The sequence below is a fragment of the Gastrolobium bilobum genome, unplaced genomic scaffold (genome assembly GCF_033153095.1).
Source record: "Gastrolobium bilobum isolate Gb01-03AN ecotype WA unplaced genomic scaffold, APGP_CSIRO_Gbil_v1 utg1162, whole genome shotgun sequence".
NCBI lineage: Eukaryota > Viridiplantae > Streptophyta > Magnoliopsida > Fabales > Fabaceae > Gastrolobium > Gastrolobium bilobum.
Window position 1 is genome coordinate 127,529 of NW_026898943.1, and position 144,179 is coordinate 271,707.

General features: G+C 33.3%; 11 protein-coding genes, 1 long non-coding RNA gene and 2 pseudogenes across 23 annotated transcripts; 6 read left to right on the forward strand and 8 right to left on the reverse strand.

Moving 5' to 3' along the window:
* Positions 1-5,055: 5,055 nt before the first annotated feature.
* LOC133285667 (uncharacterized) lies at positions 5,056-5,718 on the reverse strand. Its single transcript, XM_061482929.1, has one exon. The coding sequence runs from the start codon at positions 5,716-5,718 to the stop codon at positions 5,056-5,058; it is 663 nt and encodes a 220-aa protein (XP_061338913.1).
* A 9,946-nt stretch (positions 5,719-15,664) lies between these two features.
* On the forward strand, positions 15,665-16,363 carry LOC133285685 (uncharacterized; annotated as a pseudogene).
* On the reverse strand, positions 15,862-19,810 carry LOC133285684 (uncharacterized). 2 transcript variants are annotated; one of them, XM_061482956.1, is made up of 8 exons: positions 19,623-19,810; positions 19,412-19,493; positions 19,132-19,272; positions 18,361-18,459; positions 17,698-17,774; positions 17,421-17,529; positions 17,001-17,329; positions 15,862-16,628 (listed from the first exon to the last, which is right to left on the reverse strand). In XM_061482956.1, exons 1-8 carry the CDS (start codon positions 19,803-19,805, stop codon positions 16,536-16,538), a joined length of 1,113 nt encoding a protein of 370 aa, XP_061338940.1. In that variant the 5' UTR covers positions 19,806-19,810; the 3' UTR covers positions 15,862-16,535. The 2 variants fall into 2 exon arrangements, with proteins under 2 accessions (XP_061338940.1, XP_061338941.1); XM_061482957.1 differs by having other exon boundaries at positions 19,412-19,541.
* Positions 19,811-42,755: 22,945 nt separating this feature from the next.
* Positions 42,756-44,271, forward strand: LOC133285695 (probable N-acetyltransferase HLS1). The gene is made up of 3 exons (XM_061482967.1): positions 42,756-42,938; positions 43,111-43,301; positions 43,407-44,271. The coding sequence occupies exons 1-3, from the start codon at positions 42,756-42,758 to the stop codon at positions 44,269-44,271; spliced, it is 1,239 nt and encodes a 412-aa protein (XP_061338951.1).
* Positions 44,272-50,964: 6,693 nt separating this feature from the next.
* Positions 50,965-53,727, reverse strand: LOC133285691 (BTB/POZ domain-containing protein NPY2-like; annotated as a pseudogene).
* Positions 53,728-64,740: 11,013 nt separating this feature from the next.
* LOC133285693 (glucan endo-1,3-beta-glucosidase 13) lies at positions 64,741-66,195 on the reverse strand. Its single transcript, XM_061482965.1, has 3 exons — positions 66,138-66,195; positions 64,861-66,003; positions 64,741-64,772 (listed from the first exon to the last, which is right to left on the reverse strand). Exons 1-3 carry the CDS (start codon positions 66,193-66,195, stop codon positions 64,741-64,743), a joined length of 1,233 nt encoding a protein of 410 aa, XP_061338949.1.
* Positions 66,196-81,668: 15,473 nt separating this feature from the next.
* LOC133285677 (formin-like protein 6) lies at positions 81,669-87,022 on the forward strand. Its single transcript, XM_061482942.1, has 4 exons — positions 81,669-83,214; positions 83,331-83,530; positions 85,497-85,738; positions 85,819-87,022. The coding sequence occupies exons 1-4, from the start codon at positions 81,755-81,757 to the stop codon at positions 86,611-86,613; spliced, it is 2,697 nt and encodes an 898-aa protein (XP_061338926.1). The 5' UTR covers positions 81,669-81,754; the 3' UTR covers positions 86,614-87,022.
* Positions 87,023-92,705: 5,683 nt separating this feature from the next.
* LOC133285682 (BTB/POZ and TAZ domain-containing protein 4) lies at positions 92,706-96,917 on the reverse strand. 2 transcript variants are annotated; one of them, XM_061482954.1, is made up of 6 exons: positions 96,662-96,917; positions 94,991-95,271; positions 94,129-94,262; positions 93,509-93,815; positions 93,088-93,398; positions 92,706-92,998 (listed from the first exon to the last, which is right to left on the reverse strand). In XM_061482954.1, the coding sequence occupies exons 2-6, from the start codon at positions 95,246-95,248 to the stop codon at positions 92,878-92,880; spliced, it is 1,131 nt and encodes a 376-aa protein (XP_061338938.1). In that variant the 5' UTR covers positions 95,249-95,271; positions 96,662-96,917; the 3' UTR covers positions 92,706-92,877. The 2 variants fall into 2 exon arrangements, with proteins under 2 accessions (XP_061338938.1, XP_061338937.1); XM_061482953.1 differs by having other exon boundaries at positions 94,991-95,274.
* Positions 96,918-103,352: 6,435 nt separating this feature from the next.
* On the reverse strand, positions 103,353-105,120 carry LOC133285668 (ABC transporter G family member 22-like). Its single transcript, XM_061482930.1, has 3 exons — positions 104,832-105,120; positions 104,474-104,592; positions 103,353-104,389 (listed from the first exon to the last, which is right to left on the reverse strand). The coding sequence occupies exons 1-3, from the start codon at positions 105,118-105,120 to the stop codon at positions 103,820-103,822; spliced, it is 978 nt and encodes a 325-aa protein (XP_061338914.1). The 3' UTR covers positions 103,353-103,819.
* LOC133285683 (uncharacterized) lies at positions 104,267-106,788 on the reverse strand. The gene is made up of 2 exons (XM_061482955.1): positions 106,127-106,788; positions 104,267-105,202 (listed from the first exon to the last, which is right to left on the reverse strand). The coding sequence occupies exons 1-2, from the start codon at positions 106,641-106,643 to the stop codon at positions 105,195-105,197; spliced, it is 525 nt and encodes a 174-aa protein (XP_061338939.1). The 5' UTR covers positions 106,644-106,788; the 3' UTR covers positions 104,267-105,194.
* A 4,869-nt stretch (positions 106,789-111,657) lies between these two features.
* Positions 111,658-114,249, forward strand: LOC133285688 (uncharacterized). 9 transcript variants are annotated; one of them, XR_009748035.1, is made up of 7 exons: positions 111,658-112,142; positions 112,654-112,921; positions 113,061-113,127; positions 113,248-113,334; positions 113,398-113,420; positions 113,517-113,636; positions 113,955-114,249. It is a non-coding gene; the product is annotated as an uncharacterized LOC133285688 (long non-coding RNA). The 9 variants fall into 9 exon arrangements; XR_009748038.1 differs by having other exon boundaries at positions 111,658-111,957; positions 112,076-112,142; positions 113,248-113,420; XR_009748041.1 differs by having other exon boundaries at positions 111,658-111,957; positions 112,076-112,142; positions 112,694-112,921; positions 113,248-113,420.
* A 5,005-nt stretch (positions 114,250-119,254) lies between these two features.
* On the forward strand, positions 119,255-120,700 carry LOC133285670 (cyclin-D5-1-like). Its single transcript, XM_061482933.1, has 5 exons — positions 119,255-119,527; positions 119,643-119,729; positions 119,858-120,149; positions 120,232-120,365; positions 120,500-120,700. The coding sequence occupies exons 1-5, from the start codon at positions 119,255-119,257 to the stop codon at positions 120,698-120,700; spliced, it is 987 nt and encodes a 328-aa protein (XP_061338917.1).
* Positions 120,701-125,617: 4,917 nt separating this feature from the next.
* On the forward strand, positions 125,618-131,517 carry LOC133285671 (uncharacterized). Its single transcript, XM_061482934.1, has 5 exons — positions 125,618-126,682; positions 127,222-127,686; positions 127,791-128,802; positions 129,503-129,700; positions 130,553-131,517. The coding sequence occupies exons 1-5, from the start codon at positions 125,618-125,620 to the stop codon at positions 131,515-131,517; spliced, it is 3,705 nt and encodes a 1,234-aa protein (XP_061338918.1).
* Positions 131,518-132,088: 571 nt separating this feature from the next.
* Positions 132,089-137,560, reverse strand: LOC133285647 (calcium-transporting ATPase 2, plasma membrane-type-like). 2 transcript variants are annotated; one of them, XM_061482897.1, is made up of 8 exons: positions 137,044-137,560; positions 135,885-135,939; positions 134,150-135,809; positions 133,867-133,927; positions 133,597-133,755; positions 133,235-133,406; positions 132,815-133,113; positions 132,089-132,676 (listed from the first exon to the last, which is right to left on the reverse strand). In XM_061482897.1, the coding sequence occupies exons 1-8, from the start codon at positions 137,218-137,220 to the stop codon at positions 132,428-132,430; spliced, it is 2,832 nt and encodes a 943-aa protein (XP_061338881.1). In that variant the 5' UTR covers positions 137,221-137,560; the 3' UTR covers positions 132,089-132,427. The 2 variants fall into 2 exon arrangements, with proteins under 2 accessions (XP_061338881.1, XP_061338880.1); XM_061482896.1 differs by having other exon boundaries at positions 133,867-135,809.
* Between the last annotated feature and the right edge of the window lie 6,619 nt (positions 137,561-144,179).

Genomic DNA, 144,179 nt, shown 5'->3' on the forward strand with positions numbered 1-144,179 from the left:
TTCAACAAGTGTGAACCAAAATTTATGTTTTCCTACTTTCTAGATTCTCACAGGCAATGTAAATTTTAATGCACTTTGGGTTTCGATTTGCTGATCCAGAATTACCTGCAAATTGCAAAGGTTTTTTATGTTGTGTTCATTGTAAAGTTCATGCTTGCAAACATCTTATTACCTGAAGTTAGAACATTAAGTGCCCCCTTGAAGTTGGGCTCTTGAGAATTAGAAAATTTATAACGGTTTGGGAATTGTTTGATGAGTTCGTGAATGCTGGTGTTCAACCTGATCCTTATACTTGTTCAGCTGTAGTCAGGAGCCGAGTGAAAGATTTTTTTAGAGCTAAGGAAAAGATTTTGTGGATGAAATCTAATAGGTTTGATCTAAGTATTGTCACTTATAATGTTTTAATTCATGGGCTATGTGAGGGGTGATCGAGTTTGGGAAGCTATTGAAGTTAAAAGATCATTGGGGTAAAAGGGTCTGAAAGGAGATGTTGTTACATACTGTACACTAGTACTTGGTTTTTGTAGGGTGCAACAGTTTGAGGCTGGAATACAGCTTATGAATGAAAATGGTTGAATTGGGGCTTGCTCCACAGAGGCTGTGTTGGAAATTGACAATCACACGAATCGAAAACGAAAAAGAAAAAGACAGAGAATAGACACAACGATTTATCTTGGTTCCTCCAATATAGGCTACATCCAGCTTATCTGTACTATATTCACCTCACCGCCACTCGTCACAAGTCACTCGGTTTACAAAGAAAATATAAATAGAATTAGAAAACCCTAACAACCGTTATTCATTGGCGCAAGCCCAAACAGCTAAGAAAATTACAATAAAACAGAGGCCCACAACAGTACCTAGCCTCTACGGGCCTGAGGGCGCTGCCCCCCGGACCCCCGCCAGGGTGGCTCTCCCGGACCCCGCCTTTCTGCTGATGCTCGATAATTAGGGCTCTCATCAACATGCAAAGTATGAGTCATACCCAACATGCTGTTATATATCTCGGGGTTAGTGGAAAGGTTAAGAGAGCAAGGAAAGATTGATAATGCTTATGATTCGGTAGTTAAGTTTGGAAGATCTGGTTTTCTGCCGAATTTGGTTGTTTGTAATGCATTAATCAACCCTTTGTGCAAAGCTGGAAATTTGGATAAGGCATAGTCGCTTTATAATAATGTGTTTTTGATGAACTTGTGTCCCAATGTTAAAATATGAATTCTGGAAATATATTTCTATTCCACTATATTTGTACCTCTTAAATGAGGGATATATATACAAGTGACTCTCAACAATCAATACATAAAAATAGGAAACTACTCTAACAACCTAACAATAATCAACAACTTAATCAGAATTAATTCTCTAACAAACAAATCATTCCTGTCTCTAAGTAAGAATAATTTAAACTTAATTTCTATTTTCAACACTCCCCCTCAAGTTGGTGCATGTATATCTGTCATGCCCAACTTGTCAATGAGTCTATCAAATACTTTAGCTGAAACACCTTTTGTCAGCACATCTGCAAGCTGGTATTCTGATCGAACATGAGATATCTGGATCACTTGATTTTCTAAGTTTTCGTTAATGAAGTGTCTATCCACTTCAACATGTTTAGTCCTATCATGTTGAACTGGATTGTGAGCAATTTCCACAGTAGCCATGTTCTCACAGAAAAGCTTCATTGGCTGATTATATTTTATTCCTAAATCAGCAAGTATGCTCCTTACCCAAAGTAGTTCGCAGATGCCATATGACATGCCTCTGAATTCTGCTTCTGCAATAGATCTAGCTACTACCTTATGTTTCTTGCTCCTCCAAGTGACTAGATTCCCTTCTACAAAGGTGAAGTACCCAGAAGTTGACTGCCTAGTGGTTTTATCTCCAGCCCAATCAGAGTCTATATATCCTTCTACGCAAGCCTCTTTATTTTTTGAGAATAGAAGACCTTTTCCTGGTGATCCTTTCAGGTATTTGAGAATATGACCTACTGCCTTCATATGTTCCTCACTAGGAGAGTGCATGAACCTGCTCACTATACTTACAGAGTAGGCAATGTCAGGTCTAGTGTGTGACAAATATATTAGCTTTCCTACTAACCTTTGATATCTGCCTTTATCCGTTTCAACTTGTCCTGGATATATGCCAAGGGAGTGATTCATCTCAATTGGTGTGTCACTCGATTTACAGGCCATCATTTCAGTCGCAGATAAGATGACCAGTGTATATTTTCTCTGACACATGAATATCCCTTGTTTAGATCTTGCAATTTCTATTCCTAGGAAGTACTTCAGTTGTCCTAGACTCTTCATTTCAAATTCAGCAGCAAGCTTTTTTCCAGTATTTTCATTTCTTCTATATCATCTCCTGTTAGAACCATATCATCTACATAGACAATAAGTATGGAAATTTTTCCTCCCTTTTGTTTAATAAACAATGTATGGTTTGAATTGTTTTGCCTATAGCCAAACTTCTTCATTGCAAGTGTAAGTCTGCCAAACCATGCTCTTGGTGACTATTTGAGACCATATAAGGCTTTATTTAACCTGCAAACTGTATTTTCCTTTGCCTTTACTCCTGGTGGAACTTCCATGTAGACTTCTTCCTCTAAATTACCATTCAAGAAGGCATTCTTCACATCGAACTGCTTTAACTACCAGTCTCTGTTGGCTGCTATTGATATTAAGATTCGGATGGTGTTGAGCTTGGCTACTAGAGCAAATGTGTCTTGGTAGTCTATTCCAAACTTCTGAGTGTATCCTTTTGCCACAAGTCTTGCTTTATATCTATCTATGCTTCCATATGCCTTTAGCTTAACCGTGTATACCCATTTACATCCAATTGTCTTATTTCCTTCTGGTAAATTTGTTAGACTCCAAGTTTAGTTACTCTGAAGTGCCTCCATTTCAATGTTCATTGTTTCCTTCCATTTAGGGTCTTCCAATGCTTCATGCACACTGTTAGGAATAGCTACAATAGATAATTGATCAACCATTAAAGCATATGATCCAGATATCCTATGAGATGACACATAGCTGGTAATGGGATATTTAATTTTGTCATTCGGGTCTGGTTCATAAGTAGTCCGGGGTACACCTTTATTTTGTCTTTCTGACCTTCTTACTTGAGTATCCGAAACTGAATTTTGTAAAATTGGATCAGGAATTACCTCAAGAGTAGTTTGTGTTTCAGAGTTGTCCATAGCAGGAGATTCGGTTATGAGAGGTAGACATGGTGACCCTTCAGGTGTAGAAGGTTCTGCATGGATGAGACTGGTGTGCAGATCCGTGGCTGAGACTTCTGGTGAGGTGAGATTTTGTGCTGATGTAGGATCTATGGTCAGGAAGGTATAATTCTTCTTCTCTGATATATTTAGTCTCCCCCTTAGAAGAAGGCTGGGTGACTCCCCCTGAATAAAAAGCTTCGGATTCCAAAATGATACTTCAATAGTGACATGCAATTTTGTTGTTGTGGGAACATAGCAACGGTATCCTTCTTGGAAATCAGAATATCCTACAAAGATGCATTTTTTTGCACAAGGATCAAGCTTACTGCGGAGGGGTTTAGGTACATGAACATAGACAGTGCAACCAAAGATTCTATGTTCTAATTTAGTGACATGAGGAATAGAGAAATAAGATTCAGGTTTCTGATGAGGGGTGAGGAAATTCAGGGCACTTGAAGGAGTACGGTTGATGAGATAAGTAGCAGAGAGGACTGACTCTCCCCAATAGGATGAAGGAAAATTCATGCCAAATAATTGGGCCCTTACTACTTCTAAAAGCTGTTTATTTTTTCTCTTAGCCAAGCCATTTTGCTGAGGTGTATAAGTACAAGATGTTTGGTGTTTGATTCCATTAGAAAGCAGAAATTCAGAGAAGGTGTGATTTTTATACTCAAGACCTTTATCGGATTGCTGTATTTGGATGGAGCTGTTAAATTGATTTTTAACCATACTATGAAATTTTTGAAACATTGAAAAAATATCAGCTTTATTTCTAAGAAGTGAAATCCAAACCATTCGAGTACATTTATCAATAAAGGATACATAATAGTAAGAATGGGAGAGGGAGGGGACCTTAGCAGGTCCCCATACATCTGAATGGATCACTTGAAAGATGATACAACTCTTATTTGGACTGGGGTAAAATGAAATTCGATGGCTTTTAGCCATGTCACAAACCGAACACCTAAACAGAGAAGAATTGCATCTAGAAAATAATTTCAGAAACAATTTTTTAAGAGAAAAGAAAGAGAGATGTCACAATCGCCTATGCCAAAGCCATACATCAGAATGAGAAGTCTCAGAAACTAAAATGTCAGAAGGAGGAGAAACAGGAACCTTGGTAACCGAAGCCACTGGTTGCTGGGAAAGTCCATCTTTGAGATTGAAGAAGTAGAGGTTGCCATGTCTAACACCATAGCCAAGGATCTCCTGCGTCTGGGCGTCCTGAAACTCACAAAATGTAGGCCAAAAAATCAATATACAGTTAAGGTCCGATGTAAGTTTACTAACAGGAATTAAATTAAAATCTAGAGATGGTACTAGAAGGACAGAATGAAGGGTAAGATTTTTAGTCAGAGAAAGGGTGCCCTAACAAGTGATTTGGGCCGAGCCACCATTAGCAGTGGTGACGGTGGATTTACTACAAGGAGAGCACTGTGTCAACTCAGAGGCATCACGAATCATGTGATCCGATGCGCCAGTATCAATTATCCAAGAGGTATTCCCAGAGTTTGCATAGAAAGCAAGAGAGTTACCTAATATTCCTTCGTAGATGGCATGCGCTTGAGGAGGTGTAGAGGATTCACCTTCAGAAGATGATTTCAGAGCTTTGGAGGGGACTTTCCTTCGTGGTTTCTTTGTGAAGTCCCACCATTCTGGGTATCCTACGATTTCGTAGCATCTGTTCTTCGAGTGGCCTGAATCACCACAGTGGGAGCAGACTAAGGGCTTTCCAGACGAGAAATCTTTTCGTGGTTTGGGAGAAGAATGGCCCGAGGGGAAACAGGCGACCAAGGCAGAAGAATCAGATGGAGGAAGTGGGCGATTCATAGTTATGCGCTGTTGATTGTCACGACGGAGGAACGCATATGTTCCCTCAAGGTCCGCTTCGGATCTTTCCTGAGAATCTCTCCTCGAACATGGTCGTATTCAGAATCGACTGCACTCAGAAAGTTGTAGACACGCATACGGGCTAAGGAGGAGTGCGTGTTGACCACATCATTGACAGTGGTGGCTGGAGATGACATGCGGTGGTCAATCTCTTGGAAAATGGTCAGAAGATCGTTGTAGTATGTAGACAGAGGACGATCGAGTTGTTTCGTGGAGAAGGAGCGCTGATGAAGTTCGAAGAGGCAGGTATCGTCTGATCCGTCATAGAAGGTACGAAGCGCCGCATCCCAAATTTCTCGAGCGGATTCAAGGCGGATGAACCGCTGCATCAAGGACAACGTCATTGATTCGATGAGCCATCTTTTCACTTTTTTGTTCTCAGTAATCCATGTATCATAATGAGGGTCAGTGGTGGGTGGTTTCACTGTGGCTCCGGTGAGGTAGCCTGACTTGTTTCTGGCCCCTATACGCATGTCCATCAACTGGGACCAGAGAGGGTAGTTCGAATCGTCAAGAACGACGGTGATGATGATGTTGGGAGAAGGGGTAGAGGTAGAGGACAAGTTTCTTGAATCTTCTGGAGATGTGGGGATGAAGGTCTCCATTACGGTAGAGGGAAGGGGAAAATTAGGTATTCGGGTCGGGTAGGCTTAATTTGTGGTTTAGAGAAGGGAATTGGGCGGATCAGGTAGGAAATAATTGGAGAAATAAAAATACGAAACTGTGGGGTTCAATGGGAAATACGAAACAAATTTGATGCACTTTGGGGTTCAATTGGGTGGATGAAATTTTTGGGTCTGGAAAGGGAATACGAAATTATGGAGAAAAAAAGGTAGAGATCAGAAAAAAAGGAAATTCAATGAGAAACTTCCCTTTACTGGATCGAACACTGCGATGATACCATGTTAAAATATGAATTCTGGAAATATATTTCTATTCCACTATATCTGTACCTCTTAAATGAGGGATATATATACAAGTGACTCTCAACAATCAATACATAAAAATAGGAAACTACTCTAACAACCTAACAACAATCAACAACTTAATCAGAATTTATTCTCTAACAAACAAATCATTTCTATCTCTAAGTAACAATAATTTAAACTTAATATCTATTTTCAACACTTTTGCAGAAGGTGAGGTTGGATGTTGCATTGACTTATTTTGATAGAATGATAGAAGATGGTATAAAAGAAGTGTGCAAATTTTCTGAAGCTACTATACAGTTTTATTGGGTGTAACGGACACAAATAAGTGGATCTTACTTTTTTTTTTTAAAAAAAAAATACAGGATCCGAAACCGTATCTTTATGTTGCTGTAAAAGTTTTTTTTTTTTTTGTAGTGACACGAGAGCTATAAAATCCATAAAAAAATCTGTATATGCCTGCATCTATTTGATAAATGGCCAGTGCAAATTTGAGGATTTGAGTACAGCCGAGTCTATTTGCAAAGATGAAACAATAAAGGGTTGGAGGCTGGAGTCCACTGCTACACCCTTTACTACATTGATTAGTGGATACTTGCAAAGACCTACAACTCCAAAAAGCAGTTAAGCTATAGAATGAGATGATTGGAAAAGGTATTACTCCAAACATTTATACTTTCACTGCACTTATTTCTGGTCAGATTTTACATTTGGTCAACAAAACTCCAAAACATAAATAAGGATAAAATGGATAAGATAACTTAATTACTAATTGTTCAAATAAATTTGAATAAAAAAATCATAGAGGTAATTGATCAAAAAATAAATAAATAAATAAATGATAAAAGAATAAATCATAGAGTGATTTATGAACTTATTCAAAAAAAATAAAGGAAAATATTAAAGTTGCGTAGCATGAAAGAAAAAAAATTTACAGCACTCACAACAGTCACAAGTCTCAAGTTTCATCGATAAGAGCGCCTGATTCTTTTTTTTTTTTTTTTTAATTCATAGGTCCTACCAAAAGTTGTATCGGTAAAAAATTTGTTCTTCTTCTTGTTACATAATTCTTGCATTTCTCAAAAATAAAATTAAAAAGATTCCACCAACCTAATGGTTAATTCGCCCAACAGCCGCACTCTTATGTCTCCTCAGCTATTGGCTGACACGTATTAGTTTGAGTTTGAAATACATCAATCTTTCCATACGCACGTCCTATGAAGTGATCTGATGAGTGGATTTGCATTACTTTTGAGGAAACTAAGGTTTTTTAGAGTTGCAACTTCTCACAGTATATTAATTAATGGAGGGAGCAGACGAGCAGATGTAACATGGGGAAAGGGATGAGAAGGGTTCTATGTGGGGAATTGTGTTTCAACATAATTCGTAAGAGAACGGCTATTAACCCCCATTTATAAAGTTTGATGGGTACATTGCAATCTTTACGAAGTTGAAAAGATGATTTTATATTATGAAAAAAGTGTTTATCTTTTTAAATGACATAATTTATATATTTTTACTCTCACAAAGAGATGAGATTCACATCTTTATATTTTTTTGTCCACTCTCTCTTCCTTTTTATCTATTTTTTCTCTCATTTAAAATGACACAACTTTACATCCTATAAAATGATACATATTTTTCCCTTATATTATTTAGCCATTTTAAAATTAAGATTCTCATTTAAATATCACAATAATATTGTGGTCCTGGAAAACACTTTTCTCTAATGAATGGTGCACTTATGAATGATAGGTGAGTGGACTTTTCGATTAGGTCATTACGTCATCTTTATCTCTATACATACTAAAAATCAGTGAATTAAAAATTTTATTGGTCATCATGTAGTTGCATATAGTTTTAAGTCGCCGCGTACCTATACATTATCCATCATATTTTCAGAACATCGGGAACAGTGATCAAAATGTCACTGTTCATCAACTCTTTTACCTAAATGTCATGTGAACAGTGATATTTTTTAATCTACCACAGGGCCAAGTTCGCTAGTCGGTATAGCGAACTCGGTTTGCTGACGTGTCACGTTTCTAGTGGACACCAAATTCGCTATACAATGTAGCGAACTTCACACTTTTTTTTTAACTTGATACTTGTTATCCATTAGAAATGTGACGCGTCAGCAAATCGAGTTCGCTACACCGGGTAACGAATTTGCCCCCGTGACAAATTGAAAAATAACATTGTTCGCGTGACATTTAGGTAAAAAAATTGCTACAGAGTGACATTTTAATCAGTGTTCCAAAATATTGCTCCCAACATTAATTTTCACATGTTCCCAACTATGAGAAAGGGGAACTTAAAAAAATATTTATAAACTGATACTTAGACATAAAAATACGGAGGGTTTAAAAAAAAATTATGTTGTAAAAGATATATCTCTTACAATGGAGTTTAATTTTTTTTCTTTATTTTTTTTCCTCTCATAACCCCACATGAATATGATATACTTCTTTATAAATATATTATCTCTTACAAAATGAAAAACTTCAAACCCAAATATAAATAGAGTAAAACTTTCATTTCATACTCAGATAAATTAAATAAAAAAGAATTATAACCAATAATTCATCGAATAATATCATTTATAGAAATTTAAATTGATAAATTCAATTTTTCTATAAGTAAAACCTTTTTCGTCGTCTTTCAATTTGTAGTCTACTTTACCCATCATGTAGAATTGAAATTTGTTTAGTGAAATGAATTGTTTCCGCTTATTATTGGATTTTGTATCTAGATCATATGAGTTATGAATAAGAAGTGGGTCGAGGAAGGAAATAATGAGGGAAGGTGAAAAGAAAGTCTTATATTGAACAAGTAGTAAGAAATGTGAAGGTTTATAAAAACCCACCTCAATCCTTTAGTTTGCCTCTTGGAGCACGTCACTTTTGTGAAGGAGAGGGGACGTAGGTGGGCCTGCCCCACCACACATGCGTTGCTGCCACCGTGCATCCAGCTAGCTCGGTGTCTATATAGATGTTCACCTATATCTGTACACAAATTTTCAACATCACGTTTCCATTCTATATTTTAGCTCCAGCATCCAGAGGTTAGTGATGTCCTTACTCATGAGAGTGAAAAAGCAAAGAAAGTGTAGCCTCATGTAGAGGTGCTAAACGAACCAGGGGTTTTGGCATGGCTTGTGAAGACTTGAGTTTACATGTCTAAAATTAATTGTTGGCACCAAACTTGAACTTGTATAAAAGCTCGTTTAATAAAAAGGCTTCAGTCTCCAATTCAAAAGCTCGGCATTAAAGTCTCTCAGGCTGGCCTAGTATATTATTATTTTTTTATATATTTTTTATACTACTTGTAATAGCTCTCTCTTTCTCCTCAATTTATTTCACCCAATTTTATTGGTTAAAAAGACTTTTTGAATGATTTTGTTCTATATTATGTTGTTTGGATATACATTGAATTTACGAATATTTATGAAATTACTAGTATTGTTGATTGTATATTCTGTTTGGATAAATTTTTGTTGTCCAATTTTTTTAAAAAAATAGGCTAAACTAGACTTTTATTTTTTGTAAATAAGTCAGACCACAAGCCGATAATTATATTTATAACAGGTAACAGGCTTGGTCAGGCTAACACATTTAAACACAGGCTTAGCCTTTTAAGATCAAAGCTCGGCCCGTTAACACCCCTAGCCACAGGCATCGGCGGACCTACATGGTTGTTTATGTGTGTAAGTACATATACAAAAAAAAATCTTTTGAAATAACTTAAATAGCTTGAAGAGTAAAGTATTTTTTGGGTCCTCAACAAAAATCACGGGCCCAATTTAATTTCTTAGAAAAAAAAAGTCGACTTGTAATTTTTCTGAAATTCAAAATAGACACAGTTAGTTTAAATTGTGGTCCCTCAGAAATTCAAAAAATACCCACACTAGTCCTTTAAAAGGACTAACATGGGTCTATTTTGAATTTTAAAGGAACCATAAGTCGACTTTTTTTCTAAGGGATTAAATTGGTCCTTTAATATTTGTTAAGGATCCAAAAAATACTTTACTCTAGCCTGAAATAACATTTACAAAAAATAAGATATGCATGAAACAACAAAGCTTGATATATGTGAATAGTTTTCTTTTCTCTTCTTGTTAATATTTTTTTATTTTTTAATGCATTTAAGATTATTTTTTCGGGAGCACTATCCCCGAATCGCAGCCATTAAATGTGCTAATATAAATAAAATTTTATGGGTTCGCCACTGGCTACCTGCCTCACTTATACATTGCATATAAATTAATATATATATGCAAAATTATATTGATATGACATATATTGACAGATAATATTTTTCACATTGTAAGAGATAATTTTTATCTCATATACACATATAATAATATATGAGGCTCATTTTTTTTTCTCTTTTTTTCTGACATAATCTTATATAAGTCTCACTTATTTTTATATTTGTATTGGAGATAATTATTGATATGGAATGAAGTTATGAGAAAAAGCAAAATAAAAATGAGTATGGGTTTAGCGACAGCTTTTTGGGTATTCTAAGTACCTACATCCCTTCCTAGAAGGGTAAAAGTTTGAGACGTAAAGGAAAATAAAAATAAAAGTAGGAATTCAAATGGAATAAAAATTTTCATTTAAAAAAAAAAAAATGTACTGAGTCGGATACTTCCGTAATAATAATAATAATAAAAAATTCTGTAGTTAGCAATAGCATTACTGACACACAAGGGTGCGGAGGTACTGCCAATGGGAAGGTAAGACGTTAATGAATGAACCACGAACAGTTCTCACTTTTCAGGACCATCGTCAGCTAAAGAAAAAAAGACGTAATATATTTATAAGTTTTATAAGAGTTATGTAATAAGAAAAGTGATTGTGTAATGTTATATAGATTGATTTTGCGTACATTAATTTTTTTTTGGTTGCTTTATAAAGTGTGGGCCCCACAAAATATTGTGTTTGTAAGAAATTTTTCTTTGTCATGATAAATTAAAGTACAAACTAAAACTCCTATATTTATTCCACGATGATACAAACAAACAAAGCTCAAATTATCTGTGAAAATGCAGGCAATATCCTAAAGATTCCGATCTGTGGGTCCCTTTACTAACTACGTACGTTTGGATTAGCTTCAGTCCAATTTCCACCCACAAATCATAATGTTGCTGGTAAGGTCCCCATGTCTCTTAATATAAAGTAACTTGCTTGGTTGTCCTTCCTCTTTAAATCAGTCGGCATCTCAAGTACAGAACTTCTGTTTAATCACACTATCGCATCCAACATTTGTGAAATAAAATCAGATAACATAAATAGGATCACAGTACATTTATTCACACGTATTACTTCATGTTTAGGGACATTGACCATATTGTCACTCCTTTAATAAAAATTTACTTGATTGTCACTTCTGAAAAAAAATTTGCCAAAATGCCACGCCTGAATCCCGCTGGTCTGACAAGCTGGAATGGACTGGACACGTGTCAGCGTCTGAATGGTCAACCATTCTCGCTGGGCTGCCCAGCTAGAATGACAGAATGCTGACACGTGGTAAAAGTACAGACATCCAGAGAATGCCTGTGCTTTTGCCACGTGTCAGCATTCTGTCATTCTAGCTGGGCAGCCCAGCGAGAATAGTTGACCATTCAGACGCTGACACGTGTCCAGTCCATTCCCGCTTGTCAGACCAGCGAGATTCAGGCGTGCCATTTTGACAAAAAAAATTTTAGAAGTGGCAATCAAATAAAATTTTGGCTAAAAAGTGACAATATGGTCATTGTCCCTCATGTTTATACAATTTTTGTTATTTAATTATAATTAATCTTTATTTGTTATATACTTGTGTTCTAATTCTGAAATATCTAATTGTAAAGTGACGTGACAGACATGCATGAAGCTTTTTTCGAAGGATTAATTTGATGGTCCTGGTGAAGTACAACTATTATTCCCTCATGAGTGGCTGAGACTTTACCTTAATTTACCTAAGCAAAAGTATTATGCTTGGGTTTAAGTGGCCTCAAACTATTCATCTAACCAGAGTAAAATGACAAAGAAAGTGTACCAAAGTTTAAAACTTTCTATTAGGAGTGAGTGGTCCTCCACCCACTAAAGAATAAGAGAGAAAAAAGATCAAACAAAGATACTATTATTAGTTGTGAAAAACTATCATTTTTCAAAATTTTATCTGATTTCTGAAAGTGAAAATACACACACCCCATTAAAGGAACCCCTTACTGAATACACAAGTACTACTGATTCCGTGCTTGGTATGGTTCAAGGGTGGTGTTGTCCATAGAGATGAAGAAGCCATTGGAACATACTTGATTTACACTTCACAATTGGTGCCATCCTGAAATACCCCTTACTCACAGAGGTTACTGTGGGAAACTATTTAGAGTTGACATGATGGACTTCAATGAAGTGTTATTATGCCGAATTACACTATCAATTGCATCGAGCACTCTGATTCCTTAATTGTGAGTTCTTAATTATTATTGTATTTAGATGTTTATAGTAATTTTTTTCGTTCGCACGATATGAAAAAGGGTTTAAGTTTTCTTATGTTGTAGGATTGTAGGAGATAAAAAAAGTAGAGAGAAGTTAAATGTGAGTCCCATATTTTATATTAAAAAAGAAAAGAAAAATTAATTGGCACGGAAAATGATGTACTATTGTGTAGCATAAGAGTATTATTTCTCTATGAAAAATAAGTAAAAGATTCATAAGGGATAGCCACGAGAAAAACTCAAGATTTCCACTTTTTTTCACCAAAGGCTCTTTTTTTTCACCAAAGGTAGGAAAAATCAAGATTTTATTAATTTATTATATTGCACAATAATTACGATTTTAATTATAAGTTAATCCAATTTTTCGCTTAAAAATAGTGTTCAACTCAAATGAACTTTTTGGTTGCTTCAATTCTACATGAGCATATTAATATTTAAAGAAATCATTTAGTCTTAAATCAATAGTTAATAGAAATTATACTTTATTATATGACTATTAAGCATTACTACTAAGATTAAATAAACATTCTGAACATATTCCACCCGATTACAAATACAGGGTCACGGAAAAAAAATTAAAATATTACATTTTTAATAAATAATTACGAATTAGTTGCTGTTTCAAATTTATTTACGGATCTATTGCACTCATACACACCCAAATTAGGCGTGACTATTCACGCTTAAATTAGGCGTGAATCGTCTGGTGTTGACACGTGTAACAAAAAAGTTAATAGTTTAACCGTAAAACTTCATAAGGCCATAACTTTTGACTCGGATATCCAAATCAGGTAATTCTTTTTTTGATTCCACATAACTTTTTGAGATCTACGCAATGACATCTCATTTGATATATTTTATCTCTCACAAACAAAGTTCAAATTTACAATAATGATAGTATAAAGATGGCACCAAAATAGATTAGTCTATCTAAAGTTTGGAAAAGTTTGTGATACAAAATAAAGGCTGAGTCTTTATGGCTGGATTCGTTGGAAGCTAATGATTTTCAAAAATAAATTTTTTCTTCCTTAAAGATTTAGAATATTTATTTATTAATACAGATCTTTCAAATTGGTTTTTGAGTTTAAATCACAAATAAAATCTTTATTTTGTTTTCCTTATTAATATTAATTTTTTTAATTTAAATCACAAACCAAATCTTTATTTAATTTTTATATTAAAAATTAAAGATTTTGATTTTGATTTTTTAATTTAAATCATATTAAATCACAAACGCAGAACTTCAGAGGCTTATAGTTTAAACGCTCTTATAATATCATTATTGCAAATTTGAATTATTTTTGTGAGAGATAAAATATGTCACATGAGGTGTCATTGCGTAGACGAAAAGTTTTGTGGAATCAAAATTTTTTTACCTGATTTGGGTACCTGAGTCAAAAGTTATGGCTTTTCAAAGTTTTACAGTTCGTAAGTAGACTTTTTTGTGCCACGTGTCAACACCAGACGAGTCACGCCCAAATTAGGCGTGACTATTAACTCCTAAATTAGGCGTGAATTCCTCGGGAGTCACGCCTAAATTGGGCATGAATAGTCACGCCTAACTTGGACATGAATGCCACGTGTCAACACCAGACGAGTCACGTCCAAATTAAGCGTGACTATTAACTCCTAAATTAGGCGTGAATTCCTTGGTCACGCCTAAATTAGACATGAATAGTCACGCCTAATTTGGACGTGAATGAGTGCAATAGAATCGTAAATAGTTTCGAAACAGCTATGTATTCGTAATTATTTATTAAAATAGTAATACTTTAATTTTTTTTGCCGTCACTCATCCCCTAGATTAGTTTGGTTTTGTTTAGTAGCATGGCTTGGACTGCGTCGTAAGGAATTTAAATTGCATCATCTCTTGTATCGACCTAACTTTGTATGTTGGCCACAAAGAATATTATAAATCATTAAAAATATTCTCACTCAACAGCTTAAATTTTTGAGTTGAATTGATTCTTTACATTATATCAGAGTTTCTGTGATCACGAGGTCACGGGTTCAAAAAAATAGGCTTGTACCATATCCACGCTTCAAGCCCAAAGAGCTCTTGCGTGAAAAAATATGTTAGAAAATAATATAAACCATTAAAAAAACCTTCACCTAACATATTAAACTTTTGGATTAAATTGATTCTTTACAACGAATACAAACCAATCCAACCTACACAGTTAACTCTTAAACATCATATTTGACCAAAATGCTGTTAATGAAATTAAGCAACCTGAAAGACTTACATACAGCACCTGATCAATTCCTAAATTCTGCTTCACGAATTTGGTGTCATACTGAGTTGATTTTACCATTTTTCAGGGAAAAATCAATTATCATTTATATTATAATTGTTACATTTATAAAGTTGTCCTTAATCCTTGCTGACATTCGTAATAAAGAACTTCAATTATTTAATCCATTGATGCAACATCAAAAAGAGAATGCAGACATTCACCTGAATCTTCTAAACACACCAATGCATAGAATAACCACATTCGCAAAAACCATCAACAATTCTCTGGCAGTTTACTCGGTAAAACAAATAGAACACGCTTTGAACTGGGAAATTTGGGGGGGGGGGCCAGTGGCCAACAGAACAACTCTTAATCTTGTGGTCAACCAACGAAATGGACCTCCATTCTCAGCGGTATGCCAAGATTTGTACAAAAATATCCACATTCGATCATTTCCAAATTCATCCACCATGTTATGACGCCACCAAATTCAAGGCAGGTTGGGTGATTTGCGGATGGACTTATAAAAGCAATTGGAATAAACGTCCTTGCCATAATCTATTCGGATGGACTTATAAAAGCAATTGGAATAAACGTCCTTGCCATAATCTATGCCAACCAATACATACAATTTAATTCTTTATAGTGATTGTCGACTGGACACAAGTTCTATTGAAGATTACAATTCAGCACTAGACATAACAATCTATACCTCCAGCCTATATGTATAAATATTATCCCCATTCCAATTGTTAAAATCGAATTCCTCAATTTGGTTTTGGGTATAAATAAAGAGGAAGCTGGTTCAAAAGACCAATACAACCATGGAAATCAAACAGTTACACAAGATATTACCAGATCAAGTTATTAACTTTAGACTGGGGAGAGGGTTCAGGTCTAGTAAAGCATTGGGCTAATCCGAATTCTCGACAATGATGGAATTCCTGCCAAACCTAGAGATGTTAAACTATGCAAGTTGGGTATTACCTGGAGATGAATAGGGGTTATACAGCCTCTGACAAAAAAAATCGTAGTTTCTTGACAGAAAATGGAGGTTCTTTCTGGTCATCAGCAGTGAAGTATCAGGGATCGAATGAAAGAGTACCTTGCATCAGCGGGATCAACTCCCATTCATGTCAACCTAATTCTTGATATAGGCTTTGTTGAATCGATCTTCTGGAGTGTTTGGTTTTCTGGGGCATCAATGCTGAAGAAAGTGAGAGGCAACACTACCTGGATGCAAGTGTTGCGTACAGGCGAGCAGTACTCAGTGCCATTGACTACCTATCCAAGTTTGGGTACTACAAAGAAGAGGTTTATGTACTCAGCATGAAACAGTCCCCCCAAAACTCTCCCACAAGATAAAGGGATAAAGTCTATTATTACATCACTCCATTGCAAGTTATCAAATGCAGATTATGCACCTCGACACTGAAATGCAAACCATGGCTAATTGTTATATGTTAAAGGCTTATGTACCTTCTGCTGTCCAACTGCCCTTGTGAAAGAACATTTTCGGGAATAGTCAGTTCCCCCATTGCTGTTGCAACCCTGGCTATCGTAAAACAGTCATGAACCTAATCATTGACCCTGTAAACTATTTAAGGTGCTAAATTCAAATACAATGATCATTCATAATTAATTTTGAAGGCACCTGGTTAGGTACCTCCTTTTCCAAAATTACAAAAGCTAATTCCAAAACTTAATTTTTCTTGTTCTACAACTAAATTGTAGATAACTAGGAGTTACTACCATATATCATGTGCTCAATAATATACGGAAAGTGTTCGGTGGTGCTGCAGAGAAGCACAATTAACACCAAAAGCCCAGAGCCAAAGATCCAGCTCCACACTAAGCACCTGAAATAGGACAGTTCCAGATCTCAATCAGAAATATCGTGAAATGAAAAAATACCTAGTTAGGCGAGGAAAGGCAAAAGGCTTTTTAGTTTCAAACAAGATGAACAACTCATGCGCAACATGCGAGACATAACAGCCAAACTATGCAACTTTTTCCTCCTAACATATTTTTCTTGAGAAAAAGATAGTTTAAGGAAATGATTTAATCGCCTACATTTTTTTTAAAATTAAATTACAAAAAAGGAATCATCAGTCAATTATTGTTTACTTTTTTGCCACTTCAATTTCTATAGGCTGAAAGAAATAGAACTCTACATGCATAGGAAAAGGGCTATAAGTGGGAGATACTCCTCGGAGAAAAGAAGAACTCACCTGTTTTCCTGATTTTACACTTATAAGCTCCCTCATTTTCTCCACAGCATGTATAGAGCAAGCCCGTAGTTCAACTTCCTCCTCGGTTCCTGGACCTATTTCTCCACTGGCCTCAATAGTACTGGCAAGTGTTGGACTATATTTTAAAATACCAAGCTGCCGAAGCACAGCTGGGACAATATAGTCTGCCATTATAGTTAGAGAGTTGATGTCTTTAAACTCACCATATCCTTGGCCCCTAAATGCACCCCATAAATCTGCTGCAAATATCTGAGCTCTTTTATATAAAAATACCTGGCGACCTTTGTACACTGAGTGGTCTCTAAATCCTAGAACATTTCAAACATAAGTATTTAAAAATTGGTTGTTGTTTATTATAGAGCTTGAGTAATGAAAGCTAAGAAAAGAAAAAGGCTATACCAGGAAAATGACGCGCAACAAGAGCAACAAGATTCACAGCTGATTTTCCACAGTACTCCACAAGATTGGATGCTTTTCCCTCGAAATTTCTTTCTAATTCAATCCCAACCTAGCAATAAAAGTGAACAATATTATACATATGGCTATCAGACTTCAAGACATGCTTATCATCATAGCTAAATACACAGAATTGAAAACCAACAAAAGAAGTGAAGTTTAGAAAAAATAAAGATGGATATAACTGATTAAGGCCAACTTCAACAATGATTTCTTTTACCTCATGAAGTAATCTAACACGTTCATCTTCCAAAGGGAGGGGTCTAGGCCACCTCAAAAGTTCCCGAAGTTGCGGACCTAACATTATGAACTGATTTTGTCATGCTATTCATGGAAAGGTATTTCCTCATTAGAAGCAAGCAATTCAACCATAACGACAGATGCAAACAGAGATGTACACGTGTTTTTGAAAATAAACGTAACTAAAACATAAATCCCAGATTTGGTTCTCTCACATGAAGAGCCAGAAATCTATTGTTGTTCATGCTCAACCACTTTAATTAAGCACACATGTGCCGAGCAAAATTATTGCAATTGAACTGGCAGCATAATATGAACAAAGACTTTATAGTGTTCTGTTCAGTGTCCTGATACCTGACTACCATTAAGTGATATGTAATTGTATGCACCATTACTTGGGCTACAATACACTACATGCATACCATACTGAAATCAACAAACATATAGGCGTCCCAATTTTATATCTACCCTTAAATAATTTTAATAAGCCTCAGTTTCAATTGATAATTGAATCCCGAACTGAATTGAAAATGAAGTTCTTGACACATTTGTCATTTCCATACAAATGCGTGCATGTGAATAGATGTAATTTAACAACCAGGTTAATTTGCATACAGGCAATACAAGGTCCAAGCAGAATTACCAGTGTATTTTTGCAGACGATCAGCATCAAATGCAGATTTATCATTTTGAAGAACTTCCTTTAGCCCAGATGCCAAATGGTCATAACTCAACTCCTTATCTGTCAACAAACGAGACAAGAGGGTGACCATTGAAAAGAACAGAAATGATTGCAAAGTTAAAAAACAGGGGAAAAATATCTGCTTAAATACTAGGAGACAGTTCAACACTTCATGTCCTTGTCAATTAGAATGTCAAATAGACAACTGATCTGCTGATCATCATAATATATGGGCAATGCGCCAAAAAAAAGGGGGTTCTATATGATACAATGATATACAATTGTTTCTCATCAGCATATCAAGGAAAATAAGGAAATACGGAATTCAAAATCCTCCTAATCTCCCGTATATAACAAACTAACTGCCGGAAACAATTTATCTAAATGCTTTTAATTTACAACAAAAATTAAAGTTATATTATGGTTTTTTATTCAAATATTAAATATATCATACAGAGGTGATGGAAAACAATATAATTTTATTAATGACTGATAATTACGAAAGCTAGGGTGATGGATTGTTCGTAAGCAGCGGTATCAGTTTATAAAGGAAGCCACTCTAAGAAATGCACCATGACTATTGGATTATTGGTTATATAACAAGCCAATAGACAGGAATCAGAATGTTGTTGACCAAATCAAATGCTTAAAACATAGGTATTTGAAATCCAAATATGCCACCTCTTGCATATTCACAAACCATTGGGGAAAAATAAGGAGCACGCAGCTTACCAGGCCAGAAGCAAAAATTCAAAGCGTCCAACACTAACAAGTACTGAACGGTGAGTGGTCCATTATCAAAATAGTGAATCCCTTCGAAATCCCATTCGACCTTGGGAATGGACTCGATGGTGCTCACCACTTTCTCAATTCCTGAAAACGACAGAACCAAGGCAAATACTCATTTTTATTTTTATTTTCAGAAAGCACAAGCTGAAGCATTTCGAAATAGGAAGAAAAAGAAGAAAAAAAATAGAAGCCTAAAATGAACGACTTTTGTCGGAAGCTGAACCTGCTGAGTCTACGAGTACGTGGGAGGAGCGGCTAGCGACCCAAGCAGAGCTTGCCCTAACGTCGTCCATTGAATTTTCAAACTGAAAAGCACAATGCGGCGTATGTTATGTGTGAGATTGTCGTGAACCCTAAAACAAAAGCGTTTTGAAAAATGAATATTTATAGGGTAGGCGCGTATGTGGGAACTGGTGGTGTGGCGTGTCTTTTACCTCCTTAGAAGTTTCGCGGGTTTTCATGCTGAGAGTGAGGAGTGGGTGTGGCGTTGGTGTCATTTCCATATGGGTTTTGACGCTCTGTCTCCGAATCTTACCTTCTTTCCGTTTTACAAAAGATGAAACGCTTTTGGGCCACGAAATCCCCCGTTTCAAGTTTACAGAGGATAAAGTTCCCATGCACCCCCGCCACCACGGACCCAGACCCAATGAGATTGAGATCACGTGACGCATGACTGACTCACGGACACCCACCAACCCTTCCAAGTTCCAAGTTCCAGTCCCTACCCGTGTGAGATTTTTGCACGTTTTTTATCCCATGATGGTGTAATTTACGAATATGTTTTTGATAGGTATCTTTTACTAAAAATAAGAAAAATTTAGACTCATTTATGGACCATAAAAGGATTATTAGAATAAATAAAGTTAATTATTATTTATTTTCAATCTTAATAAGTGACATTAAATTTTCAATATTACAGGTGTACCGAAATATTTTCCTAACTTAAAAGGACACACTTCATCCGAAGAATAAATCAGGAATTCAAATAGTTCATATACAAATAAAGTGTTTTTTGTAATTTTTAAAAAGTAAACTAAAATGAACATACACTGTGGCAACTATAATAAATATTTAAATTACTATTTGATGTATGCATGATAATATGGCTGGTAATAAAAATATATTTATATGATTAAATAATACTATCAGGTCTTATCGTGTGGTAGGATAGGAAAGATGATAAAGTAATCATGTTACAGTAATAAGACGAAAAATAGTGACTTGATTTGACTATATATACTATCACTTACAAGGTTCAAACCCTTGATAAGACTTAATATTGGCTTATACTGTCGAGTCCTGCGGATATGATACACTAATTGCAGTCTTATAGAAACTAAAGCGATTATTCAAATGGCGCAACAGTTGGAATAGGCGTGGATGACATTGCCAATGTTAGATAGGTGGTATCGGTCCTCAACAAGCTTACATTTTTGAGAAAAATACAATAAAATGCCAAATGATATAATCCTTTGTTAGTGGTTGGCGATGGAAGCATACAATTGAGGCAATGACCTACGTTGATAGTGAAGGAGCAGGGGCATCTTTATATTCACTTAAAATTAAAAAAAAAAAAAACTCAGTAAGAGTTTCTTTTAATAGCTACTCAATAAAATTTTATTATAAATTAATTTGAATAAAAAAGGGGCATTGATATGACAAAGGACTTGGGATATGCGACAAATGCCAGCAATATATTATTTTCAACGTTTTTTTATTAGGTGCATTTAATATGTTTAATTAAATAATACGGATCTATTTTCTATTTAATACCATTTATATAAAAGTCACTTATGAGAATCATTTATTATATAAAAATCACATATAATATGAATTATATGTTCTAATTCTTCTTCTTCTTCTTTTGTAAACAAATTCATTTATTTTTAAACAAAGAGAATAACGAAACAAATAGGGGAGGAAGACATAGTTTGGATGGGCTTCCAAAAAAAGTGTTTTTTATGTCTTATTTATTTTATAAATATTTTTTTATAAAAGCTAAAGTTATTTAAATCTTTTTTTAAAAAAATTCGTTTTTTGAAAAAATATTTACCTTTTAACTTCTGCTTTTTTTTAAAGTTAAAATTTATAGCTTTCAAAAAAATAGATTTTTGATTTTTTTTATGACTTCTGCTTTTTTAAAAAGCAGATATTCAACTAAAATTTTTCTAAAACATACTTTTTCTTTTGAAAAAAAAAATCGTCCAAACATGCCCAAACTTTGTAAAGATTAACCCATTATGTATTATTAGCTATTAATGGAGTTCAAAATGGTCAAAGATTTGAGAGATGCAAAATACAAGAATTGCCGCTAGAATAGAAAGATACAGACCACGGTCTCCAACCTAATATTTGGAATATAGAATTCAATATATATGATACATGTAGAATTCGTTTTCTATATTTCTATACGAGAAATGTACAAATAAACATCTTATCTTTGAGCAAGGAATCTTCATATAAATGATTAACAATACATAAGAATTACTATAATTATATTAAAACTGACAAAGTCAAATTTGAGTGGAAAATCTTATCATTCTGGATCTTGTACTTTCACTCATAATATTTTTCATTAAAAATATTATCAGTATGTTTTTTTTTAGAATTTTATTAGTCTCATTTAACATAAGATAGTTATCTTATGTTGTAGAGAGAAAATAGATGGGTCCCACCATTACAAGAAAAAAGAAAAAAAAAAGGTGGAGTACGAAAATTGAAGTGAGAAAAAATGAGAGATGATATCTCATGTGAAAGGTGAGTAATATTTTCCTTTTTTTTAATATATCTTTAATATTAAATAAATTTTTTATATATGATTTTTTTTAAAAATAAAAAAGTCCAAATTATTTAATTAGGTTCACATAAAATTAGAAAATAATAGAAAACATGAGGATTAAGTGTTTTAAAAATAGTTTATTTATTTTGATAAGTAAAGTAGTTATAAAATTCAAATTTTAAATGTTAGCATAACTTGCACGTGATCTAGAAGCACTAAATAGTTTTTAAATAATACAATGAATCCCTCGCCAAAAAAAATAATAATAATACAATGAATAATATAATTAAAAAATTTAAAATTGTTAAACAATAATAAACCATTAAAAAGACCCTCAGATTTTGGATTAAAGTAATTTTTTACATGATATCAGAGATTTCTTGATCATAAGATTACGAATTCGATCCTTACCTCCTTCCAAATTCTTGTAAAATTAAATAAGTATAAGGTAAAACTAAAAAAAGAAATGGGAAAATGCCCTCAGTCATAAGGTAAAACTAAAATAAGAAATGGGAAAATGCCCTCAGTCAACGCCTTAAGATTTTGGGTTGAAATAGTTCTTTACAAAAATATTCAACTAGTTTTAAATACCACTTATTAGTTAAAAAACTATATTTTGTATTGATAATGAATAGATATCTAATTAGAGAATTATAAATCTATCTAGTCCAATTGTTGTGTCCATTTTGAAGTAACGAGCCCAACAAATAAGTAAGAAAAATACCAAACCAAAGGAAAGGCAAAAAATGGAGAAAGTTAAAAACATGAATATCCCCTTGAACAACCAACATCAACATTCAAGTGTAAGAGAGAGAAAAAAAAGTCCCATCATCACCTTTTCACGATAAAATGATTAAAAGGCTAAAAAAGAAATAATAGAAGAATCACACAAGGGAGACTTCACTCATGTTTTGCATCATAGTTAAATTGAAACCGTTAAATAAAATCTAAGGAGTGGAAATATTATTGAACCTTGGATAAGAAGAAAATAAGATAAGGACTTAAGCTGACTTTCGGTTTCTATAAATAGGAGAGAACATTTGAAGAAGAGAAAGGGTCGATCTTAGTTTTAGAAAAAAAAATCAGAATAACTCTGTTTTCTCTTCTCAACTTTCTTCCTCTTTTCTGACTTTGCTTTTTCATCGTTTATACGTAGCTTTTTATGTTAATTCCATTTTGGTTTTCAATTTGTGATCATCTAGTTTATAGTATTTATAATTAGGATTAAGTTGTTTTGGATTTAGATATGTTTCACAACATAAGTTAAGTACTTTTGTGGTTGGAGAAGACAAGTATCAAAGATTTTGTTATAGATCTTTATTTCTATAATTGCAGCAATCAGATTTGTTTGTTCAATTTTTGTTTTAATTGCAATACTTACGATTGACATTGTATATCTATATTTTAAGATTTGTTTGTTGGAAAATATTATTTGTGGATATGGAATTTAACAGTATGTGGTTACTTTTTATTTTTACAGATATCTTTCAGCATTGTTAGGAATGAGATGTATCACACACTCATTTTAAGGTTTTGGAACTTAGAACCAAGGATTTCTTGAGTCAGGTCTTAACATATAATTGTGTAAGGTAGTCTTTCACACAAAGATTTTTTCTCCTCTTACGAATGTAGTATTTTGGAGTCGTGAAGATGGAAAATCAGGTGACCAACAAATTGTTGATATCGGTGATGTGACCCTGACCTCGGATGTCGGGTGCCAACTTGTTTTAAAAGGTGTAAGGCATATGTCTGACATGCATTTGAACCTAATCTCGGTTGGCAAGCTTGATGATGTCGGATTGGTGAACTACTTGGGAAGTGGTAGATGGGAATTGGCCAAGGAAAATTTAGTGGTTGTCCGAGATAAAATGGAAGACTCTTTATACATGATACAAGGAAAGATAAATAGTGAAAAAACCAACTTTGTCCGAGATGGACCTAGTATGGAGTTATGACACAAACGCCTAGGCCACATGAGCGAGAAAAGGCTACAAATTTTGAACAAGAAACGATCATTGACAGGGTTGAAAGTCCAAGTGCCTAAGAGTTGAACACATTGCCTAGCTGGAAAGCAGCACTGAGTTTTTATTTCTGAGACTAGATCAACCCATATGACGCAGGTACATTCTTCACCTCGTACATACCAACGTATGTTCTATGTTGGAGAGATACCTTGGAGGAGCTCAAAATTTTGTTTCTTTTATTGATGATAATCCCCGCAAGTTGTGGGTATATTTGTAAAAGTCTAAAGATCGGGTTCTCCAAGAAGCTGAAAGTAGTTCGATCTGACAATAGTGATGAGTATTGCGTCCCTTTTGATGTATATTGTAGAGCGATCGGGATTCGACTAGAGAAAAAGCCCCTCAAGACTCCTCAGCTGAATGTAGTTGCAAAAAGGATGAAAATAACTATTGAAGAAAGGGTCTGAAGTATACTATCACATGTCGGGTTGCCAAAATCTTTTTTGGTGTGATGTCGTCCAAACTGTTGTTGACTTGATTAATCTTTCACTATCACGACTATTAGAAGGAGAAATTCCTGAAGAAGTCTGGACAGGTCGGAGAGCGGCCTAAGATCACATAAAGCTATTTGGATGCCGAGCTTTCATGCATATCCCTAAAGACGAAAGGGCGAAGCTCGATACAAAGACCAAACAATGCATTTACCTTGATTTGTCGAGATGTGAGTTTGGATTTCAACTTTGGGATCTGATCAATAGGAAAATAGTGAAAAGTCGAGATATGGTCTTTTATGTGAACGAGACTATTCAAGACATCTTAAAGTCCAAAGTTCGGGTTCGTTCCTATCCGAAGTGAAAAAAATGTCCTTCTTTTCTGAGCTGAAGCAGGGGGAGAAGCAGATGATGAAAATGAAGAAAATATGGAAAACAAATAAGTTGATGAGGACCAAGTTGCTGATGTTTGGGATGATGAGATTCGAGATAATGAGCCGGACTCTCATCATGAAGAACAACCCAGACACTCTACACGAGTGAGACGACCTTCTGTAAGGTACCTTCCAGATGAATATATTGTTATTGTTGAAAAGAGATAACCTCAAAGCTATCATGAGGCTATGACGAGCTCAAAGAAGAAAGAATAGAAGAAGGCAATGCAAGACGAGATGAAGTCTTTGCATGAAAATCAAATTAATTAACTGACTGAGTTGCCTTAAGGAAGACGAGCTCTAAAGAACAAATGAGTTTATAAAATTAAGCATGAAGAAAGTGGCCAGAAGCCGAGATACAAGGCCAGAATTATGGTGAAAGGCTGCAATCAAAAGATAGGAGTTGATTTTGAGGAGATATTCTTTCCTATTGTAAGGATGACTTCGTTTTGAACCATTTTAGCCATGGCGGCTTCAATGGATCTCGAAGTTGAACAGATGGATGTGAAGACAACATTTCTTCACGGAGACCTTGATGAAGAGATCTATATGGAGCAATCGGAAAGGTTTTGAGCTCCAAGATAAAAAAACTTAGTATGTCATTTGAAGAAGAGCCTATACGGCTTAAAACAAGCACATCGACAATGGTACAATAAATTTGAATCCTTCAAGACCAAGCACAAGTTCATGAAGACGGAGGCCAACCACTGCGTATTTGCAAAAAGATATGAGGCTGGAGATTTTTTTATTTTACTATGGTCAAGTCAAGAAAAATACATTGTGAAAAAAGATGTGGTGGAAGATGGACTGCTTGAACTCGTCAAAGTGCACATCAACTTGAATTGGTCTGACATGATGACGTAGTCGGTACTAGCAAGAAAATTTGAAGACTATTGTGAAGGTGTCGGGCTGAAGCTGATGCCAACACATTGAAGTCGAAAGGAGAAGAATTCTTGGACTTTTCCTCCTTAAATTTAAGGCCCAGTGTCTTTGTGGGGATCAAGAAACTTAGGGCCCACTTTTGATATTCTATAATCTTCCCTCCTCTCATATACAAGCTCGTGTTATATGAAAGGTTAGGATTAGACATTTTGAGACAATTTTAAAAGCACCTATAGGGAGAAGCTTGAATGTTAGAACTCCTTAAGGAAGGTTAAGTGAATACCACTGTTGCAGGTGAGGTTTGAATATACCACCATTATTGGCAATGTTTGATATCTTGTATCCATTATTTTCATAGTGGAAGTTTGATTCTGGACCAGTATTTCGTGGATTTTTACTTCTTCGCATTGGAGAAGATTTTCCCACATTAAGAATCTGCTGTGCTTTTTTCTGTCTCTCTCCACTCTGTGTTTTTTATTTTTCTAATGCGCTGGCCGACCTGGAGATATAGGTTGACCTTTGATTGTAACTACCGAACTCTGTGCTCGACGTTTGACTTCCGCAAAGACTTATTAGCCAAGATTGAGGGACCAAGTTCGTCCCAACACTCCAACCAGCCTTTTCTCATCAAATTTTCCATTTCACAAAATTTTTGTGTCACATTTCTCAGCCCTTATTTCTCTTCCTATTTTGAAAAACTAAAAACACTTTGCATAATCCGCCTTTGATCTTACAACATTTATTATTTCAGAAGCGTTTGATGAATTGTTCTTTTATAATATTTAAATGTGGAAAATAATTTTCTCGTTTTATATGAAATTTTTTTTTCATGTTACATTCATAATTAAAAGGTGAGTCTCATCTTGATTTTTTTGTGAATTTCACTCATGTACTGTATATATAATATGAGAAAATATTCTCGTATAAAATGAGAAAACTAATCCCCTTTAAATGTTGTACATTTTTTTTTTAGATTCCTTTATCTTTTGTTTGTTAAACCATCTTCAATGAATCTAATTCTTATAACTTTCCATGTGGGACGATTTTAGGCACAAGAGCCTTGTAGTACTTGCAACAACTTGCTGTAGTTGTCTTATTCTTCTTTTGTTGCAGTAAGAATAAGCTAACAAAACTAAAATTGTAAAAATTTAGGAGAAAAAAGATTATTAATAATCGATGCATATTATTAACACTAGTTATAGGTACTGTTTTTGATAAAACAGTAAATGGATTTATTTATTTTTTAGATTAGCCTGACATGTAATTCCATGATCTTTAAGATTGTTTCTCAAATCTAATCACTAGATGCGCAAGTTATAACTCACCTTAATTATTGTGTGCTTTGACCGGAGCGTGTGAGCACTCTCCATGACCGAGGATGTGGAACCCAAGTGCCAGCTAATACTTGGAGACAAGGTTAAGACATATAAATCCCGAGATTTTCTTGTTTATGGGACATTTGGCACATAATCCGATATTGTGGAACTATACAGTGGGGAACATCTAACTCGCATGATAAATATGCACCAGAATCTACTGTCTTATGGATTTGATTGTCTACATAAATCAGCTGAAAAAGGCTGATACCAAAATGATGATGGATCCCCCCTCCCCGTTTTGTTTTTTTGCAAAGACAAACAAATTTTGTTGTATTAAATATCAAATAACATGGGCAAGGTGGTCTACCACTCACCTTTTCAATTTTTATTTATTTTATAAAAATGATTAATTTATCTCATACATATATAAAAGACCTGTATAAGAAAAAAAAAAGAAAAAAGGGCCCCACATTTTTTTATTTTTAAATATAATTGAGAATTGAACACATAATTTAATACAACTTACTTAAACCTCTTATCATTGGATCAATTATAATGACTTTTAATTCTATATATTTTTATATATGTAAAAGATAAAATTATATTAGAGAACGTAAAAAATACTAATTCCTTTTACAAAATGGCGACATTTCAAGTTTAGCCACTAGGTGACGAGAATCATAGAGAAAGAGAAAAAATGCTTAATAGTTATAATCTATAATCGGAGTCCCATCAAAAGAAAAGAACTCCGAAAGTCTTACAAATTGACAACAGTGATAAGGGATCCCGAGGTTGAAAAATATATCAAGGCATCAAGCATAAGAAGATGCTTGGAGCCTTAGAGGGAATTATGTTGCATATCATCCCAGTTGGCTGGGAATGGATTCTCTTGATTTGATTATATGGTTGAGCCAAAATGTTCAATTGCTTTTGATCATTAAATTCATATTTAGTTCTCTCTACTCGATACAACGTGCGCGGCTTATGTAGAGTCGTGTCATTCTAGTTAAAATCGGGATTCTCCCTAAAATCATAAGGATGACTAAAAATCGTAAAATATAAAATTTTAACGTAAAAAAAATCATAAAAAATCGTAAAAACGTAAAATTGTTTAAAATTTTGAAGAAATTATTGTGATTAAAAAAAAATTGTAAAATCATAAAATGACAGATTTAAATTGAAATTTTAACGGTCATAATTGTGCCAATTCATGCATGCAATAATATATGACCTTATCATGGCCATGCAAAGGCACGCATGCAGATGGGTGGATGATGTGATGATGGTGAATGGGTGGCGCACGATAAGGTGGCATGGTTTGTGAATTTCTTTGTTCTTATCCTGGATAAGACCAGTTCCATGGCAAGGAGAGGACAGGACCTCACCATGGGCATCATTGTAAATTCGGGCACCAAAGTTGAATCCAGCCACGGTTTAGAACAGCAAGCACTGGCAACAAATCCACCAAAATCTTTATAGCTCAGAAGCACTTTAGTGGGGCCTGGAAGGTGAAAGTGATAATTTCAAACACGTACGGCATAGCTGTCTATTCCTTTTCGGGGAATCAAGATTCTCTTTTATTGTGTTTTGATTTTTTTTTCCTTAAAATTATTTTGTAAAATAATTATGAAAATAAATATTTTTTATAATTTTTTATTTTGAAAATTAAAAGTAAAAACATAAAATAAAAATAACTCAGACATATTTTAAACTCTAAAAAATAATAATTACAATTTTTAAATTTTTTTTATAAAACAGATTTTATCCAATGAATTTTGTTTTTTATTCTGAAAATAATTTTTTTTTAAAACATTATTCAAATAGGGCCTAAATTGCTAGTTTCTCTTTTTCTATTTATTATATTATTTTCACATTTCCAGCTATGTTTTAACTTAATCGCCACTACTTAATAATTTGTTACTATATTAACTAGTTATGATGCACAACCAAATTCATCTTGATTTGTAATATAAATAAAGTAAGGTGAATGAAATATGGAAATTAATGGTGAGAGTAGGTTAAGCACTCTGGTGCAGCTTATCCTGTTGAAGTTTTACTTTTCTTATCTGTTAATAAAAAAAATAGGTTAACACTTTTCGATAATAAAAAAGCTATTAATATTAGATGAGAGAAATTAATATTGATCCTTCAATTTTACGTGGATGGTCAAAAGTAATGGTTAATCACAAATCAATTAATTCGATTCGAGTAACTACGGACCTCAAAACTGTTTTCTTTATTTCTTGAGCTAAAAATACCTCTTTAAATATATATTGTAAGCAGTTATAGCTTGGTCAAGCAGGTAATATTGGTGAGACAAAACTTTGCAGATTGTAACATTGTAATCTTTGTGTAGTCTTAATGCTGCTTCTAAAACTTTGTAATCTACTAGTTCATATCATTCGTTGATATTCATATTATTATTATTATTATTTAGGAGCAGAATATTCTTATATCAAATATAAATTATTGATTTACTTGCATCTAACGACTTAAATATATAATAAATCAGAATCATTATAAATTTGAACCGGCTGACATACATATTGATTTAGACCGGTCAGTAAGTTTTTTTTTTGGTACATGACGGTTAGTAAGTTTGTTAGCCTATTTAGATGCATCACACAATGGGTTTTAAAATAGGCTCTTAGGTCATGCCATACTTCTAAAAAGGCTAGGTCAAACTTTTAAAAAAGGCCTTTTTGAACTAAAGTGATTAGGTTTGGGCCGTGATTTAAACTTTTTTTTTTTTGAACAGGTCCATTTAGGTCAATCTTTTACCATTCTTTATCTTAGCACTTTTTTTCAGTACTCATCTCTTAACACGGTTAATTTATTAGTGAACAACAGAAATTACTTCACATACATGGACATATTAAATGATACATGGAAAATCGACTCTATATATAATTTAAGGTTGCGAGAGATTAAATTAAGAATGTCAACATGAGTTGAGTGTGATGAGTTAGGCTGAATAATCCCACAAAATATTTGGAATGCATTAATAAAATTGAGTAAAAAAAGATTTTGTACTCGTCTTGACTTAACGAGTTGGGGCACAAATCTTTTTAAAAAAGTAGTTATTCTAAAATAAATATTTATATATTTTAAGTAGTAATATATTAATTAAAATTTGTAATAATAATTAATTTATGTTTCTAAATATAAATGAATTAAGTGATTTTTTAAAAATATTTTAAGACAATAGTTATAAAAATTAATAAATAAAAGTAAGCCTATATTCCAACTTAAATAGCTCATATGCTGCGTAAAATTGAAGAAAGTCTATATTTACTAAGCTAAAATATATTAGACTTGCATTTGACCTTTATCTCTGACCATGCCATTCAGCCACACCCAAACATAGAATGAAACTGGTAACTGACATATATTTGAATTGAAGGTTCATGAATGCATGTTCAATTTGATCACAACATGTCGTGATAAGATGAACTCGTACGAAAGGTCATTTCAGAAAATTTTGAAAACAGTATATGAATGCAGACTGATAGCTAGATAACAAATTAAGGTGGGTCCTTAGGTAAAAATGGCAGGGATAGGTCATAAGGTAAAAATGGGAAATTATAGAGGAGAGGAGGGAACATGGTGCACAAATATCTTGGGCAATCTCCCGAGCCAGGTTAGCACCCTTGTGTCGGAGTCTTAGCATACAAGCTGCTAAAAAACACACATAAAATAACAAATGTGAGAAATGACAGCTCCTCCCTTAACCCTCTATCCCCTAATATGCATGTATGATACATGTATGATACATGATACAAGTAAACCACCAAATCGATCCCACCCCTGTATCGGGTTTTGTCTCCCTCCTCTGCCAAGCACCCTCCCAACATGCTAAGCTGTACACCACTTATGGTCCTAAACTAATATTGGGCATTCATGGAAAGGGTACTTTGGGGTTTTGAAACATAGTTTTACGTATACGGTGACAATATGAATCAATTTTGTAGTCGTAGGTAGCTCGCGAAACAATGCAATTACCTTAATTAGTTTTGAATATTTGTGTTTTACTCTCCAAAGTTGTATACTTGTTAAAAGGTCAAGGTATTAACTATGTTATGTCGCCAACCCGGAGAACATGTTGGCTGTACTGGCTTAAAATATGATACTTTTCTTGCCGTTTGCTGACTGGTTCAATTTAAGTTCTTGAACGATGACCAGGAAGAAAAGTTCCAAGTCATGGCTAGTTCTGATTTGTTATCGGTGCTATAATAATTATTATTACTTCAGTAATGTAAATCAAATAATCAAGGACATAAAATTATTATAGAAACTAATGGAGAATAATATGTACAGACATTACATATATGGAAGAAGCGGTAGTTAATTAACGAATCAATATCCCATAAACATTCTCGAGCCACACCATTTACACTCGTTTTTTTTTTTTTTTTTCTAATCATGCATGGTCAACTTGCCCAATTCTTCTTTTCCCACTTTGTAATCAATTTTTAATCATCCCTTAACTACTATATGCTCTTGTTCGTTCCCACTCGGTCAGAGACAATGCACAAGATTATGGTCAATACGCTTCCTAATTGTTGCCATTTGTTTAACCTTAACCCCCTTTCAAGTTTCACTGTCGATCGCCACACAAGGTGAGGGGATTAATATTTGTATTTTACCAATGTTTAACCAATTAATCTAATCAGATTCTACATAGTTAACGTGGTTCCTCTAACCCTAATTTCTCCATGTAGGTAGCCAAGAAGAGACACGGCCTAACCACTGGGCCTATTGTTTGGTATCGACCCTACAATATTAGTTGTGCTTTGCGACCATTGGTGATTAGTATATCAATAAATAGGTTAGGGCATGTACGGAACCCAAACCTATATTTAAGAAAATAAAAATAAAAATAAAACAGGGAACAAGATCTCTACCTTTGATCATTTCCCTAGGAGATTTGTTCCTAACTGTTTTCTTTGTCTGTTTATTTCAACATCCGGATGAAACACATAAACATGATACGTGTCCAGGACCCATGTTCTTCTTCTTGATTGGAACGATATAAACCTTCAAAAATCTCAATATACATAACATTAGAGTATTTGAGTTCGACATTTTATCTAGGACTTTTATTTGAACGATATTGACATGTTGTGTGGTCCTGCTTTTTCTTTTTTTTCTTTTTTATTTTTATTTTAAGGTTCTTCTAGAGTATTATATCTTATTCGTTGTTTCCCTATTAAAATATACTTCATTACTATTCGTTACAAATGTATAGAATAGCTGATTGGCGAATAATAACCACGCTAAAAAGAAAGGAACTGAAATACCAACTCGATACCTCCAAACGAGGTAAAGTGACAACTTGATCCTTGTTATCGATCCTAATAAAATTAGTATTCCTATGACAGCTCAATTAGGAACGGAATTGAGTATGAAACCTGTAACTAAAAAAAGATTGGAATATTAGAATGGATTAAAGACAAAAGTTTATCGGAAAGATTTTTTCTTTTGCACTCATGAGCATGCTCTATCATCATCCCTTTTTGATTAGGTGTTTTGGATATGAACAAAGGTTTATTAATGATAACTATGAGACTTAAAAGGTTGTTTTTAAGAGTGAGATTCAGGACCAAAAGTATAGATTGATCTGTAGAAACTATGTTTAACAAGAATTAACCAAAAAAAAAAGGACCTAATTAACAATTTAATTGTGATGGGAAATCTTTTGAAATGCTTTCTTCATTCCAGATCTAATGGAATCTTGAAAAAACGTCTAGACAGAGAATAACTTAATTGGTCAGCAAAATCCTAGAGGACTCTTGAGATCTCGTTTTGATTAGAAAATTGTTATTTTTAATTTTAACAGTGAGCAGGAATCTCATCGTGTCATTTTAAATTTATACACTTTATTCTACTCCCAAGTATGAATTACGAGGGTTTATGTATATAACATGGCATATGCCTCTGTATTCACCGCAAGGTTTTGAGATTTGAAAAAGAAAGTTAAATCTTGAAACCCACAATTATGTTCTAATTCTACTTGGGGCTAATTTTTTTCAAAATTGGTTTAGGTAATTGATCTTACTTCTAAGTTAATGTCTTTGTGCTAGTATCTAGTTACTATTAAAAAATCAGATAAAAAATTATTCTGTCTCAAAAAAAGTAGATGGTATCTTAGTGTCGCTGAGGGCTGTTGTTTTGTTTGGCTGTAAAATATTTGATTAGCACTTGACTCCCTCGGAGACACCATGCAGATAATTACAGAAGACTTAATTAAGCAAGTTTGAGAGTGGTTAAGTTGGGAAATGCCACTACAAAATATTGACATATTGTATCAGTTATTATTGCACGAGCTAGCCACGACTATAGTTCTTTTTTTTGTGTGTGGTGAAAAGCCACGACTATAGTTCTATCTAAATTGAGTTGGCCTGGCCCTGCATTAAGTTTTCTTCTTCTTGTGTACGTATAGGATTGTAAAACCTGTGCAAGTGGTGTGTTTTTCATTAAAATTTTCATAATAATTCTACAATGCTTAAATGAGGTCATTGTAAAGCAGAATCTATAGATAGGAAGGTAATTTTACTGGTTTGTTATCTGATTTTATTTCTATTTTATTTTTTTCCTGAGAAATCTGAACCAATTGAGTACTGCATGTTTGGTAAATGGTTTTTAAAGAAATAATTATCTTTTTAACTTCTCCTAGAAAAATTTTAGATACTTTTTTAAAATACAAAATAAACTTAAGAATGCATATATTTAGATAAAAAATATTTTCTCATATTATAGGATAATTGTTTTCTCTTTCCTATAAGTGATTTTATGATTTTCATGTAACATTTTTTTTATTTTTTTGTATAGATGGGCTCTCTCTCTCTATATATACATATATAGGGGTTTACATTTCTGCAGCTGTTGTACGTGCAGCAATCAAATACTTGCCATATATATACTTGAAAACATTAAATGCGGGGAATCATAATCATATAAAAGATGAAGAATTAAATATAGAGAATCATAACCATACACATATCTTTGCTGTATGTAAAGCGGCTGCAGAAATAATTTTACCATATATATATATATATATATATATATATATTGTGCTATAAAAAGCAGATGTACTAGCAGAATATAATAATTAGTGTATATATATATATATATATATATATATATATATATATATATTGTGCTATAAAAAGCAGATGTACTAGCAGAATATAATAATTAGTGTTCAATATCTTTCTCGATAGGGGTCAAAAGTTTATAATTTAATTTATTATGTATTCATACCGTAATTTTTTTTACATTATTATTAAATGATATGGCAACACATCATTGAATAATAATATGAGCAAATTTTATGATGACAGTTCATCAAAATTAAATTTATTTACATTTTTCTAAGATTATAATGTAGGTTTTTTTAATTGCCATTTCATTTGGAAGAAGTGAAGATTTGAGATGTCATTGGAATGAGAATTTCAATTTGTATTGATATTAAGTATTAACAGTAATCTTGTTAATTTTTTTTATAGTTTATAAAAAATTAATGTTTTTATTTATATAGCTGTTGGAGAATATTATAAAAATAATTAAAAATATCCTTATCCTACCGTTTATATTTTTGGATTGAATTAATTTGTTACAACAGCCTCAATTACTATTCACACAGCCGATTCTTTACAACAGCCTCTATTCATGAAACTACAAGATGATCATAGAGTCTTTTAGTTGACATTTTGTTTTATCTAAATCACATCATTCATTGCTCCTTTGTGTAATTAGATAAAATAAAAAATTAAAGAAGTTAAAAAAATAACACAATTAATTATTTAAATTAAATTAATTAAACCGCTTTCAACTTATGAAGCACCGACACTTCAAAAATCATAACGTGTCTTGTCTGACACTCCCCGACACTCCAACACGTGTTATAGAAATTCAAAAAAAATTCAAAGGTTGCGTGACGTTGAGTTTTTAGTTCCAACTATTAGATTCGTTGAATTATGATTATTATTTTATTGAGTTTAATATAAATATTTGGGATATCTTATATTTCTTTGCAAAATTGATGAATATTATAAGTTTAGTTTTATTTTTTTTTAAATTATTGAATATTAAATATAATATACACTACATAAATTAAAAATATTATTTAATATCAAAACGTGTCCTAACGTGTTGAAATCTAATATTTTTTAGAATTAACGTGTCAGAGTGTCGTGTCGTATCGTGTCACATATCCTGTGTCGGTATCAGTGCTACATAGCTTTCAATTATCTTAATTCACAGAGATAAATAACTTCAAGCTTAAGTTTGACGCATACCAACATAGGCAACTTAAATAACATGATAGAAACTCATTGCTTTGAGGATTTTACTGTAAAACAGTGAAGATCATATGCATTCAAAATTTACTCGCATTGGATTGTTGTTTTGTAATCTTTGAGATATGTTAACATTATATAAAGAAGAAGGTTATATTTACAAATTTTTACAAATTATATTATGTCTTATTGGTAAAACACTCTTGAGTGAAGTCTTACCGGTAATATAATGTAATTAGCGACGTTATATTTTTTTCTTTAATGTCTTGAATTAAAAAAATTATTATATAATTTTCTCTTAATATATATTAGGTCGACATTATACATATGTTTCCTTTTTTTTTTTGGTATCCTATACATATGTTTCCTTAATACCACTTAAAAAAATATCTCGACGAATAAAATATTATTCAAAAATACCTTTAACATTAAAAAAAGGCTGAACCTAATCATAATAAGCTACTTTTCTCTTTTAATGTACACCTATTTGTCATGATACATTATAATGAAATCAGTTTTTTTATTGTGATTGTTTGTTAAAGAATAGCATTATTTGATTGCTATTGCCGTATATTCTATTGTCATTATCAATAGTTATAATCAATAGCAAATTATATATTACGGAATGTTTCTTTAACATAATACTCGATGTGACCTATAAATGACATTTTTCTTCCCTTTCTAGAATGTATATTCTTCAATGTACGTATTATAGAAAGTTGTATATTTCCATGATGTGAACTGAGAAATCTCTGCGATTGTTTTACTTCGTCCATGGTATGGAGGAAAAGGTTAGACAAGGGAATCCAATAATTTATCTTTTATAGAAACGCTTTCAAAACAGAAAATCAACAAGCAGGAGGACAATTAACCTGTGAAAATTTCAGGAAACAACGATGTTTTGCTCGTCCTTTTTCCCTGACAGAGATAGCATAAGGTATTAAAAAGAGAATAGGATGGCAAAGTAAACAAGTTTAGTTCTTTCATTCAATTTTAAAAAACAGAATGGGGAAAAATAATAGGCCACGAAATTAAAATTTTAAAATTTGGGGTTACGCTTTTAAGTGGGTAGCTTTCTACAAAATTTATATGTTTTTTTTTTCTTTTTTGAGATATTACAAACGGTTCATTGCTTGCGACTAGTCCGATTCGGGACAGGTCTCGAGATTAAGACTTTAAACCAGTGTTTTAAAACTCCATCCCGCCCCCCGGGTCAACCCTGACCCCTCCCTTATGAGGGTTGGGGTCACAAGTTGGACTCTATATGCGCATCGACCCCTCCGACCTCCAAAACCCGGCCAGATTTCAGTGACTCCCGGGTTAGAGGGGTCAAAAGGGGTCACTGCATATATTTTTTTTTTAATGAAAATTTCAGGAAACAACGTTATTTTATTAAAAAAAAAATGCTTTTAAACCTAAATCTAATCGTTCTCTTCTCTTCCAGCGACCTAGACTTTGTGGTATCTTGATACTTTGGTATCATTAGAATATGAGTTTTATACTTTGGTATCTTGATACTTTAATTAGGTTGTGTAATATTGACTTATGGTTGTAATTGATGAATTATGTTAAATATAATTTGAATCTTTAATGATTGGTGATTTGTTTTTTAATATTTTCATATAGGATATATATCTATATATATATATATATATATATATATATATATATTTAATATATAAAATCGGGTCAACGTAATGACCCCGTGACCTCCCGGTTGAATCAGTGATCCCGTGACCCCTGACCTCGGTCGGGTCAATGGCCGAGCCAGATTTTTAAACACTGCTTTAAACCCCTCCCGAAGATAGTATTGTGAAGGATCGAATACATGTTTTTACTCCACTTGCTCAATTCCCGGACATCAACTATATATATATATATATATATATATATATATATATAGGAAAAAGTGTTTGTCATTTTAAATGACATAAAGTTATGTCATTTTAAGAGAGAGATAGACACAAGAATTTTTTTTATTTAAAATTTAAATTAACAAAAAACCATCCACTTTCTCTCCCATGATTTGTATTCCTTGTGTCTATCTCTCTCTTAAAATGACATAACTTATGTCATTTAAAATGACAAACACCAAACTCATATATATATAGGGGTAAAATTATTTCTGCAGCCGCTTTACGTACATCAATGACAGATGTATGGTTATGATTCTCCTTTCATGCTTTGTATGGTTATGATTCCCTGTATTTAATGATTTCAAGTATATATATGGCAAGTATTTAATTGTTGCACATACAACAGCTGCAGAAATATAAACTCCATATATATATATATATATATATATATATATATATATATATATATATATATATATATTATCTGAATACTTATGTTTGCATTGAATAAAAATCGATTTTGGCAATGTGCATTGTAGTAATTAATTAACTTTTATTGCAATGATAGCAAAAGAGTAAACTTATCGTGCTTTATAAATTATTCAAATCCTTCACCCTTAAATATAGTCTTAATAAATTTATGTGGAGATTAAACTGTGAACAAGCTAACCAATCAAAAGATAAACTTAATTGTTTTAAACTTCTCCTATGCATCGATTACTCAATAAATTCAGTTGAAGCATATAAATTTCATTGGATAAAAATAAATTGATAATATTTTAAAATTAAATTAAATGAGTTGGTTTGTTTATTCCCATTTAACTATGTAGTTTGATTTATTTCGACTGTGTTATGAAACCCGACCCGGGCATCAATCCGATCGGGGTATTGGGTTACTGGTTGGATCGATTAATCTGATTCATATATAAATATGAACATATAAATTTAATTATATTCTCCATATCTAAAATGAGTTAAACAAGATTCGTTATTACTATGTCAATTTAAATTGCAACTTAGAATCCCATAAGCATACCTCTCATTCTCTCAATGACATTCAAAAGGCCATATGTTGTGAACTCGAATTTTTCAAATTTATCTACATTGCAATGGCATATATATGTCACATTCTCTTAATTTATTGTTCCGCGAATTTCTTCGGTATTGGAAGCTAAAATTTGAGGTTATTGTAGAAGAGTATATATTAGCAAATAAAATTATAAAAAAATTTAAAATGAATTCTACATTTTTTTCCTAACAAGATAAACAATTTTGATTATTGGTTTTTGAATTTTTTTTTTATAAAAATGCATGACCCGGCCGAGTCAGTGGGTTTGGCCGAGTTTTGACAGGGTGTGATACATAGCCGGCCCGATGTTTGACTCGAATCGATCTGATGACCGGTTTGCCAAGTTCCGGATCGATCAGATTGGGTCAGGCCAGGGTTCATAAACATGTTGTTTAAGTTACGTAAATAATTATTTATTTAAAGGTATATAATTCACCTTATAAAAATATGTCCCATAATCAACTTTTTCTTTTTCTTTTTAATTTTTTTAAACAAATAAACCAAATCAAATAGCATAAAATCATGCACACAATATGGGACCCTTAAAATATATTTAAAATTGTATTCTTTTTTTTTTTGGTAAAAAAATTGTATTTCTTAAGTGCGTGTATGCTTGCTTGCATATGTATAGGTTTTTGCTTAGCAATGAAGAATCATAAAAAAAGGGCTACAATTAAATCAAACAGGCATAAGATATAAACACACGTTATGTGACTCTTAAAATTTATTTAAAATTTAGATTTCTAGAGTGCGTGCGTGGGTGTATATAACTTTTTGTTTAGCGAGGAACAACTATATATTGTAATATAATGGGAAATATTTTTTTTATATTGTAAGGGAGTAATTATTTCATGTTATAGAAATATAATTACAAGTGAGAATTATACGTATGAGGAGAGAGAGAAAAAAGTGACGAGACCCATCTCTTTTTGTGTGTGTAAAAAATTATTTATTTCATGTAAATTGAGAAAAACATAACTCATTTTATATTGTTCTAACACAGGCAAGGGACTTGAAATTTAGATAATTTATTGGTAATCCAAAAAAATAGCATCGCTTAGGTTATAAAGAAGAAAAGGCTTAACCATGACATAATGGTGAGAATTGAGAAACGTAAGTTATGAAATAAACACAAAAATAATAATTTATATGAGAACAGCTGGGCCTTGAGCACCGCTGACAGCAATTCCGTTTCTTTATCCTTTTTTCCTTTTCACCCTGAGCTTATGTATTTCAGGAAATAATCTTACAAAATATTGTGAAAATACTGGGTGAAGGAACAAAACTTAATTGACTAATGTTTAGAGATTTGACTTTTAACAACTCATCCAATATAAATGATTGGTTAACCAAATAATAATAGTAAATGGGTTGGTTTAAAAATATATGAATTGCTGGTTAGAGTATTATTCTCGTCACATATAAAATAATTAACATTGGATGCAAGAGCAGGCTTCAGGTTCATACAGAGGTCTTTGTTATTTACACATTTTTAAAATTTTAAAACAATATATTTCCTAGATGCTCCACTTTACACACGTTTTGTTCTTTGACTTGCAGAAATGATTTTATAAATAGCACAGTATTTTTTTCTTAAAAATTGGTCAAGAATTCAGACTGTTGAATTTTAATAATCTGATAATGTAATTTTTTAAGATTATAATTCACATATTAAAAAAATTGAAATTTTACATATCAAAATTTATACTTAAAAATCTTTAAAGATATAACAGTAAATAATCAGAAAATAATAATAATAATAAATAAATATATATTGAAAATAATAGTAAAAAACAAAAGTGTCTTTGTCATATGTTGAGATATATAGTCCTACATTGATTGTATGAGCAACTAATATGGAGTTTATAAGGCCTTGGTCACTCCCACTCTTTGAGCTAGCTTTTTGGGTGGTGACCTAGGTTCTTAACATGGTTTCAGAGTCTCGCCGTCCCCCACTTTTTTTTGTGGAGTTTCTTAGTCCAAGTAGGCTGAGCTTGTTGCATTGTCCACTCTTCAAGCCCAATGGACTCTTGTGCATGTTGAGATATATAATCCCACATTGATTGTATGAGCAACTAATGTGGAGTTTATAAGGCCTTGGACACTCTCACTCTTTGAGCTAGCTTTTGGGGTGGTGGCCTCAAGGTTCTTAACATCATACATGACAAACTTCAATTATATTTCCCCTTTCCTTATAATATTCATGTTTTTATAAAAAAATCTCCCATCCTAATTTTTCTATTATTGTTTTGATAAAATTTCTTCTATTAATTATGCTCAATAATTTTGGGTCCATATCAGAATCCATACGTAATATTATAATGAAAAAAAAAAGATTAAAGAAAAACAAAAAAGAGCCCTTGGGCTTCTTATCCCCCCACTTGTACACAAATGCAGAGTTACCCAATATCAATGGTTATTTAAGGAAAATGATTGAACATTAATTATTAATTATAACCCAAAATTTTGGTGACGTACCCACTTCGTTCAATGACCAATCATTATCAAAACCGTTGTCTGCTGCCTGCTAATAAGTTCTCTTGGCTGGCTTTAATATGTAACTACTTTTTTATTAGAAGAATTCTAATATGTAACTATTAAACAACAGTACCGAAGCGCATGTCAATCTATCATTGGTGACGCAGGTCCTTTGCTTCTTAACCCTTTAATTGGTGAAAATTTATTTAGTGTTACGGATATATCAAATTTTTGATATATTTTATATTCATAATATGATGTGTATTATTTTTTATCAAATTATTTTTTCATTTAATTTTAAAATAAATTATTTATTAATAATTTGATAAAAATAAAATACATATTATGAATGAAAAATATATCGAAAATTCGATACAAATGTAACACTAAATATATTCTCTCCTAATTGGTGATGAACGATCTCTACATTATTGGTTTTTTAAACCCCAAACAATCCTGTTGAAAATAATGGTTGAACACTGAACAGTCCTTCAGGCCTAACTCTATTGTCGTCATATTCTAATTAATTTCGTTTCGGTCTACTAATAGTAGCGAAAGCCTAGGCTGAGCTGACCATCAAAATCAATAGGGCTGCGTCGCAGGGTAGCGAAACCTCTATCATAGGCTTTAATCAGTATGATGATAAAGTACAAAAAAATCTTAGCTGCTCATGAGTGAAGTGATCCTAGCCGTGGATTAGAAACAGAGGATAATGATATCAACGACGACGATCATCGCACTCGGCAAATCTACGCTATGTGCAGCAGCTAAAAAAGAAAGCCGCTTTTGCAGCTAAGTAGTCACTAGACAGTGGTCAGCACTGAAACAACAAAAAAAATAAAGCAACGAAAGTGCTGAAGCTAAAGTTTATTATTAGAAGAAGGGTATCCGTTTCGCCACGTTGCCTTTTTGCAGCACTCGTTTCAGCAGATAATATAGAATGAAAATTTATCCATTGTGATTTTACGGCTTTATCTCACAATTTGGTAAAAAGAAAATCAATGCATGCTCATCGTAACGCTTGCACACATCATTTGCATGCAAACGGTTCCTCGCAACATCCTATGTATCATCAATTCATAGTAAAACAGTAAATAACACTCCTGTAGCTAGCTAGCAATTTGAAATTATTTGGTAAATGGGAAATAGGTGTATAATATATAGATTCCATCCCACATGAAATATGCATGTGCATCTCATTCCACATGATTATGGTTGATGCATACACATTATGGGGCGGAAGAAGTAAGGAGAAGAGAGTGTTAAAGGTAATGATTACAAATGGGGTCATGATGGCAACGCGTCCTTCTCTATAAAATAAATGATTAAAAATTCAATAAAGAGGAACACATCCACAAAACTGCGCAGCCATAGCCGCCACTTCCTCTTGCCTTTGCCCCTTCCCCTGCCTTTCGTAACGAATATTTCATTAAATTTGTTAATTTTTTTTTTTCATGATTTATTATCACTTGTACAAGTCATAGGAGGGACAAAATTTTAGCTAGCAAACTAAAATAAGAGTCATACTAAAGAAAAAAAAAAAGTCACGGAAATAGAGAAAAAATAAACAGACCAAGAGAAGAGAGAATAGATAGAGACTTTTGAGAATTATTTTAAAGTTATATGAAATCCGAAGCGAAAGCAAAAGGAAGTTGTGGATTCTGGAGAGAGAAATTAAAAAATAAAAAAAACACGAAGAAGGAAGAGCCCAAAAGTTCAGGGTATTTAAAGCCCCTAAGAGGACTTGGACATGTAGCTCAGGTTTCTTGCTTATATAGCATAGTGCAACATTTATCAGTGTTGAGAAAGCTGTGATTTTCTCACTCTCAGAACCAGCTCCTATCTATCTATATATATGTACTAGGCTCTACGTTTTTAGCACTTTAATTAATTGGAGCCTTGCATATACATACTCACACCTTTAGCTATCTATCTCTCCCAGTCACGGTTCTTGCCATCTTCTCTTTTTACCATTTCTACCAGACTTGTTAGGTAAATATGAGTGAGGAGGAGTTACCTACGGTGGTTGTGAGAGAGTTCGACCCAATTAAAGACAGGAAGAGAGTAGAAGCCGTTGAAAGGATATGTGAGGTTGGACCCAGTGGCAAGCTTTCTCTCTTCACCGACATGCTCGGTGACCCAATTTGCAGGGTCCGCCATTCACCTGCTTTTCTCATGCTGGTATGGTATAATATTATTAGTAACCACTAATCACAATGTCTTTTATGTACAAATATATTTATTCTAAAGTTTTTGTCCTCTTTCCGTATTATTCTAGCTCTTAATTAATCAATAAAAAAAATGATATAAATATATATAATTATTATGCGTGTATTGCATCTGGATTCAACAGGTGGCGGAGATGGGTGAAGAGATAGTGGGAATGATAAGGGGATGCATCAAAACTGTCACATGCGGAAAGAAGCTCTCTAGAAATGGAAAGAACATAAACACTGACATCTTACAAGCTACTAATGCCAAACACGTCCCTGTATACACCAAACTCGCCTACATATTAGGCCTTCGCGTTTCTCCTGATCAACGGTACGTTCACATTTATTAAATAACGGTAAAAATAAAAGTAAATGCTGATCATGATTGCTGAGAGATGTTAATTAGAAATTTTATTTTATTTATTTGTTCATGCAGGAGAATGGGAATAGGGTTGAAGCTAGTACAGAGATTGGAGGCATGGTTCAGTGATAATGGCGCTGAATACTCTTACATGGCAACGGAAAACGACAATTTAGCATCCGTTAAGCTCTTCACCGACAAATGCGGGTACTCGAAATTTCGTACACCGTCCATCCTTGTCAACCCCGTTTTCGCCCATCGAGTCAGGGTGTCTCCGAAGGCCACCATCATTCCCCTCACCCCTTCCGACGCCGAGACACTCTACCGCCGCCGTTTCGCCACCACGGAGTTTTTCCCCCGCGACATTGACTCAATCCTTAACAACAAGCTCAGCCTGGGCACCTTCCTCGCCGTCCCACGTGGGTCCTACAGTGCTGAATCATGGCCCGGCCCTGATCGATTCCTGTTGGACCCACCACAGTCGTGGGCCATGCTCAGCGTCTGGAACTCCAAGGAGGTCTTCATGCTCGAGGTCCGTGGCGCGTCGCGCGTGAAGCGCACTCTCGCCAAGACGAGTCGTGTGGTGGATCGGGCCCTGCCGTGGCTGCGGTTGCCGTCGATTCCGGATTTGTTCAGGCCGTTCGGTTTCCACTTCATGTACGGGTTAGGAGGTGAAGGTCCGGAGGCGGTGAAGATGGTGAAAGCCCTGTGTGAATTCGTGCATAACCTTGCTAAGGAAAGTGGTTGCGGGGTGGTGGCCACCGAGGTGTCCACCGGCGAACCCTTAAGGTTTGGGATACCGCACTGGAAGATGCTATCTTGTGATGAGGATTTATGGTGCATCAAGAGGCTCGGCGAAGATTACAGCGATGGCTCCGTCGGTGACTGGACCAAATCTCCACCCGGAATCTCCATTTTTGTTGACCCCAGAGAGGTCTAAGGAGTGTTGACCCATTCGTTTTTTTTTTTTTTTTCCTTCTTTAATTATGTGTATATTTTCTGAAATATATTATCTAGTTAGGCTAATGACTTTGTAGGTGGAAATGGAGAGGAGGTATGTGAGTTTTTGTTTTAGAGGTAGAAGGAATATCCCAACCTTGTGTTGTTGTTATGAATTAGCTTTTTCGTAAATGGATGTGGCTTTTTAGATCCCTTTCCACCCAAACACAACCTTCATTTCGAGTGTTATTCACCTATCATGTTCATTGGAATTTGGACTTTACCTACTTTTAATATAATGTTATTCTACTAAATCTAAAAATTGGATCCTATGATTATGCTACAATTTTATAACAAGAATGGGCATGGCTTTACGCGGAGATATAGGATATGAATTCTTATGTGTGTGAATCCCAATATTCTTTTGGGTTTGGGCATGTCATTTATCCAAACTTTTCTTAAAGAACCTTTTGAAACTAAAATGTTTTGTCCGTTGATAATATGCCCGCAGACAATGATCTTATCCTTGCCGAACTTACTTCGATTGTTGGGTTCGTAGTATCTTTCTTAGTGGGGGTAGCTACTAGTGGGAGTCAAATGGTTCCTATTAAGCTTTAATGTAAGCCTACTAATATATGGGCATTTGGCCTTTTGAGGCTTTCTTTAACATTTACTGCGTAAATGGGGGAGGATATGATGACTCTAATTTGATATGTAACATTCAATGGGATTTGCGCTTTCTTGTATGAAATAAGAACTTTCAAATTGTTTGACGACTGATTCTTTTCTTGTAGGTGATCAGACTTCTCTTCATAAGTAATAAGATTTTATTTTCAGCGTTACATAAGCAAATGAAGAGGAAGGCACCAGTGAGATACGGTTTTATATTCTTTATGTTGACCCTTATATGGATTTCTCATTTTCTTCCCGCTTCCATAGGTGGTTATAGCTTGTGACTATGTGAACCCAGGTTTTGAGATAGTGACATAAATATAACTAGCTGAGGCCAAGAATACGAGGAAATCTGCGACGTTTTGAGATACTTTAAACTTTAAAGTGATAATATTTTTAAAATAAGTAAAATGATATATTTTTTATTTGATTTAAAGTATACTAAAATTTTAATTTATTAAAATTAATGTATATTTACTTATTTATTTTAAAGTTAAATTCTTTAATTTTTTTGTTTTTCAAAGTTCAATTAGTGTTGGATTGACGAAACAGACAGATAAGTACATGAATAAATATATAAAAAATATCGATTGGATTTGTTTGGTTTTGCTTTTAATATTGTTTTATTTTATTTTTGTGGGGGCAGGGTAAGGTAACGCATGAAGCAATGGGATCCCAACATGGCCAATGTGAAGGCAACATTGTCTGTAGGCTGTAGCCATAGCCGCTCACTCATGGGGATTGTACTTAACCGATCATTACGAACTCGTGTTTCATGAGTTAGCACTGGGCCAGTTGGAGCAACAAAATAATGTGAGAGCCAAGTGGCTTTGTTCTTTCTTTCTCATTTTATTAGCCTTTTTCATTGTACCTTTTTTGGGGCGTTCGCTCCCATTTAATACGAGCATTTCTTCTGTGTATTCGTAGTATATATATGGATCCCAAAAAAGAAAAAGAAGGTAAGGACTCAATAGAAAATAACAAAAAATATTTGAATTGAAATGGAATAAAAAAAAATTTATATAGAAAGAAGATGCACCGAGTTGAGTGCTATAGGAGTATTTTAAAAAAAATCTCATTTATACCTAGCCGATGGGTTAGCCACTTATTTATTTCTTGTTAGGACACGACTACTAGTTGGAAAGAAATGACTATGAACGGTACAAGGATTTAGAGAAAGGATAAAGTGGTAAATTCCTATGTCAAAGGCACTCAATCAAAGGGTAGATGAGATTGACCAGATACCTACTTTCATTATTTGGAAAGTAAAATGCTAAACTTTTTCTTATTTGGATTACTCTTATCATTATTGGTGAGCTTAGTTAAATTGTATTTTTGTTACCGCATAAAACAAAGGAGACACCTTATTATACCTATAAGAATATGTTACTAGTAAGCTAAAATTAATAATTTCATAAGTTTATGTATTTATGTAAATGAGTCCGGCTTTGAGTTATTATTTACATGTGTACATGTAAGATTTGGCTCTAATTTAGTATAAGATAATATTTACTATTTATTATTTAATTCATTTCAAAAAATCTAAAAACAAAAGCAAAAATAAATTTCAAGGACTGAGTTAGTCATAAATTCAAGTTTATTTTTAGCTCTCAATGAGTTTTTTTTTTTTCAGTCCAATTGTCATAGTTGACTTTTTCCTCTTTGCAGAATATTGGTTAGAAGAATGCTAGGATTATCCAATGTCACCATATAGAATAGCGAGTGTGGATAATTGGTCTTAAAATGCACTGAGACACTACCATCCTTAGCCATCAGAGGTAAAGTTTCACGTGAAGATCAGCACAACAGCATTGTTAAGAGAACGGATCATAAATTATCGCAAATGAACACTATGATACAATAATAAATTTGATACAAACTCAACCACCGAGTTTTTTATTATTATTATTATAAACAACGTCTTATACAGAGTCAATAGTACATCAAATTATATAAGATAAAACAAGATAAAAACACTTGGTATTTTTTTATTTAAACAATTGAGTATTACTTAATTATATATAAGTGCATAATTTACACAATGAAGTGCATTAAAAAAATAAATAAATCAAACATCATGTGCCCTCACAAGATAGTTTTTTTTTTTTTTTTCCCTTTGAGCAGCAGCCAGTGCGCATGCACTGAAAATTTCCAATTTTTAATTGTCTAGTGTTAGGTTTACAAGTTTCCACATTCAAAAATTAATATGTATTCACCAATTGCATTTGTAAGTATATAACTACCTGATATGAACCTTAAAAAATAAAAATAAAAAATAAAAATGCACATGTAATACCTGTCTTTCCGCGTCTAACTAAGCAAAAAAATAGAAGTAAATGAATTGACTGACTTACCTTTATACCAAGACTAGCCTTTTATATTTGGCCGATACGACGAGCACAAGTTTGACTATTCTTATCCAATAACTAAACCACATACATAACTATTCGTATTAGTCAATTATATGTATGGAAGTGTTAGGCAATTCAAGCCTGCCAAGTCTTTGCCTAATCGTCACTAATTAAACATATATTTAGGTGTAGAAGCTCATTCTCCGAGTCGCATTTTAGAGTTTAATAAGATAGACCATAGAATATAGATACTTACATATAGGTCAGAGACAGAAAAGCCATGAAGGAAAGTGATTGCCAGTTTCCCATGAAAAAAGAGAGACAGAGAAGATTGAAAGGTGATTTCTTTTTTCAAATGGAAAGAAAGGACCATTGATAGGTGCTTGCCGTGAGTATCTTTCTTTTTCTTTTCCCTCATGTCTAGTTTATTTGACTGTCTGACCCGTTCGGGTTTAACGACAAGCACATATGGCCATGTTATAAACTTATAGGTCAAAATTGGATGCCATTCATTTATTTATTTTTGTATAGATTCAATACTTAATTCATATTTACTCCCTTAATTTTAAAATGTCATTTAAGTTAATTTCATAACAATTAAAAGTTATTAATCCTCAATTATAGGAAAATATAACTGTATTTTAATTTTAATTTTTATAAAAGTCCGCAACTTAATATTTTATCTCATTTTATTTAACAAAAAAATATTTCTGCAGTTAATGCAGATAAGTTATCTGCATTTACTTCCAAAACGACGTCATTTTGGGATTGAAAGATTAGAAAATTATAATTATAAAGACTATAATAACCCTGAAATAAATTAAAATTACAAAAACACCATGATTTCAGTCCCAAAACGACGTCGTATTGGACTTACTGCAGATAACTTATCTGCAGTAATTGCAAAAAAATGAACCCTTTATTTAATAGGAATATCAACAAATAATTAGAAATTTCGAGTCTTATTACGCAAAACATGTCTGAGCCGTTCAAATTTTCAATATACAAAAGGGAATTTAAAATGAGTTTATACAAGAACTCACCATTAATTTTGTTCAGCTTCATTATCTATTTCAAATCTTCAAGTCAAGGACTAATAAGTGGGATTATATATCTGTTAGCACTATCTTGTAAGATAAGTAAGTCTATCTCTTTACTCTATTTATATATTAAGGTGGAATTACACATCTGTGACCACTGCTGCCAGGAAGATATGTAATGTGAGAATTAAGTTCTAATTAATATTATCGTTAATGGGTCCACCTGTTGAGAAGGGGAATATCTAAAAGTTTGACGTCTGAAACAGAAGGGGAATCAAGACGAACAAAAGTCCACATTAACAACATTGTTTAGTTGTCCCAATCGTGCATTTGATTTGATTATTAAACTGCACGGCCATTATTGGTTAATTTAATTTAGTGGAATAACTGCACATCAATTTTAGTTAGAGTAGTATTAATAATATACTTTTTGACATTTTCTTTTAACACTTTCTATTATTTAGATAAGAAATTTACGTGGACATTAATAAATTATATAGACTCTTTCTTCATTAGTGATAAAATTTCATTTAATAATAAAAATATATTAATAAATGTTAAAAAAAACAAACATATTATTCATTACTGGAGATTCACAACATGTAAAGGTCAAATGCAGCATACTACTAAATCAGCGAGAGTTTTGAAAAGCGAAATGGATTCAGACTTGAGCCCGGCAAAAGTTGCTTGGGAAGACTTGAGTCTAAAAATTGAACTAGGCCTGCAAAAATGGGCTGGCCCAATATGATCATTGAATGGAATGAAATAGAATAAATATCCTATACCGTCCATGGTTTGGCTGTATCAATAAACGGCAGAGAATTTTCATTTTTTGTTTTGAAATGATAATGAAAGACAAAAAATAATATATTTTTGGTTTTCATATTACCCTTTTTCAAAAAAAAAAAATTAATTAATTTTGGCAAAAGAAATGTTTCAATCAATTATTAAATAAGAAGAAGTTAAGAAACAACTTTCCCAGAATCAAATTTTTTTTTTTAATTTTTGTTCTCGGGAATATAAATGGATAGAAATAGTATTTGATAAAATCGATTTATTTTTTCTCCTAGAGAATGAATCGATTAAATTTATATGCTAGGGAATAAAAAAAGAATCAATTTTTTTTGTTTGCTTTTTTGATATCGGACACAAAACAAGAAACATTTCTCTCTCAATCACTCTTGACCTAAGAAGCACCGATACTCCTTAAATTTTTTTTCTAACGTATCGGCTACGCGTATCAGAAACGTATTGTTTGGTAATCTACATCATGTATCATCGAATAACATATCAAAAACGCGTATCAGTGCTTCATAGCTCTCGACCACTACCATTATCACCACTACCACCATCCCGACTTGACCACCGCCACCATTGTTGTCGCCTCCTTCATACCACCACCACGATGCCATTGTCAACATCTCACTACCACCATGCCACTATTATCGTCACTGCCACCGTTACTACCACCGTCACTAACCATCACTATTGTCACTACCACCACCATGTCATCACCTACCACCACCACTACCATTATCAAACCACCGTCACTTATTTGACTTTTGACTTTTTTTTTAAAAGCTAAAATTTTTAGCTTCTAAAAAAAATAAGTTATTAACTTTTTTTGTGATTTCTGTTTTTTTTTCTTCAAGTAGACATATAAACGAACTTATAATAAAAATAATTTTTGAAAGAATTAAAAACTCATCCAGGCCCTAAATCTATGAACACGGCAAAATAACATTTTGGAATCACAACTTTTTTGAGTTTGCAGGTACTGGAAACCAACTCCGGTTTGTTGAAAGGAAGTAGGAAGGTGACATTTATCTCTCGAGAACACGGAATCTAAACAAATAAAAATAAACAAAGTTGCACAAACCGAGAATAAGAGTTGATGTATCAGTTGTTGTTTTCTCCTTCGCAACCTAACCGAGAATAAAATAAATGTTTATTATTTCTTATATTCTAGGAGAAAAATTTATCTTTCATATATTATACCTAAGTTTTTTTTCTCTCCATATAGCCCTACACACTTTTATGTTTGTAAAATATAAAATTGAACTCCAACAACATAACAAATATTAATCCCATTTTTTGTTTGGGTTATATTAGGTCTAAAATCAATATAAAAGAAACATATTCTAATCTAGAACAACTTTATCAATGAATAAAGTTAATTTTAATGTGTGAACCAGCAACCTTAAGCTTATCAAGTTTTTTCTAACTTATATTTTTGAGGACATCATAAGTATAAACACCCACATAAGGGAAGGGATAAGTGGCGTCATGAATGATCAAACCTTAGATATCACAACTCTGTTAAAAACTAGTCATGAGCATCGATTAAGCTAAAAGCTCATTGGGAGTTAATTCTAGTTGGTTAACTTCCTTTATCCTTAAAAACTGCTTGCAAATCTTGCCTGTCACAAACAAATCTGTAATAATCGGGATTTAGACCAAGATAAGGAAATGACGTTCTTTTTCCTCATTATAGTACAACAAAACTGGGTGACTATTTGAGAGCTCTTCCGTAATCTAATAAAGATCAGTGATGGCTGATTGGAAGCTGCAATCCCAGGGGGTATGATATAGCTACAATCGACACAGAATATACTTTTCGTTGGCCTTTCATTCTTTATGCCAACATTTGCCAAGCTTTCAATTGAAGAATCAGCTAGAAAATGTCAAGTAAGCTCTATCTCCTAATGCTACCAGAGTGAGACGATTATACAATAATGGGAATGGTGCTTTAAATCTGCAAAACATGTTCTAAGATACAGAATGCCTCCTACTTCTAGATGGGGTGGACTTTGTTTCCTCTACCACTATAGAAGCAGGGCTTTCCGATGTATCAGACCTAGTAATCTCCCTGTTTCTTTCTCTGCTTGACCAAAGCTTAGAGAATATATTCTTTGACATGAGGAAACCTTTCATTTTACTAGAAGCAACTTTTTCAATATTGCCTTTACCAACATCGTTGCTGTTTTTGTCACTACCCTGACTACCTGCACCTGATAGTTTTAGTGTGGTAAGTTCCCCTTTCAGAGTTTTTATGTCTTCTGTTGTTGCCACAACATCCCATTCCTCTTCTGTATTGGTTGTAGTAGACCTTGAACTACTATGAGATTCACCAGGATGAAGGGTCCTAATAGAGCCAGGAAGATCAGGTGTGCTGTTGCCTCCGGATGATGTTGTAGCTCTCAGATGCTCAAAGAAGAGAACCTGCACAACCACACGCATAGGAAGCCGCTCATTCTGCACATCATGCATGCAAGCGTCTGCGGACAATTTTCTGCAGTCCATCAACCTACATATTCTTTTCCTCTCGCTCTTGCTGATTCCATAATGTTCCTACATAATATAGTAGTGTCAGCCTGTGAAACTTATGTTACATCAATGAAATCAGTTGGTATATTTTTTTTTTTTTAGGTACAAGTGTACAACAGTTGGTATATCTATGAAGGTTAAAAATAGGTCCCTCTAGATTCATTGATTTTTCAAATAGGTCCCAATAGTCTAAAAATTTGTAATTGAGTCCTTAGACTTCTAAATATTTGTAGTTGGGTTCCTACCGTTTAATGGTGTTGAGACTCTTATTAACTTTGGCTAAAACCTATAGGGAACTACTTGAAAACTCAAATAAACTAAAGAGACCAATTTCATAGAAAATATAGTTTTATAGGTTACAAAAGTTTAGCAACGGTTAATGGAGTCTGAGCCGGTTAGCGAGTAAGGACTTAATGGCTACCTATTTGAAAAGTCATTGAAACTGTAGAATCCTTCAGAGTAATTTAACACAACACACACACACATTGGACTAATGCAACAGATAGTGTCAGCCAAGAGTTCATTATTCTTAGCACCCTATTGGAATATAGCCCTAGAGTAAGACAACTACATATGTTTACCTAAAAACCACTTCCTATTAAACCCCAACTAGCGAGAGTAGGGGTGAAGACAATCTTGTACACAGCTTTACCCTTACATATTTACAAAGAGATTGTTTCCGGATTCGAACCCGTGATCTTTCAGTTACAAAGGAACAACTTTACTACTTCTTTAGGACCCTTTTAACATATGCCTACCTATATATTGAAAATTGAGTTTTCCTGTGAGTTGTTCAATTTTGAAACCTCAGGTATAGTTAGAAATGTTTATGTAGGGAAAAGTGTAACGAAATGAGTAGCTGAAAGAGTGAAAAGCTACCCGAAAAGTGCATAATTACATAAAGTACGAGGAACTAACCTTTAAATACATGTCAATGGCATCATAAAGGCCACCATGAGATGATCTTGGGAAGCTTGATACCAATTCGGCAAGACTGATAAAATTTGAAAGAGGCAAGTTGGGATCACGTGCAATCTCAGCAAGGTAGCCATCCACCAGTTTTGCCACCTTTGTCTTATTAGAAGGATTTGATAGGATCCTAGGCTTTCTAATCTCCTGCAATTCATCTTCCAACAGAGATTCAGTCTGAGATTGCTGCTCATATGCTACAAACTCTTCGACTAGCTTTTGCACAGTATCAACATCAAACATTGTTGTTTCACCTACTGGCGCACAAATCAAAAGATCAGCTACCGCAGCCTCCTCAAGGCGCTGGTCTATTCTCCTCATCATTTTGGATCTCTCCAACACTTCACATTCCAACAGAATAGCTGCTTTTAATAACTTCAGCAAGAAACTGCAAGAGACACTGCGCATATATGCAGGCAAGAGTCGGATGATGGCCTCCAACAATAATCTATTCTTCATTATATCGCCACTCTGGATCACACCCTTATTGAAACCAGACAACCTTTTTGAGGCATAAGCACTTAAAGCTTCTCCAATTACAGCACCAGAAACATTTTCGTTAGTTATTATTGTTAATATGACCTGCTTATATTGATCAAATTGGAGCTCACAAAGGTCTTCCACCCACTAGTACTTGGGAACCATCTGTTGTCTCCTAACACCATTCCAGTGTTGATCATTCCCACTCTCAGATGGAAGCTTTTTCCTGTTATACGTGTATGACCACTCCACCTTGGATGTATCCATAGAAGCCTTGGTAGCTATAGAGTCGAGGCAATGGCTCACCACCTTGAGTTCCTCTGACCATGGAAGAAAACACTTGGTAGTTTGTAGAACGATAATTGAGTCTTTCCAGCTCCTGAAAATGCTGGAGTTGAGGAAGACTTCAATCTTGTAGATAAGATATCCTTTCTCAACAGTTTCATACATCTCAAGATACTCTGCAGCACAGCGAGCTGCAATGACATTGTATGCATTGAGAGTGACTATCATACCATAACAGAACTTGGCACAAATTTCAAAAGCAACGGGTCCTCCAGGAATGTCGTGGATAGGGACTTCATCATTGTTCTCCGTATTCATGTCTGTAACTAATTTTTGCAAGCGCGCACTTTTGGACAAAAGAAGAAACTGCAAATATTGATCAGGTAAAGATCACGATCAACAGTTTGTAAGGATAATGTAATCCTTAATTGAACCATATAAGCATATGCAGCAAAAATGTATCCAACCAATTGTCTACAATCATTGCAAATAGAGTATTCTTGTTGGCTATTTAGGCAAAGCCTTTGTGAATACATATTAAGATTTTATGACATATAAGATAACATTATAAAAAATCCCAGCCACTAGAACAATATGTCTATAGTGTAAAGTCAAAAGAACAAAATCAACTGAAGGGTTACACTTACATTATCTCACCCTACCTAAACTCAAGTCTTTATAATACATTTAAGAGTCAAAATTTCCACTGTATTCAAGAGGAAATGATTGCTTTTTTGATAGAAAAAAGAAAAAGAATGTTGGATCAGATTAGGTTGAATCATTTACCAGATTGGATTAAATTAGAACAACATTTGAAGTGTATTGTTCCTTTTAATTTGTTAGTGTTAACTAAAGGACTTATGAAGATGGTCATGGTTATCCTTCACCTCCATTATCAGACAGTTGTAGCAGTTGGAATGAATTATAGACTTCTCTGTCTAATAAAGGGAAAGATGCACTAATTGACAAGAAAGATTAGCATTACATTTCTCATGTGAACCGTATTTCACATAACTATATGAACTTAATGTCAAATAGAATCTTACCTTATGAAGGTGAAATTTTACTTCTCCAACTTTAATAATTATGTCAGTTGCCAACTCAGTTGCCACATACCTGGAAAAATATATGCTGGTTCACATTACTTTTAAATGATATAAACAAATACAAAAGAAAAATAAAATGGCACGAGAAATTTATTGAACCCACTGATAACACATATTTTGTTACACTTATTTATTACTCTTGGTTGGTATTTTTAGGTTTTATTTGAATTAAATAAAAGTCTTTTGGATCAAATCAGAATTATAGATTTTAATTGGGTTTAATTGATTTTCGTCATAATTTTCCAGATTTACACTACTTTCGTATTTTGACCATATCTCACTCTACAGATGTCCAATTGACTCCGTTCTTGTTTCGTTTCGTCATAACTGGGCTGAGTTTGATTGTTGATTAATATGCACCACTTAATATATATATATATATATATATATATATATATATATATATATATATCATATCATATCATTTAATAAAATTATTTAAAAAGTGCATCTAATGGGAATCAAACCCTTGTTGTGAATATATAAATTGTAATATTTACCACTAAGCTACATTTGGTTCTTGCAGTTGAACCCTTGTTGTGAAGATATAAATTGCATCTAAAGTTATTATTTATATTTATTATATAATTAAGTATAAAATATAAATTTATATACATATCCAGTTCATGCGGTTGAACCAATGACCCACTGACCTGGTACCCCGACCGAATCGATCACTGGTCTGGGTTTAATAACATTGCATATAAGAGTCCATAATAAGTCATATAACCAATCAAATATTCAAATTTTATTACATAAATATAAATAAAAATAATTTTTCGTACTTTGTTAATTTTTTATGTCAAATTTAGTAATAGAAAAAAATTAATTTATAAATTAATTTTTTTATATTTAGTCAATAAAATAAAATTAAGACTAAAAAAAAAGCGTGTCGGAGCATTGATCGAGTGTCGAAAAAAGTTGACTGCGTGTTGAAAAAACGTATGGAATGTGTCAGAGAGTTGACCGCGTGTCCCAAAATGTTCATCGCGTGTCGAAGCGTGTCGGAGTGTATTCGCGTCGAACACGTATCCGACATGCAAATTTTTTAAAAAATCTGTGTCCCTGCTTCTGAGGTGGTAAGAGTAATTGTACCCTTTTCCCTTCATCTTTTGCCTGTTTCGTCTGAGCATGCTAAAACATCATTACCGGAACAGGAAGCATAATGGGCTAAAACACTCAGGGGGCGTTTGGTTGAGGAGAAGATTTTATGAATAATAGGAAAATGTGATTACTAGGGAAATGGTTGGAATATGAGTTTGATAGGAAAATGTAAAAAAAGTTGTTTGGTGGGATAAAATTTTGATGGGGAAATTAGGTAACTTTTATAAAGTCTATGTTTGGGTGTAGGTAAAATATAGATGGAAAAAAAAAATATTTTTACGAAAATAAACCCGTTTTGTTTTTACGAACCGACACCAACCACATAATTTTATCATCCAATGAAGTCCAAACCACCATATCCTTAACAAGCAATCCATCGAACAAGTCCAGTGCAGACACCATATCCCCACTCCTGGCATACACAACAATCAACTCGGTCCAAGAAACCACATCCCGTTCAACCATTTCATCAAACACCTTGCGCGCACAATGCAAAAGCCCAGATTTCACATACATATCGATCATTGTAAGAACCTTCACCGCTAATTAAGGAAATTAATTAGATAATTATGAGATAATTCCCTAATTGACCCTAATAATTATTATGAGGCTTTAATAATTATAGTAAGTGAGTAATAATGTTGAAAGTCGCTTTTCTGACGAAAAGCGAAGATACCGGTTCTGCTAGTCGGTATAAATGCGTACCGAAAAAGTATCCCGGAAATTATAATAAGTGCATGAAAATTCTTAGAATAATATATAGGACTTGTAAAACGAGTTTCAAGTTAAAATAATGAGAACTGATGCCAGAAACTAATATTGGCTATGAAAAGCGAGTACCGAAAAGGTGCTCCAAAAAATATAAGAAAAATATGATAATTCTTGTAAAATTGAGTAGGTTAAGAATCCTAAGTTTGGGATTAAAATATTAAGCGTGGCAATTAAAGTTAATACTGTGTGTTAAATGCTTAAGTGACTATATATAGGCTTATTAAGGCACAAAACCCTAGACACTCAGAATTGCTACGTGACCTTGCGGCTGATCAGCCCTCTCCCTTCTGCTCCATTTCCATCTCTTCCTTGTTCTTGGTAAACCTTAACCAAGTGACCACTTTTCTTGGTGGTTTCTTCATCAAGACACCTTGTGGTTGTGGGGAATAACCTTGTGAGTGAGTGAGACTCCTTTTTCTGAGTATCCAGCTGCTGTGAGGGAGTGTGGTTGGGATGTGTTCCTTGTTGGTGAGTTAGGGGCCTTTACTTTGGCTTTGTGGAGCTTTCTTGGTGAAGAAAGAACTCACCTTTGTTGCTCCATTTTCGTTGTCCCCAAAGTCAGTACCTTGGAGCTGACTTGTGAGCTCCAAGAGCACCATTGTTGGGCTGTTTCAAGCTTGGGTAAGCTTCATCACCTTTGATCATGAGTCTAAGTGGTTAAAAATGGAACCTTGATGCATGTACTGAGCTAAAGATGATAACCTAACGTTGGGTAATGCTTAACACACTTAGAAATGCATGTTTAAGCTTCTGTAATCGGTAAAGGTTGGACCTTTGGTTTGGATTTTCGCGAAATGCAGAATCTGGGTTCTGTCGCGAAATATCCGGATATTTCGTTGTGAATATCCTGATATGGGGATCTGAATATCCGGATATGGATATCTGGATGTTGGAAGAGCGATATCCGGATATGCCCCGACGAATATGTGGATATTCTGGTATTTCGAAGAACAGTAGCTGCACTGTTCATACAGTAGGCTATTGGGGGTTTGTGGACCCTAGATTGATGAAGTTGAACTTCTGTTTTAATTGAATTAAGTCAGAATCAAGTGATTAAGGGCTTATGGCTTTGTGTGAAGCCTTAAGACATAAATCGTAAGAGGAAAACGTAGTCTTTATGTTTATGCTTATGAGCTATGAATATATGCTTGCTGGTCCTAATCAGATTATGATCTGTTGTGTGTTAGACTTGAGTTGTGTGGACTTTTGGCATTGGATATTGAGCTTGCAAGGTAAGCTTTCGTGTCCTCGGTTTAGCCATGTTGTGGTTCCACCATGTCCCATGGGGGTATGGTTATATGCATGCTGTGTTACATGCTTTTGATGTTTTGAAAATGCTATTGAGCTGTTATATGCTAGTGCCTTTATGATATGCATGTGGTGTTCCACCTATACGGTAAGCCTGAGTATGTAGTACATACAATATGGTGAGGCTATGGGTGAGGTGCAAACGGTGTTCCTTGTACTATCTGTAGGTAATATACGTATTCCTACATTTCTCTGGCCAGTAGAATAGTTTAAACACACATGGCATGAATATCTGTTGCACTGCATTGAGTTTTGGAACTTATATTGGACATTATTGCTTTTGAACTTATATTGCACATGTAAGTGAGCTTGGGGTGGAAGATCCTTGAAGACCCCTTGCCTTACTGAGATTTCTGGTTTAGAGATCTCACCCCACGTTTGGGGAATGCTTATTTCAGGTTCAGGTAATGCGGGGGTTGAGACCTCTAGTGGCAGGAGGCCAGAGCTTAGCTGATAGATGTTGCATGTTTATGCTGATATGTTGTTATGATTGGACGTTGGATCCTATTTACTGTCTTATGCATTTAGATTCAGTTTATGGATTTCTCTGTTGAGACTCTGTTGGTTATGCTGTTGATTTGGTGAGCATGAGAATTGTCCATGCCACATAGACTTGATTATGTCTTGTTTTATGTTGGAGTTGTATTAATGTATTGGGATTCTTGTCCGGACCACATGTAGTGGATCCGTGACATAGATACTCACTTTATATATATTCTGAGATATTTCAGTTAGATGTTTATTTGCAATATACATACAGACGATATTTTATGAAATTGATGAAGTAATCAACTTGGCTAAGTATAATGACGTCATAATTGAAAAGAAAAAGATATTCCGCATTTTTAATTAAGCACAACTTAATAAGATGATATGTTAACAAACCGGGTATACACGGGGTGTTACAATCATGGTGTTGTTGACATACAAATCATAGTCAAACCCACCAACCAACATTGTCTGGGCATGAACCTGCGCGCCCAAACTAGGATCGCGAACGACGCCACAAGCGGAAAACAGATCAGAGCAGAGAACGCACCCAATTTTTTTTGTTCCACCGAGTTACCTCCCACAAGGGGTACGCTGTTCTTTTCTTTAGGTAGCTAAGTGAGCAAATATGGTGGTTTTCAGCAATACCACCTTGCAAAAGGGCAACTTTGGCCGGCAATCTCGATAGAAAAAGATAGAGAAATAAGTTTGGTAGCAATCACAGTTAAGTAGCTAAGTGAGGAAGCTAATTCAACCAAACGATGGTTTCATACATTCCCACTTCCCATTTATCTATCATTCTCTAGACTAACTACTAATGGATATGATTGAAAATAGTTACTTAGCCCTGTTACAACGGTACCTACTCAAGCAAGCGTCCATGAGATTTTTGGTTTTGTTATTCTGCACTGCTTGATTGCTTGTAATTCGGGCTTAGCCCGCCTGTTTTGTGGGCCTTATGAGCTAAATTCGGTTGAAAAAAAAAGAAGCCTGATAAAATACATGTTTATATGCATAGTTCCAATCAAGCTATTGTTACGTTCCTTGTTTACTTCCCTCCTATGTTTATTTTAGCGGGCCAATTATTATTAGAAACATAAACAAGTTCTGGTCAGCGAGGCCCAAATTTTACCAACTCTTAAATCGTTAAGTCAGGCCCAGAACGGTTGGAATGGCCTATCCTTGTCCCTTTCCTCGGCGTTTCTTCTCTCACTGAGAGAAAATGTCCTTCATTAGAAGCTACAAAGGCCAAAAGTTTGTGGTTTGATGATAGTGCTCCACTCAGCTGCTTTCTTTTATTTAAACTGATTTTGATCCTCTGATTCCGGTGAAGAGGCACATGGATAACCAGAATAAGCTTCTAGTGGAAGCCCATAAATCAGTGTAGCATGAATTGTGGGAACTTCTCAAGTCCTGGTTCTTAAGTTTTCCCAAACTACAAATAACTTTATTAACTAAATTACTAGTTTATTCTTTCCCTAAAGTACTCACTTCTTCTCATTATCTTTTATATTTTTTTTTATTAATTTTGAATTTTGCTATCCCAACATAGGAGAGGAGTTTTATTCCATTTTTATATTCAGTTTTATTCCTACCTATCCTAACCGTTTGTTCACTTTTTATTTTCATTCAGCGATGTGAAGAGGCTATAAGCCCAAAAAAAAAAAACAAATTACACCAAGCAAACTAAGGAGGACATAAAGATCATAATGAATGAGTCACGAGAGCTCCCAGGAGAAAAAAATTTAGTCCTTTTTGTTTTGATCACTCAGGTCAGACGGGGACCGACGCTATTGCCAATGTCTGCACATGCAGACACACAAAAATTGAGAATTTTTTTTTTCTTTTCAAAGGAGTGGGTGATTTAGGAAGATTGTAAAGAAAAAAAGTATACATAGGTTCAACCCAACTCATCCCAACCAACCCATATAATTAAAAGCTTAAAGCTTAAATCCTATCCCATTTGTCTCTTCTTCTTTTTATGAAACATAAATTTATTAGCTCCAAACTTTAATAGACATCAATGATTCCTGAAATTCAATCTTCATCAAGTGGAGGAGAATCGCACGAGATTTTTCACATTTTTGTGTGAAACAAAAGTGGCCAACTTTAGATCAAATAGACATCGACAGAGATGAATTTTTGATCAATTAACCCCTACAATTAATACATTTAAAATTTTCTTTAAAAAAAATCTTCGGGGGCACTGCCTCCAAACCCCCGCCTTAAGTGTGCACATATCAAAAAAAATCTGGACTAACTCAGGTTATACTCACTTAAATGATAATACATGAGAACAATTAACTTGCATGTCATGTGTTATAATTATGTTCCAAAAATGAAAACAATTATGTCTATATGATACATTTAAATAAGCATAGTATATAAGTCCTAAATATACAGGAAGATTAAAAAAAAAAAATTCTATTCCCTATGAAGTATATTAGCATCTTCGTGGACAAACTCCTTATCGAAAGTCCTGTTAGCAAGCACATTTGCACACGTTGTTTCTTTCACGAAAAAGTGTGGATGAAATGAAGAACCGAGAAGCTTGTTGCCACTCCGAGATTCTTCAAAGCAAACAATTTACAAGAAAAGCTATGATGTTATGCCTCCTTGCCTAATAATATAAGAAATGATGATAAAATAGTGTCTGTAATTCAATTCCCCCCGCCGCCGCGGGAAGTTCTCTCTATTTGTAATTGTTTTTTATCTTTCTAAATTTGTTTTTTGGGTTTAGTGTATGTCATTCAAAAGGACACAAGTTGTGTTCTTTAAATGGCTTGCACAAAGTATGATCAGTCATGCTTTGTGTAAATATAATTATTTTTTTTTTCACTTTATACATAGAAATGTGATTGTAGAGAGAAAAAAAAAGTAGCTTTTCATATTTACACAAAGTATGACCGGTCATACTTTATGTAAATCACCTAAAAAGACACAAGCTTGTATCCTTTAAAATGATACTTCTTTTTCCCTTGTTTTTTATATTGAGTATGTTTGATTGTGTTTTGATTTTTTTATTCTTAAAATTAATTTGTGGAATAGTTATGGAAACATGTATTTTTTGTATTTTTTTGTTTTGAAAATTAAAAGACAAAACAAAAAATAAAAACAATTTAGATATGTTCTCTAAATTTGATTCCAAAAACAATAAAAAGTTACAATTTTTAAAACTCTTTTTATACAAAAAATGATTTTTTTTTTATGTTTTAACCAAAAAAATTATTTTTAGAAATACTATTCAAACAAGGGCCTGTAATATTAAAAATGACATTGAATAGCATGATCAGTTAAGAAAGCCAAGAATAAAATTGTGATTTGTTGAAAGCTCATCACTTATAAGGTAAAGTTACGAAGTAAAATGGTTGCTTAATATGTTGGTGACCACAAAGGTTACGAATTCAATCATCTCCACCTTTCACTTTTTAGGAGAATTAAAACAGCATAAGATAGAAAAAAAATGAACTAGTGCAATATCATATAATATAAAATCGTTAAAGACTCATAATTTACAAGCTTAAGTTTTTGAGATGAATTGGTTAATTGATTGAATGATAAACTAAGGTGATGGTAAATATAACCTCCCTATTTTAGATGTTGATATTTCCAAAAATAATTTTTTGCTTTATTTATAAGTCGTGAACAAAAATGCTGTTGGATTAAAGTTAATAATAAGAATGATAAAATAAGGTGGTGGTAAATATAATCTCCACATTTTATATGTCGATAAAATATTCCAAAAATGATTTTTTTGCTTTATTTGTAAGTCGCAAACAAAAATATTGTTTATTTAAATCGATTTATTTTTCTGTTTTAGAAAATTAAATAGTTAGTTTTTGTTCTTGGAAACACAAATTGAGAAAGAATAACAAACAATTTTTATTTTTTTATTTTGTGGCACAAAAAGAGAATTAATAAGCATCTCTTTAGTTCCTAACAAGATATTTTTCGTTTTTATACGCCTTTCCTTTCTTTTCTTTTTTCCTCCGTCTCTTAAAAACATTCCTCATTTTTTTTATCGAGGAACTTTATTACTCTGCGGAGTCGGGCTGAATTTTGAATCAGGAACAAAAAATTATACATGTATTCATTTATTTTTTAATTTTAATTAGTTCATATCATGATATATTTAGAGTAAATACATTTTTTAGTCCTCAACAAATTTCACGATACTTGCTTTAGTCCCTAGCAAATAAAAAGGTCCATCGTGGTCCCTAAAAAATTCAAAATGAATCCATTTAGTTGAAATCGTGGTCCCTCACAAATTTAAAAAAAGACCCATATTAGTCTCTCAAAAGGACTAAAGTGGGTTTTTTAATTTTATATTTTTTACATCAAATATTTCATTTAAAAATATGTATTTTTTTAAAATTATCATTAATCATCCATTTTAGTTTTTTTAAGCATTCATTTTAGTTTTAAAGTGTACACCAATTGTAACAATTAACTTTAATTTTCTCGACATGAAATATTGTTTTATTAGTGTTGCAGTAGTTCAAGTGATAAGCAAGTTTGAGTTTAAAAATTAATATTACATTCAAAGAATGTGAAGAAACCTTATTGAAAAAAAATTAATAGACATTTGACATAATTTTGTTTATTTTTAATGCTAATAGGAATGAGTTTAACCAGAACTGATTAATTAAAATAATTTTATCTAATATCACTTAAAGTTAACTGATTTCTTTCTGGTTACCTTGAGTAATTAAAATTATTTTTTTATAAACATTTCTAAATTTTGATAAAAAAATTATTTATTAAATATTTATTGAGAAATATAAAAACAAAATTTTTATGTAACTTTATATTGTAAAATATCATGTGGGAGGATTCGTTTGATATACACAACCAAAACGAGATGCAACGTCCGGTCAAGGAAAGCATCAAACCGTTGATTATGAATGAAAAAAATACCATGAGGTTACCGTGGCTAACCGTTGGCTTCTATTTTATGCTTTCTTTTTCTTTTGTCTCTCAACAACTGAGTGCACCCCTCTCAAGGGCATGCATTTTCTTGTTCTTTTGTTTCACTTTTTTTTATTCTTTTAGAAAAGGATCAAATGTAAAACAACGGTAAAACTGAGCTGCATTTAGTGGACCACGTAACTGAAAAAGGTAAAAGGATAAAAATTCATGTTGCCACATCGTTTTATTTATAGCACTATAGCCGTATTATCAACAAATCAGAGAGTGCCACTGCCACAGCTGAAGCGCGATGAACAATGAGCATAAAACTCACATGATCCTAACCTGGCTCTCTGATATAGAGTAGTTTCCAAATTCCAACCTAACACAACACAGAAATTCGTCTGTTGTACAACCCTAGCATAATCAACAAATATAGATTATAGACACCGTCGTACAACTGAGTTGAGAACTACCTAATATTCAACCCAAACATTCAGTTACATTGCAATACTTGCACCCTCAATTTCCCCCCATGCAAGATTTAAGCCTACTTCAGGCCTTTATTTTTAAGAAAAACCATTGTAAATCAGAAGAAAAAAAAAAAGGACATCAAAGAATTACAGAGGAAGAATATTAGAAAACATGATGATGCACACAACTATCGAGCATTGAGTTTACTGGATGCCCAGAACAATGACGGCATTTGAAACAACAAATTGTAGGCATTAGAAGCATAACACAAGAAAATCCAAACATTCATAGTATTTTGTTATAAAAATCTGACCAGATAAACTCCTCAGTGCATTACATATTTTTATGTAACATACTCTATTCCAAATAGGAATCCAAGCATTATGATAGAAAAAATTTCACGAGTTTGGGTACTGACTCCTGAGAAAGTCACCAATCAAGTACAGTATACTATCACTCCAATATCAAAGACAGCAAAACACCACGCAGTTGAGAACACCATATTTTAGAATTTAGGTTAGAAATTTTTGCAACCTATCTCCTCCATCCATCTCTTCAATTCATTTCCAAAAAGAAACTTTTCCACTAAAACAAATTGATATGTCTATTAGAAATAAAACACGAGTCAAGTTATTCATGGTCCTCGCAATTGAAGGATAAGTATAGCCTCTAATAACACCCTTGGACTCAAATAAGGTTCCATATCCTTGAATGAACGAACCCATTTTATAAAATCTGAAGAACTTTACATGATTTTTCTAGCCATATCCAGGGAATCCAGGCCAAATTTTGGTTGAACACATGTTTTCAGTTAGCGCATAAGTATATTTATGACATTAAAACACAATATGATCATGGTAAATAGGTATGAACTCTATGTAGGCAAATAGGTATGAAGCAGTAATTCTGAACAGAACTACAAATTAAAGTTATCCCTTACACATAAATATCATTGAGAAACAAAATAACAATCAAGCCCGAAGCTCTATAAGCGGGTCCATCATACTAAATCAGTAGTTCTAACGACATAAATTCTCTAAATTGGTCCATACATTATGTATAAACCAAATGCTATCGGCAAAGATAATCAAAAGCCAAAGCCAATTTAACATAAAATCCTCAACACTAACTGCTGCAAAAGAAAGTCGTGAAGTGCCCCACTTCTTTCACTTGTACAGTACTGTACCTAGCTGAGAATAAACCGACAGTGAAGGAAACCTGCAACCATCATTCTTTGTTAATGAAGGATTTGAAAAAAATAAAATAAAAATAAAAAAATTAGTTCCAAGTGACACGGCATGCTTACTTGGATCAGTATTTATTAACATGGCAGTCCCTCCAAAGCTGCATGTTCCACCATTTCTCTTATGCTTCTGCCAGTAACTGTTGAAGGCATAAGAAGCATGAGCAATCACGGTGTCAGGATCGTAACAGTTTCCCTGCGGCGTAATGTCCATACAATCAGCACCACCCTCTCCACAAGCATAGTCCAAAGCCTGTTGCAGTGTTTCTTCTGGAACAGTAGGCTTTGCCACACACCACAGTTTCTGGACCGGGATTATTTGTGGATAAGGTGAGCCATTGTAAATTGGATTACAAGGTGGCAGAGTGAAACCATGAGGCGAACTAGCTGGAACAACGAATGGTGGTTCTTCAGGGGCAAAAGTGGGAGAAGACATTGGAGGGGGAGAAGAAACTACTTGAGCTAAAGGAGGCAAAGGTTTTTTGGCTACATTTGCAGGAGCAGGGTAACCAACAGAGAAATCCAATGGGGGCTCAGCGATTTCTGGCATTGGAGTTGGCCTTACTGGGAATGGCCCTATTAGGCTGGAATCTACAACTGAAAGCTTTCTAGTTATGGTTTTTCTCCCTTTTGGAACAATGGCTACAACATTTATGTTGTTGAGATGGAAAAATCCAAACTTTTTCATGGAATCCAAGTGAGAAGACACCAAGCTCAAACTTTTATCCGAAAAATGTGAGAACCCTGAATGTGGTGGGATTATAGAGTATGTGGAGTTTACACTTTGGAGAAACTCTATCATAGGTTTTACCATTTTCAAATCATCATTATAAGAAGCTGAGCTTAGACTCAAACAGTCCAAATGAAAAGAAACAGAGACTTTGATGTCTTTCTCCAAACCCCACCTCCTCAGGGAGTGATGGACATTCTTCAAAGATGAGAGAACCATAAGGAGATTCTGTTGTTGGTCTTTTTGGCAGAAAGCAGCACTTCCCACAACAATGGTAGTGATTTTTGCCGCAGGGTAATGTTCAAGAACGTTTGACCTGAGCCACCTTTCAGCAAATAAAATGCTGCTAGAGACCCCATTGAGATCTATAGCACTCACTGAAACAGCTAAGGGAAGATCACCGTGTGATGAGGCTTCAAAAATGTCATGGGTTGTCTCACAGAGGTGTAGGAGCTCAATGGATTCTTGACCAGCAACTGCAATGCAAACCAGAAAACAAAGGCTGCCATAAGCTAACAAAATAAAAAATGAAAAAAGGCCACATTGCACAGCAAACACCAAAGTTGAGAACTTTACGAGAAGAGAAGCGCACTCTAGTTGTTTTTCTTACCAGTAAGACCCAACGAACAAAGAAATATAAGTTGAAATAGACACGCCATCTTCAACATATCTGAGGAACAAAACCACACTTTATAGCCAGTAACAAGCACTCCCAAGTCCTAACTCCTAACACTCTTATCTTGCTTGGTTGATCTGGACTCACAGCCTTTCTTATATGGGGGACCTTTGCCGAATATTGCAGGGGAAGGCATATAAAGTGTTTCAATATTTTTCTGCCGTTTCATGAATTTCCCTACGGTGCTTACATCTACCTCTAAAGGTTGTACCTTTTTGGCAAAAAAAATAAACACTTCTTTCGTTAAAAAAAAATTGGACACTAGAGTACCATTTAGGGCATATAAAGTGTTTCAATAAATTGGACACAAAATAAATTGGATTCGTGTTTTTATTTTTTTGTCTATTTTCTGTCTCTTTTTATTTATTTTTTTCTCTCACTTAAAATGACTTAATTTTGACACAATTTTTTCCTTAAAATGAAAAATAAAAAATGGTGCATAACACAACTGCATATGAAAAAAAAAAGTTTTTTGTTAGGTAAAATTGATTTTAAAATAAGAAAATAATGTGCATATATAAGAAATAAATATAATTTTTTTACATAATCTTTATATAAAAATCTAACTTGGGACAATTTATTCTCGACCCTTTCCCAATGTATAAGTATTGCATACTCTAACAATATTTTTATCATTAATTTCAAGTAAACTCATATATGATTTAATATTTATAAAGTGAATGTAGATAAGTTATTTATATTTGTTGCTAAAACGACATTGTTTTAGGTTAAAAAATTAAAGGATTATAATGAAAAAGACTATTATAACTCTGATATAAATTATAATTACAAAAATATCGTGATTTTCATCTCAAAACGATGTCGTTTTGGGCTCAATGTAAATAAATTATTTACATTAATTGTACAAAAAGCGAAACATAAATATAATACCCATTAACTTAAATCTAAAAGTCTTCCTAAAATATTATATCAATTGCATCTCCAGAATCAGACTAAAATTTCTCCTTTCAGAGAAAGAATCAGATATTACTGTACTGGCTGAAAAACAAAATGGCTGTCTTGGATGCTACTTCGTGCCACGTGGAAAAAACAGAGGAGGTGTGAGACAGAGTAAGTGTGACTCATCAGTTAAAAGAAAGGCCAACCCTCCGGGCTCAAGCACAGAAAAAGAATCAAAACGTTAAAAATGAGCCCACAAAATACAGTGCAAAGGCCCGATTCCCGGTGTCGCGTTGGTGGATAGTATAACGACAATTGTAGAATTGGCGTTTCCTGCCCCGTACGGTACTACATCTGCATGCTACCGGACCAGCCCAGACGACATCACTGCTTTTTAATCGGTGTCGTCTCATTAAAATTTAACGCCTTTTTGAAATATATGAATTTAAATCTCCGCCAACTCTAGTAAATCTAACCTTAAATATGAAATTATTTAATCTCTATTTTTAAAATATTAAAATGAAGTTATTTTAAAGTAATTATGCCCTTTTTTTAATTTTAAACATTTTAATTTATACTTTTTAAATTCTACTTAATTTAATTACGATATGTTTTATTTAAAATTTTAAATATTTTTATTTTAATTAATTTTTTTATATAATTTAAAAAAGCCTACAATGTATGTAATGCTTGCTAATTACCCTAAAATGTATGCGAGCAGAACAATTTGAAACCTAAAAGAGATCAAAGGAATAAGCACAAACTGTCGTTATCTAGCATATTTCTCCTTTATCCGCAATTTTATTTTATTTTCTTAAGTTTAATGTTATAATTGTAAAAACTAAAATGTAAAGAACATTATTACCGTTTTATGGTATCTAATTACGAAGGATGTCATTAATTTTTTGCGGAACAAAGTCATAGTTTGGTCATGAAATTGGGGCAAAGGAGTCTGATACCTGAGAAGTAACTGGAAAAACAATTAGTACGTGATTCTTAAAAATTCTCATTTTATATGTAATTATTATAAAGATTTAACAGAATTTCGTTAAACTCAATCTTTAGATATTAGTATAGAAAAATAAAATTAAAAAAAATAATATATGCGTGTATTTTCCTTTTCAAAGCCTTATCATATTAACAAAATAAAATAAAACTACTTCATGGCTAAAAGAGATTGATTAACGTTTAAAGAATATGGGGGTATATATAATAAAAAAACAAAAAACTAAGAAAAATGTTCTCCAAGGCGTGGGCAGTATTCCTAACTGAGAAAATCTCATGTGTATTATTCGAGTTGTAGAAACTTTTTAAATATAGCACTCAACTCAAAATAAAACACCAAGGATATCAATTGAAATAAACTTTTAATATAATCAAAAACATTTTAGTCAAATTAAGTATCGTCTCAGCATGCATGCATGATTGCTAGTCTTGGCCTGTATAGGTGGGAGTGTGGGACACCTTATTTGTCTTTTGTGCTCGGCGCGGTTTGAAGATTCAGAGGAATGGAGAAAGTAAAAGAAAAAGATTGGTCTTGGCTTTCTGTTGTGTCCTACGAGTGATTCTGGTCAAGATGTATCTATCAGCTTCGGTTCAAAACACCAGTTTCCACTTTCCAGCTGGATCCCTTGCTTCAATATGTGACTATAGGTCCACAGAGCACAGACTATATATATATATCCTAAACTTTTCTAGTTTTTTTCCCCTCCTTGGGGATCCTAAGGAAGCTAGGGTCTCCCTAAAGTCTAAAATCGGAAATTAGGAATTTGCCTTACACAAAATAAATAGATTAAACCAAGTAAATGGTAAATGATACTTAAAATATAAATACATTTTATTCAAATAAATATGTATTTCGCGTATTTATTTGGGTATACTTTATTCGTTGGTTGTATTTATATTAAAGCTTATTAAAGCAATTTTTTTTTTTTTTGAATACTAGTTACATGATCTAAAATGGTTTTTCTGAATTTTTAGTTTATAAAATGGAATTCGGTCTTATATTCTTATATTATTATTAAAAATTTATCGATCAATTTTGGTCATGATGGAAACAATTAGACATCATATATTATAGTTTCGTGTAATAATTTAAAATGATTATCTAAATTAAAAGAATATTATGAATAAATGTAAAACTATGGAAGAGAAGACCGCCAAAATAAAATCAACAATTTATTTGCCATTTAAAAAGAAAAAAAGTGAATCATTCATTCCTACCAAAAGGAAAGAGAGAAGCTGAAGTCACTTTTTACAGGGAATCACTGAAGCGAGAATCTTTCCTCTATCTATATTCTTAATTCAGTATGAAGAAAAGGATGGGGTAAAGGAATCACATTTGCTTGATTGTGGATGCAATCAGGTTTAATCAAAATCATTAACGTGTAATCAGACGACATTGGCAATCTGGCACTGTCCATTCCAGAATCAAAGCTGATGGGGTTTCCTTGAGCTATTTTATAGTTCTTGCTAAAGGGCTCTAGCCCATCCTGTACATTAAAAAATAAAAAAAGGCTTTCAATTACCAACAGTAATGAATAAACAATTAACAAAATGTGGAAAACCATGTGCCTTTAATTACATATTGTGTGCTAAAGTTTATGAATGGTTTCTTTGATATAGCCAAAAGGATGTAGATAAATTTTTTGTCTAAAATGCAAATAGCCAAAATAGAGCTATTGATTTTTTAAGACAAAAAAAATGATTGATCATTGAATCTAACAAATCGGCAGGAGTCAAGTTCATGAGAAGATTTTAGATGGACTTATTTAAAATTTCAAACAATTAATAATGTGTCACATAACATTGGCATGCGTAAGTTTGACATAAATTTCTTGCTCAAAAATAGTTTGACCATTCGGTTATGTACTACTGGTTCACCGAAACGCAGTTGATTTTTTTGCAACTCTTAACAGTGGGTTCTTATGTGTAATTTTAATCACATCCATCATTTTCAAATCTCTTTTTTAATAATTGAAAATACAACCTAATCATATATAGAATTATCCCTTCCTTGGATTAGAAGTATTGCTCAATTATAAAAGTCACTTGAGTTCTTTTTGGTTACTTGTACAAAACAATTAAAAAAAGAAAAATAGACGGGAGGAAGACTCATTAGTCGGTAGTGATACCGGTTACTCTCCCAAATCTGCCTGCACATGTTAGGCTAATCCAGAAAACTGGAGAGATGATACCCAGTTTCAATAAGTAAAACATTTTCGGTGTTCCGAAATACTATGATTTAATATATCACTTTATCTAAAGTTTGAATAAAAAAAATTAGTATACTTAGCATTTATTTTACCCATTCATTTATAGTTAATGCCAATCTTATTTTCAGGATACCCAAAAAAAAAAGAGTCAATCTTATTCTTAATATTATTTTTTAATAAAAAAAATACTTACTCTACGGAAGTAGTATGGTTTGAAGAGCTTTACTCTATTTACCGAAAATAAAAAAGAGCTTTACTCTAGTCGTTTCTTTTTAAGAATCACTTGTTGTCTATCAAAAAAAAAGAAAAAAGAATCACTTGTCTCGAGTTTAGTTCTCTATTTATTTACGTAGTTTGACTGTAGTTTTTTATAATAGTAAAAAACAAAAACAAAAATTCTCGACTTAAAGGTGTTAAAATGAATTGAAGTCTAAAGGCCAATTCACAAAGGTCAATATTTGGTTTAACTCATTAGAATTTTTTCGTGCTAGAGTTTTTTTTAACTCTAACTCTCAAAGCTCTACAAAGTGAGTGGGGTTAAGATAGCTCGAGAGTCAATTTTATGAAACCCCACCCGATCTGAAACTCGACGAGTCAAGTATTGGACCCAGTCAAAAATCGGTGACTCGGTCAGATCATGCATTTTTGTAAAAAAAGAATTAAAATTGTCTCGTGTTGTTAGAAAAAAAAGATGTAGAACTCATTTTAATTTTTTTTTGTAATTTTATTTACTAATAGTATACTTTTTATAATGGCCTCAAATTTCATATTCCAATACTGAAGTAATTTACGGAACAATAAATTAAGAGAACATGACATATGTTATTTCAATGTAGATGAACTTGAAAAATATACGTTCACAACATCAGGCCTTTTGAATGTCATTGAGAGGTATGCTTATGGAGATTCTAAGTTGTAATTTAAATTGACATAATAATAGCGTGTATTTTCATTTATTTATGCTTTATGACCTTGTAAAGTGTGATAGGGTAATTTTTGAACTTATTTAGTGAACATTGTTACTCATTTTAGATATAGAGAATATAATTAAATATATGTGTTCATATTTATATATATATTTATGGGTAAAGAATTTCTCCAATCAATGGAGATAAATTATCTTCGGTGAGCCCAAAACGACGTCGTTTTAGGGTGAAAATTAAGATATTTTTGTAATTCTAATATATTGCAGGGTTATATTAGTCTTCATCATTATAATTTTTTAGTCTTCATCATTATAATTTTTTAATTTTATAACCCCAAAACGACGTCGTTTTGAAATCACTAGAGATAACTTTATCTCTGGTGACTGGAGAAATATTTTTTATAATTTTTATATATATTTATATGGGTAGAGTTATATTTACAAACTCTTACAAACTACACTATGTACTCCCGAGAGAACACTAGGTTACACTATGTTCTCTCAGGAGTACATAGTGTAATTTGCAAAAATTTGTAAAATAAATTTGTAAACAGATCATTCCCCTATTTATATATATTCGGGTCAATCGGTCCGACCAGTGACCCAGTACCCTGACGAGATCGATGCTCGGGTCGGGTTTAATAATACTGCAGCAAGCTAAATTTTTTCCTTCATCAAATTTTTTATTATTTAAAAATTATATAAATTTTAAATATTTATAAACTTGAAATAAAGTATAAACATAATATAAGAGCAAATATTCAATATAGGTAGAAGATTATTTTTTCATCACTACTTTTGGTTTTCCACTAAGTTGTTGTACTTTGTTATTACTCGTGTGAAATTTTTTCATTTGATTGCATCCTTTAACAACAAATTTAGTAAATGTAATAATTATTATGAAACTAAAGGATAACAAGGATAACACCCAATGGTAGCTTAATTGGCAACTGAGCTCTTGAGGGTTTGGTTAGGTTAAGGATTCAAACCGTACCACCAAAAAAAAAAATTAAATAAAAATAAAATAAAGGATAACTTTCCATTTTATTGTCTTGTCTCTTGTACATGTCTTGATTTATAAGTTGTCAATACATTGTAAGTTACAACCAAAAAATATTAAAAAAAATTTATTTATAAGTTGTCAATGCATTGTAAGTTACAACCAAAAAAATATTAATAATTTTAAGGAGTTACAATTTCGAAAAATGTCTCTAGGGGTTATGGACATCCAAACAGATACATTATTTATAATAGTAACTAAATTTTCACTTATATTAAAATTTTGTTAAGCTATTAGGATTGGTCTAGTGGTAAAGAGAGGCTTGGGTTTATTGTAATAGGTTATGTGTTCAATTCTCATTTATATAAAAAGATATTTGTTTACATTTTTACTTGTATATTTTTGTACAAATATCATTTTACTAAAAAATTTATAATTTGTATAAAATATTTAAGAAAGTATTAAATATTTATTTGTTAAAATAATTTTTAATGTATTGAATATGATAAAATAAAATAAAATTTCATGAAATTATAATTTTAGATGACCTCTGCTCTAGCCCATAAATTTTTTGGCCCCTGCAAATATTTATTGTTAAAGTTCATTGGACCAACGGGTCTTTTGACTTTGACTCACATGGGCTAGGTCTAATGTGATGGACTAACCATTTTGACATCTTCTTGACTCTTAATTAAATGTCGTCAAACAAACAAAAGTAAGTAACTTTACAATATAAAACGGTGTTTTGTTTTTATTTTTTGATTAATGATTATAAAATAATATCATTGTTGTTAATTTTTTTTATTATTTTGATTTTGTAAAAATAAAATTATATCATTTTTATAAATTTCTTCACGAAAATAAGAAATGAAATAAAGGGAGATAATATTTTTGCTATTATTATTAAAAGTAATTAAACAAAAAATGAAAACACAGTAAGCAATAACGAAACAAACAAGATCACAACCCAATAGATCACTTACGTCTGATTATTTAGCTAATAAATGGCAAGAGGGAAGTTAGCCACTCATTGCAGCATAGCATTAGGGAAGTTTTCTATATAAATTCATCCCTTGCATGTGTTGCACATTAATTTAATTATATATGTCAGCTGTTACGGTTGAAATAATCTGGAACCAAAGCAAATTTATATAAAAGATCATTAATTTAAATTATAATAAAGAATATTGTATATTAAAATTAACTAAATAATTTATAGGTGCTAGTAACAAAATCCCTATAAAAAATTAAGGATAAGGCCCAGAACCTTGCTGTTCGTTGTCATGACTCATGAGTAAGACAGGCCATATTAATCATCGTATCTTCCCTTCAAGTCTTTTGGCGATCAAGAGTTTTCCGCTGTGTTGCAAATATCATGATAAGCTCTTAAAACTTTCATAATTTCACTTCCTACTTAAGAAATGTACATGAAAGAACAACATGAAAGGTTTGTTCTTTGGGGAACAAATTTGTGTGCAGCCCCTTTTTTAATCTCCAAAATGGATATGGGCAATAATTTTACAAGAGCTATCACAAGCAAAAGTAGAACCTTGTGCTGTATAGCGCACATCTCATTGAATTGATGAGAATAGTCCTTTCCCATAATGGCAATTTAAGTCCTACATTTTGTTACTAAAAAATTGTTTATTCTATAATTTCTACATGACTTTACTAAAATACGAATCTCTTAAATATATGAAAACAAAGAAAACCCTAAATTAATACAACACTGTCAAACATTTATAGTTAAATAAGAAATTGTTATTTCTTGAAGGGAAAAACTACTCTCATATTGTAGGAGAGTAATTTTCCTTCCTAGATATTCTTCGAAAATTATGCTACATTTTTTTTTAAAGTTGTGGACTCCATCACTATGTATTTATGGTAGGAGATAACTCATTTCCTACTACATAAGAATAGATAAGCCATAATTTCTTTAAACAATTTTCTTTGTAAATGTACAATGATTTACAATTGTTAGAATTAATTTTTTACTATGGATATAAATTTATATAGTCTTACATTTACTAAATAAATTAATAATTTCTATAAAATAACAATATAAACTTAATGAATAGCTTTTATTCTTTAAATATGAGTCAGTAATTTTAACAGCTTTAAAGAACAATATAAACTTAATTTTATATAGTCTTACATTTATTGAATAAATTAATGATTTCTATAAAACAACAATATAAATTTCACTTAATGAATATCTCTTATTCTTTGGGACAATTGTAGAACAGGGGCATGATAGATTGGATGTGTTGGCATAGGGAAGGATATGCATGGCGTACCGTACTCTTCTGTTAGGACTTTGGCATATATAACCCCATAGCGCATAACATTCGAAGGGAGAACATACATAGGAATGCATCTAACCTTAAGGGATGTGGAAGGTCAACCAACAGCAAAGTCACTACATAACAAGATGAATAGGTTTTATTCCACATAAAAGTCTCTATATTCGATTTGATATTGATGGAGAGCACTTTGCCAATTGCATCCTCTATGAATAAAACAAGAACATGGGTTCCACCCCAAGTGGGTATTTGCTCAATACGTTGATGAACACCAACACTCAGTGTAGTGTGTAGTAATAGACAAAAATTAGCTGGATAAGTTGATCAGGCAAACAAAAGCATGAGCCTAAATCTAATCCTAAAGTCAGGGGTCTTAAACTACTACCCAAACTTAAAAACCTACCAATTACTCATTTTGGCTCTTTCTAACTACTCTTTCTAACTACTTATTTTGGCCAGAAAACTCAACCCAACCCGACCCGAGTCGGGTTAGGGTTGGCTCGCGGGTTAGCTCAAAAATATGGCTCGTGGGTTGACTTGAAAAAATAGCTCGCGAGTTGGCTCGCGGGTTGGCTCGCGAGTTGGCTCGTTTTCAATCTATTTAAATGATCCTGTAGTATTAATGCACCAGTTATGTGGATTCGATTAGCTTAAACAAAGGGTTACAAAATGAGAAATAAAAGTAAAATATTTTAGTTTCGAATTTTCTTCACAACAAATTTGCATCAACATCCAGAAACAATCAGAACCACTTGCTACCAAGTGAGTAAGATATTTGAACCAAAAACAGAGCCAGCACAGCCTAACAATATAAAAATGACAGGGATATGAGAAGATTAAGGACTTAGGTTTAGAGAAGAAAGAAAAATGATAACAACATGTGTGAGTTTTCTCCATTTTTGTATATTATATTTCGGGGTTTGTTTTTTCTAAAGTTACTTTAGATAACTTTATCTAATGTTCATCGAAACGACGTCGTTTTAGGGCGAAAATCATGGTGTTTTTGTAATTTTTATTTATTTCAGGATTATAATAGTATTTGTCATTCTAATTTTTTAATTTTTCGACCTCAAAACGACGTCGTTTCGATGAACATTAGATAAAGTTATCTAAAGTAACATTAGATACTTTTTTTCCTATATTTTGTATTTTTTATATATATATAAAAAAAACTCAATCCACAATCTGGCTCGTTTTTTCACGAATTAAAACGAATCGAGTTGACTCAGATTGGCAGCTCATTTTTACCAATCCCTTATTTTTGACAAGTTACCGACCAACGCTCCCTGCATTCATTTACCTATTAGCCAAAACAATAGTGTATATATACCTGGCTGGCTTAAGACTACATTATAACTAAACAATAATGATAGAATACAACTGTAAACAAAGCAAGACCTCAAAACACCGAAATCATTGGAACACGCCATTTGTCGTGATTTGGCCAATAGACAATAGACGAGACCTGTGAAGCCCCACAAAAACATTGAATTATTATATCAAACGTTTTTTAATTAATTATTAAAGAATATGCTGCTTGGTTCGTAATTTTAGTATACGTATCCATGATTAGCACAATCTGGGTCAACTTAAGACCGCTGCCGCCAGCACATTCCTTCACTTAAAAAAAAAAAAAACTTGATTTGAGAGCCGTTTCTTTTGAAATTACTATACCATCACAATTAACATCATTTTTAAAAATTTCTTATTGATGAACCTTTTATCTGGAAACTTGAATCTTATTAGTTAAATACTATATCTATTTTTTGAATAAAAAATGATTTTTTATTTGTCTTTTTAAAAAATTAAGAACGTATTATTTTTAAAATTTCATCTTTTTTTTTTGATATTTTCACTAAGTATAATAAGAAAGAGAAAAAATAAAATAATGAACTGATTTAATAAAATGCAATTATATTTTTTAAATTAAACCGTTAGCATTTTGAAGCAGAATGAGTACCGATTTGACACCATTAATGACATTGTTAGCAATTAAAACGGGTATGGATATAAGTTTAATATTAATTAAATCAATTGCTAATCAATGGAATTCCGTATGGAATCTGGAAAAGCAACTCATTTAACTACAATAATAATGTCTGATGGAATGTTTTATAACTTGTAATGAGATAAAAGCCCCGTTGCATTGTCCTAATCTATATTTATTGCAGACGTTAAGAGCCACCTATCTTACTCTATTGGCAATCAGAAAAGAAATTTCAACTTGGGTACAAAAAAAACATAAAAATATTGTTTATTTAAAGTAAATGAAGAAATGGAAATTCACACAATTGTTTTCACTTATTTTTTTTGGTAATCCCGTAGAGTTGGCAAAATGCATAATTTTGAAGAAAGGCATGACTTTAATCATCCCGTTTAGTGAAAGGATAGCATTGTCTTTGCGTAGTGGAGGAGTCCAAATACAAACAAAAGGGAAAAAGGGATAAAGAAAAGTGATAAAGCATTAGCCTTGGGCGTGTGCATGTCCCCCACACAACACAAAGAGGGTCGGTGAATCAATCTGCCAGTGCCACTGAAAAATAAAGCAGAAAGAAGAAGACGTTGTGACCCCATGCATCACTTTTCGTAAATTACATGTATGACCTGGGATTCCCAAATCTCTATAGTTACTTAATAATTTACGTTATATTATAAGGATGGTAACACATAATATATTGGTATACACATAATATATTACAAGCATACAACAATAATACAGAGGATGCTAAGTTAATCACTCCTCCTCCTTCCCATCGTCTCTGTCGGTAGAATCGGACAAGCATAACACTCAAGTTGTCTTTTTCTTTTTTTCTTTTTTTTTTTATTTCGAATAGCATGTGATATGAATTATAATTAGTTTTATTAGTTAAGTGATTAATTTATTAAATAGTGTTAATGATTTGTTAGATAAAACTTTGAATTTCAAACAATGGAGAAGAAGATTGTTCTGAGGAATAAAATTGATAGTCTTACTAAGCTTAAAAATAAGTTCAGTCAAATAAGCTTTCCTAATTAGTTTGTTAGTTTGTTTGTATATTATACATACACAAAGGGAATGGAAAATAAGATGTAGTTATTAAAATAAAAAATACAGTGAATGAATTTGAAACTTTTTATTTTAAGGTATTAAACTATGGGATTTACTTCTCTTATGTTTTAGGAGAGAAGTTATCTTATGTTGTGAGAAAATTAAGTGGGGTCCATCAATTTTTTTAAAAAGGGAAAAGGAAAAAACAAAAGATGCACATCTTTTTATGTGAGTGTAACATGAGAGATGAATCTTATGTAACATAAGAGTATAATTTTCCTAAAAACTATACTAATATAAAACAGGGAAAAATGTTACTGCAGATAAGTATCTGCATTTATTGTCAAAACGACGTCGTTTTGGTATTGAATTCTTAAAAAATTATGAATATAAAGACTATTATAACCCTGAAATAAATTAAAATTACAAAAATACCATAATTTTTGCCCCAAAATGACGTCGTATTGGGCTTACTGCAGATAACTTAACTGCAGTAACTGCAGAAAAAGCGAACCCTATAAAAGAAGTACTTTACTTAGCTTATTTTGTTAACTCGTCAATTTATTACCAGTTGTGTGGTGTCAATCTATGTTACACCGATACTGACACAGAATACGATATGACACGACACTCCGACACGTTAATTCTAAAAAATGTTAGATTTCGACACGTTAGGACATGTTTTGATATTAAATAACATTTTTAATTTATGTAGTGTATATTATATTTAATATTCAATAATTTAACAAAAAAGTGAAGCTAGACTTATAATACTAATCAATTTTACAAAAAAACATAAGATATCCTAAATATTTATATTAAACTCAATAAAATGGTAATCATAATCCAACGAATCTAATAGTTGGTACTAAAAACGCAACGCAACGCAACATTTGAATTCTTTTTTTGAGTCTCTGGAATGCGTGTTGGAGTGTCGGAGTATCGAAGAGTGTCAAGAAGTGTCAGACAAGACACGTCATGATTTTTGAAGTGTCGGTGCTTCATAGGTGTCAACTCTTTAAAAATAAAATATTAAAAGAACGTAACACAATTTAATGATCTAAATAAAAAGTATATTAGTTTTAATATTGACTTTTATGTATTAAATACTTTGTACATTTTTTGTTAAAAAGTTATTTTTGGTAAATATTGAACAAACAACATCGAATTATTTATAATGCTGAAAATTTTAATTTTTTAACACGGAATTAAATTTCCCAACAACATACATAAATGTTGAGATTGATTCTGGGGTCTGGACCCATGTCTATAAGGCATGGAAAAAACTCGAAGAGCTGCGTATGTGGGAAATCGGTGATGGTTCATCAACCCTCTTTTGGAAGGATAGGTGGATCAATAATTCTGTTAGATTATTATATCAGGTTGTTCAACCTGTCTCTTGGGAGGAGGTTAATAAGAGTATAAGACAATTAATCAATATATGGATGAATCTGGCAATTGGATGATAAGGAGATTGCAAGATGGCTGTCGTCTGATGTCATTAACTGCATAAGGAGTATCATGGCATTTGTTCGAAATGAAGGTGAGGCCAGATTAGTTCGGCACATACCTGAACACCCAAGATTATTAATAAAGGTCTATGAGGCATTTTTTGACTCTCAAAGTGAGCAAAGTAGAACACCATAATTATGGAAGGCAATTTGGAGATGGAAGGAGCCTCAAACGGTAAGAATTTTCCTTTGGAAAGTCGGTCATGATAGGATTCCAACTAGAGCTGGAATGAACAGACTCCATATAGGTGAGCCTACATACCCACCCTACAATCAAGGTGAAGAAACTACTTTACATATATTGAGATATTATCCTATTATTAAATATCTTCGATTAAATTAAAAAAAAAGTGAAGATTTGATAAAATCTTCGATGATTCAAAAATCCAAAGCAACTCTACTTGATATCTACAATTATCTCTTTATTAAGCTGAAATTACTACAAAATAATTCCAAATAATCTAAGAGCAACCTTCTTTGAGTTGGAGCTGCAAGGTTTAGCGGTTCCGAAATTTAAGTCAGACAAAACCGAGACTACTTGGTGACCAATGGGGAATAGTTTTCAGTTTCACCTGTTGGATGGCTTGGTGTTGGAGGAATAAAATTGTCCATGGTTCAGGTATGACTGCTAATATATATAAATCTAAAGTGATTAAGCTGAAAGTGCTGGAAATTTTTTCTGCTTTTCTAATTTGGACGATAGAGAAACACGGAGAAATTATCCTGAAACTTTTGTTAAGTGGGTCCCACCAACTGAGGGGTGGGTAAAAATTAACACAGATGGAGCTTCGACATGTAATCCAAGTAGGGCCGCTTATGGTGGACTAATACGAGGACCATATGGAAATTGGTTATTTGCTTTCTCATATTAAGCGAATTTCTCCAATGCAATTACTGTTGAGCTCTGGGGGACACTTAAAGACTTAGAATTTGTTTGGGATGGAGGTTAGATGAAAATAATTTTAGAAAGTGATTCTGCAATTGCTATTATTCTGCTCACCAAACCCAGGGATGCATCTTGTGAGTCTTGTCTTTTGATGTGACTAGGATACGAGAATAACTTACAAAAGAATAGATAGTACAACTTGTGCATATATTTAAAGAAAGAAATACTTGTGCGGATTGACTTTACTAATTTTACGCTGGAAATGTTGGACCTAGAGGACCTTATGATTTACTCTTCTTCTCCCCCTGATATTAGGTGGCACTGTGGCAGTACTTGTGAGATGTTACTTCTGTTCATGGAACTAGATACTCTCTATTGTAGTTTGATATTTTTTGTTTTGTTGGGCTCTGCCCTTATTTCAACAAAAAAAATAATATGAATTTTTCTTATCTAACACGATTTAATTCGGTCCGAATAGTATCGATCTCTCCCCACATAATCCGAACTCCTTTTACTCAAGCCAACACATACTACCTTAATAATTAATTGATAGCATGTAGAGTAAAAGAGAAAAATTAAATAAATAGAAATAGGTTATAATACACTAGTGTTGCTTGTGCCAGGTTGCAACATAGATGAATAACAGATAATTACAGTAAAACTCCAAAAGAAAAACGGATAACTATAGTTTAAATAGTCCAACGTTTTTTGGCCAACCAAGCGGTTCAATGGCTAAATGAAAAGATGTTTGAACTTGGAAGACAAACAAGGCATAAATCCCATGATAAAATGGACACAACTTGAAAATGGGGTGTAATAGAGAATGTTGTTTGGCTACATTTTGGTTGTTTTGTATGGCCAGGCTTTTAGATTTCGACGACACGATCTTTGTTTTGTTTTTCCTTGTTAAATTATTTTTATTTATTTTAAATAAAAATATAAACCTTTTGAATTTGGAGTTACCAATCAATTACTCAACTGTAGAAAAGATAAAAAGGCAAAGCGGCAGGATTCACACACATACAACGGCATCAAAGATCGAGTTTGTGCCTTGCATTAGTTACCTACGAACAACGATAAAGCACATGGAGAGATTCATTTTTTAATTTTTGTTTTTTGGTATACAATTTTTAAATATTATCACTACACAGCCATCATCTTCCTTCAAATTATATATTTATATATCTCTACCTTTATTTATGGGAAATGATAGTCTCATGCTACATAAGATATCTATCTCATGTCATACACCCATAGAATTTTGTGCCAATCTTTTCTTTTCTTTTTAAATTGTGGACCCCACATATTTGTATCATCCACATGAGATAGTACTCTCATGTAACATGAGATTAATAAACCCCTTTATTTATATATATAACTTGAAAACCTAAACACCGAAGCGCCCCGAACACTACCACGTTTCCTTCCTATTAATAGTATATTCTGTCCGTATATATTTCCCTCATTTATTACACGGAAAATTAGAATTTACGAACAAAAAAAAAAACTGCAGTTGACGAAGACATTAATTAAAAAAAGTTGAATAAAATAAAATATAAAAGAGAAAGAGAAAATGCGGCTTCTGCTGACGGAAGCTGTTGGGGCATCCAGATCTTACTCACGAAAGAAGTTTCCTCTCTCTCTCTCTCTCTTTCTTTCTTTCTTTCTTTCTTTCTTCTCTCTCTCTCTTATTTCGAGCTGAGTAATTTGGGGGAACGAAACGAAACCCGGACATGAATTGGGTGAAACAAAAGGGAATAAGGAAAACCCACAAAAATTCACCATGAAAGCTCGTTGCTTAAGCTTCTATATCATCATTATCTCACTGTCCCTGTTCATTCCAGTCAACACTGCAAAAGGGGTAAACACCACCACTGCAACTGCAAATGAATCTGACAATAGAAGAATTCTTCACGAACCATTGTTTCCGGCGAGTTCTGCTCCACCGCCAGCAGGCACGGAGTCACAACCTTCGCCGCCTCCGCCGCCGCCTCTGGAGACTCCGCCATCTCCGGACACCGACATTCCTTTCTTCCACGAGTATCCGGCGGGGCCACCCCAAGATCAGAACCAAGCAGCACCTTCAACTTCAAACAGCACAATAGCGAACCCAACGGCGACGCAGCCAGCGAAGGGGACAAAGAAGGTTGCAATTGCGATCTCCGTTGGGATTGTGACGCTTGGGATGCTATCGGGACTCGCTTTCTTCTTGTACAAGCACAGGGCAAAACACCCCGTTGAGACCCAGAAACTCATGGGTGGGAATCCACAGAGAAACTCTGAGGATTCAACGGCGCCACCGTCGAGCTTCCTCTACATTGGGACCGTTGAACCAATGCGAACGACATCAGTGACAGTGAATGAGCAAAGAGAACCCAATGGAGGGGCAAAAGGGTCACCTTATCACAAACTCAATTCCATTAAGCTATCAGATCGGTACCGTCCAAGTCCTGAGTTGCAACCATTGCCTCCTCTGAGGAAACTACCCGACGGTAACTTCCCGCCGGCGGTGTCGTCGTCGTCCTCCTCTTCCGACGAGGAAAGCCACGAGACCGCGTTTCACTCGCCGCAGAACTCCTCGCTCAGTCACGAGGATGGGTTTTACACGCCGGTTTCGCGTCAGAGTTCTCTTGTTAACGGTAGCCCCGCCGCGGCACCGGCCCGGAGAGAGACTCATTCCACTCCTCCGGTTCCGTTCTCGAAGAGGACTTCGCCAAAGTCTCGGCTTTCGACTTCCTCGCCGGATATAAGACACGTCATCATGCCATCTATAAAGCCGGCTCCGGCGCCGCCGCCTCCGCCGTCGAGAAAACCAAAGTTCTCAGCGCCTCCCCCAGCTCCGAATTTGACTCATCTTCAGTCAACGACCAACACAGCGTTACCCGTATCCAGGACTTCACTTAATCCCCCTCCTTCTGCTCCTCCTCCACCGCCGCCGCCGCCACCACCTCCTCCACAGCCACGAAAAACACCAGTAAAATCAGGGTCACCGGCGGTTAGCGTTTCCTCTTCTTCTGCATCTATAAAGCACCAGTCTTGGTGTCCAAGTGAAGGAGCTGGTTCTGGTGGAAGTGTAACAAAAGCTTCAGAGAATGTTGATAAAATTGTGAGGTCTTCTGAGAGTGTAGAAGCCAATGACATGGATGGGGCGAAACCCAAGTTAAAAGCTTTGCATTGGGATAAAGTCCGTGCGACCTCAGACCGAGCTACAGTGTGGGACCAGTTAAAATCAAGCTCCTTTCAGTAAGTAAATTAACTCCTATAATTTTGGTCTTCTAGTACATACATACATACATACAATTTCTGAACTGATATTCATTTCTGTGCTATGTAATTTTATTTTATTTTTTGTTTATTAGATTAAATGAGGACATGATGGAGTCCCTTTTTGGTTGCAAAGCCACGAATTCTGCCCCTAAAGAACCTCCTAGAAAATCAGTTGTTCCCTCCACTGATCAGGAGAATAGGGTGTTAGACCCCAAGAAGTCCCAAAACATAGCTATACTACTGAGGGCACTGAATGTGACAAGAGATGAGGTGTCCGAAGCTCTTTTAGATGGTAAGTTGTTTCCTTCATTCTTTCCCATTTATACTTGCACGACAGATGACAAAAGTTTCAGTCACATTTTCCAATTTGGGTAAAATATACAAAATTGGTGATTCATGGTTTTATTATGTATAGTGATTGGGCTACCACAAATTTGTATTTTTCAACTTTCTTGTGCCCTGTTGATTCCACGGTTCATGTGTATTCCAGCCCTGGAACCTGCTGCAAAAACATGTTATTTTTAATATCAACTGCAAAAAAATAACTTCTAAAATATGTCAGTGTATTCAATGTATGTGTATATCTTGCTGAAAAACTTGGAGTGAGGTAGTAGCAGTTTATGTGAACAATGTAAAGAGAACGAATCATGTAAGAAATAGAGTGCGTAGCTCAAGAACTTAAACAAGAAGTCATCATCATTGCATCTGAAATTAAGTATGAAAATGTCTAATCAGTATCATGCCATGTGCATCATTATGTTATTTAAAGGGAGGTGCCAAATTAGGTATTCTGGAACTGTGAATCTCAAAATGTGGTAAAAATCAAATCCAGCTCATAAACTACAGTGCTCTGGTCATAAAACGTCCTTTAGAAGTATAAAACAACGACCAAACATGTATCATGGCGTTATCACACTGCTTCTTCCTTCACCTCCAGCTCAGAAAGATTTGGAATTTAAAATTATTTTTTTGTCTTCTTTTCTCATGAATTGTTGTTATTAAACTTGATAGTTGATACTGCTATTGCCACCATAATCAACCAGCCTATCACTTTAACAATTCCTTAATTATCTAGCTCTGCCTTTTGGGCTGTAACTATCGTGTTTCCTCTAAAAGCAATTGCAGTACCCTTTTTTTGTGAGAGCCATGAATTTCACTAATAATAAAACCAGTTCATCACACTATGCTTGCTCCGGTGCTCTAATCCAAAAGATGGACTATTCTATCTTCTCTGAGTGTACCATCTTTCTTTTTAATCTATTTCTTTCTTTTTTAATAGAAGTACAAATCTCTAATTCCTTGATGCTTGATATGAACTGGGGATAAAACAGTAAGTACAATCTCTACATTCTAGCTTCCCTACGGTCCGCTGGTTGTCGGACATTATTCTTAGAAACACATTAAAATGTATTGATGTCAAAATTTTAAATGCTATGCATGCTTACTGTCTATTCATTCACCATAATTGAGGAGCCACGTTACTTTAGTGCCTCCATCTCAAATGACACAAGTAATTATATGGCAGTTATATCTGAAATAGCTTCCTCGATAATAAAGCTTGCCATCACATTTTATTTTCATGCATAACATGAAACAATTTTTATTTGTTAATTGTTTTGTTTGAAATTACTACACACCTGGTGTTTCCAGTTTATATTAATATACTAAATCATAAATAAATATATAAATATGTGAAATATCTGAAGATAGGTATGTACATAGGGTGATGTCTTGGAATTGTTTCCTTGACAAAACTATTGTATGTTTTTACCCTGAACCCATTACTTATCTACATCCTGTCTTTTCACTTTGCAAATATCATGGGCGGTATTATGATACCAACCCACTCCAAATGCAGAAGTTGGCCCAATGGCCCAAATGAAGTTACTGACCAAAATGCCCTCCATCAGAATGCAAGCGTGGGAGAGCAAGTTAGTTGTGGGTTAGTGCTTAAGAGGGGGAATGAGTGCTTGAGGGGATCATCTTTGGACTTGGGACTTTTGGGCACCTCTGGGTGAATTAGAAGAGACTAGAGCCTCTCGAATTACTCTAGTACCTATCTTTACTGTCTCTCTTTTCATTACTGTTATTGTATCTTTCCATTACTATTCCTGTAATTGCTCATAGAATTGTATTGCCTCTGTTATTGTCATCTTCTTACTGAACATTGTACCTGGTTCATATTAATGTACTGTCTCTTTGAGTTGTTTCTTCAATTGTACTGTTGGTTCCTATCATATTTTTTTCGGATGAAACAGGGAATCCTGAAGGTTTGGGTGCTGAGCTATTGGAAACCTTAGTAAAGATGGCTCCTACTAAAGAGGAAGAGATAAAACTTAAAAACTTTGATGGTGACCTCTCAAAACTTGGATCTGCAGAAAGATTTCTTAAAGCTGTGCTTGATATCCCTTTTGCCTTCAAAAGAGTGGAAGCTATGCTGTACAGAGCCAACTTTGATGCAGAAGTTAATTACCTTAGGAAGTCTTTTCAAGCCCTGGAGGTCTGGTTAACTTACAGCAATACCTTGTTATATTTGATCGTTTGATAGAAACTAACAAATCATTTGTTAATATTTGTCAGGCAGCAAGTGAGGAATTAAGGAACAGCAGGCTATTCCTCAAACTCCTCGAAGCTGTTCTCCAGACAGGAAACAGAATGAATGTTGGCACTAATCGAGGTGATGCTAAAGCTTTCAAACTGGACACACTCCTAAAACTTGTAGATATAAAGGGAAAAGATGGAAAGACCACATTACTCCACTTTGTGGTTCAAGAGATCATTAGATCAGAAGGTGCAGGAGCTGAATCTGCACATGAGAATGCTCAGAACAAAACGGATTCCAAATTTAATGAGGATGAATTTAAGAAGCAAGGATTGCATGTTGTGGCTGGGCTCGGTAGGGACCTTAATAATGTAAAAAAAGCAGCAGGAATGGACTCAGATGTCTTAAGCAGCTATGTTTCAAAGCTTGAAACGGGGCTTGATAAAGTTCTATTGGTTTTGCAATATGAGAAGCCAGATATGCAAGGCAATTTCTTTAAATCAACAAAGCTATTTTTGAAATATGCTGAAGATGAAATTACAAGGATTAAGGCCGAGGAGAAAAAGGCCTTATTCCTTGTGAAAGAAGCTACGGAATACTTTCATGGGGATGCAGCAAAGGAAGAAGCCCACCCTTTCAGAATTTTCATGATTGTAAGAGACTTTCTGAATATTTTGGATCTAGTGTGCAAAGAAGTGGGCAGGATGCATGATAGAATTGTTGGTGGCTCTGGAAGATCCTTCAGAATAGCTGCAAATGCATCATTACCTGTTCTCAACAGGTACAATGCAAGACAAGATAGAAGCTCAGATGAGGAAAGTTCATCCCCCTAGTATTGTGAATACAAAAAAAAAAACCGAAAGTCTCTCAGAATAACAGTGAAAGTAAATGAATATTTTTGCAAATTTAAGTTGATCGCCAGCATTTTGGTATTAGATTCATTGGGCTTAATCCCATTCCACTAGTAATATTGAAGAAGGACAGCATTCCATGAGATTGAACATCAAAACATTTTAAATGCATGTTGAGGGAAAGAAAGTGGATGCGCTATTGAAAGGATTTCCTGGTTTACAGAAATGGGCTGCAAAGATTCATGCCATCTTCATTCAACTTCATATGAAGAATAAATGAATTTTGAAATAGGAGTTGCAAGAGATGCATCATTTTGTTTCTTCAACACATGCTACAGGGAAAATAGGTTTTATTAGATCAGAGCTCCACGGATTTTCATATAGTAGAATGTTTTGATATTTCCTAAGAGGCTCTTATATGTATTTTTTGGCAATTATTAATAATAAATAGCAGCTTTGCGGCAATCTCTTTATATATGCCTAGCACTTGAGATTTACGCCAGCACGCTAGTTTTTCAATAGAAAGATGAAACAGTTAACAGAGAGCTGGGAGAAAGAATAGATACTTATTGAATAAAAGCAGCTATGGTTGCTTTTGTAGAGACCTAGCTGCAAATCACCCTCGTTTCATCATCAAATGTTCCGTTGGCAAAACGCACAATATATTTGCCTTCTGAAGCCTTTTTGGCCACTGATAGCCATTGCTCTTATTAACATTATATACACTATTCTTAGTCTGTTCTCTTTTATGTTCTCTAGTATATTTAATCCTGACACATTCTAGAACATTTTATCAAACCGATACGAAAAATACCCTTATAAAATAAGGGGTAAGTTATATTTATAAATTTTTTATTTTTTAATTTTCATAAATTATACTATGTATTACGGGTAGTACATATATGTACTACCCGAAATATATAATGTAGTTTATAAAAAAAAATTATAAATATAACTTTGCTAATAAAACAAAAGTAAGGATGCATTGCAAATTTGCAATAATAGTTAAGTTCAAACAATTTTTTATTATTTTAACGGTTCACAATCACATATAAATTCTTGTTAACTAAATACAGTCAGTCACTCATATTACGTTCATATATCCTAACAAAGAATATCGGACGTTTTTTTTTTTTTTGGTGAATTAATATTGGATTAATTTAATTAATAGTTATTCGTCCTAAAAACTCACATGTGGCCTATGTTAATAATACCTGAAGCATGCATCTGGGTCGTTGAAGAAGTACAATGTGCACCAAGAATCTACTATTTCGACGAAAAAGAGAAAAAAAAAATACAACATGAAAAATGAATAACAACAATTTTTCATGTTGATACCCGCAACAACAAATGAGCTTATATATTTTGATCGGACACACGTACGACAGGGGTACCAGCGCGACGACAAAGACTCCAATTAACGAGAACTAAAGCGACAAACAAAATCTGGCCAGCCTTTCTTAAAATAATAGGACCACCGATTTCCTTGTCCCAAGGTTTCTTTAGGTGTGTTTGGTACAAGAGAAATTTTTTGGTAACCGGGAATCATGATTAATGGGAATTCAGTAGAAATTGAGTTTACTTAGAATCTTACGAAAGATGTGTTTGGTTCGCCAAAATATTACCGGGAATATTGGGTAAAAATTATTGATTCCATATTTGGTTTAGAACAAAATATGACTTGGAATATGAGGTTATTTTACAAAAATAACTCCAAACTATTTTTACTTTTGTAATTGATAGATTGGGTCTAGATTTTTATGTGTATTGGGGTATTTTTGTCTCAAAATTTATTGTTGTGCTTTCCCTTTACTTGGTATTCTGATTGGTATTCCGAATTACCATATTATTTTTGGTAATCTGAATAGTGACTTTTCTTTATAAATCAAATTACCGGTAATCCTTTGATATCCGGGAATCGTAATTTATTCCTTCTACCAAACGTGGTAATTACATTTACCAAAGAAGGATTACCGGTAATCTTCTCCAAAAACTTGAACCAAACACCCCCTTAAATGCCGTTATAATGTCATTGTCATTCTTTCTTTTCTTTTTTTAAATGGTTTCATGTTTCGTAATAATAGGAAATTGAGTTATTTTATTTAAGGTTCACTCTTTCTATAGTCAATGTAGAAAATCTATAGTTTAAAACGACATCGTTTTGAGGCAAAAATCAAGATATTTTTGTAATTATAATTTTTTTCAGGGTTATAATAGTCTTTTTTATTATAATTTTTTAATTTTTCAACTCAAAACGACGTCGTTTTAGAAGCGAACATAAATAACTTATCTATATTCACTGTAAAAACATTAAAACCTTTATTTAATTCCAAAACAATGATATTTTTGGTTGAAGAAAAAAATGTCATAATAAATATTAATATATTTCTCAAATAAATTAAAATTGCAAAAATACATTTCTCCCAAATTTTGAATGATGTCATCTCGAAATCATCATTAGGAAAACTCATTATTTTATGGAATTAAAAAAAACTAATTTAGACTATTTTTAATTCTTACCTTAAACTCTAAAATTACAATTCCAAACATAAGGGTTTCTATTTTATATTTTGTAGACTATTGAAAGATAAATAGTTAGGAAATATTCAATCTAAAGTATTGTATATAATTCTCCACTTTAGACGTTAAGTTAGGACGCATAAACTAGATTCATACATGATTGATATAAGGATTTAATATTTTCATATGGTATAAGAAATAAATTTATCTCCTACACATATATAAAAGTGTATAAATCTATATTTTCTTTTTGAAAAAAATTCAAAATACCCCATTGCGGCTTGCCTTTAAATCACTTACCTTCTAGTGCTCTCTTTTTTTATCATTTACCCCTGTATTTTTTTCGATCTAAGTCTCTCCTTAACAGTTTTAGAATTTTTTATTAATATGACAATTTTACCATTCTTACAAAAAAAAAATATACTTCAACTACTTTGTATCAAATGACTCACTAATTCATCTTAATGTTGACTTCACCTTAATACTGGAGAAATTTTACGAGGCAGTAATGGGTATGTTTGCCTCTGACTTTGCTGTTCAATTCATTTCATTGTTAATCTCTAAACTTCATATTAAAAAATAAGAGTAAATACTTTTTTGGGTTCTCAACAAAAAAATGGAACCCATTTTAATACTTTAAAAAAAAAGTCAACTTGTGATTTTTCTAAAATTCAAATTCTTTGAAATTGTTATCCCCCAAAAATTCAAAAAAAAATCCACATTAATCCCTAAAAAAAACTAATATAAATACTTTTTTTTCTAAAAAATTAAAACAAGTTCCATATTTTTTGTTGATAACCAAAAGAATATTTACTCTAAAAAAAATAAGTTAACTTTCTATGCAAGTCCTTCTCAATGTATGTTTGATGGTTAAATTGCCATATGTAATTGCTGCATGTACCGGAAAAAACATGGTATGAATGATTCAACTTCAAAGGCCCAAACAAAATTATGAGTGTCAGGTAAGAGCTAGCAGCTAATTTGTTACTTTGAGCATCTGGTTTATGTGGATAGGACAGCTGTCAACCCTTTATGATTGCAAGAGTTTCTAATGTATCAAACTCTTCCTGAACCTTCTCCGATCTGGTTCTCGTGTCAACCTTTTTCCCTTTACGATGGAGCAACTTTTATGAAGTTCATGTTTTAATTAAGGGTTTTATTTTATGAGACAAGTTGTCTCATGCAACACACAAAAAATGAGTGGGACCCGCTTCTTTATTTTCTCTTTCTTCCTTTTTAGTGGGTCCCACCCATTTTTTGTGGGTTGCATGAGACAACTTGTCTCATGCAACATAAGAAAAATAAAACCCTTTAATTAAAGCATCCACTTCGATTATGTACTAACAAAATCCTTTGTTTGTTCTATTTTATATTTCATTTAGCAGTTTTGAAAAACATCCTAAGTTTTAAGTATTTTGAGAAACCATTCTCAATATATTTTATTGGATTTATCTAATTTCATGTTGCATAAAAGAAGGAATTTTATGTCATAAACATATAGTAACAGAGCCCACCATCTAAAAAAGAAAAAATAAAAGAAAAAGAAAAAAATTGTACGATTATCAAAAGATGTGTTGAAATGAAAACATACCTGGTTTAACATGAGAATAATTTTTTCTTATTTTATTCAGGCAATTTTTGTTTTTTGCTTTTGAGATTAGATTCAATAGCAATTATTATTAGTGAATTTTTATTTTTTTTTATAATCTGGAGGTATCCTCATTCAACCTCATTTGATCACTTTGCTCTCGGGGTTCGGTCCTGTAAGCTAGCCGCTCATTGGAAAGCGGGTGCATTGAACTTTGCTACCGGAGGAAGGATGAGACTAATCCTCCATTCGAGGAAGGAGGCACATCACCTGACCTCTAAAGATTTTTTAAAAATTTGCTTGAGGCAGAGTTTAAACCCCTGACTCAAACAAACCCTATTAATGAATTTCTTTTTGTTTATGTAGTAATTCATTTTAATTTTTCAAATTTGGGTTGGGTAAATCTTATAGCAAGTGCTGAACTACTAAATATTTATTGAAGTTGCTCAATTGTTCTAACTTTTGATCTTGATTTGCTCAATTGAACCAGTTGGGGGTGCAATGATGGAAGTTGTGTTATTTGGGATTTTGAAACCAGTGGCATTGTTAAAGTGCTTCGCAATGATGAAAGTTCTTCTCCAATAACCAGTATTTGTTGGTCAAAGTATGGTCATCAAATTCTTCATATGCTGCCGATAAGTCATTAACATTGTGGGATGTTAATTTGTGGTAACAAGATAACACGAGTAGTTTTGCAACAAACCCCGCTACACGCTGGTTTTCACCCAGAAATTTTGTATGTTAAACACCATTGCAAAGCTTAAGGGGAAAAAGAGATGATACAAGAGAACTAATAGGGGTGTTGGCGGTCTGGATTGGATCGGTTTTGGATGCAAAAATCATCCGATCCAATTCCTTTGATTTGATCATGTAATGACCATTCGGTTTGTATTTTTTTTCAAATCCGATCCAATCCAATTTTTTTCAGTTTGGATTGGATAGATTTTTAGTTTTTTGAAAATCTTAAAATTTGTTTCATGATTATTGTGCAAATAACATCTTTTGTATATAGTGACTTTGTAAAAAAAAAAATTGAAATATAAAAGCATCAGTAAAAGATAATATAGTTTTTTTTTTTGGGCAATGAGATATGAAGCTTTGCACAGATGAAATTTTGTTGATGAGATGTGACTATGTTTTTTCTTGGATTTAGATGATGGATTAATGGATATTGGGTTTAGAAATTTTTGGACTATTATTGGGAAAGATCCAAGTAGGTATAGAAAAATTAATATATTGAATCGATTTTCATCAACTAATCCAAAAATTGATCCAATCCAATTAAAATTGACGATTTTTTTTTTTCTGTTTTCGATTTATTCAGTTATCGATCTTTTGATTCGGTCACCGCAGTTTAAATCGATTTGGATCGATTAGGTACATCTTTATAAGAAGGGTATAATATTCATAATAATTAAAAACTATTGATAAGTAAGGACTTGAGTGAAAAAAAAGCGTAAGGAATAACTGATTCAAAGGCACACACAAATGGGAGTTCATTGGCCTAGGCTTGTGCCTAGTGTGTTTTAGATTTGCTGTTTTGTCTTTTACTTTCCTTTTGTTTCCAAAAAAAAAAGGCACACATAAATGGTTATTTAAATTTTTCACTTTTTTTTCTTCTTTCTCCTCATATAAATTCATATGAATCCCACATATTTATATTTATTTATATATTATTTATATATATATAATAAATTTATCTCCTATAAAATAAAAAATGTTAAACCCATAATTTAATATAGTAATTAATACTTTAATAGTAATACATTCTGCTACCTCATTGCTGCAACACTTTTTTGAATGAATACCAGCTTCCAAGAAGTAGGCAAAAAGTGTTTTAAGAAAAAGGTTAATATTTAAATTCGCCTTTCAAAAATACTGAATATGAAGTTGATTCCTAAAAAATTTTAAACATTAATTTAGGTACCAATTGATATTTACATCAAATAACTAAACTAATGTCAATTTTAAAAATTAATAAATAAATTAATGTTTAAATTTTTTGAATGACCATCTTAACCATTTAGTTGCCGAAAGAATAAGAAAATAAATAAATCAACACCTGGAAAAAGAGAAAATAAATGTTAGAAGAAAGTGCTGCGATCTATAATTCTACATCCACACCACAAATCCATAGGTTATTGTGGTGGAAAGCACGGTGCTATCCCAGTGCCTCTTGTTCTCAAGATCTTCTCAACCAATATTTTCCACCTAATTTCCTCTTTCTTGCTTTGTTTTGATATTCGCTGCTTAAAGTTCCTGAAATGACAGGATTTGTTACAATTCAGGTGAATGATTGAGCAGCATGAAGTAAAATCTTAGTTAAACAACTCATAATATATTATTACCCGCACAAAGGAACTCTGCAGTTATCTGGATCAGCACATAATCGGGAGTGTAGCTCCAACAATTGCCACATCCTCTTGCAAAGAACACAACCTCCTGGGACTCTCAACTTGCACCCAGCAAAATGACGGACAAGTAATTCTAGCCCCTTGCATGCTACATACCTACACGGTTGGTTTGCTTTGAAGTCTTTATCGTAAGGACCAATAGTTCGACAACCATCTCTACATATGTGAACAAGAGCTTCCATTGCTTCGTATAATTGCAGATATATCTTTCTTTCATTGATTTTTCTGATCCTCTCATTTTTACTCTGAATAATCAGTTCATTCAAAGTCAATTAGACCATGGACTAATCAAGTTTCCTGTGTGTAAGATTAAAAAAAACAAAACAAAGCAAAGAGGAGAAAAAGACAGCCTTACATTTTCTTCTTCAATCACTGACTCCAGAACTTCCTTTTCTAGAACAGGGTGGCTCTGCTTCATTGTTTTCCATCCTTCTGACTCCGAAACAGCTTTAAAGTTTTTTAGAATCATTCGGTGGCAAATGAGGCTGAGCCGTGGGGCATCACATAGTAATGCAAGTTGAAATACATCAACTACATTATCTGTAGTGAGTAAACCCAATTCTAGTTTCCGTTCACATTCACGCTTCAAGTGAGGGACCACGAATACATGTGACAATACCAACAAATGCAGGATGAATTCCTCCATTTCTTCTTTCTCAAAACTATGAAACAAAGGCACAAAACATTTCAACACATTTATATATCAATATAAATTAAGTAGGACTAGGATGAGTTATTGGCAGTAAAATCTTAAAGTATAGACCCTATCTCCATTACCAATTGATGTTGCTTAACATTTTACTATAGAAAGTGAATGGAAGGACTTGACAAGATCAATCAAGCAAATGCATCTAATTTGAGCAAACAAAATTCAAGATAATATCATCAAGCCTTACCCGATAGCATGGGTGATGTTAATGATTTATACACAAACATTCTGATAATTTTTAAGTTTAGTAGAGGGATCAAACGTACCAGGAAGAGTACAAGAAACGAATAAACACTCGAACTGCATCATGTGGAACACCAAAGATTGAGATTGATCGCCATCGATGATGATGACGATTTGCTTGTTCCAGCATGCCTCTCATTACGGGAGAAGCCATGGCCTGTTCATATAGTATGAAGTGAGCGGTATTACAAAAAATGGTTTCAAGATAACCTAAAGATCCATTTATATTGTATATCAATCACCTCTTAAGGCAGTGACATGTTCAGCCTAAAAAACTAACTAGTAGCTTATTTATGGCCGCTGAACCTATGAAAATCTTGGGTCTATGATAAGAACCTTGAGGTGTACCACCCCAAAAGCTAGCTCAAAGGGTGGGAGTGTCCAAAGTCTTATAAACCCCACATTAGTTGCCCATACAACTAATGTGGGACTCCAAGTCCCATACCTTGCAAATAGGATCGTAATATCGGCGCCCACACGGGCTGGTTTTGCGCTAGTCTGATACTAGCCCCGGGCGAACACTGCAATGCCGGCGTCACCACCCGCGCTGCTCGATTGCAACCGGGAGGCATAGTGGAAGGCTTTGATACCATTTGATAAGAACCTTGAGGTGGACCACCCCAAAAGCTAGCTCAAAGGATGGGAGTGCCCAAGGCCTTATAAATCTCACATTAGTTGCCCATACAACCAATGTGGGACTCCAAGTCCCATACCTTGCAAATGGAATCGTAACAGTCTACTACTAATTCGTTCAAATAAGTAGGACGCAGTCCATTGCAGACATATTCTAATTATGTAATTTTGATGTAGCTCACCAGTAATACATGTGCATACCAAATATAAAGAATACTATTATACAAAATCAAGTGGAATAAGACAACTTACAAGAATGTTAGAATGAGCATAAACAATGCCACCGTTAACAGTATTAATGCGAACATCTGCTTTATAACCTTCATAAAAAAGACGCTCCCACAAATCTCTTGTTGCTGAAAAGACATAGCTGCTGTGCCCGCTTGGTGCTGAATAGTTCGTCACCAAACGCTTGCAGGGATAAACTGTTGCTGCAGAACGTGGCAAAGGAGGTGGTGCCAGAGTGAATTTCTTGTCATTCTGGAGAGATTTACAACAATTGCCGTCCATAGTAGCCTTCAGTTTATGGTTCGCTGCTGCATAAACAAATATAAAATCCAGTCGTCTAATGATCAAAAACCTGGTTCTTGGCAGAATACTTATCATATAAAAGGGCCTATTAAAAAGATAGGGATCTTAATTTTTCTACTTTTGGCAATGGCTCTATCCATATCTATAAACATTATTGAATTTCCAAATTAAATTCAAAGAAAAAATGCCAAGCATTCGATTCAATCTCATTTTTCGGTTATTTTCATTTATTATAAGATTAAGATAAGCTGTTCCGCGCATATTTGGATAGAATTTAATACTCTCTCTTAGTTGTCAACTTTTAAATTATAAAATTATTTTGATACAATATCAAGAAAAAATATTGTGAATAAATTTTTTAACATAAGATTTTTTAATCTTACACCGAAATTAAAAGATCTTCGTTCTATGTATATTTTTATTATAGATTTAATGTCAATGTCACTCCAATAATTAGAGATGACTTATCTCCTACAATTTTAATTTAAAATCAATGTCGTTTTAGGTAACTGGAGATAATTTTATACTAAAATTCATATATTTAAATTGATCTAACAAATTGTAACTTCATACAATTTTTTTAAAAAAATGATATTTTTAAAGTTTGAAGTAACACGATTAATACAAAAAGGTCCTTGAAATGGGATGACTTATCATTTCCCAAAAAAATCTCTACATTTAGTTCTTTTTTTTCCTGGTGGTATTAATTTTTTTGGTAAGTATAATAAAATAAAATAAAAATCACATCACACATATCTAAATTGTTAAGAACGAAGGCTCTCGGACATTAGTTTTAGAGAGATATTATATCAATCAACTATCCCAGAAACTATTCAGCAAGAAGAAAAAAAAAATGCCAGAAACTTCAATAAATTTATACCTCTAATGTGAGCATCTAAAATTTCATATTAAACATGAGAATCTTAGATCTACCATGCTCAAATACACCTTATTAAAGCCCCGTAAATATCTCATTATGGTCGATTTTGATTGCGGATTGCAAGGTCTTAAATTATCAAACTCATTACATAACCTTTCCTGCAATCTAAATAACATGAGATGGTTCATTTTCATTGACAATTTGCCATGCCAGATTATACGACAACAGCATCCTTCCGGTCATACTTCCAATAACTACTTGGGGGATTTCATTAACTAATGTTTTAAACAATCAAGATTTCTTATGAAACAAATTAAAATTTTACAAAGGCCAGAGGATCTATCTGATCTGTATATGGGAGTGAATTAAAATTCGCATCTAGAATTAAAAAAAAAAAAAACATGGCGGTGCGGGGAACAAATCTTAATAAAAATCTTCATCAAGATTTAAATGAATTTACTCGAACAAATTAAGAACCACGTAATGGAAGGAATGAAGATCGATTAGTTTACCTTGTTTGAGCTTTGAAGCGTTCCACTCTGTATTAAGAGAGAGAGAGAAAAAAAAATGCCGAAGAGGATAAGAAGATGGAAAACCGCTTCCTCCGGAACCTTAACCAAACAAACAAACAAAATGCAATAAGCGGTTCAGGTCGAACTCTTTTTTCTCAACGACGACACCACCACCTCCCACGCCAAACGACGACGTCTATTCCCCTCCTTCCCCACCCAGATAACGAAATGGAAATGAGAATCGGAGAAAGGAAGAGTTGTGAGGGGTTAATTACTTCCTTCAGATAATTCCCGTGAGGGATATAAATAAGCTAAAAACTCACAAAGTCTATCTGTCAGTGTTGCTCCTTCCTAAAAATATCAACAACAAAAACAGCAATGTGCACCTTGCCACCTTTTATTAAGGCACGCTTTTCCATACCTTACAATATCGTCTGTTTATTAAAGGGGCATTCGATTACGATTTTAAAATATTTTAATGAATTATTTTAGGACAAAAATTTCATTGGTATTCGTTTGAGATTTTAAACAATGGAATCACAATGTCGTGATATTAATAAATCCGATAATTTTAATGAATTTTTTATCGGTGTAGATTTTGTAAGACTTTTTAGTGAGAAATATAAATAAGATGCCTATCTCACAATCTCACCCCAACTCCTAGGATTTCTTGAGATTCTTCTATTGCAGTGTTTTCTTCTTCCTTTGGTAGGTTGACTACTCAAAATTGGGTTCCGCCATAGGAGCTTCGTCAAAACTAAAAAAAATAGCATGTTTTTGAACGATTTTTATCACAAAATAACCCAGAAACAACAAACCAACGAGATTTTAATATAATCTATCTCAAAAATAACATATTTTTGAGCCATTTTTGAGAAATTTTGGAAGTTTAAAAAGTGATTTTTCAAGCTATGGGTCGCGGTTTTTCTTAGCACAAAAATGTGCTTTTTGTATTAAAAATAACATAAAACAGTGAAAGAATAACAGGGAAACTTTCGTATTATTTTTTTTTACATCAATGAAACAATATCAATTTAAAGAAGAGTTCGCTTTTTCTGCAGTTACTGCATATAACTTATCTACAGTAAGTCAACACGACATCGTTTTGGGAAATTTTTAGGGTTATAATAGTCTTTATATTTATAATTTTTTGAGATTTCAATACCAAAACGACGTCGTTTTGGGAATAAATGCAGATAACTTATCTGCATTAACTGCAGAAATATTTTTCCCTTTAAAGAAAGATTGAAACTTTCATAATATGAACCCTATATTTCATAGCAATACATTCGTGAACGAAATTCCTTCACTATAGAAAACGAGTTCAAACAATTTTTGTGTCAATAGATAACTAAAAGCTAGTTTCTCAAAAGTCCCAAAGCAATTTAAGGTTTCAATGTATCGATTGAAAAAAAATTGAAATTTTTTCTAAACTTTCATGTAATTAAACCCAAAATTTCAGATTCAAAATTTTCTTAATATTCAATGAAAATATGCATAAGATATATAGTTAGAAAATTCCAAAACCCTAAGGTTTTCAAGATCAATTGCAAAAAATTTCAAACGAAATTTTATCATGAACTTTAGGTTCTATATGCAAATTTAGAATTATTTTTATAATTAAAAAAATTGGGTCTTATAATCATATATCCATAGTTTTGATACCAAATGAAGAAGATGATTTTTAACCCATTAGATATGTGAAAAGCTGTTGTTTAGTAATTTTGAATGTTTGTTAAAAATTATATTAATGTTTGGGGCAGGATATAGTTACCACCAAAAAATGTTACCACCTTTACAACCAACCTAATCACCCTTGATTTTCTTCAATCTAACGGTTATAATTTAATGGGAATTAATAAATACGACCTAATAATTTCCAATAAATTATAACCGTTAGATTAACAGAAATCAATGGTGATTAAGTTAGTTGTAAAGATTGTAAACTTTTTTGTGGTAAGTATATCCTTCCCATCATGTTTTACGGCAAAAAATTGATTTAATGTTTTTTAATAAATTAATTACGCATTTATTACAGTTTTGGAAATAATTACATATTTATTGCACAATATGACGCGATATTTCGGCGTCACTAAAGACGCCTAAATTGGGCGTCACTCAAGAGGCAATCACGCCTAATTTAGGCGTCACTCATCAGGTGTTGACACGTGTCATATTTTTTTTCAAAAAAAAAAAAAATTTGATCATAAAACTTCTGAACGCCATAACTTTTGACTCGGGTATCCAAATCAGGTAATTCTTTTTTTGATTCCACATAAATTTTCGAGATCTACGCAATGACATCTCATTTGACATATTTTATTTCTCACAAACACAATTTAAATTTGCAAGAATGGTATTATAAGAGCGGTTAAACCCATAAGCCTCTGAGTTCTGCATTTGTGATTTAATATAAAAAAATAAATAAAATTTTGATTTGTGATTTAATTTTTTTTATAATAATTTTTTTATTATAACAAAAATTTGGTTTGTGATTTAAATTATAATAAAAATAAAAATTATTATTAATAAGGAAAACAAAATAAAGATTTGATTTGTGATTTAAACTAAAAAATCAATTTGAAAAATCTGTAGAAATAAAGAAAATAATTAAATAAATATTCTAAATCACTAAGGAAGAAAGATATTATTTTTGAAATTAATGATTAATGCTATAAACTTCTGGGTTATTATTTGTGGTCTGAAATTAATTATGGTTTATGAATGTTTTTCAAAAATAAAATTACCTAAATTAGGCGTTATTGCCAATTGATTGAAACTCAATTTAGACGTCGTTGGTGACGTGTCAAGTGTTGACACATGTCATATTTTTAAACTCAGAAGCCTCTGAGTTCTGGTTTGTGATTTAATATAAAAATAAATCAAGATTTGATGTGTGATTTAAATTAAAAAATAACAATTATTATTAATAAGGAAAACAAAATAAAGATTTGATTTGTGATTTAAACTCAAAAATCAATTTGAAAAATATGTATTAATAAAGGAAATAATAAATAAATATTCTAAATCTTTAAGGAAGAAGGATATTTTTTTTGAAATTAATAATTAATGATATAAGCTTCTGGGTTATTATTTGTGGTCTGAAATTAATTATGGCTTATGAATGATTTTCAAAAATAAAATTACCTAAATTAGGCATGATTGCCTCGTGATTGAAACCCAATTTAGACGTCATTGGTGACGTGTCAGGTGTTGACACGTGTCACATTTTTAAACTCATAAGCCTCTCGGTTATGTGTTTGTGATTTAATATAAAAAATAAATCGAGATTTGATATGTGATTTAAATTAAAAAAATAACAATTATTATTAATATTAAAAATAAAATAAATATTTGATTTGTGATTTAAAATCAAAAATCAAATTGAAAATTCTGTATTAATAAAGGAAATAATTAAATAAATATTCTAAATCTCTAAGGAAGAAGGATTACCTGACTTAAATTTAAATTATTTTTGTGAGAAATAAAATATACCAAATTAGATGTCATTGCGTAGATCTCGAAAAGATATGTGAAATCAAAAAAAGAATTACCTGATTTGGATACCCGAGTCAAAAGTTATGGCCATCGGAAGTTTTATGATTAAATTATTATTTTTTTGAAAAAAAAAATATGACACGTGTTAACACCTGATAAGTGACGCCTAAATTTAGGCGTGATTGCCTCTTGACTGACGTCTAATTTAGGCATCTTTAGTGACGCCCAAATTGGACGTCATATTGTGCAATAAATTGTAATTATTTCCAAAACTATAATAAATGCATAATTAATTTATTAAAAATCATGAAATTAATTTGTTTGCCTATGTTTTACTGATTTAGAAAATTATATTTGGTTTTACTTTTTTTATTAATTTCATTGTATTTCATTGTTATTTTTTTTATGGAGAAGATTATACTTACAACCTATTTTTGTCTACAACATTTTACAACCATATCTTAACCGTTGATTTCCGTCAATAAAAGGTTATTATTTTCGCAAATCAAACGTATTAATTAATATTTAATTTGCAATGAATGATAACTGTTGATTGACAGAAATCAACGGTTGAGATATGGTTGTAAAATCTTGTAAACAAAAATATATTATAAGTATAACATTTCCCTTTTGTATTGACTTTTGTAAGTTTGAATGTTTATTAAAAATTCATATGATTTTTTAAAATCTTATAAATCTATATTGTCCTTTCAAATCTTATGAATTCTATTAAAATCCTTTAAAATGCAATCCTATGAAATCTTGATTGTAAAAAATGTCTTTTAAAAAAGTCTATAAAATCTCTCCAATTCTAAAATGTCATTTTAAATTGTAGGATTTTTTATCTCAAAAAAGTCTTTTAAAATCCTAATCCAATACACCCCCCTTAAGCTTTTAATAATGATACCAACAAATTCCCCACACTTGTGCATTAAAAAATGTTTATAAAAAAAATACTTTGATAGTATTATTTTAAAATTAAAAAATATAATTTTTGTACAAATTAATATTTAGTGAGTATTTTAGCAATATATTTATTTATTGTAATTAATATATGTGATAAAATATGTATTATTTTTAATTTGTTCAAAATTTACACTTAAATTTCTATTTGAAATCAGGTAAAATATAAATGGGAAGAATAAGAAGTCAAAAACAAAATAATAATAATAAATTTATGATTAAAAGAGATGTAAACTTAAAAAAACAAGAATTAATTTTAGGGGAAAACATAAAGTATAGAATAAATTGATAAATATATATAGATTTCAGCAAATATATATATATATATATATATATATATATATATATATATATATATGAGGTAGGATCTTTTGACACCTCGTCTGAGAGCTGTTAGATAAAAAAAAATTACTGGTGTCACATGCTTGGAAATCAGAGTCGTTGATATTTAAATTTATCAATGACTTTGATTTCTAAGCATGTGACACAATTGATCTTTTTTGATCTATCGGGTCTCAGATGAGGTGTCAAACTTCAAATTTAACACCAGTGTCAAAGGATCCTACATATATATATATATATATATATATATATATATATATATAGGGGTAAGATCCTTTGATATCATTGTCAAATTTAAAGTTTGATACCTCATGTGAGAGTCATTAGATTACAAAAGATCAACGACTTTGTTTTGTAAGCATGTAACATCATTGATCTTTTTTGATCTAATGGCTCTCAGATGAGGTGTTAAAGGATTTTACCCCTTATATATATTTATATATATATGGACAGATCCTTTAATATCGGTATCAAATTAAAAAATTTGATACCAAATTTTAACTGATGATTTATGCTAATCTAATGGTTATAATTGATTAGGAATTAATAATTAATAAATAAGTGTGACCCAATATATTATAATCGTTAGATTTACGAAAATTAACAGTTATGATTTGGTTTCAAACATTTTAACTTGACACCGGTATTAAAAGATCTTATCCCTATACATATATATATATATATATATATATATATATATATATATATATATATATATAAATGTTTTTCTCAGGTTACATTAGAAATCTTATCTCATGTTATACACACATCGAAATTCGAATCAACATTTTTCTTTTCTTTTCTTTTAACTGTGGGACCCACCTAATTATGTCTCTACATAAGACAATGCTATCTCATGTAACGTGAGAAAAGCTCTTGTTTGATTTAATGGCTCTCAGATGAGGTGTCAAAGGATCCTACCTATATATATATATATATATATATATATATATATATATATATCATAAATTAAAAAAATAAGGAGAAGATTATCGATAAATAGATAATTATGCCCTTACTCCATGACCATTTAAACTATTGAAAATATAAAATAAATTTCATCTATTCGTGTAAGTTTAGGGTCATTTTCAATTAGTGTAAGTTATGTTCTTAATCATTAATTTTATTAATATATAATGACTCTAATTTATTATATGTTGGACTACTGTGGGAGCAATTAAATCCTAGCAAATTAATGATTAGGATTTAACATAAATTTTCTTATTCTTATATGCGTGTAAGAATAATATACCCTATATAATAAATATTACCGATTTAGCACAAAAAAATGTTACTCATTTAGTTTTTTTTCTTTTTTTACACCATCCTTTCACTAATACTTCTTATTTTAAAAAAAAAAAAAAACCGAAGAATAACTCTCGTTTTCTATCTCTCTTTTTAATTAAGAATAACTGTTAAATATAATATACAAATTTAAGTAAAAGGATAACATTAACGGAATGGATCCAGCTAAGATTTTGTTGGTTCTCTCCAATTGTTCGCATATATGATTTGTAATCTCCTTAACTTTGGCACAAACACGTATAATAGCACTCCACTGTGAATGAACTTTACCATGCAGCAAAGGGATTTTTTTAACGTGCTCCAGGAGTACATTAAAATTTGATGGTCATTTATCATCAAAAGAAATTTTCTTTTCATTTATACCCTTTTCTTCTTTCTAAATCTCCCCCCAACTTTTTTTTTTCTTTTATTGAAAAAGGAGCTCGTACTCGAGGCTCATAATAAATGAGCTCGCAGCAAAGCCAAGCCCGTGAATATGGATTAATATCTCTCACTCAAAATTATAGAAGGTGTGTGATACGGGAACAGTAGCAATTTCTCTCTTCGAGGGAGAGTACCTCCTTTAACACATGGTTAGCCAAAATATTCCTTGCTCATTCATTGTAAAATCGGGTCTCTATACAGCAAAGTTACTATCAGTAACTAAAAGGCAAGCTAAAGCAACACCTCATAATCTCATAACAAATTCTAATAACAGAAACAAATACACAAAAGCATAACCACCTAACAGCCTAATAAGGCATTGCTCTCACACGCACACTGCTTATATGATAAAAATAACTCATCCACTTGGGTTGGGATCTATTCCTCTTAGTCCACCTGGTCTTGGGACTGATATGATGACTTAACTGATGTTGCTTCAGCCCAATAACCACTTGATCAGTCTCCTCCTCTGGTTGGCCCAGTTCAGTAAAGCCATGTGTATCATCCCTTTCTCTTTGAGAAACACCTTGTCCTCAAGGTGGAATTCCGGTTGAGAGCCTAAAAGTTCCTCCAATGATTTCCAAGAAGAATCTTCTAGATACAAACCTTCCCAGAGACTCTTGACCCCTAGATGCTATTTGAAACCAAAAAAAATCCAAGGACTTCTATGAGAGTATCTCCTAAACCAAACAATGGTTCAAAAATTTTCTTCTCTATTTCTGCAACTCTAGTCTCATATGCCTCTACCAAATACTCTTGTACAATTGCAATTGATGGTTTCCCATTCCGTGTTTCACCTTCTGCATTTCCCACTTGCATTTTAACCTTTAACTCTGATGGAACAGAAGCATCATTTATGTTGCCATTTGCCAAGTATAATAAAAACTTTGTTCGATTCATGGCACTAAGAGGTGTGCACCCAATAAATTGGAAGTAGTCCATTGCTTCAGATGCTTTTCCAAAGCAAAGCAAGCTCCTTCTTCCTAGAAGGATCAACTTATCAAATTTATGGAAGATTCTGCTTGATGGATGATGGATTGTTGTCACTACGCTTTTATCAGTCGCTGCTATATCATGTAGCATCTGAACTTTCCTCAGGGCTGTTGTAGAATCCAAACCAGAAGTTGTTTCATCAAGAAACATAAGAGAAGGATTAATTATGATCTCAATGCCATTACAAACTCTTGTCCTCTCTGGCTACTTGGGAATCATCCCATTCTTCCAAATCACAGTATTACCATCTACAACAAACAGTTCATAAAACAAGGCTCTTTCCACAGCCTGGAGATCGGACCATTCTTTATCTTGTTTAGGCCACTGAACAGGAAGGCCAGAGATGACTAAATATCCACCAGGGAGAAGTAATCTACCCACTTCAAGGAAATAAGTTGCAATATAGGCTGGAAAAGGGATCAAACACCAAGAACAATGAGCTAAGCCAAATCCAAATGCAGGGAACAGAAGTCTACGAGTGCCAACCAAGCAACTAAATCTGATATTCCTCCTTCCAAAGAAAATTGTATATGTGATTTATGTGAATCTCTTGGAGCAAAATATATTGTTAAAATATTTTGAGATGGAAAATATCCTCCAAAACTAGCAACCCCGCAACCCATGTCAAGAGCAGTCCTCATAATACCTCCATTTATTGAAATGTATTGACTAAGTTTTTTAATATATTGCCCTGCTCCATCTGGAAACATTATACGACCAACAGGGAAAATAAATCCAAGGAACAATATAATGACATTAAAATTATCCTTTGCAGATACTATGCTATTTGAAGAGCCAACTTGCACCCTTTTATGTCCCAACCTAATTCCAAAACAAATAATTATATCTATTCCCAAAGCTTGCAGAGAGTAAGGCAATTTAATATGGGTATTTGCATATGATCCTCCCATCACACCTGCCTTGACAATGGCCATTTTTAAACCCATCGAGACAGCATGAAGTACAACACCATCTTGGCCATGCTTGAAAAGGAGTAAAGCAGGAGCAATTAAGTGGCTGAAAAAAATAAAAGCTCATTCATTCTGACCCCATATGATCCATCTAATGAAGTTTTTCATCCAATTAAAATAGCTCTGCACATGTGAAAATTTTCTGAAGAAAATTGGCTTTGGTTGATAGATGAATTTCCAACATCGAGTAGGAATAGAAAAATCAACGTGAAATCAAATTTGCCAAACTTCTCTTTCCATAATTGTTTGTGGTTAAATGGGGATACTTCACGGATGACATGCAGAACATGCACATGAGGACCAAATAGTTTGGATTGATTAAGCAAGTGAGTGATCTCATCCAAATCAAAATGAACACTAAAAGGTAGTTTATGAGCCATTTTCAATCTTCTTTTTTCAAGTTCATCATCTAAAGCAGATATTCCATTTATTCTATAATCTTCATCCAAGAATACAACAATGTCCTCTTTCCATCCATTAAATTCAATTAATTCAGCCAGTGCAATCATTTGTTGTGAGTCACGTTGTGTAGTCCGTTAAAAGAAGGGAAACCAGAGGGATGACAGGGTTGGATCAGTGGCAACATATGAAAGAAGAGGAACTTGGAAAGCATCCCCAATTGGAGAAATTGTATAAACTATGGCAGATGACTGTGGGCTAATGGTAACAGAGGAGATTGTATACCAGCTGGCATGAACCATAGGTTGTTGTTCACGCCTTTCATCGAACATCATGCACACAAAATTAAAAAAACCACAAATATTCCCATCCATATTGATTCGCACACTATTGCCACACAACTCAGGGAAGAATGAATCAATCAACAATGCGAGGGCACGAGGTTGTTCATTCAAGTGAAGAATATCGAACCCCGGAGGGTCACCATCGAGCCACGGAGGACCAATGGAATCAGTGTCAAACCCCACCCAAAAGAGAAGAGTATATGGAAAATTAACAACGATGGAGATACCTGAGGTACGAAACGTCATTGTTTCTGGTAGAGGAATAGCTCCTCCAAATACGGGCTTCTTGATGACATCGTTAATGACTGGAGAGGATAATGAAGACAGCGCTGACGCATAGAGTATCAGTGAGGCTTCGATCTCTGGATATGCACCGACATTAACACAAGCAACTTGATCCAAAGGAGATCCATCCGCAAATTCATGAAACATCTCTCGATTGTTCAACGACTTAGCAATCGGGTGTTCCACCTCTGTCTGAGGCAACTCGTTCTGGTCGATCGATTCAGATTGGTGAATGGTTAGCTTCAACGAATACTTGAGAAATGCCTTCTGAATTTTGATAGCAGCTTGTTCTTTACGTTCATGGATCAAGTTCTTGAGCATGTGTATCACGTTCTCGCATGTGGTGTTCATTGCTGCAAAACTAGATTTCATCTCCGCAAAAATAGATTGAACTAATTCCTGGTGAGCGTCGTTGATGAAGGTAGGAGTAATGGAGGGTGAGATCAAGGATGAAAGCATGGTGAAAAGGACTTAATGAAAGCACCAATTGATACGGGAATAGTAGCAATTTCTCTCTTCGAAGGAGAGTACCTCCTCTAACACATAGTTAGCCAAAATATTCCTTGCTCATTCATTGTAAAATCGGGTCTTTATACAGCAAAGTTACTATCAGTAACTAAAAGGCAAGCTAAAGCAACACCTCAGAATCTCATAACAGAAACAAATACGCAAAAGCATAACCACCTAACAGCCTAATAAGGCATTGCTCTCATCTCACGCACACTGCTTATATGATAAAAATCACTCATCCACTTGGGCTGGAATTTGATCCTCTTAGTCCACCTGGTCTTGGGACTGATATGATTGATGACTTAACTGATGTTGCTCTAGCCCAACAACCACTTGATCAGTCTCCTCCTCTGGTTGGCCCAGTTCAGTAAAGTCATGCGTATCAGTGTGGTCATAGAAAAACGGGGGGAATATAGAAATATTGGAAAAAGATTGTAATGAAGAAGAGAAGTACGATTGAAACATCCAATTAGAGATGTGCATGGGTCGAATCGAATCGAATCGAATTTTTTGAAAAATCGAACCAAATTGATTTAAATGGTTCTCTTCTAAAATGGTTCAGTTTGGTTCAAAACTGATTCAGTTCGGAAGTGATTCGGTTCAGTTGGAAACGGTTCGGTTCGGTTCAGAATCGGTTCGGGTCGATCCAATTTTGAAAATAAAAAATTTAAAAAATTTAAAAAATAAAGCTATAAAAATGAATTTGGTTCGATTCGGTTTGGTTCAGAAACGGTTCAGTTCTTAAACTGGTTCTAAAAATCGGTTCGGTTCATGAATTGATTCTTTAAAAACTGATTCGGTTAAAAGCCGACTATTTTAAGTACAGTTCAATCTGATTTATGATTTGATTCAATTTTTTGATTATTTTTCAGTCCAACTACTTTGAAGTTCCTATAAGAAAAAAATATACTCCACAAATACCAAATATCCTGATAGAAGGTTGGCTCAGATGCAACTCATGTACACCTGGATGCCACTATTAGTATAGCAAAGAGACAGGGACGGTTTGTAACGCAGCAAGCGAGTGATTAAATGAAACGAAAGAAGTACTCAACTTGAGTGATTGTGATTTCAAAATACTATTTTAGGAGAAGAAAGAGACAAGTTGTGCTACGTCAATCCACAAAACTACAACAATCGCCAACTGGATCGTGGCCACAAAACTTCACCGTCACCTTCATCAAACAGGAAACGTGCAAATTTCAGGCGAAAATTGGGAGGCAAATAAAGCAGGGTTGTTGAGATATTGATGACCCTACCCCTAATTTGTATTTTTTTTTTATTAATTTTTGAATTTTTTTTTTTTTTGGAAACATAATTTTTGAAGAGCTGTTTCTTGAGATGGGTCAATTTTCCCATTTTTAAAACTTCAGGAGGAAAAGAAATAACTTAAATGTGCATAAAAAAATAACTAGTCAGGCAGGGTGTAAGAAGAATTAAGGTATCGGAAATAAAAGTGTATACCTAAGTAATGAGGCATGTCTTTATATTACACGGGGTTGGCCAAAATAAGGGCTCCCTTGTCTAGTTATTTGAAACAAGAGATCTAATTATGTGGTTTCTTGAAATCCCTTACATATACATTTAATCTCAAAATCCAAATTTCATGTCGGATTCTAAGATCTTCTTCACATCAGGAGGTGTCTTCCGCGCAAATACTCGTTTCACCTAGGTCTATATTCAAGTCATGTGTAACGAGTTGTTGGGCCTGAACATGAGTTTCGGTCCAGAATAAAACAAAAATTTGATTTGTATATCCAATACAGTTAATATGGACCATGCATATTATCACTTTATTTTGTATTAAAATTTAACTTATTTGAAATGAAGGAGGAAGCACGATGGAACACAATAAAGAACATAATAATATCATATTAATAATAAACCGCTAGACAAAGGTCCGTAGCTAGTTTTATAAAAAATAAAAAAAATAAAAAACTATGAGACAAAACAAGACATTGAAGAGCCATAACAATAATAATAAGTATTTCTGTATAGGCATGGTTGTGAATATCTATTCTCTTTTAAAAAAAACAGATTATGGTGTTCTTTATTTTTATCTTCAATTGATATGTTTTTATTAATAATTATAAATTTGTAACATTATTTCCATTATTCTCTAATTTTTATAGTTTTATAGAAGGAAATTACCCAAAAAAAAATTTCGTTCCTTGGAAAACTGGGTATGGAGAATTGGAAGACCATGTTTGGTAGCAAAAATATTACACTTTTCCGAGAAACAACGTTGCCCGATTTTTGCAGTTCATATATGAAAAATGGTACTAAATATCTCCATCCAGAAGTTGGAATAGTGGTTTGCCCGGGAAGTAGAAAAAAAGACCAAATTTTTGTGGACAATAATAACTCTACTTTTTGGTAGCAAATGAACTTCACTTCATCAACCGTTTATTGTCAAATGATTACGATAATAAATATTAAATGTTTAACGTTGATTATAATATAATATTAAAAAGTAAAAGTAGGATTATTTTCGTAAAATAACCTCACATTCCCACTAATATTTCACAATCAACCAAACACACATTCAATAAAATAAACCACAAAATTTCGAGAAAATTTGACCATACCAAACAATATTTTAGTAACATTTCAGCAAAATATATTTTCTATTATATTCCAGTAATCTATTATGTCCAAATAAATAAAAAATTCTCTTCTACCAAACGTCCCCTAAGGGTTTCCAACGCCCAGACCAACTCAATAAGCCGATATGACTTGAGGTTAATCAAGCCAGGTTGGATTTTAAGAAGAGTACCTCATATTACATAACATTTTAAAACCTTAATATTTTTAAAGGGAAAGTTTTAAAATTGATGTGGTTTTGCTTTAAATGACTTTATTTTTTATTTTTTTAATCATTTATTTTTCTATGATTTTTTTACATTTAAATTCATCTTTAATATTGTTGGAAATTCAACTAATTTGTCTATTTTACCCTTCTTAGAATAAGAAAATAAATTGGGCATAAAAAATAAAACAAAATACAAGACAAAATATGTTAAAAACTTACAACACTTATATAAAAAAACTAAAAAAAAGGGAATAAAAGGTCAAATAAAAGAAGAAAATAACTTGTACTAAAAAAAAATGGGACAAAAAATTAGAAGAAAAAAAAAAGACCAAATATGTTACACATTTACAATGGTAACAGAAAAAATAAAAGTAAAGATAAAAATAAAAAATAGTCTAAATCATAAAAGAAGAAAATAGACTAAGCACAATAAAAAATATAAGAAAAAATAAGATCAAATATGTTGGAAACTTACAAAATTAATTTTTTTGTCATCTATTTCTTGTTTGTCTTATTTTTTTCCTATTTCTTTTAATAGTGATAGAAAAAAAAAAGTGAAACAAAATACCAATAGAATATAAAAAGAATTTAAAAAAATAAAATAATATGATAAAAAAAAACAAGAAGAAAAAAAAGGACCAAATTAAAATATTGATTTCTTTTTCTTCTATATCCTTTTTAGTCTTTTTTGTCACTAAGTAGAATTTTAACATATTTAATCTTATTTTTTTGTCCTCATTATATTTTATTCTTCTTCATTTATACATATTTGTTTTTTTTTCATTTTTAATATTTTTCATTAAGTATTGTAAGTTTTCAATGATTTGGTCTTTTTTTTTTCATCAATTTATTTTTTTCTTCTAAAAATAATAAAATATATAGATTAATCAAGTTTATAACAACATTAAGGATGAGTTTAGATTAAAAAATATATGGGATAAGTGATTAAAAAAAATATATAAAAGGATAAGCGCTTCAAAGTAAAATCATAGGGAGTTTTTGAACTTTTTCATATTTTTTAAAAGGGAAATATGTTTCTACTTTCTAATGACAAAAAAAGTTAATGAGACTTACTAAAGAGGAGAGAGAAGGAAAAAAATAGGTCTCACTTTTTTTTATATGAAATAAACTATCTCATACAATATGAAGAATATATTATTTTTTTAAATTAGTGAAATTCTTTGACCTCTTTGTTTTTAAAATTGTTGATTACCAAAAAAAAAAAAAAAAAACTGTTTTTTGTTATTCAGTTTTTGGCAAAATATCATTCGGGCTTCTTGGCTATTACTATTTGTGATAAGAAATATTCAATTTGACCCAACCCAACAACAGGAAAGCTCGTGAAGCAAATTTACAAGGATGAAAAACTGTTTTGATATCTTTTGACTTTGCATTATGATAATTCGTTTCGGGTTGCGTAAGCAATCTTTTCTTCATTTGTCCAATAAATTTATAATTTTTTAAAAAAAATTCGTATGTTTCTAACCTTAAAAAAAAAATTCAATGAAGCCGATGTCAAATACAAAAGGAACTAATCCTATTATTTAGATAAGTTAAACTCATTTTGGTATCCTTTTTAAAAATTGACATAAAACCATTACCCAAATTTTTTTGGCATTCAGCAATGTAAATGTTGGTCTTTAATACAATTATTGTCCTTATAAAACACAATAATAAATTTTTCACCTTAAACTGAATAGTGAACACGCTCCAAAACGATAAAAACTCCTAATAGAAGAGTAGGAAACCCATGCGGACGTGGGGTGATCCTCTTATATATTATTTAATATGGAAATATTCTAATTATATAAGGGTAAATCAATAGTGATTGGAGAAGACAAAAAAAACATATTGAGATAAAAAGTTCTAAAATTATCAGTGTTAATCTGTTCATTGGTGGTTAAGATCTTCTCACATATATGATCATATTAAATAATGGGACAGGAAACTTTTTTTGCAATTACACTAATGTAGAACCGGTCGTACACTGTGTGATTAATGTAGGAACCGGCACTACCACAAAAACGGTATACAGTGGCGGTGGCTTCGTGTCATTTGTCCAAAGCGCCCTTAACTCTAACAAATAATTGTGATTAAAACAGAGTTAAGTGACCGCAGTGTTCACCACTTTTTATTTTCCCCTCAAAACTCCGTTATTTCACTAACATTTTCCCTCAAAACTCTCTATCTGTATCTTCACATATCGCTAGAAACATTTCCCAATCAGCTTCAACATTCATTTTCTTCGTTCGAATTATTTGTTGTTGATGATTCGACGCGCTTCTGAGCGCTTGAAGAAGAATGCAATTGTTATGGTAATAATGATGCAGAGGAACTTCAATCGATGAGAAAAGGGGGTTAGGGTTTGGAGAATTAATGCTTGGAGTGAGGTGTAGGATAGGCTTTCCAAGAACGGTTTTCTCTACCACGCCGATTTTGCTCCGTGCATGGGTCCATTTATTTTTGAAATCTCAATTTAGATTCTTGCATTGTTCGTTCAATGTTTAATTCGTTATCCTAGATTTATTTTTTATGCTTTTAAAGTTTTTTTATCATTGTTTTCTCGCAGGAAAATACCTCTTACCCCAAATTACCGGAGAAGCTGAATACTACTAAAAGCAAGAGATGTCGTCTGGGTAAGACTAAATTACATGTTGTTACTCCGCATTCGAAATTGCGTTATTGTGAGGAGTTTGCTAACAAATGCTATGATACGAAGTCATGCAGATAACTTTTAGAACTCATATTAATTGTAAGGTTATATTAATATCCGAGAGATTGTGCTCTGCTTGTATGTATGTTTATTAAAACAAAGGACCTGTAAATTTGAGAATCTGAGTACTGTGAGGAAGCCTGTACAAGATTATGCAAAATATCCTTGTTGCCTTTTGTGATAGGGAGGAACCTAAATCAAATTCCATCATGCTTGGCAAGTGTGAAGGAACTTTGTCTAATATAATTAGAGTTGTCTTATTTTTTATCACTCTTCCTCAAGAATTTTGATACATTGCCTACTGCATGGGTTTACTACCACTTGAAAACAAGTAGTGCTATATATATATATATATATATGTGTATTTATACATTTTTTTTACCATGTAAATTTATTAAGCTATTTTCTATAATTGATATGCATATTTGTCATAGATGCTATCTCAGTAAACCCTCTCAGCCCTACCTTTTCTAGTGACCATCAACAAATTGTGGAACTTGGAAAGGACCCTATTGCAGAGGAAGTAGTAGCTGTTGAGAAAACAATAACAACTGGTAAACCAAAGGCACAAAATTGTGTCATATTCTACAGTTGCATTGCGGTGTAGGGTTATGCCTCCTCCTTGCATTAGGAACCCCTATTTGAAAGATGTTTCAGAAAAGGAGGCAAATCCCTTTGGAAACCAAAGATCAAAATGTGCTGGTATAGTTTTGGTCAGTTTTTTCGCGAATCATTTTTAATAATTGTGGAGAAAGTAGTTGCAACCTGTACGATATTATATATTTTGGGTTTTTGTTCACACCTATTGCAATTTTCTAACTGCATAATGGTTGAATTGCAGGCCTCTTCCCTGCATTTACTGGTGGTGATGGATTTTCACGCTATCGACTGACTTTCACGAAATTGAGGTAGTATGTTTCAAAAAGAAATTCCAACTGAAATTGGAATTACCTTGCTGCCATTCAACTTTCTGATTTGATGTATAATTTTCCCTTTTCTTATCAACAAATTGGTCGAGGGAACTTTAGATGAGTTTTCAAAGTATTAAAGCGGATAGATGGTTGCTTGTATGCTGTGAAACACAGCACCAGGCAGTTATGCCAGGAAATAGAAAGGTACCATCTTAATACCTGTGGATGTTTCTTCCCTTTTGTTGTATTAATCCTTTGACATTGCAGGAGAAAAGCTTTGGCAGCCTCAGGTGTGCATTTTACGTTTTCAATTTTTATTTTATGTTGCATAATGACTTTTATATTAATTTTATTTTCCTAAATTTCATTTTCCATCTTGCCTCTAGGTTCCCATGAGAACATTGTGGGTTACTATTCTTCATGGTTTGAAAATAAACAGCTGTACATTCATATGGAGCTATATGATCACATCATATCCATAAAAAATTGCTCTGCATTAATACCAGGTTAACTTCCTTACATGACCGTGCTTCATGACATGGCATTTGTTAGAGTCATAGTTCCATTGTTTGCCTCTGTCTTAATTTGATATTTGTAGTTACTCATACATTTATTTTTCAAAGAAAACAAAAATTACGTATGTATAACTATTATACATTTTTATTATTTTGTAATCATCTTTATAAATTTTCTTGTATAATTAGTATTGTTTTTTAAATTTTAAGGAGTTCACAATTTTCCTGATGTTTTGTTTTGCTCTTTTTTTATTCAGATATTATGCCTAATTTGGTTGATTTGTCTAATTTTTTTGGTGATTCATTTAGGTCATGATGGACCCAGAATTAGTAGAGAACCCGATTTTTGGCAGAGCCTAAAGAACAGCCAAAATTTGATAAACCACGACTGTTTTTTGTTTGTTGGTTGGACCATCCTATATGTAAGATTGATCTTGATCACAACATGGTCAATTTGGTGCAATGATTTTTTTGGATATCGGCACCAGATTTTTTGTCAAGCATGGTGCAAGTAGTGTAAATGCATTTCAATTTTGGTTGTGATGGTTTTATATTGCATAAATCATTATGTCCGTATGAATTTGTTATAATTTGGCAACTGACCAAAGTGGTATAATAAAAATTAATCAATTTACCTTTATATTTTTTTTATTCCTTTTGCTATATATTCTTGTCTCTTTCTATACCAAATTATATTTAGCCTTAAATTTTGGTTGAAACTATCTAATAATTAAAGATACTGTCTAGGATTTGATGAGATAGATAATTGCTGTTATCAAATAAATAACACTAAAAAAAAACTGTTTCTTTTAAGATATGTTAAAAATTTAAAATTAATTTTTTTTTAATTTTCCAAAAGGAACAACGGCGGTTTAAAACGGCCACAGTGTTAAAAAATATTGAAAGAGATATCCAGGGGCGGTTATACCCACGATTGTCTAAAAGGTCGTTAAATCACATTAAATGATTTAACGGCGCCAATTTCGCAGGCGGTTAAGAAAACAGACGCTGTTCTTTTTAGTGGCGTTTTAAACGGCCGCTAAGCTGAAATTAAATCGACGTTATTTACCGGTTTTGTTGTAGTGCGGTCGAGTGTAATTTATAAGAGTTTGTAAACAAAAAAGTTTATAAATATAATCTGTCCCTTAAATAATATATGAAAGATCTATTTTCTCTTTATGATGACTCCATTGTAGTTAACCAAACAATATGCATAATATTTAGTTGAATTTAATATTTCTGTTTTTGCTGCATATTTTTTTTTTCTGTTAATTATGCACAAAACACGTTTGATTTATTTCCTTTTATCAAACATGTTTTCACTGTTGTGTTAAGGATAACTAATCACGTTTGATAAAAGGAAATTATCATTCTTCTAATTAAAAAATAACCAAAAATACAATCTTAACTATTTTTTTTATATTTAGTATTAATTTTATTTTTTTGTAAAATATTTTTATTTTCAATGTTGAAAGTGTGCTAAAAAATATATTAGTATTTAGTATTTAAATTAATAGCACTACCAATCAATCAATTTATATTTTTTTATTAGAATAACTAATAATAAATTATGAAGAATGCTTGAAGTGCATGGTAACAATACTAAAAACAAAAAAAAAATGGAACTTCGAAGGCAACTATATTTATAGAATAATAACTATTTTTGGTTTCATAGATTTTATTTTTATTTATAAATATTTTAATGAATATTTTTAATGAATATAAGATGTATTTATATTTTTTTATACATATTTTGATTCCCGATATTTTTAGAATTTCAAGCAGTAAAATTTTTTATTAACACATAAAGGAGGAGGAGGAGGAGAAAGAGTGAGATTTAATCACAACTTATGTTCTATAGTTACCTATTTTTATATATTCTATTCTATATTAGTATGAAGGGAATTGTCTCTTTCGATTACTATTTTTAATTTTTCAAATAACATTATTATAATTAAAAAAATACAAAAAAGGATAAAATTATACTTGTTGCACCGTCTTCAGACACTTACCCACTTCTCATATCATAATTATACTTTTTTGTATTTTTGGAAAATTTTGTAGTTATAAATTATAATGAACTCTTATTACTGTTCATTTTTTTTTAATTTTAAATAAAATAAATGCAGGTTCAGAGGCACATAATACTTATCAAAAGGCTAATTTTAATATACATTATGGAGAAACTAAGTCGGAAAAAGAAAAAGTAATAATAATTTCAAATGTTAAAAAATGTTTTTTTTTCTTTAAAAAATGTTGTGTTCTAGCTATTTTTGCCCCTTTAACTAGCGCTTTTGCCCATTGTCAACTAATCATAACGTACAATTACCTTTGAACAATGTAGATAATTACGTGAAATTTAAAGCAGATATCATACAATTAACTCACTTATCAAATGATGCTAATTATTCCATAAACTGTATTATTAAGATTAAAACACCTATAACGGAAACACTTGAGCAAAAAAAAATTCCCTTGCAAGTGTATATATATATAGTCTATCGTATTGTGCGACATTTTTGGCTCTATGGGCAAATTAATTAATGAGGTCACAACAATAGCAACCATCCATCATCCATCGTCATACAATTTGATAATGGAACAGCAACAACATATAAAAATGGAAGAGGAATAATGGGGGTGGTTGCGACATGATGAAAACCTACAACATTCAATTTGCTGAATGCTGTCAATGCAACACATATCACACACCCAGTCCCAGTAATTCTCAACATCAGTAATTCCAACCATGCTTTTTTTTTTAAAATAAAATAAAATATTTCCATATAAACCTCATTCATGCACAGTACATGTCTCTTATAATCGCTCTCTTGTCTCAGAAAAAATCTCACGCACTCATGATATGATACATACAAATTGAGCCTTGTCATTATTCTTTGTGCGAGTGTGTGCAGGCCAGGCCATTCAGTGACACATAGTGATTGAATTAAGAACAGAGTGGTCTTGGAACCATGATTTTCCCCACCCCCATTCTGCACCTGTAAGCAAGAGAAGAGAGAATCATACACGGTCAAACTTGCTGACCATCTTGGGTTTGCTGATGTTTCAGAGTCAAAGGTTCTACCTAGTCTTCCCATCACTGTTACCTAAGCTAAACACCATCAATAAAAAAAAATAAAATTAAAAGTTAAAGAAAATGTATCGTCCTAAGTATTCATTTATTTATATATATATATATAAAAATATAAGTATGTGTGTAATTAATAATATCATATGCTACGTACTAGGAGTCTAGGACTGTGCCACATCTCATGTAACAGTTATAATGATATATTCTATTATGAGTGAGTGGGTAGCAACTTAGGATAGACCAGGAGCGTCTTCTTCCTCCCTCTGCCTTTCTTTTATAAAATCTTTGATGCTTAAACAGACTGGAAGTGGTCCAGCCTTTCACACGTGAAGACGCTCCTCCCCTGCTATTTTATTCACGTGTGCTTTCATACTTTCATCAATTCTTTTCTTAACTTCTAATTCTGGCCCCCTCAATACACCGTACCCCCCCTTATCAATTATGATATTCAAAGAGTTTGTTAATTACTGATTATTGGATTAAAATGTATATCCTTGTCCCTGTGATATAAGCTAATTGATAAACATGCTTGCAATCTAATGATGATATATAATTCACTATTTATTATGGTGAGCAGAGCAGTGTGATCCTATCTGGCAGTCAAGGACTGTAAAAGATGCAAGTACACATGTTTTAATGGCATCCCAGATTTTGGATCTTGTGTCATTTAGTTTAATTAAATTCTAAAATTAACTAGTTAGTTATTTAAACTGCCATATGTATTAAGAAATATATTAGGGCCATAACCTCTAGTTTCTCTTTGATAAAAAAAGATTCACTGATTTCTTCTGCTCATTCTTGTTGGTGCATAATCAATTCACCAATGGCCAGGGTTTTCTGATTATCCGATTAAGAAAAGAGGGAGTATATTCATACTACTTCACTTTTTCACTATCATCTATCATAATTATATACTTTCTCGAATAAATAGTTATAATATTTAAAGTTATTTTTTTTTCTTTTCTTCGTATCAGCAAACAAGGTTTTAGAGAATTTCTGAAAAGAAAAAAAAATTAATATTATAATTATCTACTGGCCTTAATACATAAGGGATGGTAGTAAAAAAATGAGCTCCCTATTGAGAAAATGCTTTCTCCTAACAGTTTAGAAACAAAAGCGTGAAGACTTCGTGGTAAGTGAAGTCCACGTAGTTTTTCCAATTTTCCGCCCTTTTAATAATTAATATCCTCGTTTCCCAGAGAAAATAAGGAGGATAGCTGAGAACCACTATGCGCTTACAGTGATTTTAAGCACTTTTCATTGATAACAAACGACAAAAAGGTTAATTACATGGATGGAAGAAAGCTACAGAAAGAACATTAATAATCTTCATGCCTAAAATAGCGCGCACGATGAGTTAATGGTAGCTGAACTAGTTATTGTATCCATTTTACACTGATTCTGAGAATTATTTTGAAGTTAAAATGGATTAGTCTAAATGAGTAATAAGGAAATAGCAAGCAGTGGTTTTAAATGAGACGGATCTATTTGTTTGATCATAATTGTTATGTTCGTTTGGATGTGCCGACTCTGCGGAGAGAAAAATTATAGTTGTACATTCATTGTCTTGACAAGAAGCTGACAAGATGTGGATTCAATTGCTCATATTTGATGCTGATGCTTAAATGTGGACATTAGGGCCTAATTTGGAACACAAGGATGTCTGAAACCAAAAAAGAGACAGGGAAAGCCAACAAGTGAGACCATTGATAATAACATTTGAATGGAAGTTGGGCGACAGGTAAGGTCATGGAGCTCATACTATAATCCTTATAAAAAAAAAAAAAAACTAAAGGGTTTACATTTTAATTTGAAGTCATTAAAATTCAAATAAAAATATATTAAGGAACTTTTTTCAGTAATTTATAATTCATATATTCCACTTTTCGTGTGCATATTCTTCTTACAAATTCTACTTTAGCATGCTCAATGATAGGTAGGATTGAGCTTTAGTGGCTTCTTTATTGAAGGATAACATACACAATCAGAATGTATACCAGCACATAATTAGAGAAACACTGTAGCAAGAAAAAACAAGGTGAACGATGATGAAAATTAAGACCAAATGAAATCCTCTACCATCACATGGGACAAAAGTGACCATCCTACAGCTGTCCTAAACTGTTGGGCACGTACCATAGCAATACCCCATGGACTCCTAATATTGGGAAGTTTGCAATCTCCCAACATTTGGAGAGAGACTTTTGGGATGACTTAAAACCACTACACTCTACTCTCTCTCTCTCACACTCACTTGTGGGGTGTACAGAGTGTATACCCATACACACACAGCTCAAAACCCTGTAACCGCTAATTAACGTCCCTTTATATCTCATCTTCTTATTTTGGCGGCACCAAAAACCGCTGCTTCCCACTCATTCCTATCCACTCTTCACTCTACCTCCCCACATCTAATCTCTCTCTCTCTCTTTCTAGATTTCCTAGTATTTAGCGGTTAGATTCTGCGACAAGTTAAGTGAACTTTGAGAAATTTTGTTGAAACACATATTGAAACAAAATGGGAAGCTCTGGCACCACCTTTTCTTTGTCTAGCCTCATGTGTGAAGAAGGTGAAGATAGCTTCTTTGAAGCCGAAGATGAACACGCTGGCATTGACTCACTTGATAACCCATGTTTTGTTTTTGAGGACGATGAAGAGGAATACATTGAGTTTTTGTTCGGACAAGAAATGGGTTTCGGATCCCATAATCATTTCTTGTCCTCTGATGATTATTCAAGCAGATACTGGTTGAGGAGTGCTCGTATGGATGCCATTGACTGGATTTTCAATGTTAGTTTTCATGAGCCAAACCAAGCAATCTTTATTTTTTTTTCCCCAACTCTTATCATTGTGCTTGCTTTGCTTTTGATTGTTCTGCTCTTGAAAGTTTATATTGTTTATTCAGACACAAGCAAGATTTGGATTCAAAATTCAGACAGCTTATTTATCAGTGACTTACTTTGATCGCTTTCTTTCAAAGAGATCCATCGATGTAAGCATTGACATAATTTCTTAAACTCAGTGATAGTTTCACTATATTCTTAATCCTTTCTTTCAGATTGTTCTGCTTTTTAACTTTTTTCCTTTTTTGTTTTTTCTATCTGGAATGGAATGATGCAGGAATCCAAACCTTGGGCTATTCAATTATTATCAGTGGCAAGTTTATCCCTGGCAGCAAAGATGGAAGAGCAAAAGGTGCCGCCTCTATCTGAATATCCAATAGCAGAATATCGCTTTGAGAACAAAGTTATTAAGAACATGGAACTTCTGATTTTGTGTACCTTGGAATGGAAAATGGGATCAGCAACTCCATTTTCTTACTTGCATTACTTTGTCAGCAAGTTCTGCCCTGGATCCAGACCTGAAACAATAATCACAAAAGCCACGGAACATATTGTGGCTATGGTCAAAGGTGATTTTCTGTAATGCAATTCCCTCAATATGAAATAGTAGTATATAGATTTTACATATGAAGGTGAGTTTTTCCTTTGCAGATGTTAATTTGATGGATCAACGGCCATCTATAATTGCCTCTGCTGCCATATTGGCAGCTTTTGATGCTACATTAACAAGAAAGGCCATGGATCTTCGAATAAGCGTAATCTCATCATGGGGAAATCTAGAAAGTGTGAGTGTATTTAACAGTGTATTCATGAGTGTTAACAGTTGTTTGGTTGTTCTTCAAATCTTCTTATTTGGGTTGAGAATTGAAATAAAGTAACATAACACAGTTTGATGATGTTTGCTTTTTGTATGCAACAGGGACATGTTTTTTCCTGCTACAGTCTAATACAGGAAAAGAGGAGAAACAACGTTAAGACACCATCCTCGATTTTATTGTCAACCCAGACGGGCTCCACGTGTGTTCTTGAGAACCCATCTGAAACTTCTTTCGGAGCTAAGAGAAAACTTACTTTTGAGGACAGTGAATTTTGTCCGGAACAAAAGTTACATCGGCCTTAGTTTGCATTGCACCTCGCAGAGTTTGTGATCTATACAAGGAAAATTTGATTGGTGTTTACTGATTGGATTATAGGATATTTTTCTACTGAAAAATTTAATCTTGTTAATTTATAGGTGTAATGAGACGAGTGTCAGAATTGATTCTTGTTAGTTTATAGGTCTAATGAGTGTCATCCACCATTTTGTGGAATGATTTGGTATTGATGATTGGGGTTTTATTTCCAAGCACCCAACAAAAAGTTTCCACGAGTGACAACCAAGATGATAGAGAGAAGAGAAAAAAAAGGAAGAGTAAATAAATAAAAAGTGATTAGCTTTACCCAACAGTAAGTATGAAGCTGATTGAAAGTCCGTACAAGACATTTAAGGAGGAGGTGATATGAAAGATGAATGAAAGCCAGAAAGCTATATATTGAAGACCATTTGTCAGTAATGATTTTGGGCAGTGTTTGCTTTCTTGAAATGCTCTTACTAAATTTCTAGTCATTCAACTGCATTTTCTTTTTTTCTTTCCCCTTTTTTGCTTTGATGGGAATTATATTTTTATGTATGTATACAATAATAGCAACAGCAACCCTACCCTTTGTTGGGGAGCTTGGGATGCTTTCTATGTCTTTCGAAAGGCCGAAAGCCACGGAAAATGGGGAATTGGTTTTGTTTGATTTGATGTATCTGTGTAACATTTGGGTTGGGCCATTGATAAAGCTTGTAAAAGTTGAATGTTATTATGTGTTTGCTTGGGACGTGGGACTGGGAGGCTCCTTTTCAAGAGGACTTGGAAACTTTCTTTTAACCGTCAGTTGTGTACTGTGTATTATGATTTAGTGATGTTAGAGCCCTATAAATGGTATAGGCTTTGTAGTTATGGGACTAGTAGGGTGTCACTTCTTCCTAAAAATATCAAATTGATGAAAGGCTACAAAAAATTTGAAATGGTTACATTAAAGGAGATAATCTAACACAGCTTACCTAGCATAAGCTTTGGTTATCACTAATTTCAGAAAAAGGGGTTATTTTTGTCGAATTTTGTTAAGAAATATTTCTAAGTCAATTTTCTTATATAATTTTTCTATCTTTTCTATTAAAAACATTATATGATGTATCAGAATGTTTGTTTTTATTTTTTTTTATTTTAAACAAGTAATGTAAAATAATATAATAAAAGTTTTTAACAGATAACATTGGTGTATTCTATTACACACATTATACTTACATTTAAAGTTTTGTTTCATAGGACTTCGAGTTCAAAGAGAAACACTAATTGGAAAAAAAGAAAAAGAAAATTGAACCGTAGAGATTAGGCTCCTACTAGTCTATGAGGAATGGTGAGAGATGAGAATAACATTACTCATCTTATTATAAATGTGCATGAAATCTATTTTATTAACGAACTGTTTATTAAAAGAAAGAATTTTTTTTTCTATTTTTGTACCTTGTAATAATTTCTGAGAAAAAAAATGTGTTTGATAACATGTTCTATTTTTATTCTGAGAATGGTAATTGTTTTTGATAACACAACAAATAATAGAATAAAAAATCATTCTTATTATGCATAAAATTTTTTGGATCATCACTTTCATTTTCATATGATGTGGTGGTGGTGTTTGTGGCATGGCGGTAATGGTGGCGACAGCGGCGGCGGTGATAGTGGTGGTGGTGGTGGTGGTGACGGTAGTAACTGCGGCAATGATGATGATAATGGTAACAATGGTGGTGGCGGTAGTGATGGTAGTAATGGTTGGTGATGGTGGCGATGACGTGGAGGTGGTGGTGGCATCATGGTTGTGGTACAATGATGGTAGCGGTGGTCGTGTCAGAATGGTGATGGTGGTGATGGTGGTAGTGATGGGGAGTGATCGAGAGAGACAAGTTTTTCTCATTTATGCCAAGATAAAAAATTAATTCTTTTTTCTGTTCCCCAGCACATAAGTTGAATCAGTTCATTTTGCAAAACAAAAAAATAAATCAATATTGTCAAACACTGTTTCTATCCATTTTTGTTTATAGAAACAAAAATAAAAATAAAAAATTCTGAGAAGGTTATTATGCACATTCTATATCTTTATCCAAAAGAAGTATCCTATTGTATCATTGTATGTTTGTTATTTGAAAAAACTATAATTTGTTCAATTGGCCCGGTACATAATTAATTTTTGTAGAATCTTGTAGATTGTGTATTGTCATTATGGTTGTGAATGGAATCAAGGAACTCTTTTGAAATGGTTTCAAAAACATTGATCAGCAAAACCAAGCAACTATAATGGATCTATTTGTTTGATTGAAATATATCCCTGACAGCTTTGAAATAATATCTAAATGGACAAAACAAGAAATACCCTTCTAGGTTGCTATTAGGTGACACATTTTGCTGGGATTTTTAAAAGCTTGCTCTTTCAATATACTGTAATGGGGCCCAGTCTATCATAATTCATAGAATAAGAGATGTTGGTGCTCAATCCCAAAAGTGTACCTCAGTTATTAAGCGGACTTCAGTTTAAGGGTCGGATTCTGGTGACTAATGAAGTTATAAGTTCAATTTCTACGAGAAGTATTTTGGACTCGCTTCAAGCCACGAAGAGAATAATCTCATCCTATGGGACAATGACACCCTGAGTTTATTAAAAAAGTAAAATTAAAAAAATCCTGATGATCTTGTTTGGTTTAGGGTGGAGGGGAAGTTATGGAATGGGAAATTGGTGTCAGAATCTCTATCCCTCCACAAGCCCTTGTGAGTTGCATACTTATCCAGTCTGGCATCAACCTTATTGTTCCATGGTTCACATGAAGACTGAAGAAGTGATGGAGATTCTTTTAGCACATGCACATTCGTTGGTAAAATCTTGCTGTTAAAATTGCAGATATGGTCAAATTTCTGACACATAAGATCTCTGTGAGAGCAGAATTCACATGATCAATGATAGCTGAATAATTTATAAGCACAACGAAGAGTTAAAAGGGATTCACTGACTGATAAAATCTTCTTTGCATGAAAATATACTTTTTTTTTTTTTTTTTGTAATATGAAAATATACCTTTGACAAACAAGTGCAACTACCCTCTTCACAGACTTTAGACTCCGCTCAATTAATGAATCCTAGAGCTGCTACATTGGAGCATAATATTGATGAAGACAGACAGTTAATCCATGATGAAGGCTGCGTTGTTTTAGTAACTAAAATTTTACTGTGTAATCAATATGTAAGGTTGTGTCTTAATAAGGAACCAAAGAGATATATGGTGAGAGGATAAACACACTTAGTTCAACATTGGATGTCGCATGGTTTAAAGTTCAAATGCTTCCATATGCATAACTCTCATGCAGAGAGATGCTTGTTGGACCGCAAACATTTGCATTATACGACCAAGGGGTTTTTGCTCTTATGTGTGTCATAAGAAAAACGTTTTGTCATCTTTCTATTTTCTTCTTTCGATTGGACAAAAAACAATTGTCTCATTTGAGTGATAAATGACTTATGGACAAAATTAATTAGCTCGAGAACATATGGTAGAGGAGGGACCAAATTTCAAGATTTTAACCGGAGATGACAATGTAACCTGGAAACAAGTTGTTGTCTCGCTTGAGTGTCATAGTTATCTTCATTCTCTGGGAGACTATCTTATGGTCTATAACAATATTGACTTGAATTACAAAAGGAAAATGTTTGTTTATAAAGAAAAATAGATGGATTTGATTCTTTTAAAGTAAGGGATGTATTTTAAAAGGTAAAGTGTAAAGTAATAACTCTTTATTGAAAGATCAACAAGTAAATAATAACAACTTCATAATTTGTTATGTATGTATATTTATTGGATTTCTCTTTTTTCATATAGACACAATAAGTAGTGGGACCCACCACTTATTAAAAAAGAAGAAAAAACAAAAAAAATAGTTCGAATTTTAATATTTCATAACATGAGAAAAATATCTCATGTTATGTGAGAAAATAATTTTCCATATTTATTTTTTAGAATCAGTGTTTTAATTAATGTTCATAACTCCGTACCGTACCGTATAAAGTAAACCTCCTATGAGGGAGGGAGGGGGGCTTTACACTGTGATGAAACACGTGTTCTCCATTTTAAGATATGCTCTCAACTCTCAAGCGCTGTTCTATATCTGCACTCTCTGCTCATGGGTGATAATTGAAGGATTCGGATTGGGTGCAGTGCAAACTTACAATTATGACTGAAAGATTAATATAATATATTTTAACAAATTCATAATTTATTATGCACAATACATGTTTTATTTTGTTAACTTATTATTTTAACTCTCGATTTTATGTACTAAAAAATATCTTACATGACACCCCTTTCTCATTTGTTAATTCATCTCAAATTTTAAAAAATAAAACAAAAAAATAATCTGTTAATACATAGTGCACGCTTATAGGGTGAAGTTTTCACCCACACCTTTTAGATTTAATAATGGCTTTAATATTTCTACAGTAAATATAGATAAATTATTTATATTCATTCTTAAAATAATATCGTTTTACGTTGAAAAATTAAAAAATTATAATTAAAAAGACTATTATAATCCTAAAATAAATTATAATTATAAAAATACTTTAATTTTCGGCTCAAAACCACGTCATTTTGGTCTTAATATAGATAACTTATTAAATTTGAAAAACTTGTATTCCTTTTTTGCATTTGTTTAATAAATTAATAAAAACTATGAGGTCGGGCTATTATGGCGGTTGAAGCCCAATGGGGGTGAGTGTAAGAATTCTAGTTTGATATTGGGGGCCCAAAGAAAACATCATCAACACAATGTGGGCCAACGCACAACTTGACACTTACTCAGTTGGGAAATGAGAATTTGAAAGTTGAAACTTTTCCCTCTCATGAAGCTGTGCTATTCTTATTCTCTGTCGATCGGAAATTTGAATTGTGAATGAGAAAGTGCATGCGATGGAGAAGAAGCTTCGCTCATCTCTTCAATCCTCAGCACAAGAGTTTTTGTCTTTAGCCACAAAGCTGAATCTGAAATCTTCAAAATCCTCTTTCAAAACCCTAATCCATTCCATTAAGCCCTCTTCTCACCTCTGCTCTTCTCTCCCTCACTCTCTCTGCGACTCCATCTCCTCCTCTGTTCAATCCTTCCGGAACCTTCTAGAATCACATTCAACAAACCTCAGCAGCCCCCCTCACACCCCTCCCACCAAGCGCCTCCGTCGCTCTTCCCGCCATTCCAACACCCGCTCCGATCCCGAACCCGAACCCGACCAGAAGCAGAAAGTTCTAGAGCGTCTCGAAATTCTCGCTCACGTCGCGCTGTTATGCGTTTCGCACCCTAGAAAAGTGTTCTCTCCGTCCGATTTTCTTCCCGGCGTTCAGGCCTTGCACGATAATTTGGTCGTGTTAGAGTCCGATTCGGTTTTGTCTTCGGGGATCGAATCTTTGTGCGTAGCATGGTGGAAGGAGAATTTGCCGGGGCGAGAATCGTTGATTACGCAGACCCTCCCCTTTCTGCTTTCGAGATCGCTGACACTGAAGAAGAAGGTGGACGTGCACAGGGTTTATATGCTTCGGGAGGCGTTCGCTCTGTTTGATTTTGAGGATGAGAGCATCGAGGATTTGAAGCTGTTGTTGGTTCGATGTGTAATTTCGCCCTTATATTTGAAAACAGAAGATGGAAGGAAGTTCCTGGCTTTTATCTTTGGGCTAAGCGATGAGCTTAAGAAGGAACTGTTGGAAATGATTCGTTCCCAGATACCATTTGGAAGAAAGTCTATGCTGGAGTCGTATGGGGATATAATGTTTCGGGCATGGAAAGCTTCACAAGGCGATTCGAGGAATGAAATTGAGAATGGATTCTTACAGGATTTGATTGACGCTGCCATATACGCCAGTTCAAGTGCTTTTGCTTCGTATATTAGGAGGGTTTTGGAGGCTTTTATTAACCAGAGGACAACCGATGGGGTTGAGAAACTTCTTTATCGACTTTCCGAGCCTGTCATATTTAGGTCTCTGCAGGTAAACCGTTCACAAAAAATGAAACCCCCCCTCCCCACATTTTATCATATGTTGAACGTTGGTTGGCCAAACCTTCCATATAAAGACTTGTGTGTTACAAGGACGCTAAGATAAGCAGGGAAAGGAAAAATGTTAGGGTAGCACTGAAGTTGTCCTTAAAATTTCTTCAACGTGATTGTATACTATGATGTTGTAAGCTTTGTCCTATAGTAGGTAGGCTTTCACAACTCTAGGTGTTTACCACATATGCATCAATAATCTTTGGTTGTGAGCACTGAGCAGCCGCTGGCCCGTGTAGATGAAAAAAGGGCAGCATATGACTTTCTAAAGTTCCATGATTTTAACTTTTGAGGGCTGGTATACACAATTATAAATTCGTAGTGATACTAATCAATTTGGGTTCCTCTTAAGATTGGGTTTTCTAAAATAAATAAAAAAACATTTTGTTGGATTAGCTGGCTCTTAAATTATAATAAGCAATAGTTATGATATTTACTTAATTTGTCATTATGTTCAGAATTTCACTTTCTTTTCAATAGGTTGCAAACTCAAATGTTCGGCAGAATGCTTTACATCTACTTCTGGACATGTTCCCCCTTGAAGATCCTGATGCCTCGAAAGAGGAGAAAGATGCATTGCTTGATAAACAGTTCTTTTTATTAGAAAGGTTACTTATGGATGATTGTCCAGAAGTGAGAACAATGGCTGTTGAGGGTTCTTGTCGAGTTCTTCATCTTTTTTGGGAAATTATTCCTTCACCAATCATAACAAAGATAATTACAAAAATATTTGATGACATGTCTCATGATGTATGCAACGAGGTTAAGCTTTCTACATTGAATGGCATCATTTATTTGCTTGGCAATACCCACTCTCATGAAATCCTTAAGGCGCTCTTGCCAAGACTGCGGCACCTAATACTGGACAATGTCCTCACAGTCCGTATTGCTGCAGCAGATCTCTTACTCCATGTAAAGGATGTCAGAAATTTTCAGTTCAACAAGGTACATATATTTTTAAACTCAGAATTATTAAGAAGTTCCTGTATCTAATATATTTGCTAATATTATCAGTTCTGATTGGTTGGCGAGCTGTTCTTGTTATATAGGTGGTGGAGTTAGATTTGCTGTTGTCTGTGCTTGCTAGTGATCAACCCCCTGTAGCTCAGAAGATAACAAAATTACTTTTACCTTCATACTTTCCCTCAAAAATACCCATTGAAGAAGCATGTAATCGGTGCATTACACTTGTAAAAAGGTCTCCAATGGCTGGAGCAAGATTTTGCAAGTTTGCCATCTTGGAAGGAGCATCTAAAACTCATCTTATGGAACTGGTCAAAGTATTCCTGAGTTTGCTTTTGTCACCAGATAAGCTGGATGCTAATCAGATTGAGGGTTTTCTTGTTGCTGCTAGCTACCTTTGTGATAACTTAGCCTGTGAACCAAGCTATATAAATGCCCTCAAAGAGTTGCTTACTCGAGAGAAAGTGAAGGGTTTACTAACTGTTGCAACTACAGGGCAAGCTCGATCTTCCTTATTCAACATCATCTCCACTGTCGGTTTAGATGATGTTGCTGGGCTTCTTGAAGAATGCATGGCTGTTGTCACAAACTGCAGTGGTTCTCCTGAAGATGTTGATCGCCAATCTGAAATGAGGTCTGCACATAAGTTGTTGCTTTCACTGGGTGGTTTTGATGAAATGTTTGAGATCTTAACAGCCCTCTTGCATAAGGCTGCGTATCGTTGTCACATTAAATTTGGTGCAGAGATGCCCTCGCATAGTGTTTCATTTGCTAAAAGAAAGAGAACTAAATCCTCTGGAAAATATTCAATTAAATCAAAGATAATTAACAGAAAGCAATCTTTTGAGGATGATTATTTAGTAGCTGTTGGGATAGCATGGCAAGTTAGAGACTTGCTTCTGCATGAGGATACCAGAAAAGCTATCTTGAAATCTCAAACTTTAGAAATGTCATTTTTTTCTCTTAAGGTGATTTCTGATGTCAGCATTGAGCATTGCGGGCACTATGAATATATGGACATATCTCCTGTTTTGGCTTATATGTCACTTGCTCTGCAAATGACTGTCGATAATGTTGGGACAAATAGTATACAGAATAGTGATACAAAGAGGAAGAAAAATAAGATTGGCTCTTCGAAATTGCTTTCAGAGGCAAGTAGAATCTTCTTGCTCACTTTTTATTGTTGAATTTTCAGCTGTTTAAAATTTATCTACCCGACTTTCTTGCATCTCTTGCGTTCTCAATTTTCTATTTTGTATGTTTTTCAAAATGATTTTGTGCATTTATATTTTATTGCCTCGTACATCAATGCCTTCTGATATTCTTTGGTAATTTATCATATGAATATGTATTTGTTTGACTTAAAACTTTTGTCTCTCTTATTTCTTTTGTTTCTTTCTAATTTATAATACCTGTATATTATGAACTTTAAATCAAATACATAATATATATGGTCAGCAGCACCAAAGTAATATTTCAAGGAAGTATGAATTTCTTTTGACCTTACTGACAGTTGTAATTCCATGTTGATCCAGTGAGTAATATAAGTTTGCCTTGGAATATGGTTTTATTTGCATCTTCTTTTGCCCAGTTTTATTGGTTGATTTTCATTATCAGCTAAAAAATCAATTGTCCTGCAAAATGTTGAATTTGCTTTTTCCCTTGATATAATATTATCCCTAATGCACTGATTCATTTTGAGTTTTGAGACCCTCGACTGTATAGAGGAATTGATAATATCATGTTGTTTATAGTTATGGCTTGCCTAATGTTTTTCCATTTTTTTTGCTGATAAAAGTTTCTGTTAAGCAGACTGTCTTGGAGCTGACAATAGAGCATGTGCTCAACTGTTTAGAAAAACTATTTGGAGCAGATGACATCATAAAAAATAACAATGTGGATTCAGATAACTTTCAGTCTACCAATAGAACAGATCAAAATTCCACACGAAGACGTAGGTTATCTACTGCAAATGCATGTCGCCAAAGTACTGGTGGTGAGTAAATGCATATATAAGACGTATTAAACTGTTGTTTAGGTCTTATAATGGATCCGGTTGCTTTGACCAAATGTAAGTAAATCGAGCACTGGATAGAAGAAAATAAATGTAGCCCAAGCGCAATATTAGAATTACTTCAATTGATTATGAATCTAAATCAATCTTTAAAGTAAAAAAACAATTGATTTGGTCTGTGGTAAAAATATATAAGTTAATTGGGTCAGGACAAACGGATGTATATATTCACAGATTTCTCATACTTTTTCAGTTCTAACTATTCTGTACAGGTTTCTCCACTTTTGAGCATTGTATTTAAAAAGCATTATTCAGCATTTCCTTCACAAAGGAATATGGCTCTCCTAACCCTTAACTATTATTATTAGAAAAAAAATATAGACAGTATTATGCTGCAGAAGGAGCAAAAAATGCCAATTTGTTATTCTGGACTATCAGGACTTAAATATCATCCCTACTTCTACATTAAAATGTAGCTTTTTTCATAAATTTGTAGATGCTCAATTTGCAATTTAAATTATACGAGTCATTTAAGATTTGAATATCAAGGACTGATCATGAGTATTTGCTTTATGTAGTTCATTTTATGATTATGGTGTTCAATGTTTTCATTATTTGCTTAGCTTGGAATAAACTTTTAATTTTTTGCAGAGTAATTGGAAAATCTCTTTCTAAAAATCAAGTTTTTTTGTAGTGGTGTTTATGTTTGGCTCCTTGTTACTAACTGATTACAATATTTAGCAAGTTGTATTTGAACTGTGTACATTTGATATATATTTGTTATGCCTTTCCTGTCTTTGTTTGTCACTAAATTGTCTAAAAACATTTGCATAGGATCTGCATGCAATGAACCCAAACAAGTATTATGTGAGGTGAAGATGCTTACTGCTGTTCTCAAGTTCATGGCTGACACCACTGCTATGTGTTTTGCTCCTCACAACCATGAATTATTCTTAAATTACACATCAAAATGTGTGGAACATATAGTGTCTTCATTGGATCAGCTATATCATAAACAAATTCAATTTGAGGAAGAGGATAAAAAAAATACTATTTTTTGCCTGAAAAGCTCTTTCACCTATGCAGCAAAAATAGTTAATATGATATTAACAGATTCCAGTGGATCGTCCATAATTCCACCTAAAGCTTTTGCTCTTGCCAGTAGCTTACTTGATTTGATCATTTCAATTGAATCATACATGGGCTCTGGATACGCATCACGTCATGTTGCAGCAGCCAAACCTTGGCTGCCTGATATGGTACTGGCATTGGGATCTGCTAATATTCTAAAACATACTGACCTTGGTACGGAACAGTCAACTACATCTGAACAAATGAAATTCCATTTTCCAAAATGGCCCTTGATTGTAGCCAAGACTGAGCTCTCCAGCGTAAATGAAGGTGAAGATGATAAATATTATCAACCAGAGAAATTCTCAGCATTCAATAGATTTCTGGCAATGCTGATTATATTACTGAAAAAGAATCCCAGTATAATGGATGCAGTTGGGGTTATTTTCCTGGTTTCTTCACTTATTGGGCTAGAACAAAAGGACTTTGGACTGGCCTTAGGACTTTTGCAATTTGTATGTTCGAAGTTGTTTAAACATGATGACAGGGATTGGGGTGATATGATGCTGTCTTCTCTGCAAGAAATCTATCCTAAGATAGAGAGGGAAATTGCAGAAGAAAGGGATGAAGATGAACTGCAGAAATTAACCCGTGCAAAGGAGTTGATTGAACCTCTTTGGATGTATCATCTATATGAAACTGGAAGGGTCAACATGACAGATGACTAGAAATAATCATCTACATGAAACTGGAAGGGTCAGCATGTGCTCTGTGATGTCATTTATATGCCTGATGTACATAATTCTCTACTTTTACTGCCCAATCGAAATTGTAACAATAAAAAACGATTTGCTAATACCATCTGTTTTTCTTCTAAATTGTACAGAAATTTGCTACTGTCCAGTCTCTCAAGCTTGCTCTAGATTAAAACCTTCCTGTTTTAATAACATGTTTCGTTTTTTCGTAGTTAACTAAAAATATTGTCCTCAATTAGGAAAAGGTGTAATGCTGAACTGCTTGTTTGATATCACAGTTTACCATCTCCCTTGAAATTCATCGAAATACTGCTTTTAAAGAATGGAATAGCGGATTCAGAATCGCCATTATAAAACATAAAGAAAAATGGAATTTGTTCATTCAAAGTAGCAATAAATTGAAGAAGGCTAGTTATTTACTTATTTATCCTCAAGTTGTTTTTAGACAACAAGAGTCAACATTATCTACAATAAGGTACATCTATTATTCTGCTAGCCTTGAAAATAAACAATGTATTAAATAAAGGAAGCTACTAATCTCATGTTGCTTGAAACTTGGTGAAACAAATATGTGGAATTCACAATTTAAAAAAGAAAAAACTAACACAATTCGATGGTGTATACTATAAGATAGTTATCTCCAACGATACGAGACATATTTCTCTTAAATAAAATGGTTAATTGCAGGTTGTCAGTCACTTAAAGACAACTGCTACTAGTACTAGACTCCAGAGTTCTACTTGGATGCTCCATTTCTAATTCAAACCCAAGAAAGTCTCGAGCAATAACAGATGAGTTAATGAATGTACAAGAATAAAGGACCTCGAAGCACCGTTAACAACTATAACAAATCTTAATTGCTTTTTGAGGAAGAGTTGTCCATTCACGTGCTTCGAACAGGGATCTTCTTTAAGCAAGCAGCAATAGGCATGCCCAAAAATCCAACGAATAAGCTAAATAACCACTGTATCAGAGTGAGAGGTGTTGTGTTTGCGAAGGTTCCCAGGTATTGTACTATTATGATTTGAAAGAAAACAGTAGCACTGATGACACCCACGAAAACATAATTTTCCAATATGCCTTTAAAAACATCTATTTCCTCCATCTCACGTGAATTTATCTCATTGAAAACCTGCAGAATCAAATCAACCCACATCTGGTAAGGCACATTCATAAAACAGGTAAAACTGAAATACCATATACTTTGAATTTAATCTTTCCTCATTCTTTTTTTTCGTAAGCAAATTGTTCAGTTTTTCAGTTAAGTTACCTGACATAATACAAATGAGTTGAAAATAAGAGTGTTTAAGACCAGATCCGAATCGGGGCCGTTAAGTGAAAAGATTGATTTCCCTTTTGACTGAAGAAACCATATCACCATAAACTGATATAATGATTGTCCTAAGATATTCCTCCACATGACATTGCTGATGAAATTCCCTTTCCTTCCAACAGGGGAACGCTTCATTAAATCATCATTTGGAGGTTCGGTTGCGAGCGCAAGTGCTCCCAGTGTGTCCATTATCATGTTCACCCACAAAAGTTGAACAGCTGTGAGGGGCGCAGTTCCTGGAGAGAAAATGCAAGTAATATCATAAGATAAAGAAGAAGAAATATGTTTTTATGACCTGTCGTGCAGGCAAATGTAAAGTTCATAATCAAAGTAAACAAATTAGGCAAATTTTCTAACCTGTCAAGCAGGCTGATGTGAAGTTCACAATCAATGCAACTACATTAACTGTCAGCTGGAACTGTACGAATTTCTGAATATTTATATATACTGAACGTCCCCATTTGGCCACTGTTACTATTGTGGAGAAGTTATCATCCAGAATTATGACATCTGCACTTTCTTTAGCAACCTGTACAAAAATTATGATATAAGGTGGATTCTGGCATTCTCCTTGCAATAAAAGATTAAGAGTTAAATGACTAAAATGTAGCACAGCATTGCCATTTATTTTGGTTTCGATATCTGACCATTCCTTACAAGGCCCTCTTTAACAGGGTAGAATAAGTGGTTTACTCAAGGAAACATTGCACTTCACTCACCTCAGTTCCAGCAATGCCCATTGCAAGTCCAATGTCAGCTTCATGAAGGGCTGGGGCATCATTTGTTCCATCACCAGTTACAGCTACAACTTCCCCAAACGTGGTGCGCAGGTGTTTCACCAATGTGTGTTTGTCTAAAGGTGAGGATCGAGCCATAACCTAAAAGGAATTAAATATTATGTTAGGATCAAACATAAGTCATTTGTATGATTGAGTAGTATTGAAGCAATCAAGATATTGTGTAATGTGTGTATAGAAGGTATGAAGCACCTGAATTTTGGGAATCAGTTCAAGCAACTCCTCCAGACTCTTCTCTCTAAAGTCTGGGCCTTCAATGGCTATGCCATCATCTGTTAAAATCCCACATTCCCTGGCTATGGCCTTGGCAGTATTGATGTTGTCGCCTGTAACCATTCTTACTGTTATTCCTGCTGAACGACATACTGCTACAGACTCCTTAACACCGGGACGAACAGGATCTTTGATACCAATAACTCCTATGCAAGTATATCCAAAAACAGGAATGGGGTCTTTATCAGAGAATCCATTTTCCAATTCCATATAGGCAAGGCACAGGGTTCTAAGTGCCTCACTAGCAAACTGGTTTATTGTATTCTTAAGATGGTTAGTTGATTCTTCATCAAGGGGGACAACCTCACCATTTGAGTTGAGCACTTTGTCACAAGCAGCCAGAACTATTTCAGAAGCACCTTTACAGTGGGCTCGTAAACCTCCACCAGGGAGCTCCACAACTACACTCATTTTTTTCTTGGTAGAGTTGAATGGCTCAGCTTTAATAAGTTTACATGCCTGTCGCTCTCCCTGAAAATCGCCACCTAAAGACAAGCCAAACTCCAATATTGCAGTGTCGGTTGGCGTCCCTAAAATCTCATGTTTTCCATGTTTGTTAATAACAACCTCTCCTCCTGTATTATTAAATATTGACTGTAGCAGCAGTTTCACAGCAGATTCTGGGAGTTCAGAGCACAAACTAGAAGTCTTATTGCTCACTTCCATGCTATTCATACAAATGCATGTTTTCACAACAGTCATGTGATTGGTTGTTAGTGTCCCAGTCTTGTCACTACATATAGTTGTGGCTGACCCCATGGTCTCACAAGCTGCCAAATGCCGGACAAGGGCTTTGTCATTCATCATCTTCTTCATAGCAAATGCAAGGCTCAATGTCACAGCTAATGGAAGACCCTCTGGAACAGCAACAACAACGATGGTAACTGCAACTGCAAAGAATTCCAACATCTCCAACGCATCATCGCCAGTCCAGCTCCAGAAGCTTCCTTGTTGGAGTTTATGGTTCACAAGTCCTTGCACCAAAACTCCAAAAGTAATAACGGCGAAGAATAGACCTATCTTCCCAATAATGGTTGCCACTCCATTCAATTTTACCTGCAATGGGGTTTCATCATCTCCACCTTCACTGAGAGTTGCCATCAATTTACCCCATTGAGTCCTCATCCCAACAGTGGTAATCAACATCTTGCATGATCCATCTTGAACCTTGGTTCCAGAAAGAAGGAATGGATTTTCAGAATTCACCATCACTGGCTCACTCTCTCCTGTTAAACTTGACTCATCAATCAACACAGAAAATCCTGAAACAAATAGTCCATCAGCAGGGACTTGGTCACCAATGGCAAGATGCACAATATCACCAGGAAGTAATTCATATATTGACATTTTCTGCCTATATCCATTTCTTGTGACCTGAATGGAAATCTTCTTCTTCTCCTTGTCTAAATCCTTAAATTGTAAAGATTGGCGATAATCACTAATTGCTGTCACAAAGACAACCAGTAAGATACTTGCAACAATTCCAAGACCATCATGAGCCCCCTTGGGCCATCCTTCCGTTGCAATGCCAACTATGAGAGAAACAAAAGCACATACTCCAAGTATCATGAGAGTCATGTCTTGAAGGGCTTCCCAAACAAAAACCCAGAAACTCCGAACTGCACTTTCAGTAAATTTATTGATTCCATATATCTGTTGTCTCCTATTCAGTAAATCAGTATCACTGCTAAGCCCCTCATTGGTTGATGTAGAAAGTTTTGGTGCAATACCACTAACCCCACCATGAAATCTGAGCTTCTTTACATCATGGCCTTCAACAATGGACCCCAATTCATCACCACAGATTTGAAAACCTGCAGCTTTAACTTCCTCTGGAACACTGTAATCGCTTGGTTGCACACCTGCGGATATGAACACAAGTAAACACATTGACTCTTAAATTTATAAGCTATGAGAGTAATGCTGAAGAAATTTACCTTGGATAAATTGAAATGCGGCTTTGGAAACCAAAACTGCAACCCTTAGCTTCTCCTACAGCAAGGAGAGAATAAGTCTTCGAGAAATAAACATGGACATATCGCATTATATGTGTTGAGGAAACAAGAAGAGAATCATATTGTTTATAAGTGTTGTCAAGGACCTTATTAAGAAAAACAGTTCATTAATACAACAACAAAATTAGCATATGAGCCTGGGTGAAAACAAGATTATAAGCAGGCACTAACTAAGAATAAAAACTAGAGAGAATAAAAAAGAACATGAAAAAGAAAATGTACAGTTCAACAATAAATGGGGTGTAAAGTGTAAGTCAAAATTAAAAACAAGAATCAGTTTTTTTTTTTTTTTTTTTGAAACTTATATAGAATCATAGATCAGCTGTGGATGTAATCAAATGTTGGTCACAACCAAAAAGCTCCTGATGCTTCCATAATTATCTAGAGAAGTTTAATTTTATTACTTGTGTCTGGTATAATGCATTGTATATCTTAAATCCAAACTCTCCGTGCCTCATCAACAATATCAAATGTAAAACTCCAGAGTTGCTAACAATGCATTTTCTATTCATTGTGTCATTCTATAAGCAATGTAACAACATTAAAGTTGCTCAACTGCTAATCAGATAAGGTCAAGATCAATAAATACAAAAACTTAATGTCAAGTACATGCTTGTGTTTTTTACATATTCTGAATCAGATTTAGCAGAAAAACATATAAACAGCAAACTTGAACTTCAAAACCAAGAAGTCGAAGTAACAGGGGTCATGGGAGGTAATGCGAGAGCATGTTTTGGTATTTTGACTAAATTTTTAATTTTCGAAATTGCTGCTCTAACGTCTTACTATTCAATTTTTACATAGAAGGAATATTAATTTCAATATGAAAAATGATAAGAGTCTTTGAAGCAACGATACAGCTGAATAGTCCAAGAAATTTCCCCAAAACATAACGGCATGACAAATATATAATATATCATATATCAAGCGTATTTATTTATTTGGTGTGATACTGATACTGATACTTCACATGTTAAGAACGGTGAAAACTTAACCTAATATCCATTAATTTTTAACTACGGTTTAAAAAAAAATAAAAAAATAAAAACAGCATCGAAATAGGTTGAATAAAAATAGAAACCTGATTGGTTCGACGCATATTAGCAGCTTCGCTCCTCTTGGTGAGATTGGCAGTGAAACGAAAGCGTCTTTTGGGGTTCTTCACGACACCGCATAGTTTTCTCCATCTTCGAAGAGCTTCATCAGAAGAATTCTTGGACTTCACTTCAAAATCCTCATTTAACAAATTTTCAATCATCCTCCCTTTGCTTTGCTATGAACTGTTATAGTTTGATGCCTCTGTCTGTTATCTGTTACCAAATACCAAATGTATTCTGACACTCTCAGATCCTTATCTTATAAGAAGGCAGGCATGTCTTTCCTTCCCCGTGGTTTCTAAAAAGACATTTCTAACGGCCTTCTTAGATGCTAGGCACCAACTTTGAAATTTGAATGCCAATTCGTGGAAAGAGAGGGGACCGAGTAAAAGGCAAAACGATAATTTCCGATGAAAACCGATTATATATGATATGAAGAAACAAATAGAGAGAGAGAGAGAGAGTACTGAAGAAAATGAACGAGCAATGGAATTGGGTCAACGGCTGCGCCTAATATCAAATGCGTTATCTTGGTTCTTGTAACTCTTGTAGGGTTTTAATGGGTCATAGAGCCCTTTGTTTCGGGTTATAAAAAAAATAGCTTTTATCTCTTTTTAATTTTAAAAGTACTTTTTATAAAAGTTAATGTTATTTATATTTTTATAAAAATATTTAGTTTTTTAAAAAAATATTTAATTTTTGACTTCTGTTTTTACGAGAAGTTAAAAATTTTAGCTTTCGAAAAAAATAAATTTTTAGCTTTTTTTGTGACTTTTTCTTTTTTAAAAAAAACAAACTAAAATCGAAAACGAAAATGAAAAGTGCTTTTTTTCTTAAAAAAAATAACTTTTGAAGAAAAAAAAATAACTCTAGAAAAAAAATTCGTCCAAACGAACTCATATACAAACTTTCTGAAACTTATAAACAAATAAAAAAAAAATAAAGGTTAAGGAGGGGTTTCATTTTCATTTTATGATATATGAGTATATGGCTGATTTCAGTATATTCTCTCGTGTTACATTTATCGTTTATAAAGAAAGAGACTCGCCAACTTTATTGTGGTGAACAACACGCGGTATTCTTTTATATCAAATCAATCGACTCCACGCTTCCTCTGTAAATGTTTTATTATTATTGTCAGCAATCACTCATCACAAACGCGTAAATGGGGTACCAAAGTAGATGCACAAAACGCGTAAAGGACGCTGCATGACTCGGACATTTCGCCCCCACACAAGTACCAAAGAAAGATAGTTCATTGAATAAATGGGTCTTTCGCGATTTATTAATGGTTTAGGTACAAATATTGTACTGTATAACTTTTATATACTAAAATAAAATAGAATTTAATCAAATTTTAAAAATGAAGCAATTTTTAATTATTTTTTATACAAAGAGCCTGACACAAAATAAGAATAAAACTACAAAATAAATATGTATATTCTAAAAAATTGACATATATCTTAAAAAAAAAAATCTAAAAGTTTTTAACTTTTTTTTATTATAAAAAAAAAAGATTCTTATAACAAAAGCTTTCAAACTTTAACATGACCCCAATGATGGATGCCAATAACGACAAAGAGTTCACCGTCATTGAGCTTCGAGCTACTGCTTTATGTTTTTAATGATCTTATTTATATTCTCTCTTTACTTTATGGAAACAATTGATTGATGGTATACATCTCCTTATCGGGAAATTTTTAATATGCTCATGTCCCTTTATGGTTCTTTCATTAAGAGTTGACATATGGATTTTTTATTTTATTTTTTTTCTTTTTCTCTTTCACTCTCTCTCCTTCACCCCACCCAATCACCCATGCGCCGGGAGCGCCAAATTTAAGCTCCTAATTCGGACCCTTCACGAAAATTCCAATTAGTAGATGATAAACCTTGCGCCGGACATGATAGGATAAGGGTGAGATATGATATGAGGCTAATAAGGGTAGAATATGATATGGACTGATAAGCCGATATCATATCATGTGTTTGATAAGCACCTGATTAACAATCTAATAAGATTATATAGGAGGAGAAAGAAGAAAGAAAAAGCAAAATATAATGCAATAAATACAAATATATTAAGTAGCGTGGGAATATATTGGGTAGCATGATGCTATATTGAGTATCCAATATTGGTATCCTATCCTATTGAATCCTAACTCAGCTCCTCCTATAGGATAGAAATCATGTATTGGATATGATAAAATGACACAATAGGATAAGCTAATCATATCCTATTGACTCACCAAAAAAAGATAAAAATAAAATATGATAAGTTATCCTATCCTATTTTATTTATCAGGTGCTCCAAACAGGCCCTTAGTGTATTTTGTTTTATAGACTAAATTTACATATATTATCAAGTTAAATAAATGAAAATTAGGGTTTTTGATGTAAAAACATGAACTGTGTGAATTATGAATTAAACAATTAATATTTGTTTAAATTAAAGGTAATCGAAGTTAAACGGAAGCAAATATGAAGCCTAAAGATGTAGAGATCAAAAACTTGAAGACATGAAGATTTTAAATGCAAAAATAGAGAAAATCATGGTTCTTGAAAAGGAGGCTTAAGCTCCCAATCTGGAGCTTAAGCCCTCAAAATCACCAAAAGTCCCTGCCTAAGAGCGCTTAAGCCCTCAACTCAGGCTTAAGTGCGCTACAAGGGAAGAAATTCACCTTCGAAGAGCGCTTAAGCGCCCTACGTTAATTTGCATGGTTGTCCCATAGACGCTTAAGCGCCCAACAGTGTGCTTAAGCGTCCATCAAAGCCCAACTTAGACCCAAATGAAGTATCCACTTAGGGCACAAATTCTTTACCCATAAAAACACAAATTGGGGCAGAATTCATGATCATTGACAACCGGAGGCAGAGTCGAAGCAGAGGGAATCACAAGTTCATGTTCGTGAGAGTCGGAGACGGATCGGAAAGCCTGCACTGGAATTATTGAAGATCCACTATTCTAATATGGAAATTAGGGGAAATTTATTAATTATTTTCTTTCATGATTTCACTATGTTAGGCTAAGTCTTTATAGTAGTTAGGGTTAGATGAAACTCAATTTATTTATTATGTTTTGAATAGTTCTTTACGTAAATTTCCCTTTTTATCATGAATGAAATTGTCTTTTTTTAATGCTTTCTGTGAGCTTGAATCTTATAGATTGATCTAAGGTAAATGCATGACAATAGGAATGTTGGTGTATGATCTGTATCTAATAATTTCATCGTAATCCTTATGATTCTATGGATAGACATAGGGTTTTACGCAATCATTTTGATTCTTGAACTCAATGCTTATTTTTTTGGGGAATAACCAGTGAACTAAGGTTCTTGCAAGATTATAAAGATTTAGGGTTTCAATGGATTGAATCCTAATTAAATTAAAAGATATGATTGAATTAATATTAAGGACGATTAATATAAAGAGTGAACTAAAATATAATAGAAAGGTTGAGGGAAATCAAAGCCCTGTCTACGTTTATTTTCTGTCAAGCAATCAATATATTTATATTCTTGTTTTTTATTCTTATTTTTAATTAGTTTTAATATTTTAAATTTCAAATCAAATCTTATTACAAATCCGAAATTGATTGTCTAACTTAAGTATAAATAGTGAACTAGTGATTGAATTATAATTCTCATGGGAACGATCTCTTACTAATATATTATATTACTTGTTAGACCGGTGCACTTGCCGAAGTCGCAACAGTAGAGCAGATATATTTTTTTTTCAGATAAATTACGAAATGATGTTTTGTAGGCCAAAAAATTTTCGAAAAATTTGGGTTAATTTTACTGATATTATATTTGGTTGATTGTAAAATATTGATGAGAATCTTAATCGAAATGACAAAACTATCCATTTTTACACATCTGCTGATATATTGTATAAGGGCATTTTTGTCTCGAAATGTGAAAATGAGTTTCCCAGTTGGTGGGAACAAATAATACCATGGATGAGATGGAATTAATTTTTTCCCATGTATAGTTAAAAATGGGAATGATGGTGAAAAAAGTATCCTGTGAATTTTTTACTTTTACTCATACTAAACATGGTAAAAAAAAATTCGCACCATACTTTCTCATCATTTCAACCAAAAACCCTAAAAATTAATGCTTGTGATTCGATAGAGTATAACTTTCAGGTGGGCATGGGCTTGTAGGCTTCTTGAACAACATAATTTATGTGCTTGTTGGGGATCTTTTAGAGGTTTTGTAGCTTGTGTTGAGGCCAAACAAATAAAATATGAGCAAATTGAAGTAAATAATCCATAAAATAAATCAAGAATAAAAGTAATTATAATTGGTACACAACACTTTTAACGTAGAAAATCCAATGTGATAAAAAAATTTAGGATCTTCTTTGAAGTCTACTCAAATCTCTATTGTTACCGTATAATAATAATAATGGGTAAAGAAATAAAATGTCCTCTCTCTATGTAGCATTAGAGGAATCAAATAAAAGTTCTTTGGCGAATGTCTCATTCACAACATGATGAAAACACTAATGTTCTAACCACTGTCTAATAGTGTCAATTATTTTTCTATTCAATTTAGCCCATTCTACATCTAACACCATCGATAGTCGCTTAAGATTACCCTCAATAGATTCATAAAGTCTTTGTAAAATAAATAATCCTTCATTATAGGCTTCCAAATCAACCATTTTGATCCATTAAGTTTAAGCATGGTGCTCGAGTCATCTTCCATTTCAATTTACACCACAAACACTCACAATTGCAAATCAGACTCTGATACCATTTTTTTAGGCTCCAAACAAATAAATGAAGTGCAAATTGAAGTAAAAAAGTCAAAACAAAATAATCAAGAATAAGAACAACTATAAGTGGCATAAAGACTTTTTTAACGTGGAAAACCCAACATGTGAGAAAAATCAATTAACCTTTATCGAAGTCCATTCAAATCCTTATTATCTCTAAATAATAATAGTGGGTACACAAACAATTCTTGGATGACATTTTGGTTTACAAAATGTTCACTGTTCGGTTATATTAAACCGTATAATGATACCTCAAGGGTATGCGCTCAGAGATATCCTATGGATAGGTATCTTGGTTGGCTTATAGCCAATATCCCCATCATTGCGCACAAGCAATAGGCTTATAGCCGAGACGTGAGTGTGTGCACAGTGTGGGCAGAAGTAATAAATGAGTTTAGAGTGTATACCTGGGGTCTTTAACCTCTTATTTATAAGGGTTACTTGTTGGGCTTGTGTAGATCTCCTAGTTGTAGTAGGATTTAACTTCCTTTCTGTTGGGATAGGGACTTTATTCTTAGCTGTCTTACTGTTTTATATTGTTAGGATAATTGGAGAATTATCCTTTAAGGGATCATTGGGTAGGTGGTTAGGATATGAAAATATTCCATAACAGTTGCCTCCCAGCCCGGCAGTTCGGAAGCTCGGACTGCTGGGGTGCCTAAGTTTGATTGATAGGTCGACCCTACCGAGGTACTATGATCATGCCTTGGGTCTGGTGTGACTACCTCTTCTGGGCTTAGCTTTTTGTATTGGCTTCTTTTCTCTTGAAGTCTCTGAGTGGTGAGGCGATGTTTGCCTTTTTTTGTTGACTTTGAGCTCGGCTTCTCTTGCCGAGGTTTTTTAGTTTTGACTAGGCTTATAGTCAGTCTTTTATATAGGCATTCGCCTAAGTTTTAGGATGGCATTTCGTGCCTCCTTAATAATTAATCCGACTTTGCACTTCCTAGCATTAAGTGTCGTGGTTCCAGATTTGGCTCAGTTTCGCATACCGAGATCTCTATTAGCATGGATTTGACCTTTTGCAAAGGTTTAGGGAGCACGGATTTTCTTACTACGACTTCCCCCTTTTGGATTTGACTTGCTGCATATATCTTAATTTTGGGAAAGTCTTTCGTGCCTTCTTGAACGATTAGTCCGGCTTCGAATACCATAACTTCTCTTGTTTTTTACGGACTTGGCTTCTTTTGCCATAGTCTTGGATTCTTGAAGGAGGAGTTCGTCTCCTCGATTTTAAGCCCGAATACGTATACTGTGGCTTTTATTTTGAGTCCCGCTTCATTCGCGATGGCTTTTTGATTTGAGGCCAGCCTGTTAGGCCGTTGTGGCCAAAACCTTAACGACCTGGTTTTGTTGTTGTAGTCTTAAGTTACTAGGGCAATTTTGAGCCCAGCTTCACATACCGTGGCTTTCTTTAAATTGACTTGGATTTTGCCTTGTCTGCACTTTTGAAGGCGGTATCATTGCCTTTCTGATTTTAGCCCAACTTAATGTACCGTGGCTTTACTGTTGGACTAGACTTTTTACCATATTTTGTTTGAGCCCGGTTTCGCATATCGTGGCTTTCTACTTTAAGCAACGCTTCATTAGCGATGAATTTTTAATTTAAGGCTGGCCTGTTGGGCCGCAAACTTTGTCATTTGGCTTTGTTGCCAAAATCTTGAATAGAAGCCCGACATCATATGCCGCCTCAATTTTTCTTTTATCTCAAATTGGGGTGTGATCCTTTTCTAGGATCACGATCTCTCCAAATTCGTCTTCTCGGATTGGGGTGTAATCCTTTTTGCTAGAATCACATCTCTCCAATTCCATCTTTCTTCTTCTTCTTTTTTTGGATCGGGGTGTGATCCTTTTGCAAGGATCAAATCTCTCCAATTCCGTCTTCATTTTTATCGCGGATTGGGGTGTGATCCTTTTGCTATGATCACATCTCTCCAATTCTAACTTCGTTTTTATCTCAGATTGGGGTGTAATACTTTTCTTAGGATCACGTCTCTCCTTTTCTGTCTTCACTTTGATCTCGGAGCTGAAGCTATGGCTAAGGCTGAGTTGGAGCTCAAGGATGAGGCCGAGCTATAATTTTGAAGCTCTTCGTAGGGCTAAGCTCAAAGCCCAGGCCGAGCTAATAAATTTGAAGCCCTTATCTGGGCTGAGTTGAAGCTCAAGGCTGATGCCGAGCTTTTAAACTTGAAGCTTTTCATTAGGTTGAGTTGGAGCTCAAGGCTGAGGCCGAGCTATTAAACTTGAAGCCCTTAGTTGGGCTGAGTTGAAGCTCAACGCTGATGCCGAGCTATTAAACTTAAAGCCCTTAGTTGGGCTGAGTTGAAGCTCAAGGCTGATG

What these genes read in the sequence shown, in the direction of transcription:
- LOC133285668 (XM_061482930.1), bottom strand. Translation starts at nt 105,120, where the DNA reads ATGGCCATTGTCAAGGCAGGTGTGATGGGAGGATCATATGCAAATACC. An exon ending in ATACATTTCAATAAATGGAG is followed by an intron (nt 104,593 to 104,831) that starts GTATTATGAGGA and finishes TCCCTTTTCCAG; the next exon opens with CCTATATTGCAACTTATTTC. An exon ending in AAGAATGGTCCGATCTCCAG is followed by an intron (nt 104,390 to 104,473) that starts GCTGTGGAAAGA and finishes ATTCCCAAGTAG; the next exon opens with CCAGAGAGGACAAGAGTTTG.
- LOC133285677 (XM_061482942.1), top strand. Translation starts at nt 81,755, where the DNA reads ATGAAAGCTCGTTGCTTAAGCTTCTATATCATCATTATCTCACTGTCC. An exon ending in GTCCGAAGCTCTTTTAGATG is followed by an intron (nt 83,531 to 85,496) that starts GTAAGTTGTTTC and finishes CGGATGAAACAG; the next exon opens with GGAATCCTGAAGGTTTGGGT. An exon ending in AGTCTTTTCAAGCCCTGGAG is followed by an intron (nt 85,739 to 85,818) that starts GTCTGGTTAACT and finishes AATATTTGTCAG; the next exon opens with GCAGCAAGTGAGGAATTAAG.
- LOC133285647 (XM_061482896.1), bottom strand. Translation starts at nt 137,220, where the DNA reads ATGATTGAAAATTTGTTAAATGAGGATTTTGAAGTGAAGTCCAAGAAT. An exon ending in CGCATTTCAATTTATCCAAG is followed by an intron (nt 135,810 to 135,884) that starts GTAAATTTCTTC and finishes TCATATCCGCAG; the next exon opens with GTGTGCAACCAAGCGATTAC. An exon ending in AACTGATTCCCAAAATTCAG is followed by an intron (nt 133,756 to 133,866) that starts GTGCTTCATACC and finishes AATTCCTTTTAG; the next exon opens with GTTATGGCTCGATCCTCACC.
- LOC133285684 (XM_061482956.1), bottom strand. Translation starts at nt 19,805, where the DNA reads ATGGGAACTTTATCCTCTGTAAACTTGAAACGGGGGATTTCGTGGCCC. An exon ending in GAATTTTTGCTTCTGGCCTG is followed by an intron (nt 18,460 to 19,131) that starts GTAAGCTGCGTG and finishes GTTTGTTGACAG; the next exon opens with ATAAGGAGTTGAGTTATGAC. An exon ending in GTGTAAAATCAGGAAAACAG is followed by an intron (nt 16,629 to 17,000) that starts GTGAGTTCTTCT and finishes GTCCTATTTCAG; the next exon opens with GTGCTTAGTGTGGAGCTGGA.
- LOC133285682 (XM_061482954.1), bottom strand. Translation starts at nt 95,248, where the DNA reads ATGGACGGCAATTGTTGTAAATCTCTCCAGAATGACAAGAAATTCACT. An exon ending in CGTTTCTTGTACTCTTCCTG is followed by an intron (nt 93,816 to 94,128) that starts GTACGTTTGATC and finishes TTTGTTTCATAG; the next exon opens with TTTTGAGAAAGAAGAAATGG. An exon ending in TGCAGAGTTCCTTTGTGCGG is followed by an intron (nt 92,999 to 93,087) that starts GTAATAATATAT and finishes CTGTCATTTCAG; the next exon opens with GAACTTTAAGCAGCGAATAT.
- LOC133285671 (XM_061482934.1), top strand. Translation starts at nt 125,618, where the DNA reads ATGGAGAAGAAGCTTCGCTCATCTCTTCAATCCTCAGCACAAGAGTTT. An exon ending in GAAATTTTCAGTTCAACAAG is followed by an intron (nt 127,687 to 127,790) that starts GTACATATATTT and finishes CTTGTTATATAG; the next exon opens with GTGGTGGAGTTAGATTTGCT. An exon ending in GACAAATAGTATACAGAATA is followed by an intron (nt 128,803 to 129,502) that starts GTGATACAAAGA and finishes TGCTGATAAAAG; the next exon opens with TTTCTGTTAAGCAGACTGTC.
- LOC133285667 (XM_061482929.1), bottom strand. Translation starts at nt 5,718, where the DNA reads ATGGAGACCTTCATCCCCACATCTCCAGAAGATTCAAGAAACTTGTCC.
- LOC133285693 (XM_061482965.1), bottom strand. Translation starts at nt 66,195, where the DNA reads ATGTTGAAGATGGCGTGTCTATTTCAACTTATATTTCTTTGTTCGTTG. An exon ending in TTGTTCGTTGGGTCTTACTG is followed by an intron (nt 66,004 to 66,137) that starts GTAAGAAAAACA and finishes TTTGCATTGCAG; the next exon opens with TTGCTGGTCAAGAATCCATT. An exon ending in GTTAATAAATACTGATCCAA is followed by an intron (nt 64,773 to 64,860) that starts GTAAGCATGCCG and finishes TGATGGTTGCAG; the next exon opens with GTTTCCTTCACTGTCGGTTT.
- LOC133285695 (XM_061482967.1), top strand. Translation starts at nt 42,756, where the DNA reads ATGAGTGAGGAGGAGTTACCTACGGTGGTTGTGAGAGAGTTCGACCCA. An exon ending in CACCTGCTTTTCTCATGCTG is followed by an intron (nt 42,939 to 43,110) that starts GTATGGTATAAT and finishes TGGATTCAACAG; the next exon opens with GTGGCGGAGATGGGTGAAGA. An exon ending in CGCGTTTCTCCTGATCAACG is followed by an intron (nt 43,302 to 43,406) that starts GTACGTTCACAT and finishes TTGTTCATGCAG; the next exon opens with GAGAATGGGAATAGGGTTGA.
- LOC133285683 (XM_061482955.1), bottom strand. Translation starts at nt 106,643, where the DNA reads ATGCTTTCATCCTTGATCTCACCCTCCATTACTCCTACCTTCATCAAC.
- LOC133285670 (XM_061482933.1), top strand. Translation starts at nt 119,255, where the DNA reads ATGGGAAGCTCTGGCACCACCTTTTCTTTGTCTAGCCTCATGTGTGAA. An exon ending in CCATTGACTGGATTTTCAAT is followed by an intron (nt 119,528 to 119,642) that starts GTTAGTTTTCAT and finishes TTGTTTATTCAG; the next exon opens with ACACAAGCAAGATTTGGATT. An exon ending in TTTCAAAGAGATCCATCGAT is followed by an intron (nt 119,730 to 119,857) that starts GTAAGCATTGAC and finishes GGAATGATGCAG; the next exon opens with GAATCCAAACCTTGGGCTAT.